At 34.7% G+C, this 124,120-nt stretch overlaps 7 protein-coding genes, 1 long non-coding RNA gene and 3 pseudogenes across 10 annotated transcripts; 1 reads left to right on the top strand and 10 right to left on the bottom strand.

Annotated features, from left to right (window-relative positions):
* Nucleotides 1–11,946: 11,946 nt before the first annotated feature.
* On the bottom strand, nucleotides 11,947–22,717 carry LOC102606862 (protein ACCELERATED CELL DEATH 6-like). The gene is made up of 4 exons (XM_052433186.1): nucleotides 22,685–22,717; nucleotides 13,676–14,302; nucleotides 13,044–13,582; nucleotides 11,947–12,586 (listed from the first exon to the last, which is right to left on the bottom strand). The coding sequence occupies exons 2-4, from the start codon at nucleotides 14,283–14,285 to the stop codon at nucleotides 11,996–11,998; spliced, it is 1,740 nt and encodes a 579-aa protein (XP_052289146.1). The 5' UTR covers nucleotides 14,286–14,302; nucleotides 22,685–22,717; the 3' UTR covers nucleotides 11,947–11,995.
* Nucleotides 15,719–45,841, bottom strand: LOC102628905 (calcium-dependent protein kinase 33-like). 3 transcript variants are annotated; one of them, XM_052433189.1, is made up of 8 exons: nucleotides 18,392–19,123; nucleotides 17,936–18,079; nucleotides 17,650–17,808; nucleotides 17,383–17,498; nucleotides 16,963–17,130; nucleotides 16,750–16,877; nucleotides 16,380–16,479; nucleotides 15,719–16,292 (listed from the first exon to the last, which is right to left on the bottom strand). In XM_052433189.1, the coding sequence occupies exons 1-8, from the start codon at nucleotides 18,975–18,977 to the stop codon at nucleotides 16,185–16,187; spliced, it is 1,509 nt and encodes a 502-aa protein (XP_052289149.1). In that variant the 5' UTR covers nucleotides 18,978–19,123; the 3' UTR covers nucleotides 15,719–16,184. The 3 variants fall into 3 exon arrangements, with proteins under 3 accessions (XP_052289149.1, XP_052289151.1, XP_052289150.1); XM_052433191.1 differs by lacking the exons at nucleotides 16,963–17,130; nucleotides 17,383–17,498; nucleotides 17,650–17,808; nucleotides 17,936–18,079; nucleotides 18,392–19,123 and adding exons at nucleotides 43,553–43,720; nucleotides 44,128–44,243; nucleotides 44,387–44,539; nucleotides 44,671–44,814; nucleotides 45,058–45,841 and having other exon boundaries at nucleotides 16,128–16,292; XM_052433190.1 differs by lacking the exons at nucleotides 15,719–16,292; nucleotides 16,380–16,479; nucleotides 16,750–16,877; ... (3 more) ...; nucleotides 17,936–18,079; nucleotides 18,392–19,123 and adding exons at nucleotides 42,711–42,953; nucleotides 43,040–43,148; nucleotides 43,337–43,464; ... (3 more) ...; nucleotides 44,671–44,814; nucleotides 45,058–45,835.
* Nucleotides 23,602–27,153, bottom strand: LOC127898662 (calcium-dependent protein kinase 33-like). The gene is made up of 8 exons (XM_052433185.1): nucleotides 26,123–27,153; nucleotides 25,660–25,803; nucleotides 25,383–25,535; nucleotides 25,184–25,299; nucleotides 24,794–24,961; nucleotides 24,581–24,708; nucleotides 24,212–24,311; nucleotides 23,602–24,124 (listed from the first exon to the last, which is right to left on the bottom strand). Exons 1-8 carry the CDS (start codon nucleotides 26,946–26,948, stop codon nucleotides 24,011–24,013), a joined length of 1,749 nt encoding a protein of 582 aa, XP_052289145.1. The 5' UTR covers nucleotides 26,949–27,153; the 3' UTR covers nucleotides 23,602–24,010.
* Nucleotides 30,987–35,771, bottom strand: LOC102609653 (calcium-dependent protein kinase 33-like; annotated as a pseudogene).
* LOC102608900 (calcium-dependent protein kinase 33-like) lies at nucleotides 38,237–41,817 on the bottom strand (annotated as a pseudogene).
* Nucleotides 45,842–48,576: 2,735 nt separating the features above from the next.
* LOC127899960 (uncharacterized) lies at nucleotides 48,577–49,095 on the top strand. Its single transcript, XM_052434131.1, has one exon. The coding sequence runs from the start codon at nucleotides 48,577–48,579 to the stop codon at nucleotides 49,093–49,095; it is 519 nt and encodes a 172-aa protein (XP_052290091.1).
* An 854-nt stretch (nucleotides 49,096–49,949) lies between these two features.
* LOC102630343 (calcium-dependent protein kinase 33-like) lies at nucleotides 49,950–110,441 on the bottom strand. Its single transcript, XM_052434130.1, has 15 exons — nucleotides 110,358–110,441; nucleotides 110,210–110,266; nucleotides 104,174–104,717; nucleotides 94,624–94,767; nucleotides 94,348–94,500; nucleotides 94,128–94,234; nucleotides 93,717–93,884; nucleotides 54,972–55,099; nucleotides 54,731–54,839; nucleotides 54,576–54,627; nucleotides 51,017–51,120; nucleotides 50,758–50,928; nucleotides 50,241–50,672; nucleotides 50,053–50,153; nucleotides 49,950–49,959 (listed from the first exon to the last, which is right to left on the bottom strand). The coding sequence occupies exons 1-15, from the start codon at nucleotides 110,439–110,441 to the stop codon at nucleotides 49,950–49,952; spliced, it is 2,364 nt and encodes a 787-aa protein (XP_052290090.1).
* Nucleotides 91,625–92,762, bottom strand: LOC112497939 (uncharacterized). The gene is made up of 3 exons (XR_003065031.2): nucleotides 92,710–92,762; nucleotides 92,031–92,199; nucleotides 91,625–91,946 (listed from the first exon to the last, which is right to left on the bottom strand). It is a non-coding gene; the product is annotated as an uncharacterized LOC112497939 (long non-coding RNA).
* On the bottom strand, nucleotides 99,211–102,422 carry LOC102608611 (ankyrin repeat-containing protein ITN1-like). The gene is made up of 4 exons (XM_006475017.4): nucleotides 102,257–102,422; nucleotides 100,937–101,563; nucleotides 100,305–100,843; nucleotides 99,211–99,845 (listed from the first exon to the last, which is right to left on the bottom strand). The coding sequence occupies exons 2-4, from the start codon at nucleotides 101,544–101,546 to the stop codon at nucleotides 99,255–99,257; spliced, it is 1,740 nt and encodes a 579-aa protein (XP_006475080.2). The 5' UTR covers nucleotides 101,547–101,563; nucleotides 102,257–102,422; the 3' UTR covers nucleotides 99,211–99,254.
* A 1,977-nt stretch (nucleotides 110,442–112,418) lies between the features above and the next one.
* On the bottom strand, nucleotides 112,419–115,859 carry LOC102630649 (calcium-dependent protein kinase 33-like). Its single transcript, XM_052433187.1, has 8 exons — nucleotides 115,030–115,859; nucleotides 114,566–114,709; nucleotides 114,286–114,438; nucleotides 114,019–114,134; nucleotides 113,629–113,796; nucleotides 113,416–113,543; nucleotides 113,047–113,146; nucleotides 112,419–112,959 (listed from the first exon to the last, which is right to left on the bottom strand). The coding sequence occupies exons 1-8, from the start codon at nucleotides 115,757–115,759 to the stop codon at nucleotides 112,846–112,848; spliced, it is 1,653 nt and encodes a 550-aa protein (XP_052289147.1). The 5' UTR covers nucleotides 115,760–115,859; the 3' UTR covers nucleotides 112,419–112,845.
* A 3,978-nt stretch (nucleotides 115,860–119,837) lies between these two features.
* Nucleotides 119,838–124,120, bottom strand: part of LOC102608320 (calcium-dependent protein kinase 33-like) — a 4,762-nt pseudogene continuing 479 nt past the window's right edge.

Raw genomic sequence — 124,120 nt, 5'->3', positions numbered from 1 at the left:
TGTGCTTATAATTATTCACAAACAAACATAATGTGAATTTTGATCAAATACGCGCTGCCGCCTGCCGCACATTTTATGATGCACGATGAAATGCTTGGTGAATTCTTATTAACAGAGCTATGTTTTGGGCCCCACTTCTCATTGGATGAGAACACACCACACATCTCGTCGCGCACTATAAGGTATGTCGGCCCTCAACATAGTATATTCAGTCACTGCTTTTAATATATAATAAACCAAATGGTCGGCTATATATGATTAGCACTTTAGCAGTGACTAATTTAATTGTTAATTTGTAATTTGGTCACTTTCAGCGCTTAACGCTCAAATTGCATTTATTAAATTAATTATTCATTTGACTTTTTCAGAACGTTTGTTAATCTATTATTTGTTATAGGTGGGATTAACTCACAATCCGCATTTTCAGTTGATGTGGTGGGTTATGTCATTTAGTCCCATAAGCATGTTATTTAATAACAACTTTGATATAAAAAAAATTAGAACCTAAATTAAAATTTGTTGTTTAAGAAGATTTGTTATATTAGAAAAACTCTTCTCAAAAGAGAAACTAAAAAAAAAAGAGAGAGAGAGAGAAAGCCATTTCTATCAAATTAAAATAATATCATTATGCTTATTTGTTGTGCTTATTTCATTGATAGATTTCGTGATCATGTATAAATTGATTTCATTATTAATTACTTACATTTGATTTTTATAATCTAGTCAATAAGTGATCCATATAAAATGTCACATCAGTGAGTATCTTTATTAAATATTTTATCTATGTAAACATAACATTACTAAAAAAATCATTGGTAAAGAAAGCTTACTCTATTATGTCTGATCATCTTGTACACAAATAAAATTAGCATTTAGCCATTTTAGCTCTGAAATTCAATTCAGCAATTTTATTCTGTTGAGCGAAGTAATAAAAAATACAAATCAAGCACCTGCCGTAATGTATATGTAAGAAGATAATCCAAGACTTGCTTAGCTGTAAAGAGCAAAAGGCCTAGGGCTAATTTACAATCTAACATGCTTCAAATCTATTTGAAAGGGGAAAAAGCCTGTCGGGGTGAGGGTGCCAACCCAATCTATAATGATTTTTGTTGTGCTGTGCTGATTATACAATGTACCCTTATTGCCATAATATAAATGCTCGATCGCTCTGGGGATGATGATCCGTTGGTAAGTCAGCTCACATTTGGATAAATCTTCGCTGAGGTGGAGAATTGTTGAAAAGTTGACAAAACATGGTGACAAATTGGCCAAAGTTGGCACCGAACCTTGGAAATTTGACACATGCATGTGGCTAAGCATGCAAAGCTTGAAAAGTTGGCACCAACCCTTAGAAATTTGGATGAAGCATGTGGTTGGAATCGTGGAAATTGAAGCCAAAGGAGTTGGTGAAGCATGTGACAATTTGACAAATTCACAACAACTTTGACAATTTGACAAATTGTTGGTGAGCGATGAATTTGTAATAGTGCAAAATACCTCCTATAAATACAGGGGGTTTTTCATTTGTTATGCTTATAAGTTTTTAAATTTTTGAGAGTTTTGAGACTGTGAGCAATTGGAGAGTGTGTGTGAGAGTACTGTGTGTATTTAGGTTCTGGAAAAGTGAGATTTCTTTACTCAAATTTGTACTCAAATAATTGTTAATATTACAATTATTTTTCTCTTGCTCCCGTGAACGTAGGCATATTGCAAACCACGTAAATTTTGTGTCTTTTATTTTTCTATAATTATTTGGTGCGCTTGATTCCGCATTCCACGCACAATAGATATCAATAACAAATAATAGATTTTCCACCCCATCTTGCCATAATATAAATGCTCGATCACTCTGCCCATCCGACAGCCTACAATTATTAAAATTGTTAACTTCATATAAAAAGTCACACCCCATTGGCGCAACAGAAGACTAAAATTGTAAAAATTATCTTTCCAGCGGATAAAATCAAAAGTCTCATAACCCTCAAATTTAACTTTTTTTTTTTGGGCTATAGGCTAATGCAACTGTGTCAAAGACGTTAAGGGACCAGTTGACAATTCAAAAGAGAGAGGATTTAGATATGGTTGGTTCAACTTAAATTCTTAACCTAAACTTATTACTTAAATTCGAGATGTATTAAAATTTCAATGCCGTAGATTTAAAGCCAAAAGGTGACAAATGTATCATCATTCATCTACCATGGGATTGAATATATTTAATGAAAAAAAATTATTTCATTGTTTTAAGTAAAAAATAAATTACCCACCCTTTAGACATAACTTAGTTGATTAATTTGAAAACTTTTTCTTTTGATTGATTTATTTATAGATTGACAAGGATAATAACACTGCTTTTATGTCTGCTTCTTTGGTGATTGATTTGGCTTATGGTTAAGGGTGGTGGAAATTGACTCTATGTTGATTGTGCTCTTTTTCTTAGAACGAACTCTTAGGCCTCCCCGGCAGCTTCATAATCGCTGGGTCAATTGTCGTAAGAAATTTTGTAATATGAACTTCAGATGCACTCATGGTTCCAGCCATAAGTTCTTAGGGATGATAAAATTCTCCACGGGTAGGGATGACAAAATTCTCCATGGGTTAGAGGCCCTATGGAGTCCCACCCAAATGGGAAAAATTTTGAATAATTTTTGGAGAATAGGGTGGGGAGTGGGGGAAAAATAATCCTCAAATTCTTAATGGGGTTGGGTTTGGTTTTGTACTCCCCACCCCACCCCCACCCTAATCCACATTATATATAAATATGTTTTTAATTCTTATTTAATAATTTTTATTTTATCAACTATAATGTCAATTAATAATTTTTTTAATCTTTTTGTAATATAAACATGATATGAATAAAAGAAAATCCTACAATATAATTTTTTTTCAACTCTAAAACATTGTTATGTGTTTTTTTCTCTCTTTTAAGGTATTGTTCTCTTCAAATATTTTTCAGTTTTGATAGCATTTTAAGATATTGTTTCAAATTTTTAGAGATTTTTTAAAAAATAATTTAAATACTTTATAATATGGTAATGATTTTATTTTAAGTCTCTAATTTTTAATTTTCTAAAATTGTATATTTATACTTGCTATAAAATAGGCAAATGGGAAATGGGGTGGGGATGATAAAATCATTCCCCACATGGGGATTCTCCATCCCCATGCCACTAAATTTATTGAAAAATGAAACGACGAATGAAGGCAAAATTTTTTAATGGGATGGGGAATGGGGTAGGTCTCCCCACCCCTACCCCACTCTATTGCCATCCCTGTAAATTCCACCACCCTTTTCTATTTTAATAAATTTCCTTGCTTCGTCAAGGCTTTTCACAAAATAAAATAAAATAAAATAATTTGATGTTTAATTCATCTTAAAAAATAAATTGTATCTTAAGATTACGGTGTTGGTTGATTTTATTTTTTATTATTAATATGATAATATTGCGTCAGATTTCATATTAATAAAACGATTTCTTTTTTTTTTTTAAATATCTTCTCACCATCTAAGGTTAACTCTTGAAAACAGTTAAAAAAAAAAACGGTTCAGGAAAGGAAACGACCAATTTGCATATTATAAAAAATTGTCGCTAATTAATTAATCAAGGACGAGAAATTACCCTCTTCAAAGAGAAGTGCGGACCCAAAATCAGTGACCTTCAAAAGAGCATTGTCATCCCTGCTGATGAAGGAGAAATTCTCAGGTTTGAGATCCCTGTGCATAACGCCCATGGAGTGGCAGACATTCACGGCATTCACAATAACCCTGAGTACAGGGGCTGTATCTCTCTCACTATAATAACCCTTGGCAATAATCCTATCAAAACAGATCACCACCTTGACATAATTCCATAACCACATGCACAGCTGTCTCATCCTCATGAGCACTCTTTAACTCGACAATGTTAGGCTGCCCGCTCAAGAGCTGCCTTATCTGAATCTCTCTTCTGATCATCATATCATTTTCTGCATATTTCGTCTTTGGCTTCTTAGCCATAGACTTGCAAGCAAATTGCCTATTGGTTGAATTCTCAATACATAAATAACTCACGCCAAATTGACCCCTACCCAACATTCTACCGAAAGTGAAATGTAACATAACATCTTCATAAGGTTTACCAAGAATTGGATCGCGTTGGCTTTTGCTTACACTACACCCCATTGATTCTGCTAGAGACTGCTCAAGTACTGATCTTTAAAAATTAAAACCAAACTAGAAACCCAGTAGAGGATTAAGGTAAGCGAAGGAATAAAACCGGGATAATGATTTTCCAAGAGTATGCAGGACCTGAGATATATAAATTAAAGTGATATATATAATTATTTGAAATTAATCAATGATAACCAAAGAAAAAAAAATTAAATTATCAAACTTTATCAAATGGATGTCAAATAAAGTGGCCATCTAGATGGTCTAAAGCAGCCATCTAGATGGTCAGCTTGTAGCAAGTTTGAAAGAATGGTGGCACACGGCTTTGAAGATTGAATTTGATGAACACGGTTTTGATGAAGAATTTGGTGAACACGGCTTTGACTTTCTTGGCCATCATTTTGCTATAAATACAAGTGCAAATGAAGAGCTTATTCATTCCATTCTGAGAGCAATTTAGCAGTTGAGAGAGAGTTTAGAGAGCTTGAATTTATAAGCTCTTGTTATAGTGATTTAGAGAGTTTGGGTGTATTGGGGTTTTGAGAAGTGAGCTAAAATACTACAATACTTGTAACTCCTTTTCACTAGTAAAATATTTCCTTCTGTCTTCGCCCGTGGATGTAGGCTAAAAGCCGAACCACGTAATTTTTGGTGTCCTCTAGTGTGCTTGTTCTTTATTTTCTTTCCAATTTTACTTTAGCTGCGTGTTTGCTTCATCCACCAATTACCTAACAGTGGTATCAGAACTATTGGTTGTATTTTTGGAGTCAGTCACTATTCACGTATACGGTACTGTTCACGTATACGACATTATTCACGTATACGGTACTGTTCAGGTATACGGTATTATTCAGGTATACGGTACTGTTCACGTATATGGCACTATTCACGTATACAGTACTATTCACGTGAAACGGTGGGAGCGATCCAAGAATTTTACAATGCAAAGCAGGGAATAGTGGTGTGAGTAAAACAACTGTGTGGTTTTTGTACATGTTTAGGAAAGTTCTGTCACAAAGGCGATAAGAGCTTAAGGAGTCTGGGTTTTAAGTAGGACCATTGTGACCCCTCCAGTCTTTCCTTGAAACTTTCCTGGTGTGCATTTTCACACATACTCACAACTATTTAAGGTAGTACACTAGCTTGTGTGCGGTATTTATCAACAAAATAGCAGCAAAGAATGAAATTGAGAAGTTTAACGGAAATAAATTTTCGTTGTGGAAAATGAAGATGAAAGCTGTATTGAGGAAAAATAATTGCTAGGCAGCAATTGGAGAAAGGCCCATGGAGATAACTGATGACAAGTGGAACGAGATAGACGGCAACGCCATTTCTGATCTACACTTGGCACTTGCGGATGGAGTATTATCCAGTGTGGCAGAGAAAAATACGGCGAAGGAAATATGGGATACTCTCACAAAATTATATGAGGCCAAGTCACTACACAACAAAATCTTCTTGAAGAGAAAACTCTATACGCTTCGAATGGCGAAATCTACAATGGTGACCGACCACATCAACACATTGAAGACTCTATTTTCACAACTCATAACGTTGGGTCATAATATAGAGGAAAATGAACGTGCAGAGCTTCTACTTCAAAGTCTACCAGATTCGCATGATCAACTCATCATCAACCTGACGAACAACAATCCAGTGAAAAGTCTAGTTTTCGACAATGTTGCAGCCTCCGCATTAAATGAGGAGAGCAGGTGGAAAAATAAGGAAAACAGACAAGCAAGTTCGCAGTAAGCAGAAGCGCTATCGGTGACGAGAGGGAGATCAACGGAACGTGGCCCTAGTGGGAGTCAAAATCAGGGTAGATCAAAATCCAGAAGTAAAAAGAATGTTAAATGCTACAAATGTGGCAAGAAAGGACACGTCAAGAAAGAATGTTGGAGTAACCAGAAGAGAAAAGATGGCAAAGAACCTGAGTCATCAAATGCTCAGGGTTGTGTAGCAAGTACCTCGGATGATGGCAAAATTCTTTACAGCGAGGCAACAACTGTTTCAGAAGGCAGAAAATAATTGTCTGATGTCTGGCATATAGACTCAGGAGCTACCTGGCACATGACCTCTCGGAGAGAATGGTTCCACACATATGAACCTATCTCAGGAGGATCTGTATATATGGGTAATGATCATGCCTTGGAGATCGCTGGTATTGGTACTATCAAAATAAAAATGTTTGATGGTACAATTCGTACAATTAGAGAGGTACGACATGTCAATTGCCTGAAGAAAAATCTATTGTCTTTGGGACAAATGGATAGTCATGGGTACAAAACTCATGTGGAGAATGAAATAATGAAGATCGTTAAAGGTGTGCTTGTATTGATGAAGGCAGAAAAGATCGGTGCTAATTTATTCATGCTTAAAGGAGAAATACTACAGGAGGCTGATGCGTGTGTCGCGTCAAATAGAGAAGAATCAACGATGATGTGGCATCTCAAACTTGGCCACATGTCAGAACAAGGCTTGAAGATTCTCTCTGAGTGAAAATTGCTTCCAGGGTTCAAATCGGTAAGTTTACCATTTTGCGAGCATTGTGTTATAAGTAAGCAGCATAGATTAAAATTCAGTAGATCTATTGCTAGAAGTAAATGCATTCTAGACTTGATTCATTCTGATGTTTGGGAATCACCGGATATATCCATGGGAGGTGCAAAGTACATGGTGACTTTCATTGATGATTATTCCAGAAGATGTTGGGTGTATCCAATTAAGAAAAAGTCAGATGTATTTACTGTGTTTAAAGAATACAAAGCGCGGGTGGAACGTGAATCTGGTAAAAAGATCAAGTGCTTGAAGACAGATAATGGTGGAGAATATACAGACGGCGAGTTTCTTGCTTTCTGTAAGCAAGAAGGTATTCAAAGGCAGTTCACGGTAGCATACACTCCTCAACAAAACGGAGTGGTAGAGCGGATGAACAGAACTCTTTCAGAAAGAATAAGAGCTATGTTGAGGATTGCTGGTCTACCCAATTCATACTGGGCAGAAGTAGCCAAAACTGCCTGTTATATAGTAAATTGGTCGCCATCTACAGCTATTGGGTTGAAGACGGCGATGGAAATGTGGACTAGAAAGCCTGCTGATTATTCATACCTACATGCATTTGGATGTCCTGTGTACGTGATGTACAATGCCCAAGAAAGAACAAGGCTGGATGCAAAATCTAGAAGATGTATCTTCTTGGGGTATGTTGATGGAGTAAAGGGGTATCGTTTGTGGGACACCAGTGCCCACAAGATCGTCATCAACAGAGATGTTATTTTTGTAGAAGATCAACTGCAAAGAAAAGATGGGGATGATAGCAGTGTAAAAGAAAAGTCAAAGACTATACCAGTATATTTGGAAAATAATTTAGAAGATTCAAATTCTTCTGAAGCAGCACCAGAGCACGAGGAACAAGAACCAATCGAGTCCGAGGCTCCAGAAGTTCATCGGTCAACTAGTGAGAGACGACCGCCAACGTGGCACTCGGAGTATGTCACAGAGATCAACGTTGCATACTGTCTTCTAACAGAGGATGGATAGCCTTCAACTTTCCATGAAGCTTTAAACAGCTCAGATGTTGCTTTGTGGATGACAGCAATACAAGAAGAAATTGAAGCTTTACACAAGAACAAGACATAGGAACTTGTACCACTACCACATGGAAGAAAAGCCATTGGAAACAAATGGGTCTACAAGATCAAGCGTGATGGCAATGACCAAGTGGAGCGGTATCGTGCAAGATTGGTGGTGAAAGGATATGCTCAGAAAGAAGGTATTGACTTCAACGAGATATTTTCGCCCGTGGTTCGACTCACAACAGTCAGAATAGTCTTGGCAATGTGTGCTACATTTGACCTACATCTAGAGCAGTTAGATGTGAAAACTGCATTTCTTCATGGAGAACTTGAAGAAGAAATATATATGCTCTAACTAGAAGGTTTTGCAGAAAAAAGAAAGGAGAACTTGGTTTGCAAGTTGAACAAATCTCTATACGGTCTCAAACAGTCGTCGAGGTGTTGGTATAAGAGATTTGATTCTTTCATCATGAGCCTTGGATACAACAGACTCAGTTCAGACAATTGTGCATATTACAAGAGGTTTGAAGATAATGATTCCATTATTTTGCTGTTGTATGTGGATGACATGTTGATAGCAGGTCCCAACAAAGATCGAATCCAAGAATTGAAGGCACAGTTAGCTAGGGAGTTTGAAATGAAGGACTTGGGACCAGCAAACAAGATTCTAGGGATGTAAATTCACCAAGACAGAAATAACAGGAAGATTTGGCTTTCGCAGAAGAATTACTTGAAGAAAATCTTGCGACGCTTCAACATGCAAGATTGTAAGTCAATTTCTACCCCACTTCCTGTTAATTTCAAATTATCCTCAAGTATGTGTCCTAGCAATGAAGCAGAGAGGAAGGAGATGTCTCGAGTACCGTATGCATCAGCAGTGGGAAGTTTAATGTTCGCTATGATATGTACAAGACCGGACATTGCACAAGCAGTGGGAGCAGTCAGTCGATACATGGCGAATCCTGGTGGAGAGCATTGGATAGCTGTGAAGAGGATTCTGAGATACATTAGAGGAACCTCAGATGTTGCATTATGTTATGGAGAATCAGAGTTTACTGTCAGAGGCTATGTAGATTCAGATTTTGCAAGAGACCTTGATAAAAGGAAATCCACTACTGGTTATGTGTTTACACTTGCGGGAGCAGCTGTAAGCTGGGTTTCGAAACTGCAGACCGTTGTGGCTTTATCTACAACAGAAGCAGAGTACATGGCAGCTACACAAGCTTGCAAGGAAGCTATTTGGATACAAAGGTTATTGGAGGAGCTCGGGCACGGACAAGAGAAAATTTCTGTATTTTGTGACAGTCAGAGTGCCTTGCACTTTGCAAGGAATCCAGCCTTTCATTCCAGGACAAAGCATATAGGAGTCCAGTATCACTTCGTTCGTGAAGTAGTGGAAGATGGAAGTGTGGATTTGCAGAAAATCCATACCAAAGAGAACCTAGCAGATGTTTTGACCAAGCCGATAAATACTGATAAGTTTGTCTCGAGTAGATCCTCTTATGGCCTAGCAGAAACGTAGGCAACATGATTATGGCGAAGCAGAAAGGATGGTGTGGAGATTGATTGACTCTCAATCTAATCTCCATGTGGGAGAAATGTCAAATAAAGTGGCCATCTAGATGGTCTAAAGCAGCCATCTAGATGGTCAGCTTGTAGCAAGTTTGAAAGAATGGTGGCACACGGCTTTGAAGATTGAATTTGATGAACACGGTTTTGATGAAGAATTTGGTGAACACGGCTTTGACTTTCTTGGCCATCATTTTGCTATAAATACAAGTGCAAATGAAGAGCTTATTCATTCCATTCTGAGAGCAATTTAGCAATTGAGAGAGAGTTTAGAGAGCTTGAATTTATAAGCTCTTGTTATAGTGATTTAGAGAGTTTGGGTATATTGGGGTTTTGGAAAGTGAGCTAAAATACTACAATACTTGTAACTCCTTTTCACTAGTAAAATATTTCCTTCTGTCTTCGCCCGTGGATGTAGGCTAAAAGCCGAACCACGTAATTTTTGGTATCCTCTAGTGTGCTTGTTCTTTATTTTCTTTTCAATTTCACTTTAGCCGCGTGTTTGCTTCACCCACCAATTACCTAACAATGGACCCGTCCAAAGGAAGACGAAGAAGAAGAAGAAAGCTAGGTCACCATTTCTTATCATATATTAATTTTAAAAAATACATATGCTAGATATATATTTTATTTTATTTTGTTTTTCATGCTTTGTTAAGGTATACATTATCATTTTTTTATAACTTGTCATGTTTTAACTAATAAAATATAAGTATTGTCAATATTTATAAGATTATATATTTCAAAAAATTATATTTTAAATTGTTTATTTTTGAAAAACAAATAAATTAACGTATATATTGAAAAAAAATCATTTATATTTATATATTTAGATTTATTTAAAATTCAGTTAATTGCAGACTCATCTAAATTTCAAAAAAAAAATACTATCATAGTTACAGGACAAAGAGAAACGAGCCAGAATTTTGTCCTGAACTCCATTTCAATTGGAAAAATAATCAATCACCCAGTGGCCAATAATATTATTTTTGTAATATTGTATAGAATCAAATCAGTCCATTAATATATTCCAAAACTAAAACGTAAAGTATATAATTAAAGTCCGCCAAGTTTAACATAAGAAATTGTTTCTAGAATCGCTAGGAAAATTAAAATCGTTCAATTTAAAGTGAGGAAAGGGGAGACGGACTAACCCAAGAGTTATTGTCAGTGCCCATAAACCCACATAAGACCCAAAAAAAAATGAAAAAAAAAAATTGATTGAAATGAAGCTGTCAAAAGATGTATATTTTATATATCTTTCATTATTAAATATTTATAATTCCAGTATGTATCTATGAATCATGATTGCCGAGAATATGTACAAATTTAATGTGGTACAGTTGGGTCATTGGCGATATGGACCTGTACCATTTTTTTTTAATCTTTTCAAATAATGTATTTAAAAATACAAGTCTTTATTTATGGGTGAAAGTTGGTGGTATGTTCAGTAAAAATGTAAAATGATTATCGGGAGTTAAATTTAAAATTTTATGAGTTTATGAATTTATAGAGATTATTTTAATAAAATTAAAAATAATTAAATTAAATAATAGTAAAATTATTCATATGGGTTATTTATTGGTCATGAGCTGAATATCTTCCGAGACGGAAAGTCTCATATAATTAAAAATGAGGTATTGAATTCGTAGTCCACAATTTTTAAATATCATGTTCACATTCATTTGTTTTTTTATGGGAAAAAATGTCACGTTAATCGTGGATGTAAATTTGTGTAAATCTTTGTTATATAATTGATATCGCGCTAAATTATAAAGTTATTATATATATTTGTATGAGAACTGTGTCTATAAATAAGTAGAAAAAGACACATATTAAGTAACACGACAACCTTATTTTGAATAAAATATACATATTTAACAAAAGATAAGTCTCTAAATCCAATTAGTTAAAATATTATGTAGAATGTGTAAGTTTGGTAAACGCGTGTACTACAAGCATCGTGTTCGCAACTGACATGCTTTTGTCTCATTTTCTAGTTCTTTACTGATTTTTTTTTTCATGTTTTGATTTTTTTAAAAAAATAAATCTAATAAAAAAACACTTAATTCATGATGTTGAGTACGATTCAATATTCTGAAGCGGGGATGTATTTGACAAGTTAGTAAACTTTCGGGTCTCACTTCGTAAATTCTGATCAGGGTGCCATTTGCGTTCCCCAATTTTAGCGGGGAAATGCTGCAAAAATATGCTGACGTGGCTAACAGATTTGGTTGACTATGTTACCAAACTGGGTTTATAAGCTGTACAAGATCTCATTTGAATACTTGAGGACTAATTAAGTAGTGAATTTAGGCTTGTTTTGAAGCTTGTAACATTCTCTGTAAATTTAAAAATTCTCTCTGGTAAGGGAAGAGCATGAAGCTCTTTTCTTCTTCATGTAATTTTGTTGCGTCTGATGTGTTCTGTTTTGTGTATTCTGTGTAATTGATCGTTTTGATATGTTTAATCATGTTTCTTGGGTTCGATCTTGATTGATTGTGTTAGCTCTTGATCAAAGGGGATTCGATCGATCATGCGGCCCAAGCAGATTCAATAGCATTTGAAAAGCATCTCGCACGAAGCCCAGTGTCATTGATACGAGTGTAATGGAAGTGACTGCAAAGCTACAAGTGGCTCAATCACAAAACAAGATAACAAATAATAATGAGCATCGTTGTTATTCTGTGTAACAAATTTACAATTAAAAAGTGTTCCTCACGAAGCGTACAACGAATGCAAACGGATTGACTTCAGTTTGATCAAATATAATCATAAAGAAAGGAGCAAAGACATAAAACACGAAGGGCAAAAAGCAACCAATCACACAAACCAAAATAGCCAGGGCCAAATTGCTTGACAACACTACGTACAAACCTGTCACAAATGCTAGTGTCATGGATATGAGTGCAATCCAAGTGAAGCCAATGGCCAACGGAAGTGCGTCCATAAAAGATTCACTTTTGCCTTTCCAAAATGACCAAAATACGGTAACGGCTGCAGTCATGGCTGAAGTCATGGCTATGGCATCCGTGATGACAAATGCTTGGAAACTTGCTCTTCCAAGCAGAGTTGCCATGCCTGCATCAGGATCATCATTTTTGAAACCCCCTGGAATTGTGAAGGCTGCTGTGAACGTGAATGTGGCAATAAGTGTCGCCATCACTGAGAGTGTTTGAGCCATTTCTTTGCCTTTCTCACCTTCATCTTTGTAGAACCGCCTATTCTCACGAATGTCTTCTGGATATAGAGCTCGTTTTGCATAGGCCGCCCTCAGTGCCTTTATGGTTAAGTGCTGCATATCAGAGCATGTCAAATAGTGTCTTAAAGGATTAGCAAGTAATTAATTTGCTCAAAGTTACAGCAATTTTGGCTAAGGACTCTTCCAGTTTCTGAAATGCATCGGAGGTAATGCTCCAGTGATAGCTACACCAACCTGTCCGGTAGGTTTCAAACTAGATGAACACGTGGCATTGTTGTGCCAAAGACATAGTAAACAGATGTGGAATTCTAATTAAATGAACATCTAGCAAGCCAAGCATAAATGATTTACATATGGCATAGAATCATCTAAGAACATAATCCATGATTTTTTTATGTCCTTGTTTGGGTGGTAGATCATACAAATCTAGCATAAATGATTTCTTTTGGATTCTTAAGAAACGCAATCCTCTCGGTTTGTATGAGCTTACCAAACAAGTATCAACAAGCACGAACCTCAGTAATTGCAGTAATTAAGAAAGTGATTGTACCTTTTGGATATCCCTTCCCTCAGCTTTAGATGACTCAACAATTGCTAGAGCAGTATTTCTATTCTCGCTGTGGTTCTTTGCCCTGATGTTCACACTCTTGTGTTTGCAGAGAATGTGAACCACGTCACTATGGAAGTTCATTGCAGCTAGATGCAAAGGAGTATTCCCATCTTCATCAGCCGAGTTGATCAAATCTTCCATCTCAGGTGATTTCAGAATAAATGAGACTATATTCATATTTCCATTTTCAGCTGCAAGGTGGAGGATACTGCGATCTTTTTTGTTGAGGATCTCAATGGCATCTGGGTAACCATCGATAAGTTCTTTCAAAACATTTAGCTTGCCATTCTCCGCAGCCAAGTGAAGAGGTGTCTCAAAATAGCGGTCGCGTTTATAAGCAAGTTCATTGTTTTCTTCTAACAAGCGCTTTGCCATTCTAACATTACCTAAGGCTGCAGCATAATGAAGAGGACTTCTCTGGTGCCAGTCAGGCAAATTGATGAGTCCTTTATTTTTGTCCAGTATCTTCACTATGATCTCTAAATTGCAAGAAATTCAGAAGTATTGCTTTCAGATTAAATCTCAAACTATACTGAGACATTTATTTAATGAAATGAAAATCATGGGCTCACCATAATTTTGCCTCATGACAGCACTATGGAGAAGTGTCAGTTCTTCGGGCAATCTGTGGTTAAGAGACTCTGGTCTTTGATCGATGATGAAACATGCAATGTCAGTCAAACTTGAATCGATGGCGATTGAGAGTGGGGTCTGCTCAGCATTATTAAGATAGCCAAGAGGAATCCTATCTTTTTTCACCAGCATCCGAACAACATTCTCATGTTTGTTTCTTACAGCGTTATGCAGAGGAGTGTTACCTTCATCGTCTGTTATCCTCAAAAGGCTTTCTGGTTCTGATTCTGTTCCATTTGTAATGGCCGGCGCATATTTCAAGATTGTACTAACGATAGCAGGGTCACCAACCCTAGCAGCTATATGCAATGGAGTCTCACCCTTCCAGTTGTTCTTACGGAGAAGTGAATCCCGTCGCCTGAGAATCTCTGGTATCACTTTATGGTTTCGAAATCTGATAGCCATATGAAGCACTGTGTTGCCTCGGGGACTCATTGTGCTGAAAATATTTTGCATTCGACCTGCAATTAGGCTGATTTGATGTTCATCCCCCCGCCTTAATACATTAAGTAGTTCGTGGTCCATGGTTGTTGGTAATTCTTGATCCATTGTTGGTTCTTTGTAATCTGTACCAAATTCAGTCATCTCAAAACTCCTCAGTATCATATCAAGTATTCATTCAATCAGATAAATTAAAAAATCACTTAAAACTTCAACAAATCATAACCAGACACTATGTAATTAACATTAGATTTTTATTTTGGTCAGATTGAGCCAACTCTATATTGACTTTAAGTGACTGAGATCAAATTATATGATCGAAGCTTGTTACTACAAATTAAAACTAAAAACAGAACCATCAATGATCAATGATTATGAACTCAACCTCTCCCAATTTTGTAGCAAAAATATTGAAGGCAGGACCCGTGTATATCTTATTTGTATTTTGGCTCCTGTTAAATGTCATTCACCACAAAATGACCCCTCCATATCATACAAAGATGTCCTCTATAAGTAGTCTTTAACATACTGTAACCTCTGTTAGTTATTATTTATAACAAAATAACCCTCAAATCAAAGATCTTGATTTGGCCACTAATTGCAGACGGTGAAGAGACAGCATATAGAAACATTGGAGAACTTCAAATTCCACATTGATAACAATTATTTGTTATTTCTAAACAACTGAGTTAACAAAGCTTATTAGAAGATAGAAGATGATTCCAAGTCCAAACTTTTGCTTAAACATGCAAACTAACTATAGAAAAAAAAAAAAAGTAAAATGAAAACATACCTTTGAAAGGAAAATAGGGTGCTGAGAGAGAAGAAGATCAGGAGGAGTTGGCTTGGCCTCTGCCTGGAGAATCTCAATCTTCCTTGAGTATAAAGGATATAAAATTGACTGAGTTGACTCACTTTGCCGCGTTCAACCTCACGCGCTCGATAAATTAGCCACTTGCACTTGTCTAGTAATCTCATCTGGGCCTCCACCTCACTAAAAAATGAGTCCATTTTCAACACGCCTCGTTTTTAAGCCTAATACCCCATTAGGCCCCTTATTTTTGAACAACTTCAACACGCCTCGTTTTTCCAGTTTCCACGAAGCCCTGCACCACACCCAGCTTTACTTTCAAAAATACTAATTAATTTATAAACCAAACAGGTTCTTCAAATTTCACGTACCCAATTGATGTGTAGTAGGTAAAAAGAAAATTTCAATGTCTTCTATGAAAGGTCCATGCAGCCACTTAAGATTCCTGACAATTACTTTATACGATTTATTCTTTCAAATTTTATCATCCAATTACTTTTTCGTTAACACAATTGTACGGACCAAATGTTAATTTGCACAATACGAATCAAAGCCATTTGGAATTGAATAGAATCTGTGAAACCACATATAAATTAAATGAATTTGAAAACTGAAAAATATCCACAACAATTTACTGATATGTAGAGGATTGGATTGTCATTCTGATAAATTCTTCTTATTTGTCTGCTTTACTTCGTGCTTTCTTCGTAAGTCTCTTTAAAAATTTTAAACATAGGTATAAAAGATTTTATTCATATTTATTCTTCTCCTCTCTTTACAAACATAATAATAAGTCATGTAAACACTCGGTACCGTACAACTTTCAAGTTGCATAATTTATTTACAGCTCAAATTATTCACAAAAAAGAAAAAAAGAATGATGATACGTCGATATCGTCGAAATAATCATGAAGTAGGTTTAATCCGGACTGTACAATTAGATCCAAGATTTCAAGAACTTGATGTTATACTTATCTAAACTAAACAAGACACCATGGCACCACTGGACTCAAGTGAATTGCTGCACTCACCACATAGTAAGGGTAGCGATTGGAGCCGCATGGGGACTCGATTCAAATTTGAAGACAACAATTCACCACAGGGCTAGCGGCACTGTGATGCCTTGCTCAGTTTAGACAAGTATAACATCATGTACTTGGAAAACCATTGAACGGCACGTACAGTTTATCTACTTCTTAGTGTCTCATGGTAACAACATGAGCCAGAGATCTAGAAGCGAATCCTCGCCGTTGTGTTCCCCTTTTCATCATTGCGCAAAATTCATCATAGCTGATCCTACCGTCCTGTAAACACAAAAGATGTGAGAACCAGGCTTATAACAATACCAATGCGGACAAATTAAATGTGTTGAAAAGTAACAATCAACTTACTTTGTCTCTATCAACTTCAGACATTATTTCTTTAATTGCGGCATCATCACCCATGTTGTATTCTTTAAATGCTGTTTCCAGTTCATCGACTGTTATATAGCTGCACACGCATTTTCAGAAAGAACTGCAGTAATCAATTCAATGACTTCTGATATTGATTTAGTGGTGAGTTTTCTTTCTAAGCAATTATAAAAGCCACCACAAAAAGATGTTTTTCTTATTTTTTTAAATTAAATTTTGATAATATTATTTATGTTTCGGTACATATTATCCACAAAGCATGAAAAAGGATTTCCTTGGGCTGTATACAGCACATTCAAATTGCCAAAGGGTAGTTCTTTAATTTTACATTTAAGAACGAGAAACTAACCGATCATTGTCCTTATCAAAGTACTGAAAGGCTTTGTCAAGATGTTCGAATCTTTCTAGCTTGTGTCTTTGCATTGTAGCAGTGATAAATTCAATGTAGTCAATAGTCCCATTTCCATCTATATCAGCCTGAAATATGGAGCCAACAACATCCGTCAAGTATGATGCAAACACACAGACTAAAATATTAATTCGGAGTTGATGAATTGCTTACAGTTTGCATGTACTGCTTGACATCGACTTCTCTAAGCGTGGATCCAAGTTTAGCTAATCCTGCCTTCAGTTCATCATAACTAAGTGTACCACTCTTGTCAGTGTCCATCTCTGTAAATTTTTGCTTGAGCTTTTGTATTTCTTCAGTAGGAAGATTTTCCACAATGACCTTTACAATTATGTTTATGATCCAATTAGTTTATCAGTAGGGCTGGGGTAGCACAATCCTATGCATACATTCATTGGACTTGCACTTAGTTTATAAGATGCACTAAAGCTAAAAAATAAAACATGTTGATGAGGAAGTACTAAACTCAAAACATGTTGATGAAAGTTGTAAAAATTAAATCAAATATGTAAATCATGATCACACTCCTATAAGATTCAGAAGGGCAGGATCACAGGCGGCCCTTAGACTTACCTTTAGTGCGAGTTTCTTTAGTTTATTCATTGCCATAAATTGCTTCATCCTGAAAAGAACAGCAGTGTCAATTGGCTTGTCTGATACTTCTCCAATTTCTTTAAGCCAAGGGTGCTCTGCATATCATACATACGGCTCTCAATGGTACTTATACTCTTGGTAAAATGGACTAAATATATTTTATTTTACCACACATATTCTAACTTATAATTATCAAAGCAGCCTAGGCGAGAAAAACTAATAAATTCACGATCTAATGTTTTATACCTAGAACTTGTGCAGCAGTAATCCGCTTTTTTGGATCCCGTGTCAGCATGTTGCGAACCAACTCCTTGGCACTGCTTGAAATAATTGGCCATGGATCAGTTTGAAAGTCAATTTCTCCTTCTCCTTTGCTTATTTTTTCAAGAATGCCCTCGTCAGTTTCTGCAGAGCACATCATAATTTGTGAGTGATTAGTGATTACTGCTGTACTTCTGGATAATAGTGCCAAACATGTATAGAGTGTTGACGGGAAAAGAGATTCTCTAGGGGGCAAAATGAATAATTTCACCTGCCCAATATGGAGGCTCGCCACATAGTAAAATATACATTATAACTCCTGCGCTCCAAATATCTGCTTCCTTCCCATATTTGCGCTGTAACACTTCAGGAGCAACATAGTAAGAACTCCCACATAAATCCCTGAATTCCTTTCCTGAAAAGTGCACCATGGTATCATCAGACAAGGATAAGTTGATTGCTAGATTAAACAAGCCTTTCATGGTGATCCTAAGTGTTTCACATTAGTTTCTGATGATTTCATCTAAAGTGATACATGAAGCCTCACGGCATAGTAGATGTCTAATTCACTATTGAAATTAAATTGAAATGCCATTCATTTATCATATACAATTGAACATCGAAACTTGGCTTCACGTGAACGTATGTAGATTTCAAAGACAAGCATGTATATGGTGACTGTAATGGAAACGATAAGTATTAAGTAATATATAGCGAAGAAATTTACCCTCTTCAATGAACACTGATAATCCAAAATCAGTGACCTTCAAAACAGCATTCTCATCCTTGCTGGTGAACAAGAAATTCTCAGGTTTGAGATCCCTGTGCATAACACCCTTCGAGTGGCAAACATTCACAATATCCATAATTACCCTGAATACAGAAGCTGCGTCTCTCTCACTATAATGGCCCCTAGCTATAATTCGATCAAATAGCTCACCACCAGCACATAATTCCATAACAATATGCACACATTGGTCATCCTCATAAGTAGCCTTGATTTGAACTATATTAGGCTGCCCACTCAAATGTTGCATTATCTCAACCTCTCTTCTTACATCATCCTCTTCATGGGCCGCTATGATATTTTTCTTAGAAATACACTTGCAAGCAAATTGCAAACCAGTTGAATTCTCAGTACAAAGATATACAATAGCAGATCTTCCACTGCCCAGTTCTTTCCCAATGGTGTAATGTAACTTGACATCCTCGTACGGTTTACCAAGAATTGCGTCACGGAGTTCAAGTGGTTGCTGCTGTGGGGCTGCTGCTGGGTTTGAGAAGCCTAGGATTTTGCTTAAACAGCCACCCATTTCAAAGAGACTCTGTTCAAGCTCAACTGCTCGATGTCTGGATCTTTACAAAAGTAAACTGGCACAAATCCATTTGAGATCAAAGATAAATTATAGGGAATCAAATTAGATTTTGAGGAAGAGTGAAATGAAACATAAAGAATAATTCCAGCTTGCCCCCTTGGGAGACATCAACTGTATATTTTTATGTGTATATATTTTAACCAGACTGATGTATATATGAAATTTATTGGCTTTTTTTTTCCTTTTTCTGGTAAGAAATTTGTTGGCTCTAAAAGCGCAATTTGTTTGAAATGGTCTGCGAAAAGAAACGCGCGGGATAAGGAGTTTGTATACATGTATTATAAATGAGGATCTAGCTACCTTGCCAGGGTTGCAAGATACACAACTTTTGTCTTTTCGTGACTTCGGCTCTTCACCGTCCGATTTAATGGAAAAGCAGTTTCAACAGTAAAGATGTGTCTATTTGGTAATTAACATTATAGTCCCTATGTTTTAGAAAATACAACAATATTTACAGAGTTAAAAATTTCAACGTATAAGTCCGATGTTTCTAATTTGTAAATAGTTAAAAAATTAAAATTAGGAGAAATTTCATTTATATTTTCATTATTAAAAATACAAAATAAAGAAAAAGTAAGTAAATTTAAATTTTTTGAATGAAATTTAAATTTAAATTAAAAATAATAAAGACTAATTAAAAAAAATCATCCCCAATTTCTTCATCTCATCCATCTCATTTACCATGAAGGCATGAACTGTAACGGGAAGTAATCCCAAAATATATATGTGTATATATATATATATATATATAATCAAATAATAGATATTGTTAGTTGAAGTTAGAAAAGCATTAACCAACTACTCTTTCACGAGTCTAAGCCATTGATTTGGTTTAGTACCTGGAGGCTAGAGGTTCAATGTAAAATAATAGAAAAAATGCAATTCTAGATTAGTAATTAAAGTTTCAACCCAAATTGTAGTGAAATTTCCCAATGACTACTAGTTTTTAGATGGTAATGCTTACCATATTAACATTTACAAAAGAATAGAAGAATAAAATTCGCAATTATGATGCTTAGATTCTAATTAAATTATATTGATATTAATTAATTCAATGAACCTATACACTCAAATAAGCTAAATACTAGGAGCTTTACTATTCATAAGTGATACATGGTAGATTATTATAATTTTGTTATTTAACGTAACATTCTCAAACAACTAATTAAAACTCTTTTGCCAATTAGGTTTGGTAGAAAAAACCGAATTCCAATTGAAATCCAAATCCCCTACCAAACAATACATGATATGGTATATGATAAAAAATAGATAGGGATTTGAGACTAAATTTATTCTTATTAAAACTCGAGATTGGTGGAGACTTCAATCGGGATCCCGATGGAATTTTAATTGTATCAAATTGTTTTAGTTTTCTAATTTAATTAAAATTTTAAAAAATAAAACTTTTCAAAATTTGGTTAAAGCCCAAATCCAATGCTTGCTTTTATACTCCTACAACCTAATCATTAATAGCTTATGGCTTATATTTTTTTAATTCATTAACATATTTTAATTAAAATAACAATTAAGCAATAACAACAACAATAACAATAATAATGATAATAATAATAATAATTAGAACGCAATTCTTAAAAGTCATCTAGAAATTTGCGAACTTAAATTTCAAATTGAAACCCAAAAGCAACTTTTCACACGATGGCCATTCCACCATCTCATGTCATTGCACAATCCGCACCATTAGTGCCACGACACAGCATGCCAATTAACAAATGATTTTTTTTTTCAATTGATACACAAAGTTGATGATGCCTTGAGAAAGTGAAGGTTTCACGTCCTTTGAAGTTAAAATTTGAAGTTGAAGACAACACTTTTGAATGGTTTTGTTTATTGTCAATTTATGCTTATATTTGTAGATGCTTGCTTTGAATTGCCCTTGAACTTTTTGATGTTTTTGTTTATGTGGGTGTTAGAACTTGTAACTTTTCAATGTTGTTTTAGTTTGATTTGTTAATTAAATATTTCATACAAGTTACAACATAAAATTTATTTATATTAATTGTATTTGAGCTAATTTACATTTGGAATAATCGAAGATTCAGGATAATTGGGATGACATTGGCATTTTGATAAGTAGGAATTTAGTACTTTTTTTGTTTCGAATAAATAATCAATATAGATTCAATACAATTTTATATTCCAATAAATAATCGGAAGGGATTGGTTTGGTCAATCTCGATTGGTACGTTCCAATTGTTAACTCTATTACCCACTATCCATAAACAAAAATAATATATATTACAAATTAAATGGTCAATTAAGAAAAAATTCAATCAATTTAAAAAAAATTAGATTTTAACTCAGTATCAATGCCTTTGTAGACTACATTGTATGTAATATTACCAAGAACATCACATTTCAGGTACCTATTAGTGACTTTCTCTGATAAATTTACTTATGCCACTCTCAACTCATATATATATTTTAAATTATATGTTTCAATTTTAGATGATATGATTTTTCTCCAAAATGGGTTTTAGATTAAGGTTACGGTTCTTCAATTTCTGCAATAAATGATGTCAAAGTTGGCTTTTGTTGATTAATGATTTGAAAATAAAAAGAAAGGGGCCACCTATGAAGCAGAGGGGAAAATGAAAGAGGAAAATAAAAAATTACAGTTATAAATAAATAAAAAATAAAAAGGAAAGTAATGGATCAAATGAAAATTACCACACAAAAAGACCAAAGTCATGGTACCTTACAATTGTTGTAAGGCAGCTGGATGCAATGAGTGATGCCGGCGTAACCCGATTGTAAGATTTGGAATTTTGGAACCTTCCCCATGTCACAAGCAATGAATAACAAAAGATTCCGTTCATATTTTTATTCTCCCCTTAAATTAAAAAATAAAAATAAATTAAGAGTGTATTTAAGATTTAAATTAGACAGTTATAACTTAAAAGATACAATATTAAAATATTTGATAAATATTATTTACTGTGAATGATATAAGAAATTTCGTGAGTTGCGTACTTGCGTTGATAGGTTAATGAGGTCGAATGCCCGAAGGAAGCAACCGTAATTTTAGGCCTTTATTGCGTAATGATTAGTGAATTTGCCATTTTCTAATTATATTATTTTTTCTGGCAGCCTTTTCAAATCAAACCCATCACATTTATAAGGTTTTGTCTGCTGGGATTTTTTTTCAATGTGAACGCATAATTATAAAAGGGGTACTGCTACAGAGTTTGACTGGACAGCCTTTTGTTCATATATGCCAATACAGTCCATGAGTTTTTTTTTTAACTTTTTTTTTAAGTGGTTACCATTGAAGGGGTACTATGACCAATGGTAAATAATAATACATGTTTTTATAATCTAATTTTATCATTGAGATGATCATTAATAATTTATTTTTAATTCCACAGCTCCATGGCGGGCTATGGAATGATTTTGCTGATTCATTGTGCTGCCTACATGAACTATTTGTCTATATCCCTCTTTAGAGTTTTAATAATCTGCACAATGTTTTCTCATCATTGATATCAATTATTTGTTATTTCTAAACGACTGAACTAAGTAGTTAACAAAGCTTATTAGAAGATTGAAAATGATTCCAAGTTCAAACTTACTCTTTAAAAATGCAAACTAACTATGAAAAAAAAAAAAGTAGAATGAAAACACACCTTTGAAAGGAAAATAGAGTGCTGAGGGAGAAGAAGATCAGGCGAGGTCGGGTTAGCCTTTGCCCGGGAAATCTCAAATCTTGCTCAAGTAAAACGGAAAAGAATTGACTGAGTTGACTCACTTTGCCGCGTACAACGCCGCCCGGTCGATATATTAGCCAGTTGCACTTGCCCAGTTGCATTGTATGGGCCGCCACCTCACTAAAAAATGTCCAAAAATAATATTAATTTGAGTCCATTTTCAGTTATCACATACCCCTGCTTTTTAGCATAATACTCCATTAGGGCCCTTATTTTGAAACAATATTTCAATTCGCCTTGTTTTTCCACAAATTTTATCGTTCAATTACTTTTCGGTTAACACAATTATACCGGGTCAAATGTTATTTTGCAAGATACGAATCAAATCCATATGGGGTTGAATAAATTAAATGAATTCAGAGACTAATAAATACCCACAACAATTTACTGATATGTAGATGATTGGATTGTTATTTTGATAAAAAAAATTTTAATTACATGAGACTAATGCTCAGATTATAACTCATATTTAATAAGATTAGGATATTGATGTTTACAATCAGACAATATAGTACAGTACAGATTTTAACCTTGAGCAGTACATTCTAAATTTTAACCCTCTTTAATATCCGAGGGACGTCCACTCCACTCACATTTAAAAAGAGGGAGGACTGCCTTCACTCAAATTGAAGAAGAAAATTAACTCTCATAATGCGCTGTGGGGATTCAAAGTCATGACCTCACAATTGTGAGGCTTGGATTCTTACCACTAGGCTGATAAATTCTTCTTATTTGTCCGCTTTGCTTCGTGCTGTCTTCGTTAGTCTCTCTAAACATTTTAAATTTCTGGCAGTATAGGTACAAAAAAGATTTTGTTCATGTTTATTCTTCTCCTCTCTTTCCAAACATAATAATAAGTCACGTAAACACTCGATACCGTACAACTTTTAAGTTGCATAATTTATTTACAGGTCAAATTATTCACAAAAAAAAAAGGAATGATGATATGTCGATATCGTCGAAATAATCGTGAAGTAGGTTCAATCCGTACTATACAATTGGATCCAAGATTCCAAGAACTCGATGTTATACTTATCTAAACTAAACAAGATATCATGGCACCACTGGACTCGTGAATTGCTGCACTCACCATAGGAAGGGTAGCAATTTGAGCCACATGGGGACTCGATTCAAATCTGAAGACAACAATTCACCACAGGGCTAGCGGCACCGTGATGCCTTGTTCAGTTTAGACAAGTATAACATCATGTTCTTGGAAACTATTGAATGGCACGTACAGTTTATCTACTTCTTGTGTCTCATGGTAACAACATGAGCCAGAGATCTAGAAGCGAATCCTCGCCGTTGTGTTCCCCTTTTCATCATTGCGCAAAATTCATCATAGCTGATCCTACCGTCCTGTAAACACAAAAGATGTGAGAACCATGCTTATAACAATAACAATGCGGACAAATTAAACGTGTTGAAAAGTCATAATCAACTTACTTTGTCTCTATCGACTTCAGACATTATTTCTTTAATTGTGGCATCATCACCCATGTTGTACTCTTTAAATGCTGTTTCCAGTTCATCGACTGTGATATAGCTGCACACGCATTTTCAGAAAGAACTGCAGTAATCAATTCAATGACTTCTGATATTGATTTAGTGGCGAGTTTTCTTTTTAAGCAATTATAAAAGCCACCACAAAAAGATTTTTTTTCCTTTTTTTAAATTAAATTTTGATAATATTATTTATGTTTCGGTACATATTATCCAAAAACCATGAAAAAGGCTTTCATTGGGCTGTATACAGCACATTCAAAGTGCCAAAGTGTCGTTCTTTAATTTTACATTTTAGAACGAGAAACTAACCGATCATTGTCCTTATCAAAATACTGAAAGGCTTTGTCAAGATGTTCGAATCTTTCTAGCTTGTGTCTTTGCATTGTAGCCGTGATAAATTCAATGTAGTCAATAGTCCCGTTTCCATCTATATCAGCCTGAAATGTGGAGCCAAAAACATCAGCCAAGCATAATGCAAACAGACATACTAAAATATTAATTCGGAGTTGATGAATTGCTTACAGCTTGCATGTACTGCTTGACATCAACTTCTCTAAGCGTCGATCCAAGTTTAGCTAATCCTGCCTTCAGTTCATCGTAACTAAGTGTACCACTCTTGTCAGTGTCCATCTCTGTAAATTTTTGCTTGAGCTTTTGTATTTCTTCCGTTGGAAGATTTTCCACAATGACCTTTACAATTATGTTTATGATCAAATTAGTTTACCGATAGGGCTGGGGGAGCACAATCCTATGCATACATTCATTGGACTTGCACTTAATTTATAAGATATACTAAAGCTTTGAAATAAAACATGCTGATGAGAGTTGTAAAAATTTAATCAAACATGCAAATCATGACCACACTCCGATAAGATTCAGAAGGGCAGGATCAGAGGCGGCCCTTAGACTTACCTTTAGTGCGAGTTTCTTTAGTTTATTCATTGCCATAAATTGCTTCATCCTGAAAAGAACAGCAGTGTCAATTGGCTTGTCTGATGCTTCTCCACTTTCTTTAAGCCAAGGGTGCTCTGCATATCATACATACGGCTCTCAATGGTGGTACACTCTTGGTAAAATGGACTAAATAAATTCACAATCTAATGTTTTATACCTAGAACTTGTGCAGCAGTAATCCGCTTTTTTGGATCCTGTGTCAGCATCCTGCGAACCAACTCCTTGGCACTGCTTGAAATAACTGGCCATGGATCAATTTGAAAGTCAATTTCTCCTTTGCGTATTTCTTCAAAAATGCCCTCGTCAGTGTCTGCAGAGCACATCATAACTTGTGAGTGATTAGTTACTGCTGTACTTCTGGATAATAGTAACAAACATGTATAGTGTGTTGACGCGAAAAGAGATCCTCTAGGGGGCAAAATGAACATCTTCACCTGCCCAAAATGGAGGCACACCACATAGTAAAATATACAGTATAACCCCTGCGCTCCAGATATCTGCTTCCTTCCCATATCTGCGCCGTAACACTTCAGGAGCAACATAGAAAGCACTCCCACAGACATCCCTGAATTCCTTTCCTGGAGAGTGCACCATGGTATCATCAGATAAGGATAACTTAATAGCTAGATTAAACATGCCTTTCATGGTGATCCTAAGAGTTTCACAATATTTTCTGATGATTTTATCTAAAGTAATACATGAAGCCTCACTGCATACTAAATGTCTAATTCTCTATTGAAATTAAATTGGAATGCCATTCGTTTATCAGATATAATTGAACATCGAAACCTAGCTTCACGTGAACGTATGTAAATGTAAGATTTGAAAGACAAACATATATATGGTGACTATAATGGAAACGATAAGTATTAAGTAATATATAGCGAAGAAATTTACCCTCTTCAATGAACACTGATAACCCAAAATCAATGGCCTTCAAAACAGCATTCTCATCCTTGCTGGTGAACAAGAAATTCTCAGGTTTGAGATCCCTATGCATAACACCCTTCGAGTGGCAAACATTCGCAACAGTCATAATTACCCTGAATACAGAAGCTGCATCTCTCTCACTATAATGGCCCCTAGCTATAATTCGATCAAACAGCTCACCACCAGCACAATACTCCATAACAATATGCACACATTTGTCATCCTCATAAGCAGCCTTGAATTGAACTATATTAGGCTGCCCACTCAAATGTCGCATTATCTCAACCTCTCTTCTTACATCGTCCCTTTCATGCGCCGCTATAATTTTTTTCTTAGAAATAGACTTGCAAGCAAATTGCAAACCGGTTGAATTCTCAGTACAAAGATATATAGTAGCAGATGATCCGCTGCCCAATTCTTTCCCAATGGTGTAATGTAACTTGACATCCTCGTATGGTTTACCTAGAATTGCATCACGTACTTCAGGTGGTTGCTGCTGTGGGGCTGCTGCTGGGTTTGCATCACGTACTTCAGGTGGCTGCTGCTGTGGGGCTGCTGCTGGGTTTGCATCACGTACTTCAGGTGGTTGCTGCTGTGGGGCTGCTGCTGGGTTTGCATCACGTACTTCAGGTGGTTGCTGCTGTTGGGCTGCTGCTGGGTTTGCATCACGTACTTCAGGCGGTTGCTGCTGTGGGGCTGCCGCTGGCTTTGCATCACGTACTTCACGTGGTTGCTGCTGTGGGGCTGCCGCTGGCTTTAAGCAGCATAGAATTTTCCTTAAACAGCCACCCATTTCTGCAAAGAGACTCTGCTCAAGCTCAACTGCTGGATGCCTGGATCTTTACAAAAGTAAACTGGAACAAATCCAGTTGAGATAAAAGATGAATTATAGGGAATCAAATGAGAATTTAAGGAAGAGTGAAATAAAACATAAAGAATAATTCCAGCTTGCCCAGTTGGGAGACATCAGCTGTATATTTATATGTGTATATAATATCTTTTAACCACACTGACTGTATATATGAAATTTATTGGCTTTTTTTCTTTTTCTGGTAAGAAATTTATTGGCTCTAAAAGCAATTTGTTAGAAATGGTCTGCGAAAAGAAACGCGCGGGACAAGCAGTTTGTGTAAGTGTATTCTAAATGAGGATCTAGCTACCTTGCAGGGGTTGCCGGGAGGAACCCCACTTTTGTCTTTTTGTAGCAGTGTCAAGTGTCAACGGTAAGGATGTGTCTATTTGGTAATTAACATTATAGTCCATCTATTTTAGAAAATTTTTAAAATTTGAAGAGTTAATACTTTTAACATATAAGTCAGTATTGTTTCAAATTTGTAAATAATTAGATAATTAAAATTAGGAGAAATTTCATTTACATTTTCATTATTAAAAATAAATAATAAATAAGAAAAAGTAATTTTAATTTTTTTGAATGAATTAAAAATAAATAATAAATAAGAAAAAGTAATTTTAATTTTTTTGAATGAACTTAAAATTAAAATTTAAAATAATAAAAGTTAATTAAAAAATCATCCCCAATTTCTTCATCTCATCCATCTCATGTACCATGAACTGGAACTAAAAGTAATCTAAAACAGGAAAAAGAAAAAAAAAGAATCATAGAATCAAATAATAGATATAATTAGTTCAAGTTAAGAAAGTATTAACAAACTACTATTTCACTAGCCTAAGCCATTGATTTGGTTTAGTACCTGAAGGCTGGAAATTCAACGTAAAATCATAGAAAAATGCAATTTCAGATTGCTAATTTAATTTTCGACCCAAATTGTGGTGAGATTTCCCAATTACTACTCCTTTTATGATGGTAATGTTTACCACATTAACATTTGCAAAAGAATAGAAGAATAAATTTTGCAATTACGATGCATCAATTCTAATTAAATTATATTGATATTAATTAATTTAATGAATCTATGCACCCAAATAAGCTAAATACTAGGAGATTTACTATTCCGAAGTAATACATTGTAGATTATTATAACTTTGTGAATTAACATAACATTCTCAAACAACTAATTAAAACTCTCTTGTCAATTAAGTTTGGTAGACAAAACTGAATTCCAATTGGAATCCCAAATCACGTACCAAACAGTACATGATATGGTATATGATTTGAGAAATGATAAAATAGAGAGGGATTTGAGACTAAATTTATTCTTATTAAAACTCGAGACTAGTCAAGAATTCGATCGGGATCCCTACGGAATCCTAATTGTATCAAATTGTTTTAATTTCTAATTTAATTAAAGTTTTAAAAATAAAACCCGTCAAAATTTGGCTAAAGGACAAGCCTGATGCTTGCTTTTATACTCCTACAGCCTAATCATTAATAGCTTATGGTTTATTTTTTTTAATTCATTAACCTATTTTTATTAAATAAAAATTAAGCAAAATAACAACAACAACAACACAATTCTCAAAAGCCATCAAGAATTTTGCAACCTAATTCTCAAATTGAAACCCAAAAGTAGCCTTTCACACGATGGTCATTCCACCATCTCACATCACTGCATAATCCACACCACTAGTGCCATGACATAACGTATCAATTAACAAATGACTTTTTTTTTTTTTTTTTCCAGTTGATGCACAAAGTTGATGATGCCTTGAGAAAATGAAGGTTTCATGTCCTTTGAAGTTAAAATTTGAAGTTGAAGACAACACTTTTGAATGGTTTCGTTTATTGTCAACTTATTCTTATACTTTTGGATGTTTGTTTTGATTTGTCCTTGAAACTTTTGGATGTTTTTGTTTTTGTTGGTGACAGAACTTGTAACTTTCTAATTTTTTTTTCAGCTTGATTTGTAAATTAAATATTTGATACAAGTGACTACATAAAATTTCTTTATATTAATTGTATTTGAGCTAATTTACACTTGGAATATTTAGAAATTCGGGATAGTTGAGACGATACTTGTATTTCGACCAGTAGGAATTCAATACTTTTTTTGTCTTGATGAAATAATAAGTATAGATTCAGTACAATTTTATATTCCAATCAAACAATCGAAAGGGCTTGGTAATGGTCAATCTCAATTAGTACATCCCAATTGCTAACTCTATTATCCACTATCCATAAACAAAAATAATTTAGCAAATAATCTTATATTCTTATATATATATATATATATATATAGAGAGAGAGAGAGAGAGAGAGAGAGAGATTACAAATTAAAAGGTCAATTAAGAAAAAATTCAATCAATTTTGAAAAAGAAATAGGATTTTACCTTAGTACCAATTCCTTTGTAAATTACATCATATATACTTTCACCAAGAACATCACGTTTTAGATACCTATTAGTGGCTTTTTTTGATAAATTTATTTTGTCACCATCAATTCATATATTTTTTTTGAATTATATGTTTTAATTTTAATTGATATGGGATTTCGCCAAAACAGGTTTAAGATTAAGGTTAGGGTTCTTCAATTTTTGCAATAAATGATGTCAAGTTGACTTTTGTTGATTATGATTGAAAATAGAAAAAAATGGGCCACCTATGGAGTAGAGTTAAATAAAATTGCAGTTATAAATAAATGGAAAATAAAAGGGAAAGCAAGGGGCCAAATCAAAATTAACACACAAAAAAGACAAAAGTTGTGGTACTTTTTTTTTTTCAGAAGAAAAGTTGTAGTACCTTGCAACGGTTGGAAGGCAGCTGGATCCAAAAGGGGGTTATAAAAATTGGAATTTTGGAACCTTCCCCAGGGCACAAGCAATGAATAACAAAAGATTCCGTTCATTTTTTTTAATTCTCTCCATAAATTAAAAAAAATAATAAATTAAATAATATCTTTTAAGTTTCAATTTTCAGAAGTTGCATTACACTTTAAAGTCTCAAATATACACGTAGCCCACATAATTCATTATTTTAAGAAAATTTTATAATTAATACAAAAATTAATATTACCAATGAAAATTTTTTAACAGATTAATAATATGAAGATAATTGTATTTAATATTTAAAATAATTTGTAAAAATACATATATTTTTCTTTTATTGGAAAAGTCACCACTCCACCCTCATGTCATTGGCTTTTTGTTTTATTTATATGGTCAAACAATAGTTGACTGATGAATGTATTGTATTTGCCCCTAATATTATCTATTATTACAGAAAAAAGACAAAAGCAACCTTAAACTTGCAAATAATTTAATACAAACAATTTAGTTTTTTTTTTCCTAATCTTTTTCTCTCTTTGCTGGTCTCCTCTCCATCTCTGAACGAAGCCTAAACTTGAAGAAATTGATTGACAAAAAGAGGAAGTTTTCAAAGTCGTTGAAGAATCATTGCCGTTTACAGTTTTGCTTATGTCAGCATATTGACTGACTTGACATTATCCTCTAATTCGTCTTCCTCATAAGCTTAAGTGGCGTATTCGAATGCAACGACAACACGCAACTTAGCATTTAACATTTTAGGCAAATCAAGCAAGCTTAATCGTTGTCATGAAAAGAAGGTGTATCGGAAGTTTAAGATTCTAATATATTATTGATTTTAGAGAATATTAAAATAAAAAATATATATATATTCACATTTAAATTTTTTTTTATAAATTTAAGGGTTAACTCGTTTATTCTACAAAATACTGAGAATTAACTAATTTAAATATTTACATAAATATTTAAAAATTGAAAATATTGTTGAAAATCAAATTCCCCGCGTGTAAAAGCTACTAAAAATACTTATTTATACTAACTAAAAGGGAAGAAGGTAATTTTGTACAATTCCGCTTATGGCTATTATTGTTCTTTTACACTCACAAAACTTCAATAACAAAATTTACAAAAACATATGCATAAAACGTTGAATAACAACACAGCCTAGCAGAATGCCTTGTGTCTAGAGATCTAGAAGACAATGCTCACAGTTAGGTTCCACATTTCATCATTGGACGAAATTCATCATAGCTGATTCTACCATCCTGTAAACACAAATTAAAGGTGTGGGAATTGGCTTGCAATAATGCAGACAAATGACTAATGCCCTCCAAAAATATAAATCAACTCACTTTGTCTCTGTCATCTTCAGACATTATTTCTTTAATTGTGGCAATTGTGGCATCATGACCCATGCCATAATCTTAAAAAGCTTTTCCAAGTTCATCTACCTGATATATCTACATAGCCATTTAGAATAAGAACTTCATTAATTAGTCTAGATATAACCCATTCAATTTAAGCAAGTTAATGAAGGGCGTATGTTTTTAATATCCCTCATTCAAATCAGGGAAAAGGACATTCAATCCCCCAACATTTAAAAAAAGAGACAAAAAACCCCTCACCGTTTCAAAAAGAACTTATAATCCCCTTTCCATTAACAAACACCGTTTGTTTTAAGAGTAAATTTATTTTTAATTTTTAATTACTATTATACATTATACCCTTATAATAAATAAATTAATATATTAATTTGAGATATATCACAATTAACAACTGTCATCTAGCTAGCGTGGGTTGGAATCGTTCTTTTAAGTTTTGACCAAATCAATAAAGTATGGTTTTAAAAAAAAAAAACTCTCGATTCCTTAATCAAATGTACAATAAATATTAACTAATTCACTAGCACTCATCTCAAACCAAAATAAACTAATAAAAAAATCATTAATTTTCAGCACCAAAACGAAGTATCAGGACAAATAAAAAACAACCCAGCCACCTACATATCCAAAACCCCAAAAATCCAAAACTTATATACCAACAAGCCCAAAAAAAAGCCGTATAATTCTGGTTCAATGTTTGAACATAGATTCTTTTCATGATAATGAAATCATTTATATTTATTTTTATAATAAAAAATTACAAAAAAATAAAAAAGAAAATTAGCAACTGCAGTACGATGAACATGGATATTAACCAAAACTTCTTCCAAAGAACACGTGGAACTTTATCTCTCACTATAAGTGTCGCCGTCAAGTCAATCTAGTGTAATGGTTTTGATTCCTCAAAGAAAAAAGGGTTTAATCAAATTTCGTTTTATTAGTAATAATCACATATGAAAGGTTTGATCATTAGAAAGGTATAATTTATAGCAAATAATTTGGGAAAAAATGTAATTGTATCTCAATTTTTAGTTTTAAAAAAATTATTAATTGTGACATTTCTCAAATCAATATATTAATTTATATTTATTATAAGGGTATAATAGTAATTAAAAAAATAAATTTACTATTAAAACAAACGGTGTTTGTTAACGGAAAGGGGGTTATAAGTCTTTTTTGAAACGTTGAGGAGTTTTTTTGTCCCTTTTCCTAAACGTTGGGGGGTTGAATGTCATTTTCCCTTCAAATCATGATAAACCTGAGGATCCAAATACTAGTCAACATGCTTCTACAGTAATAAAAATAAAATGAGAAGCTTACCCGTTACTAGCCTTGTCAAAGTACTGCAAGGCTTTGTAAAGAATTTCACATCTTTCTAGCCTGTGCCTTTGCATAGTAGCTGTTATAACTCTATTGAGAAATGAGGCACTAATCCGAGGTTGTGGCCGCGTGCGACGTGTCATATTGTTAATCTAGATATAGATGACATGTCGGTTATATCGAATTAGGAAGCTGTATGACGAGTCTACTCAGTCAGCCGGTTGAATAAGTTGGGCATGTGATGAAACACGTGAATTACTTGCTCCAAACGGCAGGTGGAGGCAGCGTTTCTGACGAAATTGTAACACGTGTCCAGTGGCTGTTTTAAACGGCTGGTAAAGCTGTTAAAAAGAGCGGGAAATTTCTGGGTTCGTTACAAACAGACCCAGTAACGATGTGCTGGCTTCTGGGGGCTGTTTCTAGAGCAATCTTTTGCTGTATATTAAGCCTCATGATTTGTTATGTAGCTAGATCGAGAATGTGACAGTTTCTCTACAGTATTTGTATCTTGAAAAGCCAAATCAGTGAAAGCTTGTTTTCCTTTTCACAGTGGATGTAGGTCTATAATCCTCTTGTGTTTATGTGTGTGATTGTTTCCGTTTATCGTTGGCTTGGTTTCTGTGTTTCTTGATTATCATATCAGTATCATCGTCAAGCTCGTGTTGGTTATCAACCATTCATAGATTAAATATTGATTGAGTGGGTCTTGGGGAATTAAAATCGGTTTCTTGCTGGTTTTGGTCCAACCAACTCAATGTAGTCAATAGTCCCATTTCCATCTATATCAGCCTGAAGAAAATGCAGAGCCAAATATATCAGCTGGGTATAATGCAAATAGACAGACAGTGGGATAAAGTGATAAACTCAGAGTTCATGAGTTACTTACAGCTTGCACGTACTGCTTGGCATTAAATCCTGTAAGCGTCGACCCAAGTTTAGCTGATCCTTCCCTCAATTCATCGTAAGAGTGCCACTGTTGTCAGTGTCCATCTCTGTAAATTTTTCCTTTAGCTTTTATATTTCTTAGGTAGGAAGATTTTCCAAAATGACCTAAAGAACGCATAAATTTTTATTGGCTTGCACAAGTTTTCAAAATACAACAATACAGTTAAACCTTGTTGATGAGGAAGTGTAGATGCAAAATTTCAATCAAACATGTAACTCATGATTTTCAGTCATATAAATTTCTGTTATAATGTTTAGAATTAAAATGTCATCATGAATATGTGAACAATGTCATCATGTATAGATTCACATACATTATAATTTGGAGAATCTTTTGACATGTGTATATTATTTGTCATGTGTGCTTGAGATATAAGCTTTATCACTTTCCTTTATAGCTATCAATCCTATTCATGTATTTCTCAAGTTTAAGCTCATTTAGGAAGGATTCATGGGCCTTAGACATACCTTTAGTGCAAGTTTCTTTAGTTTATTCATTGCCGTATTTTGCTTCATCCTGAAAATGACAGCAGTGTCAATGGGCTTATCTGACGCTTCTCCACTTTCTTTAAGCCAAGGGTGCTCTGCATGTTATATTCATTTTTCAGTGGTAGCTATACCATTCATATTATTAAATGGACTAATAAATTTTAACTTGCAGTAATCAAAGCAGCATGGATAGAATAACTAAGAAAAATTAATTACACGAGGATCTGATGCTTTATAACTACAACTTGAGCAGCAATAATCCGCCTTTTTGGATCCTGTGTTAGCATCCTGTGAACCAACTCTATGGCACTGCTTGATACAGACGGAAATGGATCACGTTGAAAGTTAATTTCTCCTTTCAATATAGCAGCATCAACTCTCTGATCCATTTCTGCAGAGCACATAAAAAATTCAGAGTGATTTTAGTTACACTCTATACTCTTAGTTGATAGTAAGAAACACAAATAGGTTGTTGAATTGAAAAGAGATCCAGTAGGGTGCAAAATGAATATTAATTTTCACCTGCCCAAAAGGGAGGTAAACCACACAGTAAAATATACTATGTACCTCCTGTGCTTCAAATGTCTGCTTCCTTCCCATAACTTTGCAGTAACACTTCAGGAGCAATATAGTAAGGACTTCCAACTATTTCTCTGTATACCTTTCCTGCAAAAACATATCATGGGATAATAAAAAAAGGATGCATTAATAGCTAGATTTATTAAAGATGCCCTTCATGGTGATCCTAAGAGTTTTGCATTATTTTCTTATGGTTTCATCTAAATCATTAAATCAACACATCAAGTGCCTATTTGGTATGACTTATCTAATGGCCATAAGTGCTTAATTAATCCCATAAGCTATTTTGCCTCCACCAGTACAAACTCAAATTTTGAACTTTTGAGAGTAAGGTTGAAAAGATTTTTAAAAATATTAACTAAAACATCTTTAATTTATTTCATAATCTTATTTTATTAATTTCATAATATAACTTTAAATAACTTACCTATTAAGATAATTTTATAATTTTTAATAAAAATTCTCATTGATAACTAAATAACTAAAATTTTTTAGTAAAAATTCTACTCGTAGAAAATTTACTAATAAAAACTTCATTTAAATAAATTTTATTTGAAAAGTTATATCAACGAAGCCTAAGCCCTACTAGCATGAGAGACTGCTACATAAAATCTGAACACAAATAATATGCAAGGAAGGAAGAGAAATTTACCCTCTTCAAAGAACACTGATAATCCAAAATCAGTGGCCTTCAAAAGAGCATTCTCATCCCAGCTAGTGAACAAGAAATTCTCAGGTTTGAGGTCCCTGTGCATAACACCCCTACAGTGGCAAACATTCACAACACCCATAATTACCCTCAATACAGCAGCCGCAGCTCTCTCACTATAATGGCCCCTGGCAACAATTCGATCAAATAGCTCACCACCAGCACATAGTTCCATAACAATATGCACAAATTGGTCATCCTCTTAAGCAGCCTTGAATTGAACTATACTAGGCTGCCCACTCAAATATTGCATTACCTCAACCTCTCCTCTTACATCATCCTTTTCATAATCTTTTACCAATTTTCTTTTAGAAATAGACTTGCAAGCAAACTGCAAACCGGTTGAATTCTCAGTACAAAGATAAGTTATACCAAATTCACCCCTACCCAATTCTTTGCCAATAGTATAATGTAACTCAACATCCTCATAAGTTCTACCAAGAATTGCATCATGGAGTTGGCGTGCTGCTGGGTGGTCTGCGTCTTGGCCTTTGCTGAAAATGCAACCCATTTCTGGCCGCCACCAGCACAGAGGATGCAAGACAGGACCTTAGGATTTGACTTTCACAGGTAGGCAATTTCAAATAATATGCAGGACCCGAGATGTACACAACTATACATCATAGTTTCTGCCTTTAAATTGATTCTTTAAAATTTACAACGAGATTTGTTAGAAGAAGACCGCTGTGTAGCCAATTCTACTGTCCTTTATTAAAAACACTTCCGAGTTGCTAAACAAAACGATAATATATGTGTTGCTTATAATAATTTGCTTGTAAATTGCTCAATGCTGCCTCATGTTTGGCTCAATACCCCATTACCCCTTTACCTTTTGAAAATACCCCCGTACCCCTGGCATGTAAACTTTTGTACAGTTTGATAAAATACCCCCGTACCCCATTATGCAGAGAAGTGTTGCCTTCATCGTCTGTCATCCTTAAAAGGCTATCCGGTTCTGCTTCCGTTCCATTTTTAATGGCCCGCACATAATTCAAGAGTGTACTAACGATAGCAGGGTCACCAGCCCTGGCAGCAATAAGCAATGCAGTCTCTCCCTTCCAGTTGTTCTTCCGGAGAAGTGAATGCTGTCGCCAGAGAATCTCCCGTATCACTTTATGTTTTTGAAATCTGATAGCCATATGAAGCACTATGTTGCCTCGGGGACTTATTGTGCTTAAAATCTTTTGCATTCGAACTACGAGTAGCCTGATTTGATGTTCATCCCCACGTCTTAATACATTGAGTAGTTCATGGTCCATGGTTGTTGGTAATTCTTGATACATGATCGATCCTTTGTAATCTGTACCAAATTCAGCTGCCATAAAACTCCTCAGTATCAGATTAATTACCCAATCAAATAACTTAAATTAAAAAAGCACTTAAACTTCAACAAACCATAACTAGAAACTGTAAGTAACATTGGAGTTTTATTTTTGGTCACATTGAGCCAACTCTACATTGACTTAAGTGACTCAGATCAAATCATATGATAGAAGCTTGTTATTACAAACTAAAACTAAAAACAGAACCTTCAATGATCAATGATTATTAACTAAACTTCTCCCAATTTTCCAATAGGCTCTTAGTCCATTGGCAACAGTCCAGCCACTCAACTTCGAGTGACTTGAAAGTGCCTAGGTTCAAGTCCTAGCTTTGATAGGACTCGATTATCTCTTAGAATGGAGTTGATATTCCTTTGCTTGGGAGTCGGGCGTCCTCTAATAGTATGTGAAAGAATATTCAGACTTCGTCCTAAAACTACAGCAAAAGACAAAAAAAGCAGAGTCGGGTGTCTACTAATAGTACGTGAGGAAAGAATATTCAGACTGTGTCCTACAACTGCAGGGAAAGACAAAAAAAAAAATCCCGATAAGTGTCTGATTGTATGTCAATAAGCTTCTGATTACGATACCTGTTTAATAAAAAAATAGCAAAAAAATATTGAAGGCAGGGCCCGTGTATATCTTATTTGTATTTTGGCCCCCGTTAGATGTCATTCACCCAAAATGACCCCTCTATGTCATACAAAGTTATCCTCAAAAGTAGTCTTTATTATACTGTACCCTCTGTTAGTTACTATTTATAACAAAATAACCATCAAATCAAAGATTTTGATTTGGCCACTGGGTGCAGGCGGCAAAGAGACAGCATGTAGAAACATTGGAGAACTTCTGATTCCTCATTGATAGCAATTATTTATTATTTCCAAACAACTGAGTTAACAAAGCTTGTTAGAAGATTGAAAATATTCGAAGTTCAAACTTCTGCTTAAAAATGCAAACTAACTATGAGGGGAAAGAAAAAGGAAAAATGAAAAAAAATAAAAATAGAGAGATGAGGGAGAAGAAGATCAGGCGGAGTCGGGTTGGCCTTTGCCCAGAGAATCTCAAATCTTTCTTAAGTACAAAGGAAAGAATTGACTGAGGTGACTCACTTTGCTGCGTTCAACCCCACCCGCTCAATAGATTAGATTGGCCAGTTGCACTTGTCCTGTTGTCCACTTGTCTTGTCTGGCCTCCTCACGAAAAAAAGGTCCAAAAATAATGTTTTCAGTTATCACACCACACCCCTGTTTTTTAGACTAATACCCCACTAGGCCCCTTATTTTTCAACAATACTTCAACACGACCTTGAATTTCCACAAAACCCTGCACTACACCCAGCTTTACTTTCATAATTACTAATTAATTTATGAACCAAACAGGTTCTTCAAATTTCACGTACCAAATGGATGGGTAATAGGTAAAAAGAAAATTTCAATGTCTTTGATCCAAGGTTCGTACAGTCACTTAAGAGTTAAGATTTCTGATAATTACTCCATACAATTTATTCTTTCAAATTTTATCATTCAATTCCGTTAACATAATTATACGGGCCAAATGTTAATTTGCACAATACCAACCAAATCCATTTGGGATTGAATAAAATCTGTAAAAGCACATATTAATTAAATGAATTTAAAAACTGATAAATATCAACAACAACTTACTCTTTCTGTTCATATTTATTCTTCTCGTCTCATTAAAAAAATAATAATAAATCACGTAAACACCCGATTCCTTTCAATATTCAAGTTGCATAATTATTTACAGCTCAAATTATTCACCAAAAAACAATGATGATACATCGATATCGTTGAAGTAATCGAGTAGTAGGTTCAATCCATACTGTACAATTGGATCCAAGATTCCAAGAACTTGATGTTGTACTTATCTAAACTAAACAAGACATCATGGCACCACTGGACTTAAGGGAATTGCTGCACTCACCATAGTAAGGGTGGCAATTTGAGCCGCATGGGACTCGATTCAAATTTGAAGACAAAAATTCACCACTCGGATAGTGGCACCGTAATGCCCTGTTTAGTTTAGACAAATATAACACCATGTATTTGGAAAACTATTGAATGGCACGTACAGTTTATCTACCATAAAATCTTGCGTCTCATGGTTACAACATGAGATAGAGATCTGGAAGAGAATTCTCGCGGTTGTGTTCCGCTTTTCATCATTGCACAAAATTTATCATAGCTGATCCTGCCGTCCTATAAACACAAAAGATGTGAGAACTAGGCTTATAACAACAATAATGCGGACAAATTAAACATGTTCAAAAGTAAGAATCGACTTACTTTGTCTCTATCAACTTCAGACATTATTTCTTTAATTGTGGCATCATCACCCATGTTGTATTCTTTAAATGCTATTTCCAGTTCATCGACTGTGATATAGCTGCACAGCATTTTGAGAAAGAACTGCCGTACTTAATTCCCTAACTTCACTTCTGATATTGATTTTGGGGTAAGTTTTCTTTTTAACCAATTACAGAAGCCACCACAAAAAGATTTTTTCTTTTGTTTTAAATTCTGATAATATTATATATGTTTCAGTTCATGTTATACAAAAAGCATAACAAAGGTTTTTCTTGGGCTGTATACAGAACAGTCAAAGTGCCAAAGGGTCGTTTTCTTATTTTACATTTTAGAACAAGAAACTAACCGATCATTATCCTTATCAAAATATTGAAAGGCTTTGTCAAGATGTTTGAATCTTTCTAGCTTGTGTCTTTGCATTGTAGCAGTGATAAATTCAATGTAGTCAATAGTCCCATTTCCATCTATATCAGCCTGAAATGTGGAGCCAACAACATCAGCCAACTATAATGCATATAGACGGACTCAAATATTAATTCAGAGTTGATGAATTGCTTACAGCTTGCATGTACTGCTTGACATCAACTTCTCTAAGTGTCGATCCAAGTTTAGCTAATCCTGCCTTCAGTTCACCATAACTAAGTGCACCACTCTTGTCAGTGTCCATCTCTGTAAATTTTTCCTTGAGCATTTGTATTTCTTCAGTCGGAAGATTTTCCACTATGACCTTTACAATTATATTTACGATCCAATTAGTTTATCAGTAGGGCCAGGGGAGCACAATCAAATGCATTCATTCATTGGACTTGCACATAGTTCATAAGATATAATAAAAGCTCTAAAATAAAACATGTTGATGAGGAAGTAAAGTTGTAATAATTTAATCAAACATGTAACTCAAGATCACACTCCCATAAGATTTAGAAGGACAGGATCATAGGCCCTTGGACTTACCTTTAGTGCGAGTTTCTTTAGTTTATTCATTGCCCTAAATTGCTTCATCCTGAAAAGAACAGCAGTGTCAATTGGCTTGTCTGATGCTTCTCCACTTTCTTTAAGCCAAGGGTGTTCTGCATGTCATGCATATGGCTGTCAATGGTATTTATACTCTTGGTAACATTAAATGGACTAAATAAAGTTTAACTTATAATTATCAAAGCAGCCTAGGCCAGAAAAACTAATAACTTCACAATATAATGTTTTATACCTAGAACTTGTGCAGCGGTAATCCGCCTTTTTGGATCCTGTGTCAGCATCCTGCGAACCAACTCCTTGGCACTGCTTGAAATAATTGGCCATGGATCAGTTTGAAAGTCAATTTCTCATTTGTATATTTCTTCAAAAATGCCCTTCTCAGTTTCTGCAGAGCACATCATAACTTGTGAGTGATTAGTGATTACTGCTATACTTCTGGATATTAGTAACGAAAAAGAATAGTGTGTTGAAGGGAAAAGAGATCCTCTAGGGGGCAACACGAATATCTTCACCTGCCCAAAATGGAGGCACACCACATAGTAAAATATACAGTATAACTCCTGCGCTCCAAATATCTGCTTCCTTCCCATATCTGCGCCGTAACACTTCAGGAGCAACATAGTAAGCACTCCCAACTAAATCCCTGAATACCTTTCCTGGAAAGTGCACCATGGCATCATCAGACAAGGATAAGTTGATAGCTAGATTAAACAAGCCTTTCATGGTGATCCTAAGAGTTTCACATTATTTTCTGATGATTTCATCTAAAGTAATACATGAAGCCTCACGGCATACTGCATGTCTAATTCACTATTGAAATTAAATGGAAATGCCATTCATTTATCAGACATAATTGAACATCGAAACTTAGGTTCACATGAACGTATGTAAATATAAGATTTCAAATACAAACATATATATGGTGACTATAATGGATTTCAAATACAAACATATATATGGTGAAGAAATTTACCCTCTTCAAAGAACACTGATAACCCAAAATCAGTGGCCTTCAAAACAGCATTCTCATCCCTGGTAGTGAACAAGAAATTCTCAGGTTTGAGATCCCTGTGCATAACACCCTTAGAGTGGCAAACATTCACAACATTCATAATTACCCTGAATACAGAAGCCGCATCTCTCTCACTATAATGGCCCTTGGCTATAATTCGGTCAAATAGCTCATCACCAGCACATAACTCCATGACAATATGCACAGAATGCCTGTCCTCATAAGCACCCTTAAATTGAACTATATTAGGCTGCCCACTCAAATGTCGCATTATCTCAATCTCTCTTCTTACGTCATCCTTTTCATACGCAGCTACAATTTTTTTCTTAGAGATAGACTTGCAAGCAAATTGCAAACCGGTTGAATTCTCAGTACAAAGATATGTAACAGCAAATGCTCCCTTACCCAGTTCTTTCCCAATGGTGTAATGCAACCTGACATCCTCGTACGGTTTACCAAGAATTGCATCATCTAGTTTAGGTGGTTGCTGCTGTCGGGCTGCTGCTGGCTTTGAGGAGCCCGGGATTTTGCTTAAACAGCCACCCATTTCTGCATAAGAGGCTCAGCTCAAGCTCAACTCTGGATGTCTGGATCTTTACAGATGTCAACTGGAACAAATCCACTTGAGATCAAAGATAAATTATAGGGAATCAAGTGAGATTTTAAGGAAAAGTAAAATAAAATACAAAGAGGAATTCCAGCTTGCCCAATTCGGAGATATCAACTATATATTGGTACGCGTATGTATTTTTTCTATCAAACTATGCGTCATTATGGTTAAAATTTATTGGCCCTTTTTTTTTTTTGGTAAGAAATTCTGAAATTTTTTGGCTTTTGTTCGAAATGGTCAGCGAAAAAGAAACGCGTGGGATAGGATAGAAGTTTGAATAAATGATGGTGGTGTAACCCGATAATGAACCTTCCCCATGAAGATAATTGCATTTAATATATAAAATAATTCGTAAAAAATGCGTTTTTTTTGGGGTTTATTATGGTTCAATTATTGGAAAAGTCATCCCCCCACCCTCATGTCATTAGTTTTTTGTTTTTTTCTTTATGGTCAAACCATAGTTGACCGATGAATGTATTATATTTGCCCCTAATATTATCCACTAGTAATAAAAAAATAACCTTAGATTTGCAAATAATTTAATGCAAACAATTTTTTATTTTATTTTTCAAGTCCTTTTCTCTCTTTGTTGTTCCCCTCTCCATCTCTGAACAAGGTCTCAGCTTGAAGAAATTGATTGATAAAAAGAGCGAGTTTTCAAAGCTGTTGAAGGATCACTGCCGTTTACAATTTTGCTTATGTTAACACACTGACCCACAGGCATTGTCCTCCAATTCGTCTTCCTCAGAGGCTGAAATAGCGATTCGAGTGCAATGAAAACCCCCAAGTTGCAATGGCTAAGTGACGAAGCTCTCTCTAGGATTAACATTTTAACAAAATTGGGCAAATCAAGAAAGGTTAATTATTGTGACGAGAAGAAAGACTTTCTAATTTATTAAGTGGCCGTTTGCTGCTGTGATGATGGTGATTTTTGCCAATGTCTTCTCTCTCGCCTCTCTGCATTTTCCTTTTTTGAATCAAAGGAGATTCATAGAATAAAGCGTGTACTCATCCATGTATTTGTTTCAACTGTATGTGTACTCATCCATGTATTTGTTTCAACTGTATTTTATTTCATAGAAACAAATCTTAATAGAAATACTGCATAAATCTTTTGATCCTACAATATTCAGAGCCTATGTATGCATCACAAAATTTGTTCACTTCCTAATATTTATATATTTGACTGTAAGAAGAAAAAGGGAAGAAGGTAATTTTGTGCAATTCCGTATATGACTATTATTGTTCTAATACACTCTCACAAAACTGCAATAACAAAATTTACAAAGATATACAGAAAACGATGAATAACAACACAGTTTACCTACCAGAATACCTTGCGTCTTACGGTTACAACATGAGCCAGAGATCTAGAAGACAATGCTCGCAGTTGGGTTCCGCATTTCATCATTGAACGAAATTCATCATAGCTGATTCTACCATCCTGTATACACAAATTAAAGGCGTGGGAATTGACTTACAATAATGAAGACAAATTACTAATGCCCTTGAAACTGAAAATCAACTTACTTTGTCTCTGTCAACTTCAGACATTATTTCTTTAATTGTAGCAATTGTGGCATCATCACCCATGCCATAATCTTTGAAAGCTTTTCCGAGTTCATCTACCGTGATATATCTACATAGCCATTTAGAATAAGAACTTCATTAATTAGTCAATTGACTCCAGATATAACCCATTAAATTTAAGCCAGTTAATGGAGGGAGTAGGTTTTCAATATTCCCCATTCAGATCATGAAAAAACTGAGGATGCAAATAATGCTCAACATGCTTCTATAATAATAAAAATAAAATGAGAAGCTTACCCATTATTATCCTTGTCAAAGTACTGAAAGGCTTTATAAAGATTTTCAAATCTTTGTAGCTTGTGCCTTTGCATCGTAGCTGTTATAAACTCAATGTAGTCAATGGTCCCATTTCCATCTATATCAGCCTGCAGAAATGCAGAGCCAACAATATCAGCTGGGTATAATGCAAATAGACAGACAGTGTGATAAACTCAGCGTTCATGAATTACTTACAGCCTGCATGTACTGCTTGACATCAAATTCTGTAAGTGTCGATCCAAGTTTAGCTAATCCTTCCTTCAATTCATTGTAAGTAAGAGTGCCACTGTTGTCAGTGTCCATCTCTGTAAATTTTTCTTTTAGTTTTTGTATTTCTTCAGTAGGAAGATTTTCCACAATGACCTAAAGAACACATGGTTTATCAGTAGGGCGAACACAATAGAATACATAAATTTTTATTGGCTTGCACAAGTTTTCAAAATACAACAATACAATATAATGTTGTTGACGAGGAAGCGTAGATGCAAAATTTCAATCAAACATGTAACTCATGATAGACAGTCATATAAATTTCTGTTATAATATTTAGAATTAAAATGTCGTCATGAACATGCATACAATGTCATCAGGTATAGATTCACATACATGTTATAATTTGGAGAATCTTTTGACACATGTATATTATTTGTCACGTGTGCTTAAGATACAAGCTTTGTCACTTTTCTTTATATCTATCAATCCTATCCAAGTATTTCTCAAGTTTAAGCTCATTTAGGAGGGACTCATGGGCCTTAGACAGTTAGACTTACCTTTAGTGCAAGTTTCTTTAGTTTATTCATTGCCGTAAACTGCTTCATCCTGAAAATAACAGCAGTATCAATTGGCTTATCTGATGCTTCTCCACTTTCTTTAAGCCAAGGGTGCTCTGCATATCATATACATTTTTCAGTGGTAGCTATACCATTTGTATTATTAAATAGACCAATAAATTTTAACTTGCAGTAATCAAAGCAGCATAGATAGAATGAATGAGAAAAATTAATAACATGAGGATCCAATGCTTTATACCTAGAACTTGAGCAGCAGTAATCCGCCTTTTTGGATCCAGTGTTAGCATCCTGCGAACCAACTCTATGGCACTGCTTGATATACTTGGAAATGGATCACGTTGGAAGTCAATTTCTCCTTTTAATATAGCCAGAGCAACTCCCTGCTCCGTTTCTGCAGAGCACACAAAAAATTCAGAGTGGTCATAGTCACACTCTGTACTCTTAGTTGACGGTAAGAAATACAAAAACGTTGTTGAAGTGAAAAGAGATTGTGTAGGGTGCAAAAAGAATATTGATTTTCACCTGCCCAAAAGGGAGGCACACCACACAATAAAATATACAATATCACTCCTGCGCTCCAAATGTCTGCTTCCTTCCCATAACTTCGCTTTAATACTTCGGGAGCCATATAGTAAGGACTCCCAACTATTTCGTCGTAAGCCTTTCCTGGAAAATGAATCATACGGTAATAAAAAAAGGATACATTAATAGCTCGATTAATCAAATATGCCTTCCTGGTGATCCTAAGAGTTTTGTATTATTTTCTTATGATTTCACCTAAATCAATACATTAAGTGAGTTACAGCTTACTCAAATGATATGTATCGGAAAATTCTACAGGCATGAAAGACTACTACATGCAGTAAAATCTAAACATGGAAAATGTGCAAGGAAGGTAGAGAAATTTACTTTCTTCAATGAACACTGATAACCCAAAATCAGCGGCCTTCAAAACAGCATTCTCATCCCCGGTAGTGAACAAGAAATTCTCAGGTTTGAGATCCCTGTGCATAACACCCTTAGAGTGGCAAACATTCACAACAGTCATAATTACCCTGAATACAGAAGCCGCAGATCTCTCGCTATAATGGCCCCTGGCTACAATTCGATCAAATAGCTCACCACCAGCACATAATTCCATAACAATATGCACAAATTGTTCATCCTCATAAGCAGCCTTGAATTGAACTATGTTGGGCTGCCCACTCAAATATTGCATCACCTCAATCTCTCTTCTTACATCATCCTTATAATAATCATTTACCAGCTTTCTTTTAGGAATAGACTTGCAAGCAAATTCCAAACCGGTTGAATTCTCAGTACAAAGATAAGTTATACCAAATTCACCCCTACCCAATTCTTTACCAATAGTATAATCTAACTTAACATCCTCATAAGCTTTACCAAGAATTGCATCATGGAGTTGGCGTGCTGCTGTGTGGTCTGCGTCTTGGCCTTTGCTGAAAATACAACCCATTTCTGGCCGCCACCAGCACAGAGGATGCGAGACAGGACCTCAGGATTTGACTTTTGCAATTTCAAAGAATATGCAGGACCCGAGATGTATACAACTACACATCACAGTTCCTGCCTTTGAATTGATTCTTTAAAATTTACAATGAGATTTGTTAGAAGAAGGCTGCTGCGAAGGCAATTGTACCGTCCTCTATTAAAAACACTTTTTTAATATCCCATTCAAACTTCGGAAGGTGCCATAAACAAAACGATAATCGGAAATTTACAAAAATAATCATTAATATTTTATTATTTTCGTAATTAACCCTCTCAACTTTTTTCTATCAACATTAGCCAAACACAAGTCTTTCTTCCTAAATTACCCTTCTTTACAGAACAAAACCAACATTGTTTCTCCCATCTCGCCAAACCAAAAGCAGATTTTCATTCTTGAATCATCAGCCAACGGCGACCGCAAAAGACAACTGTGAAAGTGATATGCGATCATAATCTATCTAGATTCAACACAAATCGACATCACTTACTGGTATGAATTATTTTCTGAACTTACTGAACTGAGTCGGGTGAATCTGAATTTGGCGACAGGCTGCCTGTCGCAGCAAAACTTGGTGCGACAGGCTGCCTGTCGCAGCAAAACTTGGTGCGACAGGCTGCCTGTCGCAGCAAAACTTGGTGCGACAGGCTGCCTGTCGCAGCAAACCTTGGTGCGACAGGCACCCTGTCGCACCAAGCTTCGGGCGACAGGTTGCCTGTCGCACCCACTCTTGGAGATTTATTAAAATTGTATTATTTTAATTAGGACTGAAATAAATTTTTTTTTAATTTTAGGCTTAATGGATTCAGTTGTACTTGAATTGTGTTACGATGGTTGGTGGGAGACATTAGAGAATGGCTGTATGGAGTACGTGAATGGTAAAAATCGAGCTTTTTTGGTTGGAAAAAATTACCTGTTTGATCAGTTATTGGCAAGAGTATACGAGGTGTTAAAAATAAATCCTAATGACTATAGTATCACAATGAAGACAACTTTGAGGTCTAGTAACACATTATATCGTATATGTACAATGCCCATGGATATATGTGATGATGAAATGGTGAGGGTTGTGTTGCATATGGCATCTGACGTAGCTAATTTTGGATGCATTCCTATATTCGTGACCACATCACCTCGAGTTCCGAGCGAAGGTATTGAGCCACATGTCGATACAGAAACTTCGTTTAGAGCAAATATGTCTGGCCCCGATAATGATGAAGAGGTGTTGCCAAGGACAATATCGCTGCAGCAATATTACTCTCCAATTCACGACAATTATGACAACATTGATGATAATGGCGTTACGTTACAGGATGTTGGAGCAACGGTATTTCCAATAACAACGTCGTTGGAGCAACAATATTCTCCGTATCACAACAATGATTTTCGGGACAATGATGATTTTCATAATGAGACAGAGGGGGATAATGTTTGTGCAGAACCTTCTAATAATACAAGGCGGGGCACTCGTTTCAATAATGATGGTGATGATGGAGGAGCCGGTCCTTCGAATGTTCCGTCGTTTCAGGATGAGGATGAGTGTGAAGACAATACTCCTGTGAATAACAGAGGCAATAGACCTATTCCTTCTATGGTTCGATCGAGAAGGAGAATTGACCCCCTTACAAGTCTTGCTCCAACTTTACCTTCGAACATGGTTGCTCCAAGCTTTGTTAGCAGTTGTGACTCAGATGATATCAGCGTGGGTAAGCTATTTGTTGAGAAGAATGAGCTTATATTACAACTACGCAAGGTGGCCTTTAGAGATAAGTTTGATTTCAAGATTGCACGGTCTACTACGACACGTTTCGAGGCTCACTGTTGTTCAGAATCATGTAAATGGCGTATTCGAGCAACTAGAAGTTCGAACGAGCAACATGTTCCTTGGGTGGTGAAGAGAATTGATAATGTACACACTTGTCATAATGAGGTATTGGTTGATGGACGTCATCAAGTAAGGAGCCGGGTTGTCGGTCATATTATCGCAGAAAAATATATTCAAGATAAGAGGATTTATACTCCCAATGACATAAGAGCAGATATGCAACAGGAATACGGTGTTCAGTTAACATACCAGCAGGCATATAGGGCGAGAGAAGTTGGTCTTGAAATAGTACGCGGCAACCCTGCAGAGTCATACAACTTGCTCCCTAAATACTCTCACGTACTAACTACAGCGAATGAGGGTACAGTCACTCACCTCGAGCAGGATGGAGATGGTAATTTCTTGTACTATTTTGTAGCACTCGGATCTTCCATCAAGGGGTTTATGCAGTACATTCGGCCTGTCATTGCTGTAGATGGTACTCATCTGAAGGGATTATATCGTGGAAGCATGTTCGTGGCAACATGTTTTGATGGTAACAATCAATTGTATCCCCTTAGCCATTGGGATCATGGATTTAGAAAATAATGATACTTGGGAATGGTTTATGATGAAGTTACATGGAGTGATTGGTGATAGACCTGAGTTGGTAATTATCTCTGATCGATGCACTGCCATAAGGAGAGCCGTTCTTAAAGTATTTCACAATGCAACTCATGGCGTTTGTTTTTACCACGTCAAAGGTAACATTAAGTCACAATTTAGATTGTCCAAAGCTCTTTGGGATGAATTTGAGCCTGCCTTTATTAATGCAGCAAAAGCATATGGCCACGAGGAATTTAAGAGACAACTTGAAGGGTTGTGGATGATCCACTCGGGTGCGGCTGATTACCTAGAAAATAATGTCGGTACGTGTAATTGGGCAAGGTCTCAGTTTCAAGGTAGGAGGTACATCATTCTTACCACCAACATCGCGGAGAGTGTTAATGCTTTCATGAGGGAACCTCGAAAATTTCTTGTTACTCATCTTGTTGATCACTTCAGGAAAACATTGCAGCAATGGTTTTATGATAGAGAAATTGTGGCTGAATCAATGACTACTCGGCTAACAACATGGGCGGATGAAATAGTCACTGAGAGGAGAACTATAGCTGAAAGAATGATAGTTCGACCGGTGTCTCCGCATCGCTTTCAAGTTATAGGCGGTGGGCTTAAGGAAGGGTTGGTTGACTTGCAAAAGAGAACTTGCTCCTGCAGAGTGTTTCAGCTTGATCAGCTTGTGTGTGCTCATGCAATTGCGGCGTGTCTAACACACCGGGTGGATTTTATTAACCTTTGCTCGGACTTTTACACTACAGAATCGTTGGCGATGGCTTATGACCAACCAGTGGAGCCAGTTGGTGATGTGGCTGATTGGGAAGTTCCAGATGAAATTCAGGAGCTGCAGGTATACCCACCAGTTGAGGCACCGCCACCTGGACGTCGTAAAGAGCGCAGAATACCCTCGGCTGGCGAGGACGTTGACCGGCGAACTGTAAGATGCGGCCGGTGTCATGAACTTGGCCATAATCGTAAGCGATGTAAGAATCCTATTGCGTCGACTCGAAGTTAGTTGTATTTTGTGTGTTATTCGTTGGTTAAAACTATTATTGTTTTTGTGTTACGTTGGTTAAAACTGTTATTGTTTTTTGTATTTCGTTGGTTAAAATTGTTATTATTCATAAAACTTTATTTTATTTTAAAGTTCAAAATGTGAGGCATTAAAATTATATAAAATTAAGTGCGGAAATAAAAAAAATGTAAATTTCAACATTGAAATTACTACATAGGTCTACAATATAATATCGTCATTAAATATATCAACCGCAATCTTCTTTCTAAAGTACTCGACATGACTAGCGTTAAACTCCAACCTAAGCCCGAACATTAAATACATCGTAACCATCAATACAAAAACACCGCAATCGCCAGTGCCTCTTTCTTGTTGTGGCGCGCTCTTAACTACGATAACTTTCCACGGGTCTTCACTCCGCAACTCAGGTCGTATATTGTAGAAGCCAACATATTCCAACCATCGAGGGAATATAACTTCAAGTGGCTTGAATTTCAACTTGTACCTTTTGTTGTCGCGAAATGTGAGTAATGAGTCATAAATCGAGACTTTATTTTTCCGAAAGTCAACTCGTGCTAGTACCCAATGCGCGCCGTCCAAGTTAACAGGGATGAGTAACTGCATATAAAAATTAAAAAACATGTTCGTTATATATGAAATTGAAATACAACAAAGAAAAAACAACTCCTCGAATATTTTCAGTATAGAACATGTGAAATGTAATAAAATACATACCATATCGACATCCGTCATTGATTTTGACATTGTGTGCTGTCGCCCACAAAGATAACTATTCAAGCGGTCGTCGAATACCATTGAATCGACTGCACAATTCCCGTTATTCCATAATTGATTCAAGAACACCTAGTACATAGATAACCAAGAAATGCATAAATTAATAAAACTTAAAGGCAATAATTAAAGAAATTAAATAGTATTTATAAGTTTTGTCGGCACGTTACCCAAAAAAATGTGTCCGTATGTGTGACACGTTGGAGTAAGGCATTTGGATACTGCCGTTGTTTCTCGCTAATCAAGCGGAGATACTCGTGAATATGCTGTAGAGAAACAAAAATATTACGATTTTAAAAAAAAAATTATACACAAATCCACAACAGTATACACCACGAGGAAAATATAAATACCTCATCGCCTAGCCATCCCATCGAAGCTATCCCCAAAATTATTTGAAAGAATGACCGCGGGTGCTGGACGTTCCGGCGGACTCTGATATCACCAGTGAACCATCGATCAAACTCAGCAAACAAACTAGAGTCCTCCAATCCTCTCAGTGGATTTACATCCACACTCGTACTCATGTCAATCGCATGTTCCATGATTTGGGGTCGAGGTAACCTCCGGACGTTCTGTCCTCGCCTGACCGGAGGAATCATGTAAGGACTGTTATAAACATACGACGGTATGTACGCGCGGCCGAACTTACTAACGCCCGGAGGCACCTCTGTGAACACCTGCACGCTCTCCCCACTAACATCCCCGTAGAAACTAACCAATGACGTGGGCGTAGATAAATTTTCATTGCCCACGTCAGTATACACTCCATAGTCATCCGGGGCCTGTACAATCGCCAAAAAGAACATATTAAATAATTATCAAATTAAAAGTTAAACGAACATAATTATTTAATTTAAATTAGATTACCGCATACGAGCGTGCAGTGGGAGAATCCTTATTTGGACGTTTAGAAAATGTGTCGATGAAGCCAACAACGGTTTCTTTAAAATCTTTTAATTCTGACTTTATTTCATACACGTTACGATCAATCTTATCCAGCTGTCGTCGTACGTAATCATTAAACTGCTTTGTCCTCGACTAATACAAAAGAAAAAAATAAAACTTTAGAATAACAATAAAAAAATAATAACAACCAAAGTGAAAAATATCGTATATTATTTATAACCTCAGAATCCCGTGCGTCATCAGAGTTGTCTGTTTGCTGCGGGTGGTCATCAACAGCCACCTCATCCTCAAAAGTGTCATGACGCTGCTCTGGTATTGGGTTTGGTATGTCGTCATGATCGTCATGCTCGTCCGATTGTCTTGTAACCGACGGCATCGCGTTGATTGAGGGTTGGTGCTGTATAAAGTATCATTTAAAATTACTAAATGAAAAGTCAAAAATTTCGATAAAAAAAAATTTTGTACTTACAGTATACCGACCTTATGAACCCAGTCTGGAATGCTTGGCAAGTAATCCTTCACAGAGAGCCAATATTTTCTGCTACTCTGCTTTGAATTTGGCTCAAGAGTTTGTAAAACGTCCGTCTGCCATAAATTTAATTGAAAAATTTAAGTAAGTATACCCAACTTAAATTTAGTAAAGTTAAAAAAATAAGTAATACATATTACTTACAAGACGAGATTCGTCGTTGAAGAACGAATAAACCTCCGCAAAGTTGATTCTCGAAGACGCCATAGGCTTCCATTGCAGAATGCGGGGAATCTTACTCTTCGTTTTGACGACCCATGTTGATGGTAACCCTCCGATTGCTTCATAAATCCAAGCCTACAACAACCAAAGTGAAAAATCAAATAAAACAACTATCAAATATTTAATACTATAAAACTTATTAATAAACAAAAAAAAGCACCTGCACCCCAGACGTAAATCCGTAAAGATTGTATTTTTCAATATTATGATCTGGATTTTTCAACCGAGTCTTCTTAAATTTCTCGTCTTTTTCGAACAGTGCATTGTCAAGACTCTCGTAAATCATTTCCCACGACAATAGACCCCATGGACGCTTTCGGAAGTACTGAATATCATCAACTTGGTCAAGCCAATCGAAATTAATTTGACAGTGATTTTTTCTTGCATTTAGTACTCTGTCCGCAAAATAAAACAGCGCAATCTTTAATGCGTCCATATCGTCTATTTCCTCGAAATTCAACTCCTTAAATACGACATCAAATTGCTTCACATTAATCTTACGATGCACACCACCAAAATACGTATTCTGTAGCCTCTGCTCCATTTCATCATTTTTTTCATTGGTATCAACACCAAATGAAAGTCCAGTAACCAAGCACCATTCGACAATTGACAAGCGAATCAAATGCTTACCAATTTGAAACCATAACTGATCCTCACGGCTATCTTCTTCATGGGCCACTTGACGCAGTAAAAGATTATGCAAAATTACCCCACTAAATGGAAAACTTCGACACTCCAAGAAATACCCAAATATATCCTTTTTGAACATACTCAACTGCCGCTTTGTTAATTTTTCCTCGATAGCTTTTACGACCGAAGATAACATACACATGCTCGAAATTCGACCAGGAAAGTGATCAGCATAACGAAAATACATCTTGCCTACTTCAATATCCGGTGATTCTGATTTCGCCATGTATCTGTAATATTTATAAAATTATTACATTATATTTACAGAAATAAAAAATTAACTCGTTAAAAAAAAAACTCTAATTTTTTGGTGCGACAGGCGCCTGTCGCACCAAATCTAGTGCGACAGGCAAGCTTGTCGCTCCAAAAAACTGGTGCGACAGCAGGCCGCGCATGGGCGCGCGCTGCTGCCCAGCCATGGGCGCCGGCGCGCGCCTTGCCCCCCTCCCTTCCCACCCCCAAAATTAAGCGTAATCACTCCAAAATCAAAAACAGTACTCCCAAACACCACCAACCACCACAAACATCATCACCACCATTATCAATCTCAAGCTATAACTATTATTATTCTAAAATCTCATTTTAAATTAATGAAAATAAGAAAAATGACTAACCTAGGTTTTGTTGAAGGTTGTGGATCGTAGATCGGATGCCAGTGAGAGATGGAGCCGCCGCCGACGAGGGTTGATGTCGCCGCCGATGATGGGAGTTGGATCAGTTTGGGAGAGATGAGAGAAAGGGAGTGTTGGGGAAGAGATGAGGGAGGGGTATTTTGGACTCAAATGTTGTTTAATGGCTAATGTTGATAGAAATATTTTTGGGGGGTTAAGATGAAAAAAAGCAAAGTTTTTTTGGTTATTAGTGTAAATTTCCCAACGATAATGCATGGATTGTTTTAATAATTTGCGAGTAAATTGCTCAACGCCCCCTGATATTTGGCTCAATACCCCATTGCCCCTCTACGTTTTGAAAATACCTCCTTACCCCTGGCATGTAAACTTTTGTACAGTTTGATAATTTTGCCCTTCTTTTGAGTTGTGGGTTCCAGATCTGGTCTTGGGATCATTCGTTATTAACAAGTTTCGATATCTTGGGTTTAAAATAATAACTGAAATCGAAACCACGACACGAAGTACCAAATTAACTTAGGAGAAAAAAATTATCTCTGCATGCTGCGCTGTTACCTCATCAGGCTCTGCCACTGGTTTTATGGAAGCATGTCATAATTTTATTTATTTATTGAGTCTTATTCATATAATCACTACAGATTTCGAGACCAACCTGTTCTATCATTTGACAGAGTAAGCACATAAATACAAGTCTTTCTTACGAACTTAATGGGAGGTATATGTTCATTCCTAATCTTGGTTAATTACATCCCACTTACTCGAATAATTTACTATAAACTAATTTAAAAAATTTGAATTCAAACAAATTAGAGTTTTTCGTAATTAATCATTTAAGAACTCTCTAATTCCTTTAGTAATTTGCATAATTTTCATCATTTAATTTCTCCTATTGTCAGTTAGGTCCCTTGAATTTTTTGACCGCTAGAGTTGAGTTCAAATGAGATCAATTTGATTATTCTACCATCATATGTAAAGGACAAAATTCTCCTCAAAATTATTATAACTTCCAAAACTTCTTTTTGTCTTTGTCTTTATTGTAGTAGGATTGTTAGATTCAATATAATCTATTATTATTATTATTCTTTGCAAAGTTTTATTCTAGGTTCATTAATTAATTTTTGCGCTTCATTTTCTTTGTATTTCTGGCACTTCTCGAACACTTCATCAAATCTCATGCTAGCTAGTTAGAAGTTAAAAATGTTCCAAGAACACTGGAAGCCTTCAAGTAAAATTAAAATTAAGGTAAGTTACTAATATATCTATTTCATTATTAATATTTAGAAAATCGCATTATGCAAGATTACAAGTTATAATTACATCATTAAAATATTAAGGCAGAGTAGCACATGTTTTAGGATAATTTTATTCATTTTATATCATAAAAGTAAAATAGACAAATTAACCTTATAGAGTCAAGGATGGCCAATGACTCTAAGTGGGAAAAAAAAAGCACGTATAACTTAAATTAATTAATTTATGAATGATCAAATTTATAGAATTTTTAAAGTGGGGGTGTCTAGTGTTTAGGCAACGTGTGGGGGTTCCGCACTCTCATTTTATGTATTTCATTTCTAATTTTTATTATCATAAAAAAAACAAGTTTTTATACTTTTGTATAAAGCACGGCTTTAGGTACCACTGCCAGAATATCTTCCGTCTTATGGCAACAACGTGAGCTAAAGGTCTCGAAGATACTGCTTGCAGATGGGTTCCGCTTTTCATCATCGCTCGAAATTCATCGTAGCTGATCCTACCATCCTATAATTAAACACATAACACATGACACATGAGGCCGAGGCTTATATGGATGCACACAGGTCATTAGATGATACTATCAAAAAACAAGAACCAGATTAACTACTTTATCTCTATCAACTTCAGACATTATTTCTTTGATCATTGCAATCGTGACATCATCTCCCATGTTATATCCTTTAAAAGCTGTTTCCAGTTCATCGACTGTGATATATCTGCACAGGCGTTCAGAATGTAGAAGAACAAACTAAGTAATTGCTTCATCAATGCAGTTCTGTCTGTAACCGAGGATCAAAGTTTGCTAAAGATGCTTCTACATTCATAGAAGTATATAAAAAAATACTCACCCAGTATTATCCTTGTCAAAGTGTTGGAAAGCTTTATAAAGACGTTCAAATCTTTCTAGCTTGTGTCTTTGCATCGTAGCAGTTATAAATTCAATGTAAACGATAGTCCTGTTTCCATCAATATCAGCCTTTAGAAATGCATGGTCAGCAATATCAGCTGAGCATATAATGCAAATAGACAGACAATAGGATGAATTCAGAGCTCATGAATTCCTTACGGCTTGCATGCACTGCTGACTTCGGTTTTTGTAAGCATCTATTCAGGTTTAGCTAATCCTGCTTTCAATTCATCATAAGTAAGCCATTGTTGTCAGTGTCCTTCTCCGTTAATTTTTCCTTGAGTTTTCATATTTCTTCGGTTGGAAGACTTCGCACAATGACCTATATATATATATTAATTTGAAATGAACCCGGCACAGGTTGTCAGTAGGCAAAAGCACAATAAAACAGATGAATCATCGGACTTGCTCATATATATACACACACACACTTTATATTTATAGACACCCTACAATTAAGCATTTTTTATCAGGAAGTGTAGATGCAGAAATTCAATCAAATATATACCACATGATTCTAACTGTCATATAAATTCTATTATAATGTTTACAATACAATGTTCTCATGAACATATCTAGATTTCCATATTTGATTTAGATCCTCTACTAATTTGACATTACCTATACTTTGTCATTGTAAAGATAAAAGAGTTGTTTGGTTGCAGAGAAAATGAGAGAGAAAACAGAGTGAAAACGTTGTATTAATCTTAAGCTCAAATGAGCAGGATTACAAGTATTTATACATGAGTCTATATAGAATCTTCTACACTCTGCACATGAGCAATGTGTTTGTTTAAAGCTAACGATCATAACAAATTCAGCTAACTGGACTGCCACATCAGCACTACTAACAATTTCACTTAACTAACTAAACAGAAAGCTAAGCTAACTGTAATTAACCAATTCAACTATCTTAACATCCCCCTTCAAGCTCAAGGTCTAGAAAGAACATTGAGCTTGGAACGCAGATAATTGAATTGATCATAAGTCAAGGGTTTTGTAAGTATATCAGCAACTTGTTCATGGCTGGGAACATGGCTGACCTGAAGTTCCTTTTTGGCTATATGTTCTCTAATGAAATGAAGATCAAGTTCAATATGTTTAGTCCTGGAATGATACTTTGGATTACTAGCTAATGCTTCAGCACTTTTGTTATCATAGTGGATAACTGGAGTTTGCTGTAATGAAACCTTTAATTCTTTAAGTAAGTAAGTAATCCATAGCACCTCTGCTGCAGCTAGAGTTAAAGCTCTATACTCAGACTCAGCAGTACTCCTGGAAACTATGTGTTGCTTCTTTGAAGACCATGAAATCAAGCTATTTCCCAAGTAATCACAATATCCTCCTACGGATCTTCTATCATCCAAATCTGAACCCCAATCTGCATCTGAGAAAGTTGTGAGATTAAGAGATCCAGAATTGTAGAACTGCAGGCCATAGTTTGCTGTATTCTACAAATATCTCAGCACTCTTTTGCAAGCCTGCCAGTGAAAGACTGATGGACAAGCAAGAAATTGACTAAGCTTGTTTACTGTAAATGCAATCTCAGGCCTTGTTAAAGTAACATATTGCAGAGAACCAACCAAGCTTCTGTAAAGTGAGGGATTTTCAAACATGGCTCCTTTGTCCTTAATCAGCTTCTCTGTTGAGCTCATAGGAGTTTGACATCCTTTGCAATCTAACATCTGAGCTTTCTTCAATAAGTCTCCTATATACTTAGTCTGTGACAGATGCAATCCTTCAACTGATGGGGTAACTTCAAGACCAAGGAAGTAATTAAACTCTCCGAGATCCTTTAATGCAAATTCTGTCCCCAACTTATTTATAACTCCTTCTACAAACTTAGAGTTAGAACCAGTTATTAAGATATCATCCACATAGATAAGTATAACTACAATGTCTTCTCCCACATGATGAATAAACAATGAGGTGTCAGACTTAGAAGCAATGAACCCCCACTGCAGTAGAGATGATTTCAATCTATCATACCAGGCCCTTGGTGCTTGCTTGAGTCCATAAAGTGCCTTGGTAAGCTGACATACATGTGATGGAAATTGAGGATGAACAAAGCCCTCAGGTTGATGCATGAAGACATTTTCAGTAAGTATGCAATAGAGAAACGCATTATTAACATCTAGCTGTCTCACTGTCCAGTTATACATAACAGTAAGGCTAAGAATAACTCTAATTGTGCATTGCTTAACAACTGGACTAAAGGTTTCAAAGAAGTCTACACCTTGTGTTTGATGGAACCCCTTTGCAACTAGTCTTGCTTTATACTTGAATATGCTGCCATCTGAATTATACTTGACTCTGAAAACCCATTTGTTGCCAACAATCTTTCCTACTGACTCCTTGGGAACCAGAACCCAGGTTTCATTTTTCTGCAAGGCTTCATATTCATCTTGCATAGCTTGCTTCCACTTAGGATCTGCTAAAGCAGCTTTTACAGAATATGGCTCAAGCTCTTGGACTGCTGCTGGATATGTTTTGGGTTTAAACACTCCAGCTTTTGATCTAGTGACCATGGAATGGGTGTTTTGGATAGCAGGTGTTGTAAAGGTTGTGTTTGTAGCTAAGTAGACTGATTAGCAAATAATGGTTGGGAGTCTAAGCTTTGTGATGAAGTGTTTGGAGATTGTTGCACAGATTGTGTTTCAGAATGAACTGAATCAGGAGCTGCACCTGGAATTGGAGAGCTGAGAGAGGATTGTATGTTGCTTATATCTTCAATGACTGCTGGAAGAGAGAAATTTGTAGAAAGAAACTGACTCAACTGTATTTTGTGATTTGGCTTATAGGAAGGAAAAAGTTCTGAGTATGGAGACTCAGATTCATTAAATGTCACATGTCTAGCAATATAAATCTTCCCAGAGGAGTCAAGACACTTATACCCCTTATGTATGGGACTGTAACCAATCATGACACACTTTTGTGTATGAAAATTGAATTTGTGCTTACTGTAAGGCTTGGGAAAAGGGTAGCATGAGCAACAAAAAGTTCTAAGAAAGTGATAATCAAGCTTTCTGCCATAGAGTTTGGTAAAGGGTGACTGATTATTTAAAATGAGTGTTGGCATTCGATTTATAAGAAAAGAAGCAGTATGAAAGGATTCCCACCAAAAGGATAAGAATATTTTGGCTTGAGCAAGCAAGGTCAGCCCTGTTTCTACAATGTGTCTATGCTTCCTCTCTACCACACCATTTTGATGATGTGTATGAGGACAGCTATGCCAAAAAACTACCTCTTCTTCCTCAAGAAACTGTTGAAAATTCCTATATTCTCCCCCCCAATCTGATTGTAAAGCTTTGACAGGACACCCAATTTGTTTTTCAACTAAGTTTTTGAAGAATTTGAAGGTGTTTAGAGCTTCAGATTTTAGAGTTAAGGGGAATATCCAACAATATCTGCTGTAGTCATCCACAAAACTTATATAATATCTATAACCATTTGAGGAAGGTAATGGTGCTGGACCCCAAAGATCAGTATGAATAAGTTCTAGGGGAGCTTTAGTGTTGATGCCTGTTGAGTAAAAGGGAAGCTGATGCATTTTGCCATATTGACATGCATCACAGAAAATCAGGCATAGTAACATTGCAGTTAAGTGACAGGGAAGACAAAATACATTTTAATACATGCTTGCTAGGATGACCAAAACGTTGATGAAACAAGTTTGCTGACATTATTGACTTGACAGTGTTTGTATGACACTGAGGAATACAAGCTTTATTCTCAGTTGAATCAGAATGATTACAAGTTGAGTTATTGAAAATAGAAAGCATAGAACTAGGACCATAGGTAAGATTACAAGAGTTTGAGACAAAGTCATTTTTTGATAGCAGTTGATACAACCTTCCTCTAGCAATCCCTTGAGCCAGATGCACTTCCCTCTTCTTGTCCTTAATAAAACACATATTTGCAACAAATTCAATGATTACATTGGTATTCTCAAGTAATTTGGAAATGCTAATTAGATTTTTGGTGAGCTGAGGAACATATAAGATATCATGCAAATGTAAAGATGAGCCACATGATGTAGATAAACAGGTATATCCAATATGTGAGATGTATAATCCTTGACCATTACCAACATGCAGTAACTGATTACCTGAATACTCTTTTCCAAGATTCAGATTTTGCAAATTGTTGGTGAGATGGTGGGTTGCCCCACTGTCAATATACCAGCCTTGATCTGCCATTTCTCCTTCAGAAGTTGTAAGAAAAACTGCTCTTGGTACTTGAGACTGAGCTGGATTGTAGCCAAAAGTTGGATAAAAGGGAGCAAAATCTCGATTAAACCTGTTTCTGCACTCAGCTGCAGTATGCCTTGGTTTAAAACAGATTTGACAAGTGACAGTGGCAATATTTGGATCAAGGAAATTCTTGCCAATATTAAAACCTCCACCACTCCTGGCAAAGTTACCATTGCCATTGCCACCAACATAACCTCCATTTCTAGCATAACCTCTTCCTTGATAGTTTCTAGCTTGAAATGATCCTCTTCCTGGATAGTTTCCAGTTTGCATACCATTACCACTCCAATTATTATTCCAATTACCTCTCAATTGACCTTGTGTATAACCTCTACCATAGCCACCTCTGCCTCCATTATTGTTCCCAGCATTTTTGTTCCAATTATTATTGAACTGATTACCAGATTTATTATTAGATCCAGTTTGAGCAATGTTAGCAGCATAGTTCAATTTAGCCTCCTTGTTAGCACTTGACTGATGTGCTTCCAGCCTAGCTTCATGTGTGAAAAGCATGGAATATGCTTCATTGATGGACATTTTAGTAAGGTTTGCTTCACTGTATACAACTACAGGGTAGTAGGGTTGACATAATCTAGAGATCGGGTGAGTAATGAAATCTAAAGAGCTGATAGGATTTCCAGCAATGGCTAATTCATCAGTTATCGATTTTAGTTTCCCAAAGAAATCAGTCATAGACATTGATCCTTTTTTCAGATTGTTAAGCATTATCTTTAGGTGAACCTTTTTAGCAAATGTTTCAGATTCAAACTGCTGCTCAAGACTTATCCACAGATCAAGAGAGGTTTCAGAATTTACCACAAGGCTGAGAATCTCGAGATTAATAGATGACATCAACCAGCTCAGCAGCATTTGATCCTTCCTCTTCCAAGCGGTGAAGGCTGGATTAATCTGAGTTTCAGTTGAGTCTTCAGAATCTTGAGGAAGAAATTGATATGGATAGCACTTTGAACCATCAAGAAGATCTTCAAGTCCATTAGCACGAACTGAAGAAAGGATCTGAGACTTCCAGATTGTATAATTCGATCGATCGAGTTTAATTGGTGATGTGAACGTAAATGAAGAAATGGAGGTTACTGCGTTTTGATTAGAATGAGCTAAGGCCATTTTTCAGCTTACAGATTTGGCTCTGATACCATGTAAAGATAAAAGAGTTGTTTGGTTGCAGAGAAAATGAGAGAGAAAACAGAGTGAAAACATTGTATTAATCTTAAGCTCAAATGAGCAGGATTACAAGTATTTATACATGAGTCTATATAGAATCTTCTACACTCTGCACATGAGCAATGTGTTTGTTTAAAGCTAACGATCAGCAACGATCAGCACTACTAACAATTTCACTTAACTAACTAAACAGAAAGCTAAGCTAACTGTAATTAACCAATTCAAATATCTTAACAGTCATGTTAACGAATAACGTGACATGTCTATATCAATTATTACTTAAGGTGTGGTCAAGATCTGTTCTTTTATCATCTCACTTATTTGTCACACCTCGTATTAGCAGATGAAAATAAGCGCATTGTAGAAGAATCCTGAACTTTAGACTTACCTTTAGTGCTAGTTTTTTTAGTTTGTTCATTGCTCGAAATTGCTTTACCCTGAAAATGACAGCACCGTCGATTGGCTTGTCTGATGCTTCTCCACTTTCTTTAAGCCAAGGGTGCTCTGCATATACATCATTCATACAGTTTTCAATGTTCTATACTACTGGTACTATTAAATGGACTACATACATATACATACATCAAAACATCATAGGTAAGAAATACTGATAACTTCAGGATCTAGTGCTTTCAACCTAGAACTTGAGCAACAGTAATCCATTTTTTTTTTTCGTTTCCTTGTCAGCATCTTGTGAACCAACTACTTGGCACCACTTGAAAAAGTTTGCCAAGGATTAATTTTAAAGTCAAGTTTTCCTTGCCAAATAGCATCATAAATTCCCTTCTCAGTTTCTGCAAGGATACTTCATCAAAAGTGAGTGATTATATTAAATTTCCAATACTTTTAAGTCAAAAGAAATAAGCATATACAGGGGAAAAGAGATCATATAGTGTGCAGACTGCAAAATGCATATTTTTACCTGCCCAAAATGGAGGTACACCAGATTGTAAAACATACAATATAAATCCTGCACTCCCAAGTCTATTCATCTATACCTTTCCTGGAAATTTTACCAAGACATAATCAGATTAAGAATGTCAATGCCTAAATTACACATGCCTTTTTCTAAACAAGCCACAAAATGCTGCCAAACATACCACAAACATAAACAATCCATGTTTATGCACGAACATGAAATACAAACTTTCTATACAATTAAGATTAGAACAATTTAAAATTTTATAAAAAGATCAAAAATTGATATTCATGATCAAGGGCCACCCTTAGCCATCTAAACGTAGTGTAGAGCTTTGGTTGGTCTAATAATCTTATCAAACCAAAGACTCTTCCCAAGATCTTGAATAAGATCAACACAAGTTGCACAGGCAGAGAATCAAATCTGAATCAACTCAACCTTCAATTAACCAGACTTAAACACTCAAGAAATAGAATCAAGACGAAAGATAAAGATGAATCAGAAACAAAAACACAGAGAAAGCAAGAGATAACGTGGTTCAGTCTTTTTCAAGACCTACACCAACGAGTGAAAACATCAGAGCTTGTTTTGATTGATTCATGAAGAAAAATTATAAGCATTCAGAGATGAGTTTAAAGATCACAAGAATCAACTTTCTCTCTACTGGAAAACTCTCTAGAATACTCTCGAATCTCGCGTGAAATGAGCTGGCGAACCAGCTTTATATTACAGATGAATAACAAACTTTGAACCCAGAATGCACAGCTGCTTCCCGCGTGTTCAGGCCAGACGAGCTTCAAGCGAGCACGTGACTTGGCACGAGCAACTTCGTTAATACCGTTATCAGTAAAACGCAAGTCTAAGCGTTGTTTCACTTATAGAGGTCGCGAGCTTCCTCACGCTCCATACGCTGACGTTTTTGCTCTGGATTGCTATACACGTAGATTTTGAAACTGTTTCTTTGGTACATTTAAATTATCAAGGGAAATGATTAATTGCATAGTGAAGTACAAGAAAATTTACCCTCTTCAAAGAATGACGCCAACCCAAAATCAATGACCTTCAAGCAAGCATTCTCATCCTTGCTAGTGAACAAGAAATTCTCAGGTTTGAGATCCATGTGCATGACACCCTTAGGTCGGCAGACGTTCACGTTATTCATAATATCCGTAAATACCAATGCCGCAGCTCTCTCACTATAGTGCCCCTTGGCTATAATCCGATCAAATAGGTCACCAATGCTAGGCTGCCCACGCTCAAATGTTGCATTATATGAATCTCTCTTTTGATATCATCCTTATCATTCTTAGTCACAGTTTCCGCTTAGCAACTGACTTGCAAGCAAATTGCCTGCCGGTCAAATTCTCCGTACATAAATAAGTAACACTAAATTGACCCCTACCTAACTTTTTACCAAGATTGTAGAATAACCTAACATGATCATCATAAGCTTTACCAAGAATTGCATCTGAAGTCTTAGATAGTGGTTTTGGGCTTAACAATTGAGCTTCACGCGCTACAGGCTCTTGGTTTCGATGATGGTTTTGAGTGTCAAATTTTGGTTAAAACACTACCCATTTCTTTTCATCACCTAGAAATCAATAGACTGCTGAACTATTTATGATGTTCATGGAAACGAGACCTTGGTATTTTATTATAGGATGAGATGCATAGTGAAAAAGCACAAATAACAAAACAGAAAATGCAGGATGTGTAATTCAGATGAAGATACTGTTGGGAAAATATACTATTTAAAAGTATATGTGTTTATTTAATTGTAATAAATAATTTTTCTGATTAATAAAATAAATGATGTATTTTATTCAAATATTTTAATTGCATTAATATTTTTATTATAGTCCATTTAATCATATTATATGTATTTATGTGATCACCATGTGAATTCACAGAAGACATAAATACAAGTTATCTTATGATTAAATAAATTTAGTTCGCAGTTGATAAATAAAGTTTGGCACTTTATTTAGGTATAGACTGTAATAAATTCATTGAATGATTTGTCTTAATCATGTATGAATTTATTGATGTAGTACGACTACATTGAATAGGATCACATATGAGATTTAATTAACTTTGTAATAACCGTCAGACTTATTAAATCTCATAGGCATTGATTTTACTGTAATCTTAATCTTGAGTTAATTATGATTTCATAATTGTAATTGTTATTTCATTTGAGTTACCAATGGGCACGACACATACTTGTGGTCAAGATTACCCGGTATCTTGGTGGGAGCAATTATGAGTATTGGAGTTATGGATTAACAATATAGAATTTGTACAACACATCTCTTGATGAGTTTTCGGCACTTGATCATAGAATTCTCTGGCCAGAGTGTGTCAACATATTTAGTATGTTAAAAATGACATTAGAGAAAACCAATAAGTATCAAGAAACAAAATGTAATTAAATTGATTGGACAGTTGAGATATCGATTTAATTAATGATGTGATACAAAGGATTGTGCAGTAAAGAAATCAATGTGGCTTGGGACGAATTATTATTCGAGCATACAATTATGGAGGTCAATTCCAATCTTTTAGTGGAGTAGATTTGGAATTAAATAATTAGGCTAGTTTAATTACATGCCTAATTGTTATAGTCACTATTGTATGTTCCCAAATGATCCCCGGGTTAGCACATCTTTAATCAATTTGCAAAATATTGGAGATGAGGGGTGAGCCATCAACTCGGTAAGCAAATCCATACACAATATTTGAAAACCTTTGTCATATACCTTTAAACATTTTATAACAACATCTTCATTTAGCATAAGGGGTGGATTCATGTAAAAGCATTAAAAACATTAAAACATTCATAAAAACATTAAAACATTAAAACATAAACATTTGGTAGCTCATGCCTCGTAGTCATCATCATTCATAATTCATTATTTAGTTTTTCTTAGTGGATCTTTGGAGTTGCTTTAAAGATTAAATTTGGTTAGACATTTTATTTTGGATTGGGGACTTTTCTTTTGAGACTTTATTTCAAATGTTTTATGTAAGGATTCAGTTGAAGTATGAATAATGATTGTCTATCTTACGATTTATTAATAAAAATAAATTATGTGAGGTTTCATTCCAATTTTACCCTTATGTTTTCATGGGTAATTTTTCAAGGCAATATTTGCCAATGTCCAAAAAACAAGTTAGATACAAAGTGAAAATATTATAACCGGGGCTTCAACAAGTAGATTTTGACTTTTCAACATGGATAATACGACCATTCCATTCAGTTTCATCTAGGGTTCTGATTGCTGCGTCTGCATCTTCATCCCTGTCCAAGGATAGAAATCCAAATCCATGAGAATCCCCTGATATTAAACAAAGAAACAAATATAGGACTTCAATCACCGATTAATGAAACAGGAAATAGTCTAGATGCTAATATGATATGGTGTTAGCAATAAGAAAGGCATTAGAAAAATGAGAATCGATAGTTGTAATGCTCAAGTATAAGGGAACTATATAATGCAGTCATGTAATAACTTTATGCGGCTTTGCACTTGCTGATTTATGATAAAACTTCAACATGAAGAAACAATTTTCAGCTTGAGTTACAGTTAAACAGACAACAAAGAAATAGCTCAGTCCATACCATATTGCTTTCATCTGAAATAAGAAGACTAATTATGGGAATTTTCAACAGCTAATATTTAATAACCACAAGTGATGTATTAAAAATACCAAATTCTATAGTATGGTGAGCTCCAAAATATGAAAATGTAACGCCAAATTTCCATGATTCTAAAATTATGGAAATTTTGTTTTATTAAAATTTATAAATTGCATTATTGCCTTATTAATAAGGATTATCCATGTGGTAATTTTAGAAAAGGTTTACTCTTTCCAAATTTAATAGGGTTTCTTAAGATTCCCTATAAATTTATACTTTTTCCTCTCCCGTAACCCTAAATTCACAGCATTTTCTTTTATGCTCTTTTCTGGTCATTACTCATTTACTCATACCTTACGATTCAAACTTTTGCTTAGGAGAGAGAGTCTTAATAGTTGGTAAGTTTTACTCTCTCTATCTCTACTTGCTTTCCCTATCATTGTATTCTATTTAGGGTTTTGTTGGCATGATTTTAGGTTGTTACATACATTATGCATGGTTTAGAGGTGTTTAATTTATGTTTTAGTGCGTTAATGTGTTGTTGAGTCATATTGGTCTTATTCAATAAACACAGTGAACAATTCTGGAAAGCGCGTGAATATCCCAAAATAAAGCATATATTTTATGAATGAATTTTAAGAAGAACCTTATCTTTCTTAAAACTAGATACTTAGGGTTTATTGCATAAATTTTGTTCCATGAGATTTGATTTTGTTTTCAATTTTATATAGATTTTCGAAGCTGACACTATTGCACTGGAAAACTGCGATTCCAGCAAAATGACTAGATTCACAAAATTATTTGTAGTGCCAAATGAACTTGAAAAAATTTGAAATTTTAGACAGAGGTTAATATATGTGTATAGTATTTCCAATTTTAATTTCATAAATTTATAATTAACGTATAAGTTTATAAAAATCTTAAAATCCACACTATTCAATTAAGACATTGTGAGACAGTTTTGAATTTATCAAGAAACAAATAGTATTGAAAATGTTTTTGGTGTCGGATTCTCTTGAAACATTTATGAGATATGCTCATAGATGTCAAGAACAGTTCTGTAAAATATTATATCATTCTAATTTCTAGATTAAGAGTTAAAAATTCTTGGAATCGGATTTATACAAGTATGAATTAGAAAAGCAGGTTCCTAGAATAAATTGTTAATAGTTATATCTTGTACTCGTTTAAGGTGTTGGAGGTGTTAGAGGCTGTTAGAGGCTTATACATGTTTTTATATCATTATTTTTATTAAGATAAGTAACTTTATTCCTAATGTATTGGATATATATAATTATTTTGATATTATTATAAGTGTTTTTATCCTACTTAAAAAATTAATTGATTTTCATAACAAAATTAGTTTATGTATATGTTTTCAATCTGAAAAATATTAGGAATTTTTAATTTTTTAACAAAATATTATGAATACTTTTAAATATGTAATTTATTTTGTTACATGATTACCTTTAATGATTTTGTCTGTAAAATATTTTGCAAGCCTAAATTATTGTTATGGACATTTATGAATTTGATACTAATGTTTTGTCCCATGTACGATTTAAATTATTTATGAATGTACAGGGGGCCATCTCTTGAGACTATATTAAGGCTATCTCTCCAGATTTAGAGCGTCACGAAGTGCCACGCACGATGTAAAATGCCATGTATAAGTCATTACATATGAAAAAGCTAATTGGAATATTTTGGCTCATTGTCCATAATTATTCTGATTCTAATTTTGATCGTGTGTGTGTGTGTGTGTGTGTGTGTGTAGGACAATGATCAAATCCGAGACTCCCAGATTGTATCATTGTTCGAGATGCCACCATGGGGCTTTTTTTTTTTGGATGGCCCCACCATGTGCAATCATTGGTGCCTTTGGATATATAGATATTCTGGACCAGTATTAGGTTTTTGTTTTGAGTGTGCATATAATATTCTAATTCTGATTATGCTTTTGGCCCGGTCATCGAGAGTATAGGTCACATTATGTGACATGAGCTAACCTCTTGATTTTGCATATATGTTATACTATTTACTTCTATGATTTTTATTTTTTTAATGAAAATCCATCAAGATGGTGGGGGGTTAGGCCGGACACTACTTGTAAATAAATAAATATAAAAATGGGGGACATAAATCAAAACATCCCAAGAGAAGCAAATGATTTAGTGATCAATATCTAACCAGTCCAAGCCAAGGTAATTAATGTCGAATATGTAAAATCTCGAGAGTATCCAAATGAAGAATGCTCAATAAACCAGTTGGAAGTCTCCAGGATTGAAAAATCACTGACAAGTCTAAAGAATATAAGCCTAGTTAGCCATAAAGTCAATATCAGTAGCAGATATAGCTTCTCGAAAAACATGTCTAATAACAATAGATGGGCTAAAAGCCAATGCCTGAACACGGCCAAGGAGTTAAGCAAAATCCCACCGCACGAATCCACTTGAAATAGCCTAAGAAACCATAGTGGCTAAATCAGATTCCACCTTAAGATCAGAAAAACCAAGTTGAGCAGCAAGATCTAAACCATCTAACAAAGCCATCAACTCAGTAAAAAGAACAGACGGTGCCTAAAAAAGGAACCAAAAATAGCTAACACCATGACTTGATAATCTCACAAAACACCACTAGTAGCAGCCATACTTGGGTTTCCCCTAGAACAACCATCCACACTCAACTTCACCACCCTCGGCGACAGTTTCATCTAAGAAACCAATCGAGGCAGTCTACGAGGAGGTATGATAATTTGCAATCCCTCCCCAATCTGCGTATCCAAAATACCCCTCAATTAAGATGGCTTGAAACCAAAAGCATCACTGACTAGTCTAAGATCCAGGAGCACTCTCAAAATAACAATGTCCACATTAAAGGCAATAGAATCATATATGAGAGTACTGCCGCTGGTGAATAAGCAAAGCATGGGGAGACAAAAAAGAGAGATACATCTTACCATTCATCATGTAAAACCGCCGCGAAATCTATTGAACCATCAAGTAATCAAAAAATAAGTGTCTAATAGTCTTAGCAGATGTAGCTTCTCGAAAAAATGTCTGAAAACAATAGAATATAACTAGCCAATGAATATAAAGCTCAATAGTACAACGAATAGAGCATAATCTTCTCCACAGAGGAGACATAGGATAGCAAAATTGAACCATACTTGGATGCTCAGCTCTAAAATACTTATATTTCATGAAAGAAGCCCAAAGCGAGTGTTAGTCCTAAAACCGCCACCATAGCTTCACCTCGGAAGCATCACCAAATCAGAAAGTAAGGAACTCCAAGACCACCCTTCGCTATTGGAAAACAGGCAGATGGCCATCTATACTAATGAATGCGCCACCGAGAATCCATATCACACTATAAGAATCTAGTGAATAATGCTCAAGGATATGAATGACCGTAGTTGGCACCGAAGGACATGAAGAAAATGAAGCAACATAGATAAAAGCACATGCCGAATGGGCACTAACTTACCTTTAAAAGAGAGCAACTGATTGGCCCACCCAAAAATCTTTCCCCTGATCTTACGAATCATATCATCAAAGTGTTGAATCTGCACACCTCCCACATACACTTGACAACCCAGATAAGTAAAAGGAAATTACTGTGGCTGGAAATAGTAATAGATTAAACTATAACCTTACGTGAGACCGAAGCATATCCCCTGACATAAAAATTATTTTTCGACTAATTGATCAGTTGGCCAGAAATAATCTTATAATGATGTAAAAAATCATAGATTGGCACCCATTCACAAAGAGAATAATATCATCAGCGAAGCTCAAATAGGGAACACACATAGGAACGGTCGTAATGTATCTTAGTGAAGGATACTAAGAATACAATTTTTCCAAGCCTCGAGACAAAAATTCAGCGACAATGATAAAAAGGTAAGGCGACAGAGGATCACCTTATCGAAGACCACTTTGTGACTAAAAGAAACCATGATTGGCTCTATTAATCAGCATTGAAAGCCATTGCTTATGAATCACCCATTTGATCAAGGATATCTAATGATCAGAAAACTTGAAGCACTGAAGCATCTGAAGAATAAAGGACTAGGACATTATATCATAAGCCTTTGCCATATCCAGTTTAAGAACCACATAAATGAGCTCTTGGACTAACAATACATTATCATGTAACACCCGACCCAAAACAAACCCATTTTTGGATGGAGATATAATACGAGGAAGAAGAGTGGATAGTCGCAAGACCAACAACTTAGTCAATACCTAATTATAGATATTACAATGACTAATAAGTCGAAATCTGCCCAAGTAGTAGGGGATAACGTATGCATTTGATATAGTGAATTACTATTAATTTATGTCATCTTGTTGTAATATGTCGTTTTATGAAATTTATGATTTATAATCTACGTTTTGACAAAAAAAAAAGCTTGCAATATTTTTGGCACCCAATAAGCCTAGTGTGTTAGGAATAGTTTTACTTACTAAGTTGATGGTTCACCCTCATAATTATTTTTTGAAGATTAGGTATTTTGTTAAGGGGTGTGCTTATCTTTGGAGCTAAAGATTCATTTACATTTTACTAGTTGAATAAGAGAATGATAAACTTATGTTTCCTTTACATTTGTTTATTTTATAAACCTGTATTAGGGGAGTTTTGAGACTTTTATCATATTTATGTCTTCGATAGAAAATATTTAGTATTAAATATATGGATTCATGGATTTGTTTGAATAAAATTTCAATTATTTTAGTTTGAGATTTTTGCGCAAGGATTTTGATTTGCGATTAACCTCCTTTATCACATGCTTTGCACGTGTTAGATTTGAGGTGTTACAATTATGGTATCAAAGTCATAGGTTGAGGATTCTATAGGCTTTGTTCGAGGTTAATTATGTCTAAGCACAATTAATGCAATAAATAATACTATTTGCCTTAAGGCAGTTAAGCTTTCTGATAGTGTTTTTATGGCCAAGTCAAGTTCACACAAACCTTCGGGCTTCAAGAGCAAGAGAGGCCATAAATATAACTAAAAGGGTAAGGGATATGATCCTGATCCGAAGAAGCCAAATGCTAAAAAACGCCCAAGGGGTAAGCGTGCTGGCAAGAAAAGGGACAAATCCTAGGTGAAATGCTACAACTGTAGCAAGCTGGGTCACTTTGCTCGTGAGTGCACTGAGTCGAAAAAGGTGAGACTCAACTACACTTTGTCAAATTATGCTTTAGTTACGAGTTCTGTACTCCTAACTGAATCTCATCATAAGTTGATTTGTGTTCAACTTCCCAATTGCTACTTATATATGCCACCAAAATCGTTGTTGTGAACATATGAGTTTTTTCATTTATTTGAAAAAGCAATGTGTGTGTGTAGGTGAACAAAATACAAAGAAGATTTATCTTATTCTCTTCTTCATAAAGATTAAAAACAAGTTCTTTGAACAATTCGTAAAAGGCATATATATTATGACTTGAGAAAGATTTCCGCTCGTGATTTCTTTCCGACCAGTGACGTGATCTAACACCTCTTTATTCCTCTCCATAATTCGAAAAAAATAAGGCCTATTGACTTTATTTAGAAAGAATTTCCATCATAACACCCTCACGAACATATAAAAGATGGGTAGAAGAGGATAAGAGGGGTAGGAAAAGACAATAAGAATTTCCACAGATACTCAGATACGTGAGAGATCCCAGTACACCTCCCAGTTACATAACAAAGAATATATAATAACTTGGTTATCTGTAACGATCTCTTGTATATGGGGATTTTGAATGAGATATGTCATGATAATCTCTCCTATACTTAGAAGTGGGATCACTTCGCCGGATAGGTGACCTTGGCATTGGTCTGTTGCTTCTCCCATACTTTTTTAGTGAATAATGGGGTTCTGGCGATGCAGACAAGCGCTTCAGAGCACAATCATCCTTATGGCGGGACATTTGCAGGGACCTCTTTGGAGAAATTTGTGTGCCTATAGCCGAGGGAAATAAATGATCATAAGGTGAAATTCTTTTAGCCAGATTAGATCTTTTAGGTAGAGATGTCGCTTTTGATGAAGCTTCTATACAGCTTCAAGTTCTCAACAGGTGAAGAACAAGATCAATGAGATATTGTAGCATGTGGAGTTTGATGCAACACTATATGTACTAGTTAGTTCTATATCAGAGAAGAGCTCAACTTTAAAGGAGACTTCAAGAGTTGAAGAAGAAGTTGTTTCATACTTACTAAAGCTTCGACTTATGGACAATTTCATGATCTCATAACCAAGTTGAACATTCGTCCTGGATAGTGCAACTTGAGGGGGGGGGTGTTAGCATGCATGAAACAGAGACAGCAGAGCACCATAAGCTCACTGAGTAATCAAATGGCTGAATAAATCTTAGTTGCTGACATATCAAAATTTGTTATACATGTCAGCTGCAATTGTGACAAACTATGTACCTGCTTATACTGTATAGAATAGTCTAGTACTTTCTATGATCAATTTGTTAGATTTATCAGAGTTACTATGTAAGCTAGGTTGTAATCATTCTCATTAGTTTTTGATCTATAACAGACTTGAGCATTGCTTCCAGAACTTCTCTTCAAACTTTCCTTTAGTTTCTATAACTTTCTTACTTGCCAAACACTCATTTTACTTTCTCTAAAAGTGGACAAGTGATGGAAGTAGATGAGTTTATCAGGATTAACATGATAATAATGAGCATCAAGTTTACACACTATTGTAACACGCACACTTTTACAAAGCATCTCTTATGAAGCGTACAACGAGCGCAAATGGATTGTCTTCAGTTTGATCAAAGACAATCATAAAGAAAGGAGCAAAAACATAAAAAATAAAGGGCAATAGGCTACTAATCGCACAAACCACAATGGTGATGGTTAAACCATTAGACAACACGGCATACAAACCCGTCATAAATACTAGTGTCATTGATATGAGTGCAATCCAAGTGAAGCCAATGGCCAAAGGAAGTGTGTCCAGAAGTGATTCAGTTTTGCTTCTCCAAAACGACCAAAATACAATGGCGGCTGCAGCCATGGTTGAAGTCATGGCTATGGTATCCGTGATCACAAATGTGCCTGGAAACTTGCTCTATGAAGCAGAGTTGTCGTGCCCTCGTCGAGACCATCACTTTTGAAACCCCCTGGAATTGTGAAAGCTGCTGTGAATAGGAATGTGGCTATCAGTGTTGCCATCACCAAGAGTGTTTGAGCCATTTCTTTGCCTTTTTCACCTTCTTCTTTAGAAACCTGCCTTTTCTGTTGGAGTTCTTCTGCAGATAAAGCTCGTTTTGCGTAGGCCGTCTTCAGCGCTTTTAAAGTCAAGTGCTGAGTAGAGCAGAGCACGTAAATGTATATGTAGTTGTTTTGAAGGAACACCAAGTGACCCCACAATTGAAGATTTAGAGAAATTACGATATATCTTCTTGATGGTTGTCGAAGCCAACAAAAATAAATACCTACTCTAAATAAATTGTGTATAGTGATTGAGCAGGGTCATATCCACAGAGATCAGTAATTATTTTAATCTTTTTAAAATGTAAAATGCAAAATGGGGGGATTGTTGACAATAATAAAAATCAAATTAAAATAACAAGAATGCAAATTAAAATTGTAATTCAAATTGGGGAAAGCTCTGGTTGAAGGAATTAACTCAACTTGATTCGACTACTGATCATTTATTCAAATATAAATCATTACTACTTATTAATAGATCGGTTATAGCTACTGAGACCCTTTAATAGCCAATCACTCCTTAGCTATTCGATAACCAAGGTACGACCATTAGTTATTTCCCTAATCAATAGACAACCCTAGATACGATCATAGAATTTAATCAATTGACAGTCCGAAAAATCAGAGAGACCTAAATCCTAATCAACAAATGCATACGATGGTTCATTTAAATTAAATTGTTTATTCTCATAACACAATACACTGGTATGTTATTTGTCACAAACATTAAAATCTTCATACGATGAATCTTTTAATTGACAATAGATTATTAAGTTGATAATTAAATAGTGACCAATTATCTAATTAACAAACATAATCATGGCAATAATTCAAAGAATAAACAAATACCCAAAAAGCAATAAAACAATTAAAGCATAAGAAAGATCTCACAGTAATGAAAATTCAAATCTTCAATAACCTTCAACTAGAATAATAGGTTTAGTTCTTCATAGAAAGAAGAGAAAAATTTAGATCTACAATTTTTTTCATCTTTTTTGACAATAGATTCCCATCCTCCAATTCTCTCCCTCTTCTCCTCTAGAGTTCTTTTTAAAATAAAATACTAATATCTAAAATATTATCTAAATATTAAATTCAAAATTATAAAAATAACCAAAAAGACAAAACACGTTAAAATAAAAATTGCAGGTCCTTAGTTGACAGCACATGCCCACGCCTTATCAACAAAGTTTTTCTGAAGCTCATAATTTCTCCAAGAAAATAATCATCCTAAAAAATCATCTTGTAGCTCAATTTTAGCACCAATCAATAGAATTGCACCTACAGAAATAAAACACAAGTAAATCACTATTATTAAGTGTAAAACATAGATATTAAAGGAAGTAAACAATGCAAAACTAGTGCATAAATTGCACTCTAACACTTATAAAACCAAAATAAAAATGCCCAAACTTGCCCAAAGAAGAATAGTCGGTTAGGCTAAAAGGAAGGATCCCCGAGTAGGATGGATAATCAAGAACACATCAAAATGCTTGATATAAATCACTAAATAGTTGTACTAACTCTTATGTGTTTTAGGCTTTGTCCTCGGCTGAACACAAATATGGAATTCTAATTAAATAATTAATTAATTGTCCATGTTTTTGTTTGGTTGGTAAATAATTCAATTTTAAAATAAATGTTTTATCAAGGATTCTTCAAGAAATTATGCAAGCTTCTCGATTTGTACATGTTAGCCTCAGCAAGAGTACAAAAGAAAGTGAATGTACCTTTTGGACCTCCGTTACATCAGCTCTAGTCATCTCATCAATTTCTAGAGTAGTATTGTTTCTGGCGCTGCGGTTTTTTGCCCTGATGTTCACACTCTTATGTCTGGAGAGAGTGAAAACCACATCACTATGCAAACCCATTGCAGCCAGATGCAATGACGTATTTCCATTTCTATCTATTAAGTTAATCAAATTTTCCATTTCAGGGGACTTGAGAATAAATGACACGATATTCCAATTTCCATGTTTAGCAGCAACATGGAGGATGCTGCGATCACTGTTGTCGCGGATCTCAATAGCATCTGGGTATTTGTTGATAAGCAGTTTCAAGACCTTCAGTTCGCCATTCTCTGCGGCCAAGTGAAGAGGCGTCGCACCATTGCAGTCTCGTTTATATGCAAGTTGTTTGCTTGCTTCTAACAAGCGTTGTACCATTTGAACGTTACCTGAGGCAGCTGCATAATGAAGAGGATTCCTCTGGTGCCAGTCTAACCGATTGATAAGGTCTTTGTTTGTTCCCAGTATCTTGACCATGATATCGATAAATTGCAGGAATTGCATGCTTTTAGACAAATCTCAAACTATATATACTGAAGGCATTTGTTTAAAGAAATGAAAAATTAATTAATCACCGGTCGGCTCACCATAGTTTTGTCTCATGACAAAAAAATGGAGAAGTGTCAGTTCATCCGGCAATCTAGTGGCGTTAAGAGACTCTGAACTTTTATCAATGATGAAACATGCAATATCATTTAACCTTACATCAATGGCGATTGAGAGTGGGGTCTGGTAAGCTTTATTAATATAGCTACTTGGAGCACTATCCTTTTCAACCAGAATCCGAATCACACGCTTGTGTTTTTTTGTTACAACGTTATGCAGAGGTGTGTTGCCTTCGATATCTCTCATCCCAAAAAGGGTTTCAAGTACTGAAGCCGAACCCGCTTGATTTACTGCAGGCACATATTTCATGATTTCACTAACGATAGCGTGGTCACCAATCCTGGCAGCAATATGCAGCGGAGTCTCATCCATCAAGTTTTTTCAGACGGAGAAGTGAGTAATGGAGTCTCAAGCCAATAAAATTCTGTTGCCTCAAAATCTCCCGTATCACTTGTTGGTTTCTGAATCTGACAACCATATGCAGGATTGTGTTTCCTCCGGGAGTTGAGGTACTGAAAATATTCTGACGAAGTGCGAGTTGCTTGATTTTATTCTCATCCCCATGTCTCAGTGTTAGAGATATAAATGTGAAGAATATTCTTGTAACGTTTCTACTGATGTGGTAGCTGAGTGAGCAAGGCTATTATCGTTAGTTTGTAAGTTTGTTATAGAGCTGCGAAAGTTAGTTAATCATAGCTCATTCTTTACACGTGTGTGAGCAAATATAGAAGGTTCTGGATCTTAGTATATAAGCTCACTTTCTGTACTCATAATATGTTGAATAAGATTTGATCTGTTTTTCTCATATTTTTCTCTTAATGCTCATTAAACTTTCCTTCACTTTTTCTGTAACCAAACAAACAAAAATAGCTTGATTAAAGTTCAATGTGGTATCAGGGCCAAGATTCAGTCTAATCATATGGCGTTATCAAGCTTGAACACAAACATCTCATCGTCAGCATCAACCTTCACCTTCACAACTCCAATAAAACTTGATCGATCAAATTACTTAATTTGAAAATCTCAAATCCTATCTTCAGTTCAAGCAAATGAACTTGAAAGTCTTCTTGATGGATCCAGAATCTGTCCAAATCAATTTCTCTCAAGAGCTCAAGGAAATTCAGATGCTATCTTCAATGCTTTTGTAAGTTCAACTGTTGCTTCACAAGAGAATCCTGAGTTTGCTGTGTGGAGAAAGCAAGATATTGAGCTGACTGTTATCCTCCACCAGCGTTGAAATTCTTAGTCTTGTGGTAAACTCTAAAACTTCTCATGAACTGTGGTCTAGTTTAGAGCAACAATTTGGATCTGAAACTGCTGCTAAGAAAGTTCATCTAAAAATGATGTTAAATAATCTGAAGAAAGGATCTATGACTATGACAGAATATTTTAGTAAGTTGAAGTCAGTTACTGATGAGCTTGCTATTGCTCGAAGTCCTGTTAGTTCTTTAGATTTTATAACTCATCTCATCTCTAGACTAGGTCAGCCTTATTATCTAGTAGTTGTGTATATTGAAGAAAATGTTCTAAAAATGAGTATTAATGAGGCTTATTCAACGTTGTTGACACATGAGGCACGTTTAGAAAGTAATCAATCTAATGCCTTCAAGGAAGTTAAATAGAACTATGCTGCTAACTTAGCTCAGGCTGGAAACAATCAAAAGAAAATTAATAATCAAGGAGCCTGGAATAACAACAATCAATGAGGCTGGAATGGAAACACTGGAAACAAAACTAGATTTAATAACTGGAATGGAAATTTTACAAACATAGGAGGTTTCAATCTAGGAAGGGGACAAAATTCAGGCAGAGGACAATGAAATAATAACTGGAATAACTGGAATGGAAATCAAGGTAGAGGTAATTTTACTGGTGCTGCTGGAAATTTTCTAGTGGATTTTCTAGTGGTTTTAATGGATCTGGAAAAGGAGGAGGCAGAGGAAGTATTGTTTGTCAGATTTGCTTCAACCACAATCATACTGCAGCTGATTGTAAAGACAGATTTAATAGAAACTTTGTTCTAAATTTTTCTATGCAAGGAAATTTTCCAAGTCAGAATCAAACTTCCAGAGTTGCTTTCATGGCTACATCAGAAGGAGTTGCTGACCAAGGATGGTATCTGAATAGTGGAGCAACACATCACTTTACAAACAATGTGGAGAACTTAGCTAAAGGTAAACCTTATTTTGGATCTCAGTTGCTGTTAGTTGGTAATGGACAAGGTCTTAGAATCACTTACATAGCCAATATATGTCTCTTTACATCCTTAGGCAATCAGTTAAACCTTTCTAATGTTCTGTGTGTTCCCAAAATTACCAAAAATCTCATTAGCTTGTCTAAACTTCTCTTTGACAATCATATAACTATTGAATGTGTTTCTAATCTTTGTTTCATTAAGGATAAGATGCAAGGAACTTTGCTGGCACAGGGGATTACTGAAGATGGTCTCTTTAAGCTATTATCTCAAGATACACATATTCCTGATTCTAAAGCCTTGGGTTTAAAACCTAGTTCACTGTTATCTATTTTCTCGAATAAAGAGATTGTACACTCTTTGAAAGAGTTGAATAACCAAACAAATGTCTGTTTAAATTTGGTCAATTCCAATAATGAGAATTCTGTCAATTTCTTAGCTTCAAGTAGTGAGTCTATGTAGTTGTTGTACAATAGGTTTGGTTATCCAACCAAACATGTTTTGCAAACAATAATGAAAAGTCTTCCCATGCATTCAATCCATTCTCAATCTCTTAACTTTTGTGATGCTTGTCAATATGGAAAATTACATCAATTCCATTTCCCAATCACTGATATAAAATCAAAATCTCCTCTCCAACTTTTATATGCTGACTTATGGGGTCTAGCTTCTGTGTTGTCCATGGATGGATACAAGTACTATATTTCCTTTGTTGATGGTTTCACAAGATATTGTTGGATATTTCCATTTACACTCAAATCTGAGGCATTTGAAACCTTCAAACATTTCAAGTCCCTTGTAGAAAAACAATTTTCTTTATCCATCCAAACACTACAAACTGATATAGGGGGTGAGTTTATAGCTTTCAAATCATTTCTACAACAAGAAGGCATTCAATTTAGATACAGTTGCCCCATACTCATCATCAAAATGGTGTGGTTAAAATGAAGTATAGGCATATTGTTGAAACTGGACTCACACTCTTAGCTCAAGCTCACTTACCTCTCTCTTTTTGGTAAGAAGCTTTTCATACAGCCACCTATTTGATTAATAGAATGCCAACACCTGTTCTCAACAATTTCTCCCCTTTTCAGAAACTATACAATCAGCTTCCAGATTACAAATTTCTTAAAGTGTTTGGTTCTTCATGTTTTCCTCTTCTTAGACCTTATAATCATCACAAGCTAGATTTTCACAATAAAAAATGTGTCTTCATTGGTTACAGTCACATTCATAAGGGCTACAAGTGTCTTGATAGAACTGGTAAAGTTTTTGTTGCCAGGCATGTTACCTTCAATGAACTGGAATTTCCATATTATGAACTATTTTTGAAAGACAAGCCAACCATCTTCTCTCATTCTGTTACCTCCACTTCATCTTCTGTTCATTTCTTTCTTCCTCAAACACCTATCCTCAGTAACAGTAGCAATGAAGAGCCATCAGCTGCAGTTTCCAGTCCTGCTTTGTCTTCTGCATCAAAGTCTCATTCCTTGCAAAATTCTGTTCATTCACAGTCCCTAAATCTATCCTCAAGACCTTCCAATTCTCCTCAACCAGTACTCTCTACTCATCTTATGGTTATCAGATTAAAACTGGAATCTATAAACCCAAAAACTATCTAGCTGTTTCTTAAGACCTTGAACTATCCAATGTCAAAACAGCCTTAGCATATCCTAGGTGGCACTCAGCTATGAAAGAAGAATTTGAAGCTCTCCAAAGAAATCAAACTTGGTCATTAGTGCCTCCAGAAACAGCTAGGAAAATTGTTGGAAATAAATGGGTTTACAGAGTCAAATATAATGTTGATGGAAGTATCTCTCGGTATAAAGCTCGGTTGGTTGCCAAGGGATATCATCAAACTTATGAGGTTGATTTTTTTGAGACTTTGAGCCCTGTGATCAAGCCTTGTACTGTCAGGATCATTTTAAGCTTAGCAGTCATGCATTATTGGCCCATTAAATAGCTGGATGTGAATAATGCCTTTCTAAATGGCATACTTGCTGAAGACGTGTACATGCATCAACCACAAGGGTTTGTCGATCCCATCTATCTTTCTCATGTTTGTAAGCTTAACAAGGCATTATATGGTCTCAAACAGGCTCCAAGAGCCTAGTATAACAGATTAAAGGAGTCACTGGTTCAATGGGGTTTTCAAGCCTCAAAATCTGACACTTCTCTATTCATTAAGAATGCGGGGAAAGATATACTGCTCATTCTCATTTATGTGGATGATATTTTAATCACAGGCTCAAATTCGAAGCTCATTGGAAATGTTATTCAGCAGTTACATTCAGTTTTGCCTTGAAGGATCTGGGGGATTTTCATTATTTTCTTGGTATAGAAGTTACTCTATCTGTTCAAGGTATTCATCTCTCTCAAACTAAATATATTGGTGATATTTTTAAAAGGGAAAATATACTAGAAAGTAAAGGTTGTATTACACCTATGAGTACTTCTGAGAAACTGCGCAAGGATAAAGGTGCTGCATTTGAAAATCCATCTTTATACAGAAGCATTGTGGGCTCTCTTCAATATGTTCTTTTAACTAGACCTGACTTAGCTTTCACAGTTAACAAGCTTAGTCATTTTTTATCAGCTCCCACCATACTTCATTGGCAAGCCTACAAAAGGGTGTTGAGATATCTTCAAAGTACAGCTGATTATGGTCTTCAATTTTTCAACTATGGCTCTTTAACTTTAATAGCCTACTCTGATGCTGATTGGGGCTCAGTTCCTGATGATCGCAGATCTGTTGGAGGTTATTATGTGTTTTTGGGTTCCAATCTTATCTCTTGGTCCTCTAAGAAGCAACCCATTGTGTCCAAATCATCATCTGAGTCTGAGTATCTGGCTCTTGCTTTGGCTACTTTAAAGGTTCTCTGGATTACATATCTGTTTCAAGAGCTTAAAATATCCTTTGATCAGATTCCTCTTCTACATTTTGATAACAAAAGTGTTGAAGCTTTGGCTAGTAATCCTAAATATCATGCTCATACTAAACATATTGAGTTAGATATTCATTTTCTCAGAGAGCATATTGCTCAACAGCTGCTTTCAATCACTTATGTTCCAAGTTCAGAACAATTAGCAGATGTTCTTACTAAGCCCCTCTGTTTCGATCAGTTTGCTTATTTGCACAGCAAGCTTAATGTCCATTCACGACCTTAAGCTTGAGGGGGGATGTTAGAGATATAAATGTGAAGAATATTCTTGTAACGTTTCTACTGATATGGCAGCTGAGTGAGCAAGGCTATTATCGTTAGTTTGTATGTTTGTTATAGAGCTGGGAAAGTTAGCTAATCACAGCTCATTCTTTACATGTGTGTGAGCAAATGTTGAAAGTTCTGGATCTTACTATATAAGCTCACTTTCTGTACTCATAATATGTTGAATAAGATTTGATCTGTTTTTCTCATATTTTCTCTTAATGCTCATTAAACTTTCCTTCACTTTCTCTATAACCAAACAAACACAAATAACTTGATTAAACTTCAATTCTCAGTACCTCGAGTAGTTCTTGAACCATTATCGATTCTCTATACGTAAGTATCCAACTATGACAACGATTATTGATGTAGCGTTACATAGAGAAGCAACAAATAATTAAGCTTGCTGTTTTCAAGAAAAATATCCTTCTATCAAAGCTGATTCCACTAAATTTCTCAATCAACTTTAATCATATTGAAAATAAGACTTAAATAGGTGTGAAAAAATGGGTTACTAGACTTTAAAAGATTTTTTGTGTTATCTCAAAACATTACGTTTACATTGTTCTAGATTTTGAAAGATTCAAGTTGAAGTCTAACTTGAATTTAAATTAACTGAGTATGAAAATTTGTTCAAAGATTCAAGGAGTTTGTGAAAAAGGGGGAGGAAAGAGTAATGAGAGAGACAAAAGGATAATATAAGAGAGGGGATGGACAAGGAAGCTTCGGAATTGGATGGACTATTGCTGATCTAAAAGTTTAATTAAAATCGGTGTACGAAACTGAGAAGTTAAAAGATTAACAATAAAATAAAATTAAAGAAAAAAAATCGAAATTGAAAACTTAAAGAAAAAAATCGAAATTGAAAATTAAGTTGAATGAAAACATACCTCCCAGAGTCTTGAACCACACACCACAAAAGCAAGAATATCAGGGCAATGTAGCAGTGCGCAGTGCGCAGACCAGAGGAGAGGAGACTAGACCAAATCGGTTTGGCCGAAAGAGAGGAATTTAAAACCTTCTTTTTACTGAAAAAAAAAGACTTATACAAAAAATAAATATTCATATGCGATTAATTGGTACTACTTGTCATTGACGTAGTTCATCTGAAATCCATCTTAAAAAATTATTCCCACAATCACATGGAGAGATGCTAGCTATTTATTAATTTGACTGTTAATTTTCAATCAAACTAGCAAAATATGCATGTGACGTGATTTTTTTTTTGTGGTAATTTTTTTTTAAGTGGAATTTGTTTGCACAAATTATAGGATAAAATATCACTCACTTTTTTTAAATCTTCAAATGATACAATTCAATGAAAAAAGACTTTGACCAAAATACCGCTGTGCGTAGGATAAAATCGAACCCAACGCCCATCACACTCGAAGTCTTTATTTAGTATATACATGACAAAAGGTAGGTGAAAAAAAGAACAATACTCTTAAGATACCCAATAATTTTCCCTTCTTTAAATCAACCATTATACCTATACGTTGGTTTCTCAGTTGACGTGAATGATATTTTATTAAGTAGTTGTGTTAATATTGGTTATGCCTTAATGGTTTTGGCGCATTGATCAAGTCCACACTCCCCCAATAAAACAACACGTTATCATAGCATAGTTCGGTGAAGGGGCAATATGATTATTTGAGTGGGAACCACGTCAAAATAAAAATAAACCTGAATTAAAAATAATATTTTATTTTCTTTCAGAACATCATTTTACAATCATTAGAGTAAACTTTATTTGAAGATACTTAAGTTGAAGGAGAGCTATTACTATTTTTTTTTTAATTTTAAATACTAATAAACTAACGTGAATCTTACTATGATAATAAATTACTTTCCTCATGTCTCTCTTACTTTTCCCTCATCTCTCTCTCTCTCTCTGTTATCGTGCTTTAGAATTTAGATTGAGTTTCCCTGCTTTGAAATCCAATGGAAAGTTGTCGATCTTATGCCACGGGAATCGGAACAAATGACCATTGATAAAATCACTGCCGACCTCATTGTCTGAAAAAAAAAAATAAGGAGAAATTTGTTTGTGCACATGAATAGCGTAAATATATTTTTCTAAAAAAAAGAGGGAATAGATGGAAGAAGAAAAATAATCTTTTTTTTTTTTATGATTTTCTTTCGCCAACAAGTTAGTCACTGCTTTTAATATATAATCAACCAAAGGGTCGGCTATGATTAGCATTTTAGCAGTGAGTAATTGTTAATTTGTAATTTGGTCATTTTCAGTAGGGGTGGGCGTTCGGTTCGGGTTAACCCGAACCGAACCGAACCCGAAATAAATTTCGGGTTCGGTTCGGTTTGGATTAACCGGTGAAACCCGAACGGATTCAAAGCTTCAACCCGTTCGGGTTAAATTTCGGTTCGGGTTGAATCCGAACCGAATTTTCAACCCGTTCGGGTTGAAGCTTTTTTTTTAAGATTTAACTTTTAAATTAAAAATATATGTACATTAATTAAACAAAAAAATCCCTAAAAATCCCTAAACAAAAATCTCACTTCATCTCCCTCCCGGCCCCGGCCTCCCCCTCCTTGCTCCCTCTTCTCAGTTCTCACTTTCTGAGAACTGTGGCCGACGACATCAGCACTTCAGCAGCAGCCACAGCAGCCCCGTTCAGCACTTCAGCTCCAACAGACAACAGCCACAGCATCCCACGACGACAGCACTCACAGCAGCAGCTAGCAGCCCCGTCCAGCTCCAATAGACACCAGCCGTTCATCGCAGCCCACTCGCCGTCAGCCAGCACGCCTCGCCGCAACTGCGCTGTGCGTTCACCTCGCGTCCCACTCAGCCCAGCATAGTCTCGATCTGCCGATGCTGTAGCTGCTCCGACCTCCGAGATCAAGGTTTGTCTTGCCTTGCCGACGGCGACGCTGTAACTTGCTGAAGCTTTTTTTCATTCTCACCACATCTTCACATAAACATAAACAGAAACCCCAAACTCACTCCAAAACGAAGAGCTAAACCCAACAAGATTGTTGCTATTAATTAAATTGTAAATTTTTAATTAATTGATTGACAATTATTCAATTATTTGAAGTGGGATTGTTGTTGTTGATTGATAATTGAACAAATGGAGATTGCTATTAGTTAAATTGGAGTGGGTTTATTGATAATTGAACAATTGGAGTGGAGACGGTTATTGATTAAATTGGAGCGGGTTTGCTGCTGCTGTTATTATTAATTAAATTGGAGATTGTTAATTAATTGATTGATTAATTGATTAATTTTTGCTGTTTTTTAGATTAAATTGTTTCAATCCATTCTAACCCGAACTAACCCGAATTATTCTAACCCGAACTAACCCTAATTAATCCGAACCGAAATTGTAACCCGAATTATCAACCCAATCCGATCCGAATTGTCAACCCAAACCAAACCGAACCGAATTAAATTCGGTTCGGTTTGGTTCGGGTTGGCGTTTTCAACCCGATTGGGTTCAATTCTCCAACCCGAACGGGTTGAAACCCAAACCGAAACCCGAACAACCCGAACCGAAACCCGATTTGCCCACCCCTAATTTTCAGCGCTTAACGCTCAAATTGCATTTATTAAATTAATTTTTTTGACCTTTTCAGAGCGATTGTTAATCTATTATTTGTTATAGGTGGGATTAACTCACAATCCGCATTTTCAGTTGATGTGGTGGGTTATGTCATTTAGTCCCATAAGCATGTTATTTAATAATAACTTTGATATAAAAAATTTAGAACCTAAATTAAAATTCGATGTTCAAGAAGATTTGTTATATTAGAAAAACTCTTCTCAAAAGAAAAATTAAGGGGGGGGGGGGGGGGAAAAAGAGCCTTTTCTATCTAATTAAAATAATAACGTTATGTTTATTTAATTGATAGATTTTGTGATGGGTGTAATTATTTATTGTCATCATGTATTTGATATTAATTGATTTCATTATTAGTTACTTACATTTTATTTTTATAATTCAATCAATAAGTGATCCATATAAAATGTCATATCAGTGAGTATTCTAATTAAATATTTTTCATATCAATGAATATTCTAATTAAATATTTTATCTACATAAACATAACATTACTAAAAAAATCATTGGTTACGAAAATTTACTCTATTATGTCCGATCATCTTGTACAAAAATAAAATTAGCATTTAGCCATTTTAGATCTGAAATTCAATTCAGCAATTTTATTCTGTTGAGTGAAGTAATTAAAAATAAAAATCAAGCACCAGCCATAATGTGTATATAAGAAGATAATCCAAGACTTGCTTGGCTGTAAAGAGCAAAAGGCCTAGGGCTAATTTACAATCTAACATGCTTTAAATCTGTTTAAAAGGAGAAAAAGCCTGTGGGGTTGAGGGTGCCAACCCAATCTATAATGATTTTGTTGTGCTGATTATATAATGTACCCTTATTTTTTCTTAACTTTTGCAATAATACCATTACAATAATCTTGGAGACATTCTAAAAACAAAATAAAACTAACCTTATAAGTAAAATAAAAATTAATCTAAATCTTTTATTATTAATTTACTTTTCAATAAAAATAAATCGATCAAACTAACCTTATAAGACTAAAATAAAATGATCAAACTAACCTTATAAGTAAAATAAAAATTAATCTAAATCTTTTGTTATTAATTTACTTTTCAATAATGTCCAAAAGATTGTTGCAAGGATATCATTATTATAAAGTCAAGAAAAGTAAGGACATAAGTACAACATATTTAATATCAGAGTATCTTAAGATATTTTTCAAAATATAAAAGTTAAATTGATACTTAAACTAAAATATAAGAACTAAATGATCATTGTTAAGATAACAGAATTAGTTAAGATGGTTTAGTTAGTTAAGCTTAGTTAATTTGATTAAGCAAGTTCGTTATGACTGCTGACTTGGCAGCTGAGCTAGAGGAAGGTTATTATGTTGTTAGCTCAACACAAGCAGCATGTAAAAGATTCGAGATACATGTATAAATACATTCTTATAAACCATTCAAATTAATCCAATGATTCAGATTCATTTTCTCTTGCTGTTTTTCCTCTGTTTTTCTCTATAATTTTCTTAGAAACCAAACAAACACTTTACAATTTAACATGGTATCACAGCTCAACTAAAAGCAAAAATGGCGTCTTAAGCTCAAATTCAAACACAGCAATCTTTGTTTCTTCATTTACTTTCACTTCCCCTATTAAGCTCGATCGATCGAACTACGCAATCTGGAAATCTCATATTCTCTCTTCAATGCATGCAAATGGTCTTGAAGATCATCTTGATAGCTCCAATTCATGTCTGGATCAATTTCTTCAAAGTGAATTTGAAAACTCTGAAGTCAAAACTCAAACAAATCTAGCGTTTACTACTTGGAAAAGGAAGGATCAAATGTTGCTGAGCTGGATGCTGTCTTCCATTAATCTTGAGATTCTCAGTCTTGTGGTAAAGTCTGAAACTTCACTTGAACTCTGGACTAGTCTTGAACAACAATTTGGATATGAAACTTTTGCTAAAAAGGTTCATCTCAAGATGATACTTAATAATCTTAGAAAAGGTTCAATGTCTATGACTAAATTCTTTGGAAAGTTGAAAACAATAACTGATGATTTAGCCATTACTGGAAGTCCTGTTAGCTCTTTGGATTTTATTACACATATGATCTTTGGACTATGTCAACCATATAATCCAGTGGAGCAAATCTTGCAAAAATGACTATTAATGAAGCCTACTCCATGCTTTTTGACTCATGATGTAGATTAGAAGCACATCAGTAAAGTGCTAGCAAGGAAACTAAACTGAACTATACAACTAATGTTGCTCAAACTAGAACCAATACTAAATTTGGAGGACAGTTTAATGCTAACTGGATTAAGAATGTCAATAATAATAATGGTGGCAGAGGCTTTCCATAAGGCCAAGGAAGAGGAAATCAGAATGGTGTCTGGAATAATAATGCACAATCTGGAAATTATCAAGGCAGAGGTGGATATGTTGTTAACAATGCCAATAACTTTGGTGCTAACAATGGAAATTTTGGTGGCTTCACTAATGGAAAAGGTGCTTTAGATCCAAATGGAGCTGCTGTAATTTGTCAAATATGCTTTAAGCCAAAGCATACTGCAGCTGAATGCAGGAACATGTTCAACAAAGAATTTGTGCCCTATTACAATCCATATTCAGGCTATAATTTATATCAGAATCCTGGACCAAGAGCTTCCTATCCAAATTTAGCACCAAGAGCTGCTTTCCTGACAACTTCTGAACGTGACATGGCTGACCAAGGTTGGTATGTTGACGGGGGGCAACACATCATCTCACCAACAATCTGCAGAACTTGAACCTTGGAAGGGAATATTCAGGTAATCAGTTACTGCATGTTGGTAATGGCCAAGGTTTGCATATTACACACATTGGGTATACTTGTCTTCCCACATCCTATGATTCATTTATGCATTTACAAGATATTTTGTGTGTACCTCATCTCACTAAAAATCTCATTAGCATTTCCAAATTGCTTGAAGATAACAATTTAGTTATTGAGTTTGTTGCCAATATGTGTTTTATTAAGGACAAGAAAAAGTGAGTGCATCTGGCTCAAGGGATTGCTAGAAGAGGACTGTATAAGTTGTTGTCCAAAGATGATTTTCTCTCAAGTTCATGTGTCACCAATAATAATCCTAGTTCTATGCTTTCTATTTTAAACAAGTCGACTTGTAAATTTTCTGGTTTGTCTTTGAATAAAGCTTGTACTTAAACAAGTAATCCTCAGAGTCGTATAAATATTGTCAACACAATGATGTCTGCTAATGTGTTACATCAAATATTTGGTCATCCTAATAAAAACGTATTGAAAAGCATATTATCTTCCCTTGCACTTTATAATCCTATATATGTTCCTGATTTTTGTGATGCTTGCCAAAATGCATCAACTTCCTTTCTACTTCACAGGCATCAAAACAAAAGCTCCTTTAGAACTTGTACATACTGATCTTTGGGATCCAACATCTATACCATCACTACATGGATATATATATTACATTAGTTTTGTAGATGATTAGAGTAGGTACTGCTGGATTTTTCCATTAACCCTTAAGTCAAAAGCTTTAGATACATTCAAGTATTTCAAAACCTTAGTTGAAAAACAACTTGGTTCCTCTTTGAAGTCTTTACAGTCTGATTAGGAAGGGGAGTATAGAAGTTTTAAAAAATTACTTGAGGCGGAAGGGATACACTTTAGGCATAGTTGTCATCACACGCATCACCAAAATGGTGTAGTTGAGAAAAAGCATAGGCATATTATAGAAAGTTGGTTAACACTTCTTGCTCAAGCCAAAATGCATTTGTCTTTTTAGTGGGAGTCATTTCATACAGCTTCATTTCTCATTAACAGAATGCCAACACCAGTGTTGAATAATGTTTCTTCTTATTCAAAACTCCATGGCAGATTACCAGATTACAAGTTCCTTAGAACATTTGGTTGCTCTTGCTTTCCTCTTCTTAGACCCTATAATAAACATAAACTCAATTTTCATACACAAAAATGTCTAATGATTGGCTATAGTCTTATACACAAGGGATATAAATGTCTTGACTCCACTGGTAAAACATACATTGCTAGACATGTTCAGTTCAATGAATCAGAATTCCCTTATTCTGAACTCTTTCTTACAAAGTCTGATTCACAAATATCCTTTGTCCAACCAAATCAAGTTTCCTTTTCAAATATTTCAATTACAGAAGTCATTCAAAACAGCAACAATGCACAATCCTCTGTTATTCCCCTATTTCCAGGTACAGGACCTGATTCAAGTCATTCCCATACACCTTCAGCACATCCATCTCCAAGACATTCATCTCAAAATTCATCCCCACTCATACAAGATCATCAACCAATATAGGCACCACCAGTTCAGAATATTCATCCCATGACTACCATATCAAAAGCTAGTGTGTTTAAGCCCAAGACATGCTTAACAGTGACTCAAGAACATGAACCTTCATCTGTTAAAGCAGATCTAACAGACCCCACATGGCAACAAGCTATGCAAGAGGAATTTGATGCACTACAAAAGAATAAAACCTGGGTTCTTATTCCTCCAGAAAAAGCTGGGAAGATTATTGGAAACACATAGGTATTCAGAGTTAAATATAACCCTGATGGCAGAATATCAAAGCATAAAGAGAGATTAGTTGCAAAAGGGTTTCATCAGACACAAGGTGTGGATTTTTTTAAAACATTTAGTCCAGTTGTAAAGCCCTGCACAATCAGGATAATTTTGAGTCTTACTATCATGAATCACTGGACAATTAGGCAGCTAGATGTCAATAATGCCTTCCTTAGTGGCATTCTTACAGAATGTGTTTTTATGCATCAACCTGAGGGTTTTGTTTATTCTCAGTTTCCAACTCATGTCTGCAAACTCATCAAGGCACTTTATGACCTGAAACAGGCACCAAGAGCCTAGTATGACAGGCTGAAAGCTTCCTTAATTCAGTGGGGTTTTGTGACATCTAAATCGGATACCTCATTGTTTATTAATCATGTGGCAAGAGAAATCATTGTAGTACTCATCTATGTAGATGATATCTTGATCACTAGCTTAAATCCTCACTTGGTAGAGAATGTTAAACATCAGTTGGGTGCAGAGTTTGCCTTGAAAGATCTTGGGGAATTCAATTACTTTCTTGGTCTTGAGGTAACTCCAACTGCTGAAGGATTTGCACCTATCACAAACTAGGTACATTGGTGATCTGCTCAAGAAAGCTCAAATGGTAAATTGCAAGGGCTGTCCAACCGCAATGAGCTCAACTGAAAAGTTAGTCAAAGACAAGGGTGCAATTTTTGAAAACTCCTCTTTATATAGAAGTCTAGTTGGCTCATTACAATATGTTACACTAACAAGGCCTGAAATTTCCTTTACAGTAAATAAACTCAGCCAATATCTTTATAATCCATTAGTATTTCATTAGCAAGCTTGCAAAAGGGTGCTGATGTATCTACATCATACATCAGATTATGGTTTACAATTTTACTCATTTGGATCACTTACTCTTACAACTTTCTCAGATGCTGATTGGGGATCAGATCTGGATGATAAGAAGTCAGTAGAGGGATATTGTGTTTACTTAGGCAATAACTTGATATCATGGTCTTCTAAGAAATAACATATAGTATCTAGAAGGACAGCTGAATCAGAATACAGAGCATTGGCTTTAACAACATTTGAGGTATTGTGGATCACTTATCTTTTTAAAGAATTGAAAGTGTCTTTACTACAGTCTCCAGTTCTCTACTATGATACCAAAAGTGCAGAAGCCCTTGCTAGCAATCCTAAGTATCATTCTAAAACTAAACACATTGAGCTTGATTTACATTTCATTCGAGAGCATATATCTAGAAAAGAGCTGCAAATTAATCATTTTTCAAGTTATGATCAGGTAGCAGATATTCTTACTAAACCATTAACATTTGATCAATTTCATTATCTACGGTCCAAGCTCAATGTTCTTCCTAGACCTTGACCTTGAGAGGGGTTGTTAAGATAATAGAATTAGTTAAGATAATTTAGTTAGTTAAGCTTAGTTATTAGCTTAGTTAATTTAATTAAGCAAGTTCGTTATGAATGCTGACTTGGCAGCTGAGCTGGAGGAATGTTGTTATGTTGTTAGCTCAACACAAGCAGCATGTAGAAGATTCGAGATATATGTATAAATAGATTCTTGTAAACCATTCGAATTAATCCAATGATTCAGATTCATTTTCTCTTGTTGTTTTTGTTGGGGAAAAATTAGGTTTTTAAATTTTTTATAAAACCTTTTGAAGATCGCTCTCATATAATATATAAGTAATCTAGAAATCGTACCTTGAAAATCCGATTTGACTTTTTCCGTTGAAATGATTTAGGCTCCTAGATCACGATCCGCCACTACCACTCCTTTTGGATCACGATCCGTCACCACCACGCTTGTTAGATCACGAATTGTCACCAATAATCTTCCAGGTTATGACTCAGATTCGATCTGCACTTGACGTGTAAGCGCCTTTATCACTACCAAAGCAACTAGCACGAGAAAATTTTTCTCTCAACAATAGAGAGAAAAATCTTTTTCTCTGATCTGTATGAAGTGGCTGCTCTTTTTCTTTTGAGAAAATAAGCCTTTTATATCTCCCTTTAGTGAAAACCCTAGGCTCCAAATAATGCCTTAAATAAAACTCACGTTACTTTTCATTTAATAGGGGACCCACCATGTAAAATAACATAAGGCCCCTTACACATAAGCTAATTAAATGGAGCCTCCCACTAAATGATATAATTAGGCTTTTGACCCAAATAGCTAGTTATCTTGCTTATTAATCCAGTAGTGGTGCAGTCAATTAAATGAGCTAACCCCGGGAATCATTTGGGAACATACAATAGTGGCTACAATAATTAGGCATGTAATTAAACTAGCCCAATTATTTAATTCCAAATCTATTCCACTAAAAGATTGGAATTGACTTCCATAATTGTATGCTCGAATAATAATTCGTCCCAAGCCACATTGATTTCTTTACTGCACAATCCTTTGTACCACATCATTAATTAAATCGATATCTCAACTGTCCAATCAATTTAATTACATCTTGTTCCTTAATACTTACTGGTTTTCTCTAATGATCATTTTCAACATACTAAATATGTTGACACACTCTGGCCAGAGAATTCTATGATCAAGTGCCGAAAACCCATCAAGAAATATGTTGTACAAATTCTATATTGTTAATCCATAACTCCAATACTCATAACTGCTCCCACCAAGATACCGGGTAATCTTGACCACAAGAATGTGTCGTGCCCATTGGTAACTCAAATGGAATAACAATTACAATCATGAAATCATAATTAACTCAAGATTAAGATTACAGTAAAATCAATGCATATGAGATTTAATAAGTCTAACAGTTATTACAAAGTTAATTAAATCTCATATGTGATCATGTTCAATGTAGTCGCACTACATCAATAAATTCATACATGATTAAGACAAATCATTCAATGAATTTATTACAGTCTATACCTAAATAAAGTGCCCAACTTTATTTATCAACTGCGAACTAAATTTATTTAATCATAAGATAACTTGTATTTATGTCTTTTGTGAATCCACATGGTGATCACATAAATACATATAATATGATTAAATGGACTTTAATACAAATATTAATGCAATTAAGATATTTGAATAAAATACCTCATTTATTTTATTAATCAGAAAAATTATTTATTACAATTAAATAAACACATATGCTTTTAAAGAGCATATTTTCCCAACAGTTTTTCCTCTGCTTTTCTCTGTAATTTTCTTAGAAACCAAACAAACACTTTACAATTTAACAATCATTTACTCAAAAAAAATAATAATAATCATAACAACAATAAAAATAACATAGAAAAAACTTCATGTATTAAAAAGCCATAGTTGTTATGGGAAAAAAACACCGAAGGTATGAAATAATAAATAAATAAATTGATAGTGTATAGTAAATATAACTTTTAAATAATAATTTTAGTAAAAATAATAAAGATAAAGATAACATAGGTTTTTCATCGGTATGCGATTAAATCAACTAAGCTTTCAAAGCCCAAATAATTTCTTTTAGCCCCTATCTCCTCAGGATTCAAACTCCAGCAATCAACCAAATACAACTGTTTAAAAACCACTTAACCAAGCCATCAGAGGCAGCCATATATATGTTTTAAAGTGCCAAAGAATGGCATAGGAATTTATTGGAACAAGAAACTTACTGATCACTATTCTTATCAAGATATTGAAAGGCTTTCTCAAGAAGTTCAGGAGTTTCTAGCTTGTATATATCCGTCATGAGATTTACAAATTCAATTGAATCAATATTCCCATTTCCATCTATATCACCCTGGAGAAATGCAGTGCCAACAATGCATATCAGCCGAGTATATATAATATCATAAAATAAATTCAAAGTTCATGAATTCCTTACAGCTTCCATATATTGGTTGACTTCAGATTCTTCAAGCGCTGATCCGAGTTTAGCTAATCCTGCCTTCAACTCACTGAGAGTAAGGGTGTCACTGTTGTCAGTGTCCATCTCTCTAAATTTTTCCATTAGCTTTTGCTTTTCTTTTGTTGGAAGATTTTCACACAATGACCTGAAAATCCATTCAGTTTTATCAGTAGAAGAAGCACAATTAAATGCATAAATTTATTGGCTTGCACATATATAGCTGACAGAATATAATAACAAGTACTTTGCAACAAAACATTGTTGGTGAGGAAGTGCAGATGCAGAAATTCAATCAAGCATTTAACTAATGATTGTCACTGTTGTATCCAATTCTCATACTTGAGTCCTAATTTGAGCTAGCTCCTAAATGGGAAGACTCTTTTTAATTACATGCGTATGTATATAATTATTAGTTAGCTAGGTGTGGTCAATGTCATCTGTTTTTTTTATCAATTGAATTTTAATTTGGTGTGCATGATATCACGTGTGACAAACTATCGATAAAGGTTTTGTAATTTGCATGTGCGACATTACACACTAGATCTATCCTCTTATCAATTAATATACATTATCTATCTGTTAATCACATTTTTGTATTTGTAAGTGAAAGTTCATTGGGAGAGAATCTCCATCCACTAGACTTATAATTAATTACCTGTAGAACGAGTTTCTTTAGCATGTTCATTGCTTTAAACTGCTAGGTATTCCTGAAAATAATTAACAGCCGTGTCAATTAGCTAGCTTTGTCTGCACAAATTGAACACAGACACACACACACACACACATACACACACACACACACACACATACACACACACACACACTACGACGACTACTACTACGACTACTACCACAACTACCACCACCACCACCACCACCACCACTACTACCACTACTACTACTACCATTACTACTACTACTACTACTACCACCACTACTACTACCACTACTACAACCACTACTACTACGACCACTGCTACTACTACCACTACGACCACTACGACTATGACTACTACTACTACCACTACTACTACCACCACTACTACTACTACCACCATTGCACGAAATTCGTCAAGACGTGACCCGTGAGAGCTTCCACATATTAATACATAATCCATAGAAATTAATACTTTTGTCAGAAAATCATAATTAAAATCAACTTACTTTATTACTATCAACGTCAAACAACAATTCCCTAATTTTAGCATCATCGCCCATGTTATTTTCTTTAAAAGCTGTATCCAGTTCATCTAATGTGATATAACTGCACTTTCAGAAAATAACTTCAGCATCCTTTTCCGATAATAATTAAAAGAAAAGCATAACAATATCGGGTCTTTCTGAATTCTGAGGCTATAGATATTAAAATTGCCAAATGGTCATCATTTTTTTAATTTTTTCACATTAATTTAATTTAGAGTGAGAAACTTACCCACTATTATCCTTATCAAAATATTGAAAGGCTTTGCTAAGATACTCAGATCTTTCTAGCTTTTGCCTTTGAATCGTAGCGGCTGTAAACTCAGTGTAGTCAATAGCCTCATTTCCATCCATATCAGCCTGCAAAAAAGCATATATATGGCAAACAATATCACTTGAGTGTAATGATGCCAATTGATAGACGGTATATAGAATAAACTCAAGAGTTGATGAATTCTTTACAGCTTCCATTAAGTGCTTGACATCAAATTCTGTAAGCATCGATCCAACTTTAGTTAATCCTGCCCTCAGTTCATCGTAACTAAGAGTGCCATTTTTGTCAGTGTCCATCTCTATGAACTTTTCCTTTAGCGCTTGTGTTTCTTCGTCGGGAAGATATTCCACAATGACCTAATAAAGAACCACTCAGTTCATCAGAAGGGATGCACAATATAATTTACAAATTAATTCATTGGACCTGCACATATAGTTTATAAGATACTATGATCAGAACTCAAGAATAAATTAATCGTTGTTGATATCAAAAACAAATAATAGATTTTCATACCTGAGTTCGAATCTTCTACCAATATGGGTTACCTAAATTTTTAAGGGTTATATATATTGTTAGTTAGACTAATTAAATTAAATGACCTTTATTGTGAGTTTCTTTAGTTTGTTCATTCGCCTAAACTGCTTCATCCTTAAAATAACTGAAGTGTCGTCTGATGCTTCTCCACTTTCTCTAAGCCAAGGATGCTCTGCATATCATGCATTCAATTCTCAATTAAGTGGACCAAGTAAATTTTGAACTTATATATAGACTATAAAGCTAAACAGATAGCAAGCTTCAGGATTATCTAGTGCTGTCTACCTAGAACTTGAGCAGCAGTAATCCGCCTTTTGGGATCCTTTGTCAGCATCCTGCGTACCAAGTCCTTGGCAGTGCTGGAAATACTTGGCCACGGATCAGTGTCAAAGTCAATTTCTCCTTGCAATATAGCGTCGTAAGTGCCCTTCTTCGTTTCTGCAGGGTACATATACACATCATCACAAGTACAGAGTGACTATACTTACACTTGCAATACTTAGTTATTTAAGGTAATGGAAATAAACATGTATAGGCTGCAAACCAAACGAATATTTTCACCTGCCCAAAATGGAGGTACACCAGATAGTAAAATATACAGGATAACGCCTGCGCTCCAAATGTCTATCTCCTTCCCATATCTGCGCCGTAATACCTCAGGAGCAATATAAAAACCGCTCCCTACTATATCTCTATATACCTGTCCTGGAAGTGTACCATTAGATCATCGGTCAAGATTTAAAATTAATGTTAATATTTTAGATAAGATCAGAATTCATCTATATAATTTAGTTTGATGCGAGATAATACAATTCACTAGCTAGCCTGAGACACTGGGGATGTAGCTTAGGATCTAGAATTAATGGGTTGGCAAGTTCAAGTAAAAATCTTGAGTTTCACAAGGACTAATTCAAAAAAAATTAAAAAATCACTGAGAACATTTTTTAAAAATTCCAACACCCATAATGACTTTTTAATATTGTACACGAAAAAGTTTCTACCCCATCTTGCCATATAAATGCTCGATCGCTCTGCCCATGCGACAGACTACAATTATTAAAATTGTTAACTTCATATAAAAGTAAGTCACACCACAATTGATTTCAGCCATTGGTGCAACGGAAGACTAAAATTGTAAAAATTATCTTTCCAGCGGATAAAATCAAGAGTCTCATAACCCTCAAATTTAAGGGTTTTTGTGTGCGTGTGTGTGGATGTTATAGGCTAATGCAACTGTGTCAACGACGTTAAGGGACCAAATGACAATTCAAAAGAGAGAGGATTTAGATATGGTTCTTTGAACTTAAATTCTTAACCTAAACTTAGTGCTTAAATTCGAGATGTATTAAAATTTCAATGCTGTGGATTTAAAGCCAAAAGGTGGCATATGTATCATCATTCATCTACCATGGGATTGAATATATTTAATGAAAAAAAATTATGTCATTATTTTAAGTTAAAAAAATTTAAATTACCCACGCTTTAGCCATTAATAAGTTGATTAATTTGAAAACTTTTTTCCTTTGATTTATTTATTTATAAATTGACAAGAATAATAAAACTGCTTTTATGCCTGCTTTTTTGGTGATTGACTTGGCGTATGATTAAGGGTGGTGGAACTTGACTCTATGTTGATTGTGCTCTTTTTCTTAAAACGAACTCTTAGGCCTCCCCGGCAACTTCGAAATCATTGGGTTTATTGTCGTAAGAAAGTTTCTACTATGAGTTCCACCATAAGTTCCACCACCGTTTTCTATTTTAATACATTTCCTTGCTTCATCAAGGCTTTTCACAAAATAAAATATAATAGAATAAAATGATTTGATATTTAATCCATCTTAAAAAATAAATTGTATCTTAAGATTACGGTGTTGGTTGATTTTATTTTTTTATTAGTAATATGATAATATTGCGTCAGATTTCATATTAATAAAACGATTTCTTTTTTTTCGTTTTTTTTAAATATCTTCTCACCATCTAAGCTTAACTCTTGAAAACAGTTAAAAAAAAAAGGGGTTCAGGAAAGGAAACGATCAATTTGCATATTATAAAAAATTGTAGCTAATTAATTAATCAAGGACGAGAAATTACCCTCTTCAAAGAGAAGTGCGGACCCAAAATCAGTGACCTTCAAAAGAGCATTGTCATCCCTGCTGATGAAGGAGAAGTTCTCAGGTTTGAGATCCCTGTGCATAACGCCCATGGAGTGGCAGACATTCACGGCATTCACAATAGCCCTGAGTACAGTGGCTGCATCTCTCTCACTATTATAACCCTTGGCAATAATCCTATCAAACAGATCACCACCTTCACATAATTCCATAACCACATGCACAGCAGTCTCATCCTCATAAGTACTCTTAAACTCGACAACGTTAGGCTGCCCGCTCAAGTACAGCCTTATCTGAATCTCTCTTCTGATCATATCATTTTCTGCTAGTCTCATCTTAGGCTTCTTAGCAATAGACTTGCAAGCATATGGCCTGTTGGTTGAATTCTCAGTACATAAATAACTCACGCCAAATTGACCCCTACCCAACATTCTACCGAAAAAGTAATGTAACATAACATCTTCATAAGCTTTACCAAGAATTGGATCGCGTTGGTTTTTGCTTACACTACACCCCATTGATTCTGCTAGAGATTGCTCAAGTACTGATCTTTAAAAATTAAAATTAAACTAGAAACCCGCAAGAGGATTAAGGTAAGTGAAGGAATAAAACCGGGATAATGATTTTCTAAGAGTATGCAGGACGTGAGATGAAAATCCTACGCGGTTTTGGCTTTCAAATGTAGTTTGCTGGAAAGAAATTAAAGTCGCCAAAAATAAAGTCATCGGCAGAACGGGTAGTGTGAACTAATCATGTCTTGCAAGTAAACTTCTATTATATATAATTATTTGAAATTAATCAACGATAACGAAAGAAAAAAAAATTAAATTATCACACTTTATCAAATGGACCAGTCCAAAGGAAGACAAAGAACAAGAAGAAAGCTAGGTCACCATTTAGTATCATATATTAATTTAAAAAATACATATGCTAGATATATATTTTATTTTATTTTATTTTCATGTTTTGTTAAGTATACATTAACAATTTTTTTATACTAATCAAATAATTTTTTTATAACTTGTCATGTTTTAACTAATAAAATATAAGTATTGTCAATATTTTTGAGATTATTTATGTCAAAACATTATATTTTAAATTATTTATTTTTAAAAAACAAACAACTTAACGTATGTATTAAAAAAATATATGTTAATTAGATAGATATATATATATAGAGAGAGAGAGAGAGAGAGAGAGTTCAGCCAAATGCAGACTCATCTAAATTTCAGAAAAAAAAAATGCTATGTTAGTTATAGGACAAAGAGAAACTAACCAGAATTTTGGCCTGAACTCCATTTCAATTGGAAAAATAAACAATCACCCAGTAGCCAATAATATTATTTTTGTAATATTATATAGAATCAAATCGCTCCATTAATATATTCCAAAACTAAGACGTAAAGTATATAATCAAAGTCCGCCAAGTTTAACATAAGAAATTGTTTCTAGAATCGCTAGGAAAATTCAAATCGTTCAATTTAAAGTGAGGAAAGGGGAGACGGACTAACCAAAGAGTTATTGTCAGTGCCCATAAACCCACATAAGACCCAAAAAAAAAACAAATTTATTGAAATGAAGCTGTCAAAAGATGTATATTTTATATATCGTTCACTATTAAATATTAACATAAGAAATTGTATCTATGAATCATGATTGCGGGGAATATGTACAAATTCAATGTGGTACAGCTGGGTCATTGGTGATATGGAGCTGTACCATATATTTTTTTTTATCTTTTCAAATAATGTATTTAAAAATACATGTCTTCATTTATGGGTGAAAGTTGGTGGTATGTTCAGTAAAAATGTAAAATGATTATCAGGAGCTAAATTAAAAATTTTAGGAGTTTATGAATTTATAGATATCATTTTAATAAATTTAAAAAGAATTAAATTAAAAAATACTAAAATTATTCATATGGGTTATTTATTGGTCATGAGCTGAATATCTCCCCAGACCAAAAGTCGTATATAATTAAAAAGGAGGTATTGAGTTCGTAGTCAACAATTTCCAAAAGTCATGTCCACATTCATTTTCTTTTTTTTTTTTTGTGGGAAAGAATGTCACATTAACTGTGGATGTAAATTTGTGTAAATCTTTGTTATATAATTGATATCGCACTAAATTATAAATTTAATTATAAATTTATTATATATATTTGTATTAGAGTTGATGTCTATAAATAAGTAGAAAAACACACATATTAATACGACAACCTTATTTTGAATAAAATAAACATATTTAACAAAAGATAAGTCTCTAAATCCAATTAATTAAAATATTATCTAGAATGTGTCAGTTTCGTAAACGTGTGTACTACAAGCATCGTGTTCACAATTGAAATGTTTTTGTCTCATTTTCTAGTTCTTTGCTCTTTTTTTTTTATGTTTTGATTTTTTAAAAAAATAAATCTAATAAAAAAACTTAATTCACGATGTTGAGTATGATTCAATAGTCTGAAGGGGGGATGTATTTGACAAGTTAATAAAGTTTCAAGTCTCACTTCGTAAATTCTGATGAGGGTGTCATTTGCCTTCCCCAATTTTAGCGGGGAAATGCTGCAAAAAGATGCTGACGTGGCTAACAGATTTGGTTGACTATGTTACCAAACTGGGTTTATAAGCTGTACAATATCTCATTTGAATGCTTGAGGACTAATTAAGTAGTGAATTTAGGCTTGTTTTGAAGCTTGTAATATTCTCTGTAAATTTGAGTTAAAAATTCTCTCTAATAAGGGAAGAGCATGAAGCTCTTTTCTTCTTCATGTAATTTTGTTGCTTCTGATGTGTTCTGTTTTGTGTGTTATGTGTAATTGATCGTTTTGATATGTTTAATCATGTTTCTTGCGTTCGATCTTGATTGATTGTGTTAACTCTTGATCAAAGGGGATTTGATCGATCATGCGGCCCAAGCAGATTCAATAGCATTTGAAAACCATCTCACACGAAGCCTCAAAAATGCTAGTGTCATTGATACGAGTGTAATGGAAGTGATTGCAAAGCTACAAGTGGCTCAATCACAAAACAAGATAACAAATAATAATGAGCATCGTTGTTATTCTGTGTAACAAATTTGCAATTAAAAAGTGTTCCTCACGAAGCGTACAATGAATGCAAACGGATTGACTTCAGTTTGATCAAATATGATCATAAAGAAAGGAGCAAAGACATAAAACACGAAGGGCAAAAAGCAACCAATCACACAAACCACAATAGCCAGGGCCAAATTGCTTGACAACACTACGTACAAACCTGTCACAAATGCTAGTGTCATGGATATGAGTGCAATCCAAGTGAAGCCAATGGCCAACGGAAGTGCGTCCATAAAAGATTCACTTTTGCCTTTCCAAAATGACCAAAATACGGTAACAGCTGCAGTCATGGCTGAAGTCATGGCTATGGCATCCGTGATGACAAATGCTTGGAAACTTGCTCTTCCAAGCAGAGTTGCCATGCCTGCATCAGGATCATCACTTTTGAAACCCCCTGGAATTGTGAAGGCTGCTGTGAACGTGAATGTGGCAATAAGTGTCGCCATCACTGAGAGTGTTTGAGCCATTTCTTTGCCTTTCTCACCTTCATCTTTGTAGAACCGCCTATTCTCACGAATGTCTTCTGGATATAGAGCTCGTTTTGCATAGGCCGCCCTCAGTGCCTTTATGGTTAAGTGCTGCATATCAGAGCATGTCAAATAGTGTCTTAAAGGATTAGCAAGTAATTAATTTGCTCAAAGATACAGCAATTTTGGCTAAGGACTCTTCCAGTTTCTGAAATGTATCGGAGGTAATGCTCCAGTGATAGCTACACCAACCTGTCCGGTAGTTTTCAAACTAGATGAACACGTGGCATTGTTGTGCCAAAGACATAGTAAACAGATGTGGAATTCTAATTAAATGAACATCTAGCAAGCCAAGCATAAATGATTTACATATGGCGTCGAATCATCTAAGAACATAATCCATGATTTTTTTCTATGTCCTTGTTTGTGTGGTAGATCATACAAATCTAGCATAAATGATTTCTTTTGGATTCTCAAGAAACACAATCCTCTCGGTTTGTATAAGCCGACCAAACAAGTATCAACAAGCACAAACCTCAGTAATTGCAGTAATTAAGAAAGTGATTGTACCTTTTGGATATCCCTTCCCTCAGCTTTAGATGACTCAACAATTGCTAGAGCAGTATTTCTATTCTCGCTGTGGTTCTTTGCCCTGATGTTCACACTCTTGTGTTTGCAGAGAATGTGAACCACGTCACTATGGAAGTTCATTGCAGCCAGATGCAAAGGAGTATTCCCATCTTCATCAGCCGAGTTGATCAAATCTTCCATCTCAGGTGATTTCAGAATAAATGAGACTATATTCATATTTCCATTTTCAGCTGCAAGGTGGAGGATACTGCGATCTTTTTTGTTGAGGATCTCAATGGCATCTGGGTAACCATCGATAAGTTCTTTCAAAACATTTAGCTTGCCATTCTCCGCAGCCAAGTGAAGAGGTGTCTCAAAATAGCGGTCGCGTTTATAAGCAAGTTCATTGTTTTCTTCTAACAAGCGCTTTGCCATTCTAACATTACCTAAGGCTGCAGCATAATGAAGAGGATTTCTCTGGTGCCAGTCAGGCAAATTGATGAGTCCTTTATTTTTGTCAAGTATCTTCACCATGATCTCTAAATTGCAAGAAATTCAGAAGAATTGCTTTCAGATTAAATCTCAAACTATACTGAGATATTTATTTAATGAAATGAAAATCATGGGCTCACCATAATTTTGCCTCATGACAGCACTATGGAGAAGTGTCAGTTCTTCGGGCAATCTGTGGTCAAGAGAATCTGGTCTTTGATCGATGATGAAACATGCAATGTCAGTCAAACTTGAATCGATGGCGATTGCGAGTGGGGTCTGCTCAGCCTTATTAATATAGCCAAGAGGAATCCTATCTTTTTTCACCAGCATCCGAACAACATTCTCATGTTTGTTTCTTACAGCATTATGCAGAGGAGTGTTACCTTCATCGTCTGTTATCCTCAAAAGGCTTTCTGGTTCTGATTCTGTTCCATTTGTAATAGCCGGCACATAATTCAAGATTGTACTAACGATAGCGGGGTCACCAACCCTGGCAGCTATATGCAATGGAGTCTCACCCTTCAAGTTGTGCTTACGGAGAAGTGAATCCTGTTGCCTGAGAATCTCCGGTATCACTTTATGGTTTCGAAATCTGATAGCCATATGAAGCACTGTGTTGCCTCGGGGACTCGTTGTGCTGAAAATATTTTGCATTCGACCTGCAATTGGCCTGATTTGATGTTCATCCCCTCGCCTTAATACATTAAGTAGTTCGTGGTCCATGGTTGCTGGTAATTCTTGATCCATTGTCGGTTCTTTGTAATCTGTACCAAATTCAGTCATCTCAAAACTCCTCCGTATCATATTAAGTATTCATTCAATCAGATAAATTAAAAAATCACTTAAACTTCAACAAATCATAACCAGACATTATGGAATTAACATTAGACTTTTATTTTGGTCAGATTGAGCCAACTCTATATTGACTTAAGTGACTGAGATCAAATTATATGATCGAAGCTTGTTATTAGTTATTACAAATTAAAACTAAAACAGAACCTTATCAAAAATAAAAAAATAAAATAACCATCAATGATCAATGATTATGAATTCAACCTCTCCCAATTTTGTGGCAAAAATATTGAAGGCAGGACCTGTGTATATCTTATTTGTATTTTGGCTCCTGTTAAATGTCATTCACCACAAAATGACCCCTCCATATCATACAAAGGTGTCCTCTATAAGTAGTCTTTAACATACTGTAACCTCTGTTAGTTATTATTTATAACAAAATAACCCTCAAATCAAAGATCTTGATTTCGCCACTGGTTGCAGACGGTGAAGAGACAGCATATAGAAACATTGGAGAACTTCAAATTCCTCATTGATAACAATTATTTGTTATTTCTAAACAACTGAGTTAACAAAGCTTATTATAAGATAGAAGATGATTCCAAGTCCAAACTAAAAATGCAAACTAACTATAGGAAAAAAAAAAAAGTAAAATGAAAACATACCTTTGAAAGGAAAACAGGGTGCCGAGAGAGAAGAAGATCAGGCGGAGTTGGCTTGGCCTCTGCCTGGAGAATCTCAATCTTCCTTGAGTATAAAGGAAATAAAATTGACTGTGTTGACTCACGCGCTCGATAAATTAGCCAGTTGCCTTGTCCAGTTGTCTTGTCCGGGCCTCCACCTCGCTTCAAAAGGGTCCAAAAATAATATTAATTTGAGTCTATTTTCAGTTATCGCATCACACCCTTGTTTTTTAGCCAAATACCCCATTAGGCCCCTTATTTTTCAACAATACTTCAACACGCCTCGTTTTTCCAGTTTCCACAAAGCCCTGCACCACACGCAGCTTTACTTTCATAAATACTAATTAATTTATAAACCAAACAGGTGCTTCAAATTTCACGTACCCAATTGTTGGGTAATAGGTAAAAAGAAAATTTCAATGTCTTCTATTGAAGGTTCATGCAGTCACTTGAGAGTTGAGAGTTCTGACAACTACTCTATACTATCTACTCTTTCAAATTTTATCATTCAATTACTATTCTGTTAACACAATTATACGGGGCCAAATGTTAATTTGCGCAATGCAAATCAAAGCCATTTGGGATTGAATAAAATCTGTAAAAGCACATATAAATCAAATAAATTTAAAAACTGATATGTAGAGGATTGGATTGTAATTCTGATAAATTCTTCTTATTTGTCTGCTTTGCTTCGTGCTTTCTTCGTTAATCTCTCTAAAAATTTTAAAATTCTAGCAGCATAGGTATAAAAAAGATTTTGTTCATATTTATTCTTCTCCTCTCTTTACAAACATAATAATAAGTCAGGTAAACACTCGATACCGTACAACTTTCAAGTTGCATAATTTATTCACAGCTCAAATTATTCACGAAAAAAAGAATGATGATACATCGATATCTTTGAAATAATCGTGAAGTAGGCTCAATCCGTACTGTACAATTAGATCCAAGATTTCAAGAACTTGATGCTATACTTATCTAAACTAAACAAGACATCATGCATGGCACCACTGGACTCAGGTGAATTGCTGCACTCACCATAGGAAGGGTAGCAATTTGAGCCACATGGGGACTCGATTCAAATTTGAAGACAACAATTCACCACAGGGCTAGCGGCACTGTGATGCCTTGTTCAGTTTAGACAAGTATAACATCATGTACTTGGAAAACCATTGAACGGCACGTACTGTTTATCTACTTTATAGTGTCTCATGGTAACAACATGAGCCAGAGATCTAGAAGCGAATCCTCACCGTTGTGTTCCCCTTTTCATCATTGCGCAAAATTCATCATAGCTTATCCTGCCGTCCTGTAAACACAAAAGATGTGAGAACCAGGCTTATAACAATAACAATGCGGACAAATTAAACGTGTTGAAAAGTAACAATCAACTTACTTTGTCTCTATCATCTAGGGAGCAAAATGAATATTTTCACCTGCCCAAAATGGAGTCTCGCCACATAGTAAAATATACAGTATAACTCCTGCGCTCCAGATATCTGCTTCCTTCCCATATTTGCGCTGTAACACTTCAGGAGCGACATAGAAAACACTCCCACATGAATCCCTGAATTCCTTTCCTGGAGAGTGCACCATGGTATCATCAGATAAGGATAAGTTAATAGGTAGATTAAACATGCCTTTCATGGTGATCCTAAGAGTTTCACATTACTTTCTGATGATTTCATCTAAATTAATACATGAAGCCTCACTGCGTACTAGATGTCTAATTCACTATTGAAGTTAAATTGAAATGCCATTCATTTATCAGATATAATTGAACATCGAAACTTGGCTTCACGTGAACGTATGTAAATATAAGATTTCAAAGACAAGCATGTATATGGTGACCGTAATGGAAACGATAAGTATTAAGTAATAGATAGCGAAGAAATTTACCCTCTTCAATGAACACTGATAATCCAAAATCAGTGACCTTCAAAACAGCATTCTCATCCTTGCTGGTGAACAAGAAATTCCCAGGTTTGAGATCCCTGTGCATAACACCCTTCGAGTGGCAAACATTCACAATATCCATAATTGCCCTGAATACAGAAGCTGCATCTCTCTCACTATAATGGCCCCTAGCTATAATTCGATCAAATAGCTCACCACCAGCACATAATTCCATAACAATATGCACACATTGGTCATCCTCATAAGTAGCCTTGATTTGAACTATATTAGGCTGCCCACTCAAATGTTGCATTATCTCAACCTCTCTTCTTACATCATCCTCTTCATGCGCCGCTATGATATTTTTCTTAGAAATACACTTGCAAGCAAATTGCAAACCGGTTGAATTCTCAGTACAAAGATAAACAATAGCAGATCTTCCACTGCCCAGTTCTTTCCCAATGGTGTAATGTAACTTGACATCCTCGTACGGTTTACCAAGAATTGCATCTCGGAGTTCAAGTGGTTGTTGCCGGGTTTGAGAAGCCTAGGATTTTCCTCAAACAGCCACCCATTTCTGCAAAGAGACTCTGCTCAAGCTCAACTGCTGGATGTCTTGATCTTTACAAAAGTAAACTGGAACAAATCCAGTTGAGATCAAAGATAAATTATGGGGAATCAAATTAGATTTTGAGGAAGAGTGAAATAAAACGTAAAGAATAATTCCAGCTTGCCCCCTTGGGAGATATCAACTGTATATTTGTATATGTATATATTTTAACCAGACTGACTGTAGATATGAAATTTATTGGCTTTTTTTTTTTTACTTTTTCTGGTAAGAAATTTGTTGGCTCTAAAAGCGCAATTTGTTAGAAATGGCCTGCGAAAAGAAACGCGCGGGATAAGGATTTTGTATACATGTATTCTAAATGAGGATCTAGCTACCTTGCAAAGGTTGCAAGATACACAACTTTTGTCTTTTTGTGACTTCAGCTCTTCAGCGTTCGATTTAATGGAAAAGCAGTCTCAACGGTAAAGATGTGTCTCTTTGGTAATTAACATTATAGTCTTTATTTTTTAGAAAATAAAAACAAATTTAAACAGTTAAAAATTTCAACATATAAGTCCGATGTTTCAAATTTGTAAATAATTAAAAAATTAAAATTAGGAGAAATTTCATTTATATAATCATTATTAAAAATACAAAATAAAGAAAAAAGTAAGTAAATTAATTTTTTTAATCAAATTAAAATTGAAAATAATAAAGACTAATTAAAAAAATCGTCCCCAATTTCTTCATCTCATCCATCTCATTTACCATGAAGGCGTGAACTGGAACTAGAAGTAATCCCAAAAAAAAAATCATAGAATCAAATAATAGATATTGTTAGTTGAAGTTAGAAAAGTATTAACCAACTACTCTTTCACTAGTCTAAGCCATTGATTTGGTTTAGTACTTGGAGGCTGGAGTTTCAATGTAAAATAATAGAAAAAATGCAATTCGAGATTACTAATTAAAGTTTCAACCCAAATTGTGGTGAAATTTCCCAATGACTACTACTTTTTATGATGGTAATGTTTACCATATTAACATCTACAAAAGAATAGAAGAATAAAATTCACAATTACGATACTTTGATTCTAATTAAATTATATTGATATTAATTAATTCAATGAGCCAATACACTCAAATAAGTTAAATATTAAGAGTTTTACTATTCATAAGTAATACATAGTATATTATTATAATTTTGTTATTTAACGTAACATTCTCAAATAGCTAATTAAAACTCTTTTGCCAATTAGGTTTGTCAGAAAAAACCGAATTCCAATCGGAATTCAAATCCCGTACCAAACGGTACATGATGTCGTGTACGATTTGAAAAATGATAAATAAAAAAATAGATAGGGATTTGAGACTAAACTTATTCTTATTAAAACTCAAGATTGGTGGAGACTTCAATCGGGATCCTGACAGAATCCTAATTGTACCAAATTGTTTTAGTTTTCTAATTTAATTAAAATTTTAAAAAATAAAGCTTTTCAAAATTTGGTTAAAGTCCTAACCCAATGCTTGCTTTTATACTCCTACAACCTAATCATTAATAGCTTATGGTTTATATTTTTTTAATTCATTATCTTATTTTAATTAAAATAACAACTAAGCAATAACAACAACAACAACAACAATAATAATAATTATTATTATTATTAGAACACAATTCTTAAAAGTCATCAAGAAATTTGCGAACCTAAATCTCAAATTAAAACCCAAAAGCAGCCTTTCACACGATGGCCATTCCACCATCTCACGTCATTGCACAGTCCACACCATTAGTGCCACGACACAATATGCCAATTAACAAATGACTTTTTTTTTTTTAAATTGATACACAAAGTTGATGATGCCTTCAGAAAGTGAAGGTTTCACATCCTTTGAAGTTAAAATTTGAAGTTGAAGACAACACTTTTGAATGGTTTTGTTTATTGTCAATTTATACTTATATTTTTGGATGCTTGCTTTGAATTGCACTTGAAACGTTTGGATGTTTTTGTTTCTATGGGTGTTAGAACTTGTAACTTTTCAATGTTATTTTAGTTTGATTTGTAAATTAAATATTTCATACAAGTTACAATATAAATTTTCTTTATATTAATTGTATTTGAGCTAAATTTACATTTGGAATAATTGGAGATTCGGGATAACTGGGATGATATTGGTATTTTGATCAATAGAAATTTAGTACTTTTTATTGTTTCGAATAAATAATCAATATAGATTCAATACAATTTGATGTTCCAATAAATAATCGGAAGGGATTGGTTTGGTCAATTTTGATTGGTACGTTCCAATTGCTAACTCTATTACCCATTATCCATAAACAAAAATAATATATATATTAAAAATTAAATGGTCAATTAAGAAAAAATTCAATCAATTTTGAAAAAAAAAAGTAGGATTTTAACTCAGTATCAATGCCTTTGTAAACTACATTGTATGTACTATCACCAAGAATATTACATTTCAAGTACCTATTAGTGACTTTCTTTGATAAATTTACTTATGCCACTCTCAACTCATATATATTTTTTAAATTATATGTTTTAATTTTAGATTATATGATTTTTCTCCAAAATGGGTTTTAGATTAAGGTTACGGTTCTTCTGTTTCTGCAATAAATGATGTCAAAGTTGGCTTTTGTTGATTAATGATTTGAAAATAGAAAAAAATGGGCCACCTATGAAGCAGAGGGGAAAATGAAAGAGGAAAATAAAATTTACAGTTATAAATAAATTAAAAATAAAAAGGAAAGTAAGGGGTCAAACGAAAATTAACACACAAAAAGACAAAAGTCATGGTACCTTACAATTGTTGTAAGGTAGCTGGATGCAATGGGTGATGACGGCGTAACCCGATTGTAAGAGTTGGAATTTTGGAACCTTGCCCATGTCACAAGCAATGAATAACAAAAGATTCCGTTCATATTTTTATTCTTTCCTTAAATTAAAAAAATTAATAAATTAGGGGTGTATTTAAAATTTAAGTTGGACAGCTGTAATTTAAAATGTACAACACTAAAATATTTGATAAACACTATTTACTGTAACTTGAAAGGTACGTTGATATAATTTTTCACTTGTATAACAAAAAATCTATTATATCTTTAATAATTTTATCAAAATTATTATTTAAATTTTATATTTATTATATATTATTAATTTTTATTTTATAGTTACAATTTTTTCTCACAGCAAATGTACCTTAAAAAGTACAATACCTTAATTTCAAATAGAACCTAAATAATATCTTTTATGTTTCAACTTCCAGAAGTTGCATAACACCTTAAAGTCTCAAATATACATGTAGTCCATGTAATTCATTATTTTTTAAAAATTTTATAACACATGCAGTCCACGTAATTCATTATTTTTTAAAAATTTTATAACTAGTACAAAAATTAATATTGCTAATGAAAATTTTCAAACGGATTAATAATATGAAGATAATTGTATTTAATATTTAAAATAAATTGTAAAAGTGCATTTTTTTTCTTTTATTACACCCCAATTATTGGAAAAGTCATCACTCCACCCTCATGTCATAGCTTTTTGTTTTTTCTTTATGGTCAAACCATAGTTGACCGATGAAGTATTGTATAATTTGTATTTGCCCCTAATATTATCTACTATTAATGAAAAAAGATAAAACAACCTTAAATTTGCAAATAATTTAATAAAACCATTTTGTATTTTTATTTTTCTTAATCTTTTTCTCTCTTTGATGTTCCCCTCTCCATCTCTGAACAAAGTCTAAGGTTGAAGAAATTGATTGATAAAAAGAGCAAGTTTTCAAATTTGTTGAAGAATCATTGCCGTTTACAGTTTTGCTCATCTGAACATATTGACTGACTGACATTCTCCCCTAATTCGTCTTCCTCATAAGCCTAAATGGCGGATTCGAATGCAATGACAACCCACAGTTTGGCATTTAACATTATTGGGCAAATCAAGCAAGCTTAATCATTGTCATGAGAAGAAAGACATTGTATTTTATTAAGTTCCCCTTTGCTGATGTGATGATGGTGACTTGCCAATGTCTTCTCTCTCGCCTCTCTGTAATTTTTTTTTTCAATCAAAGGAAATTTATAGAATAAAGGGTATACCCGTTTAGGTATTTGTTTCAATTATATTTTACCATGAAAACAAATCTTAATAGAAATACTGTAAAATCTTTTGATCCTACAATTATTCATAACCTAGGCATGCACACCACAAAATTTGTTCACTTGCATATTTATATATATTTGACTGTAAGAAGAAAAAGGAAATAAGGTAGTTTCGTAAAATTCTGTAGATGACTATCGGGCTATTTTTGGTAGAGTTGATAAAATGGGTCATCGAGTCGTGTTCGTGTCGTATGAACTTCATCTCGTGTCAAATTTAGGTCGGCCGAAATACGATCCATTTGATAATCATGTCAAAATATTAAGAACCAAATCTAACATGAAAAATAAATCAATTATCCAATAACCCATTTTATATCTACATATTTATTTTTAGTAAAAAGAATCTAGAAATTAATTAATTATATATATGTATGTATGTATGTATGTATGTATGTATGTATATAATATCATTGGTCGGGTAAATAGGTTAAGAACTTTAACCCTAACCCAACACCCAAAAAAATGATATTGACCCCGATTTGGCCCATTTAATAATTTTGTCAAATTTGATGACCCATACCCATTTATTCGTGTTGTGTTCGTGTCAAATTTTGCCAGCTCTAATGTTTGGGAGCTAGGATTAAATGTAAGATTGGATTAATGTGGGAATTAATTATTTATCTTATGTTTGGCAAGCTCCACTTTTGATTAAATTATGGGACTAAATTTCCTAAGATTATGTGATTAGCAATCCCAATTGAAACATGGGCTTATTTAGGATTAACTTTAAAACCAATTCTCTACTCGATTAATTATTACTAGAATATCTAATATAATGTTGGTGGCTTTTAAATTATTTGCTAACTTTTTGATAAAATAAAATATATTTACAATAATTAATAAAAAATAAATTAAATATTTACATAATTTTTAATTTTATTTAACCTTATCTAATTTATATTTGTTTATTATTATTATGATTATTATTATTACCTAATAAATAATTTTCTATATCTAATTTTCTGTATGTTTAGTTTTAATTAATTATCTTTTAAATTAATACTAATAATTATTTTATTGTTAAATATTCATAAATAGTTCATATTTATATTTAAATGTCAACTTAAATGCTATTTAATTTTATTCAAATATAATTTAATATAGTCCAATCCAATACTGTACCAAACATAAAACAATATTATATAATTCAATCTAATCTACCTAAATCTAATCTAATTCAATCCAATCTAATCCTGCGTGCCAAACGTAACCTTATTGTTCTTATACACTCTCACAAATTAAAGGCGTGGGAATTGGCTTACAATAATGCTGACAGATTGCTAATGCCCTCGAAAAATATGAATCAACTTACTTTGTCTCTGTCGACTTCAGACTTTATGGTTTCGAAATCTGATAGCCATATGAAGCACTGCGTTGCATCAGGGACTCATTGTGTTGAAAATATTTTGCATTCGACCTGCGAGTGGCCTGATTTGATGTTTATCCCCACGTCTTAATACATTAAGTAGTTCTTGGTCCATGGTTGTTGGTAATTCTTGATCCATGATCGATCCTTTGTAATCTGTACCAAATTCAGCCGCCATAAAACTCCTCAGTATCGTATTAAGTACTCACTCAATCAAATAACTTAAATTAAAAAAGCACTTAAACTTCAACAAGCCATAACCAGCAAATGTAATTAACGTTGGAGTTTTATTTTTGGTCACATTGAGCCAGCCAACTAACTCTATATTGACATAAGTGACCGAGATCAAATTCTATGATCGAAGGTTGTTATTACAAATTAAAACTAAAAACAGACGCATCAACGATAAATGATTATGAACTTAGCGTCTCTCAATTTTGTAGCAAAAATATTAAAGGCAGGGCCCATGTATATCTTATTTATATTTTGGCCCCTGTTAGATGTCATTCGCCACAAAATGACCCCTCCATGTCATACAAAGTAATTAGAGATGGCAAAACCCCGGGCCGGGTCCAGGTATTGCCATGACCGGACCCTGCCCGGATGTAACCGGTCCGGGTCCGGGTCCGGGCCAGGTTTTAATCCGGGTACCCGAATTTTATATTTTTTAATATTTTATGTGTATATATTTTTTATTTTTTGGTAATTTTATAAGTTTTAAATTTATTTCAATAAAATTTGACATGAAAATATAAACTTTAAGTGTTTAAAATTATATATATATATAATAAATGAGTCAAATAAATATAAAATATTTAAAATAATATATATTTTATAATTTTTTTAATAAAATTCGGGTTCCGGGTTTATCAAGTGATGCCCAAGACCGACCCGGCTTCATACCCGGGCCGGGTATTACCCGGCCCGCAACGCCCGGGTACGGTCCGGGTCCGAACCGGGCGGGTATTTTTGCCATCTCTAAAAATAATCCTCTAAAGTAAGTCTTTATTATACTGTAACCTCTGTTAGTTATTATTTATAACAAAATAACCATCAAATCAAAGATTTTGATTCGGCCGCTGGTTGCAGACGGTAAAGAGACGGCATATAGAAACGTTGGAGAGCTTCAAATTCCTCATTGATATCAATTATTTGTTATTTCTAAACGACTGAACTAAGTAGTTAACAAAGCTTATTAGAAGATTGAAAATGATTCCAAGTTCAAACTTACTCTTTAAAAATGCAAACTAACTATGAAAAAAAAAAAGTAGAATGAAAACACACCTTTGAAAGGAATATAGAGTGCTGAGGGAGAAGAAGATCAGGCGCAGTCGGGTTAGCCTTTGCCCGGGAAATCTCAAATCTTGCTTAAGTAAAACGGAAAAGAATTGACTGAGTTGACTCACTTTGCCGCGTACAACGCCACCCGGTCGATATATTAGCCAGTTGCACTTGCCCAGTTGCATTGTATGGGCCGCCACCTCACTAAAAAATGTCAAAAATAATATTAATTTGAGTCGATTTTCAGTTATCACATACCCCTGCTTTTTAGCATAATACTCGATTAGGGCCCTTATTTTGAAACAATATTTCAATTCGCCTTGTTTTTCCACAAATTTTATCGTTCAATTACTTTTCGGTTAACACAATTATACCGGGTCAAATGTTATTTTGCACGATATTAAATGAATTCAGAGACCGATAAATACCCACAACAATTCACTGATATGTAGATGATTGGATTGTTATTTTGATAATTTTTTTTTTAATTACATGAGACTAATTCTCAGATTATAACTCATATTTAATGAGGTTATGATATTGATGTTTACAATCAGATAATATAGTACAGTACAAATTTTAACCTTGAAAAGCACATCCCAAATTTTAACCCTCTTTAATATTCGAGGGGCGTCCACTTCACTCACATTTCAAAAGAGGGAGGATTGCCTTCACTCAAATTGAGGAAGGAAATTAACTCTCATAATGCGCTGTGGGGGTTCGAAGTCATGACCTCACAATTGTGAGGTTTGGATTCTAACCACTAGGCTGATAAATTCTTCTTATTTGTCCGCTTTGCTTCGTGCTTTCTTCGTTAGTCTCTCTAAAAATTTTAAATTTCTGGCAGCATAGGTATAAAAAAGATTTTGTTCATATTTATTCTTCTCCTCTCTTTACAAACATAATAATAAGTCAGGTAAACACTCGATACCGTACAACTTTCAAGTTGCATAATTTATTTACAGGTCAAATTATTCACAAAAAAAAAAGAATGATGATATGTCGATATCGTCGAAATAATCGTGAAGTAGGTTCAATCCGTACTATACAATTGGATCCAATATTCCAAGAACTTGATGTTATACTTATCTAAACTAAACAAGACATCACGGCACCACTGGACTCAAGTGAATTGCTGCACTCACCATAGTAAGGGTAGCAATTTGAGCCGCATGGGGACTCGCTTAGAATCTGAAGACAACAATTCACCACAGGGCTAGCGGCACCGTGATGCCTTGTTTAGTTTAGACAAGTATAACATCATGTACTTGGAAAACCATTGAACGGCACGTACAGTTTATCTACTTCTTGTGTCTCATGGTAACAACATGAGCCAGAGATCTAGAAGCGAATCCTAGCCGTTGTGTTCCCCTTTTCATCATTGCGCAAAATTCATCATAGCTGATCCTACCGTCCTGTAAACACAAAAGATGTGAGAACCATGCTTATAACAATAACAATGCGGACAAATTAAACGTGTTGAAAAGTAACAATCAACTTACTTTGTCTCTATCGACTTCAGACATTATTTCTTTAATTGTGGCATCATCACCCATGTTGTACTCTTTAAATGCTGTTTCCAGTTCATCGACTGTGATATAGCTGCACACGCATTTTCAGAAAGAACTGCAGTAATCAATTCAATGACTTCTGATATTGATTTAGTGGTGAGTTTTCTTTTTAAGCAATTATAAAAGCCACCACAAAAAGATTTTTTTTCCTTTTTTTAAATTAAATTTTGATAATATTATTTATGTTTCGGTACATATTATCCAAAAAGCATGAAAAAGGCTTTCATTGGGCTGTATACAGCACATTCAAAGTGCCAAAGGGTCGTTCTTTAATTTTACATTTTAGAACGAGAAACTAACCGATCATTGTCCTTATCAAAATACTGAAAGGCTTTGTCAAGATGTTCGAATCTTTCTAGCTTGTGTCTTTGCATTGTAGCCGTGATAAATTCAATGTAGTCAATAGTCCCGTTTCCATCTATATCAGCCTGAAATGTGGAGCCAAAAACATCAGCCAAGCATAATGCAAACAGACAGACTAAAATATTAATTCGGAGTTGATGAATTGCTTACAGCTTGCATGTACTGCTTGACATCAACTTCTCTAAGCGTCGATCCAAGTTTAGCTAATCCTGCTTTCAGTTCATCGTAACTAAGTGTACCACTCTTGTCAGTGTCCATCTCTGTAAATTTTTGCTTGAGCTTTTGTATTTCTTCCGTTGGAAGATTTTCCACAATGACCTTTACAATTATGTTTATGATCAAATTAGTTTACCGATAGGGCTGGGGGAGCACAATCCTATGCATACATTCATTGGACTTGCACTTAGTTTATAAGATATACAAAAGCTTTGAAATAAAACATGCTGATGAGAGTTGTAAATATTTAATCAAACATGCAAATCATGACCACACTCCGATAAGATTCAGAAGGGCAGGATCACACGCGGCCCTTAGACTTACCTTTAGTGCGAGTTTCTTTAGTTTATTCATTGCCATAAATTGCTTCATCCTGAAAAGAACAGCAGTGTCAATTGGCTTGTCTGATGCTTCTCCACTTTCTTTAAGCCAAGGGTGCTCTGCATATCATACATACGGCTGTCAATGGTGGTTATACTCTTGGTAAAATGGACTAAATAGATTTTATTTTACCAAATATATTTGAACTTATAATTATCAAAGCAGCCTAGGCGAGGAAAACTAATAAATTCACAATCTAATGTTTTATACCTAGAACTTGCGCAGCAGTAACCCGCTTTTTTGGATCCTGTGTCAGCATCCTGCGAACCAACTCCTTGGCACTGCTTGAAATAACTGGCCATGGATCAATTTGAAAGTCAATTTCTCCTTTGCGTATTTCTTCAAAAATGCCCTCGTCAGTGTCTGCAGAGCACATCATAACTTGTGAGTGATTAGTGATTACTGCTGTACTTCTGGTTAATAGTAACAAACATGTATAGTTTGTTGACGCGAAAAGAGATCCTCTAGGGGGCAAAATGAACATATTCACCTGCCCAAAATGGAGGCACACCACATAGTAAAATATACAGTATAACCCCTGCGCTCCAGATATCTGCTTCCTTCCCATATCTGCGCCGTAACACTTCAGGAGCAACATAGAAAGCACTCCCACAGACATCCCTGAATTCCTTTCCTGGAGGTGCACCATGGTATCATCAGATAAGGATAACTTAATAGCTAGATTAAACATGCCTTTCATGGTGATCCTAAGAGTTTCACAATATTTTCTGATGATTTTATCTAAAGTAATACATGAAGCCTCACTGCATACTAAATGTCTAATTCTCTATTGAAATTAAATTGAAATGCCATTCGTTTATCAGATATAATTGAACATCGAAACTTAGCTTCACGTGAACGTATGTAAATATGTAAGATTTGAAAGACAAACATATATATGGTGACTATAATGGAAACGATAAGCATTAAGTAATATATAGCGAAGAAATTTACCCTCTTCAATGAACACTGATAACCCAAAATCAATGGCCTTCAAAACAGCATTCTCATCCTTGCTGGTGAGCAAGAAATTCTCAGGTTTGAGATCCCTGTGCATAACACCCTTAGAGTGGCAAACATTCGCAACATTCATAATTACCCTGAATACAGAAGCTGCATCTCTCTCACTAAAATGGCCCCTAGCTATAATTCGATCAAATAGCTCACCACCAGCACAATACTCCATAACAATATGCACACATTGGTCATCCTCATAAGCAGCCTTGAATTGAACTATATTAGGCTGCCCACTCAAATGTCGCATTATCTCAACCTCTCTTCTTACATCGTCCCTTTCATGCGCCGCTATAATTTTTTTCTTAGAAATAGACTTGCAAGCAAATTGCAAACCGGTTGAATTCTCAGTACAAAGATATATAATAGCAGATGATCCGCTGCCCAGTTCTTTCCCAATCGTGTAATGTAACTTGACATCCTCGTACGGTTTACCAAGAATTGCATCATCTAGTTTAGGTGGTTGCTGCTGTGGGGCTGCTGCTGGGTTTGCATCATGTACTTTAAGTGGTTGCTGCTGTGGGGCTGCTGCTGGGTTTGCATCATGTACTTTAATTGGTTGCTGCTGTGGAGCTGCTGCTGGGTTTGCATCATGCACTTTAGGTGGTTGCTGCTGTGGGGCTGCCGCTGGCTTTAAGCAGCATAGGATTTTCCTTAAACAGCCACCCATTTCTGCAAAGAGACTCTGCTCAAGCTCAACTGCTGGATGTCTGGATCTTTACAAAAGTAAACTGGAACAAATCCAGTTGAGATCAAAGATAAATTATAGGGAATCAAATGAGAATTTAAGGAAGAGTGAAATATAACATAAGAATAATTCCAGCTTGCCCAGTTGGGAGACATCAGCTGTATATTTATATGTGTATATAATATCTTTTAACCACACTGACTATATATATGAAATTTATTGGCTTTTTTTCTTTTTTCTGGTAAGAAATTTATTGGCTTTTTTTCTTTTTTCTGGTAAGAAATTTATTGGCTATACTGCGAAAACAAACGCGCGGGATAAGCAGTTTGTATAAATGTATTCTAAATGAGGATCTAGCTACCTTGCAGGGGTTGCCAGGAACCCAACTTTTGTCTTTTTGTAGCAGTGTCAAGTGTCAACGGTAAGGATGTGTCTATTTGGTAATTAACATTACAATCCGTCTATTTTAGAAAATTTTAAAAATTTGAAGAGTTAATACTTTTAACATATAAGTCAGTATTGTTTCAAGTTTGTAAATAATTAGATAATTAAAATTAGGAGAAATTTCATTTACATTTTCATTATTAAAAATAAAAAAAATAAATAAATAAGTAATTTTAATTTTTTTTAATGAACTTAAAATTAAAATTTAAAATAATAAAAGTTAATTAAAAAACCATCCCCAATTTCTTCATCTCATCCATCTCATGTACTATGAACTGGAACTAAAAGTAATCTAAAACAAAAAAAAGAAAAAAAAGAATCATAGAATCAAATAATAGATATAATTAGTTCAAGTTAAGAAAGTATTAACCAACTACTCTTTCACTAGCCTAAGCCATTGATTTGGTTTAGTACCTGAAGGCTGGAGCTTCAACGTAAAATCATAGAAAAATGCTATTTCAGATTGCTAATTTAAGTTTCGATCCAAATTGTGGTGAGATTTCCCAATTACTACTCCTTTTATGATGGTAATGTTTACCACATTAACATTTGCAAAAGAATAGAAGAATAAATTTTGCAATTACGATGCTCCAATTCTAATTAAATTATATTGATATTAATTAATTTAATGAATCTATGCACCCAAATAAGCTAAATATTAGGATCTTTACTATTCCTAAGTAATACATTGTAGATTATTATAACTTTGTGAATTAACGTAACGTTCTCAAACAACTAATTAAAACTCTCTTGTCAATTAAGTTTGGTAGACAAAACTGAATTCCAATTGGAATCCCAAATCCCGTACCAAACAGTACATGAAATGGTATATGATTTGAGAAATGATAAAATAGAGAGGGATTTGAGACTAAATTTATTCTTATTAAAACTCGAGACTAGTCGAGAATTTGATCGGGATCCCTATGGAATCCTAATTGTATCAAATTGTTTTAATTTTCTAATTTAATTAAAGTTTTAAAAATAAAACCCATCAAAATTTTGCTAAAGCACAAGCCCAATGCTTGCTTTTATACTCCTACAGCCTAATCATTAATAGCTTATGGTTTATGTTTTTTTAATTCATTAACCTACTTTTATTAAAATAAAAATTAAGCAAAATAACAACAACAACAACACAATTCTCAAAAGCCATCAAGAAAATTGCAACCTAATTCTCAAATTGAAACCCAAAAGTAGCCTTTCACACGATGGTCATTCCACCATCTCACATCACTGCATAATCCACACCACTAGTGCCATGACATAACGTATCAATTAACAAATGACTTTTTTTTTTTTCCAGTTGATACACAAAGTTGATGATGCCTTGAGAAAGTGAAGGTTTCATGTCCTTTGAAGTTAAAATTTGAAGTTGAAGACAACACTTTTGAATGGTTTTGTTCATTGTCAACTTATTCTTATACTTTTGGATGTTTGCTTTGGTTTGTCCTTGAAACTTTTGGATGTTTTTATATTTGTTGGTGACAGAACTTGTAACTTTTTAATTTTTTTTTCAGCTTGATTTGTAAATTAAATATTTGATACAAGTGACTACATAAAATTTCTTTATATTAATTGTATTTGAGCTAATTTACATTTGGAATATTTGGAAATTCGGGATAATTGAGACGATACTTGTATTTCAACAAGTAGGAATTCAATACTTTTTTTTGTCCTGATGAAATAATAAGTATAGATTCAGTACAATTTTATATTCCAATCAAACAATCGAAAGGGCTTGGTAATGGTCAATCTCAATTAGTACATCCCAATTGCTAAGTGCTAACTCTATTGCCCACTATCCATAAACAAAAATAATTTAGCAAATAATCTTATATTCTTATATATATATATATATATATATATATAGAGAGAGAGAGAGAGAGAGAGAGAGAGAGAGAGAGAGAGATTACAAATTAAAAGGTCAATTAAAAAAAAATTCAATCAATTTTGAAAAAGAACTAGGATTTTACCTCAGTACCAATTCCTTTGTAAATTACATCATATGTACTTTCACCAAGAACATCATATTTTAGATACCTATTAGTGGTTTTTTTTGATAAATTTACTTTGTCACCGTCAATTCATATATATTTTTTGAATTATATGTTTTAATTTTAATTGATATGGGATTTCACCAAAACAGGTTTAAGATTAAGGTTAGGGTTCTTCAATTTCTGCAATAAATGATGTCGAGTTGACTTTTGTTGATTATGATTGAAAATAGAAAAAATTGGGCCACCTATGGAGTAGAGTTAAATCAAATTGCAGTTATAAATAAATGGAAAATAAAAGGGAAAGCAAGGGGCCAAATCAAAATTAACACACAAAAAAGACAAAAGTTGTGGTACCTTTTTTATTTCAGAAGAAAAGTTGTAGTACCTTGCAACGGTTGGAAGGCAGCTGGATCCAAAAGGGGATTATAAAAATTGGAATTTTGGAACCTTCCCCATGGCACAAGCAATGAATAACAAAAGATTCCGTTCATTTTTTTATTCTCTCCATTAATTAAAAAAATCAATAAATTAAATAATATCTTTTAAGTTTTAATTTTCAGAAGTTGCATTACACCTTAAAGTCCCAAATATACACGTAGCCTACATAATTCATTATTTTTAGAAAATTTTATAACTAATACAAAAATTAATATTACCAATGAAAATTTTCTAACAGATTAATAATATGAAGATAATTGTATTTAATATTTAAAATAATTTGTAAAAATGCATATTTTTTCTTTTATTACACCCGAATTATTGGAAAAGTCACCACTCCACCCTCATGTCATTGGCTTTTTGTTTTATTTATATGGTCAAACCATAGTTGACTGATGAATGTATTGTATTTGCCCCTAATATTATCTATTATTACCGAAAAAGACAAAAGCAACCTTAAATTTGCAAATAATTTAATACAAACAATTTAGTTTTTTTTTTCCTAATCTTTTTTCTCTCTTTGCTGGTCTCCTCTGCAGTCTCCATCTCTGAACGAAGCCTAAGCTTGAAGAAATTGATTGATAAAAAGAGGAAGTTTTCAAGTCGTTAAAGAAGCATTCAGTAAATCTTGACATTGTCCTCTAATTCGTCTTCCTCATAAGCTTAAGTGGCGTATTCTAATGCAACGGCAACACGCAACTTAGCATTTAACATTTTAGGCAAATCAAGCAAGCTTAATCATTTTTATGAAATGAAGGTGCATCAAAATTTTAAGATTCTAATATTCCGTTGATTTTAGAGAATATCGAAATAAAAAAAAAATTAAATTCACATTGATTCAAAAGAATTCTGTGAATTTAGGGATTAACTCATTTATTCCATAAAATACTGAGAATTAACTAATTTAAATACTCACACAAATATTTAAAAATTAAAAATATTGCTGAAAATCAAATTCTCCACTTGTAAAAGCTACTAAAAATACTTATTTATACTAACTAAAAGGGTAGAAGGTAATTTTGTACAATTCCGCGTATGACTATTATTGGTCTTTTAGACTCACAAAACTTCAATAACAAAATTTACAAACATATACACAAAACGTTTAATAGCAACACAGCCTACCAGAATGCCTTGTGTCTTGTGGCCACAACATGAGCTAGAGATCTAGAAGACAATGCTCACAGTTGGGTTCCGCGTTTCATCATTGAACGAAATTCATCATAGCTGATTCTACCATCCTGTAAACACAAATTAAAGGCGTGGGAATTGGCTTGCAATAATGCAGACAAATGACTAATGCCCTCCAAAAATATAAATCAACTTACTTTGTCTCTGTCATCTTCAGACATTATTTCTTTAATTGTGGCAATTGTGGCATCATCACCCATGCCATCATCTTTAAAAGCTTTTCCGAGTTCATCTACCTGATATATCTACATAGCCATTTAGAATAGAACTTCATTAATTAGTCAATTAACTCCAGATATAACCCATTCAATTTAAGCAAGTTAATGGAGCGAGTATGTCTTCAATATCCCTCATTCAGATCATGATAAACCTGAGGAGCCAAAAACTGCTCAACATGCTTTCTACAGTAATAAAAATAAAATGAGAAGCTTACCGTTATTATCCTTGTCAAGGTACAGGATGGCTTTGTAAAGAAATTTCAAATCTTTCTAGCTTGTGCCTTTGCGTCATAGCTGTTCTAAACTCAATGTAGTCAATAGTCCCATTTCCATCTATATCAGCCTGCAGAAATGCAGAGCCAACTATATTAGCTGGGTATAATGCAAATAGAAAGACAGTGGGATAAACTCAGAGTTCATGAGTTAGTTACAGCTTGCATGTACTGCTTGACATCAAATTCTGTAAGCGTCGATCCAAGTTTAGCTAATCCTTCCCTCAATTCATCGTAAGTAAGAGTGCCACTGTTGTCAGTGTCCATCTCTGTAAATTTTTCCTTTAGCTTTTGTATTTCTTAGGTAGGAAAATTTTCCACAATGACCTAAAGAACGCATGGTTTATCAGTAGGGGGAACACAATAGAATACATAATTTTTTATTGGCTTACACAAGTTTTCAAAATACAACAGTACAATTAAACGTTGTTGACAAGGAAGTGTAGATGCAAAAATTCAATCAAACATGTAACTCATGATAGCCAGTCATATAAATTTCTGTTATAATGTTTAGAATTAAAATGTCATCATGAACATGTATACAATGTCATCATGTATAGATTCACATACATGTTATAATTTGGAGAATCTTTTGACGTGAGTATATTATTTGTCACGTGTGCTTAAGATACAAGCTTTGTCACTTTCCTTTATATCTATCAATCCTATCCATGTATTTCTCAAGTTTAAGCTCATTTAGGAGGGATTCATGGGCCTTAGACTTACCTTTAGTGCAAGTTTCTTTAGTTTATTCATTGCCGTAAACTACTTCATCCTGCAAATAACAGCAGTATCGATTGGCTTATCCGATGTTTCTCCACTTTCTTTAAGCCAAGGATGCTTGCATATCATATACATTTTTCAGTGGTAGCTATACCATTTGTATTATTAAATAGACTAATAAATTTTAACTTACAGTAATCAAAGCAGCATAGATAGAATAAATGAGAAAAATTAATAACATGAGGATCTAAAGCTTTATACCTAGAACTTGTGCAGCAGTAATCCGCCATTTTGGATCTGTGTTAGCATCCTGCGAACCAACTCTATGGCACTGCTTGATATACTTGGAAATGGATCATGTTGGAAGTTAATTTCTCCTTTTAATATAGCCTGAGCAACTCCCTGCTCCGTTTCTGCAGAGCACATAAAATATTCAGAGTGGTCATAGTTACACTCTGTACTCTTAGTTGACAGTAAGAAATACAAATACGTTGTTGAAGTGAAAAGAGATCCTGTAGGGTGCAAAATGAATATTGATTGTCACCTGCCCAAATGGGAGGTACACCACACAATAAAATATACAATATAACTTCTGCGCTCCAAATGTCTGCTTCCTTCCCATAACTTTGCCATAATACTTCGGGAGCAATATAGTAAGGACTTCCGACTATTTATCTGTATGCCTTTCCTGGAAAATGTATCATGCGATAATCAAAAAAGGATAGATTAATAGCTAGATTAATTAAATATGCCTTTCATGGTGATCCCAAGAGTTTTTCATTATTTTGTTATGATTTTCACCTAAATCAATACATTATGCTGAGTTACGGCTTACTCAAATGATATATATCAGAAAATTCTACTGGCATGAGGGACTACTATATTCAGTAAAATCTAAACATAGATAATATGCAAGGAAGGACGAGAAATTTACCCTCTTCAATGAACACTGATAACCCAAAATCATTGGCGTTCAAAACAGCATTCTCGTCCATGCTGGTGAACAAGAAATTCTCAGGTCTGAGGTCTCTGTGCATAACACCCCTAAGAACGCCAAACATTCACAACATTCATAATTACCCTGAATACAGAAGCCGCAGATCTCTCGCTATAATGGCCCCTGGCTACAATTCGATCAAATAACTCACCACCAGCACATAATTCCATAACAATAGCACAAATTGGTCATCCTCATAAGCAGCCTTGAATTTAACTATATTAGGCTGCCCACTCAAATATTGCATTACCGCAACCTCTCTTCTTACATCATCCTTTTCATAATCTTTTACCAATTTTCTTTTAGAAATAGACTTGCAAGCAAACTGCAAACCGGTTGAATTCTCAATACAAAGACAATTAGAAAAGTTATACCAAATTCACCATTATCCAATTCTTTGCCAATAGTATAATGTAACTTACCGTCCTCATAAGCTTTACCAAGAATTGCATCATGGAGTTGGCATGCTGCTGGGCGGTCTGAGTCTTGGCTTGTGCTGAAAATGCAACCCATTTCTGGCCGCCACCACCACAGAGGATGCAAGACAGGACCTCAGGATTTGACTTTCACAGATGGGCAATTTCAAAGAATATGCAGGACCCAAGATGTATACAGCTTACATCATAGTTTCTGCCTTTAAATTGATTCTTTGAAATTTAGAATGAGATTTGTTAGAAGAAGACCGCTGTGTAGCCAATTCTACTGTCCTCTATTAAAAACACTTCCGAGTTGCTAAACAAAACTATAATATATGTGCTGCTTATAATAATTTGCTTGTAAATTGCTCAATGCTGCCTGATGTTTGGCTCAATACCCCATTACCCCTTTATTTTGGAAAATACCCCCGTACCCCTGGCATGTAAACTTTTGTACAGTTTGATAAAATACTCCCCTACCCCATTATGCAGAGAAGTGTTGCCTTCAAATTCTGTCATCCTTAAAAGGCTCTCTGGTTCTGCTTCCGTTCCATTTTTAACTGCCGGCACATAATTCAAGAGTGTACTAACGATAGCAGGGTCACCAGCCCTGGCAGCAATAAGCAATGCAGTCTCTCCCTTCCAGTTGTTCTTCCGGAGAAGTGAAAGCTGTCGCCAGAGAATCTCCTGTACCACTTTATGTTTTTGAAATCTGATAGCCATATGAAGCACTATGTTGCCTCGGGGACTCATTGTGCTGAAAATATTTTGCATTCGAACTGCGAGTAGCCTGATTTGATGTTCATCCTCACGTCTTAATACATTGAGTAGTTCATGGTCCATGGTTGTTGGTAATTCTTGATCCATGATCGATCCTTTGTAATCTGTACCAAATTCAGCTGCCATAAAACTCCTCAGTATCAGACTAATTACTCAATCAAAAAACTTAAATTAAAAAAACACTTAAACTTCAACAAACCATAACCAGAAAATGTAAGTAACATTGGAGTTTTATTTTTGGTCACATTGAGCCAACTCTACATTGACTTAAGTGACTGAGATAAAATCATATGATAGAAGCTTGTTATTACAAACTAACACTAAAAACAGAACCTTCAATGATCAATGATTATTAACTAAACTTCTCCCAATTTTCCAATAGGCTCTTAGTCCATTGGCAACAGTCCAGCCACTCAACTTCGAGTGACTTGAATGTTCCTAGGTTCAAGTCCTAGCTTTGATAGGACTCGATTATCTCTTAGAATGGAGTCGATATTCCTTTGCTTGGGAGTAGGGCGTCCTCCAATAGTATGTGAATAAAGAATATTCAGACTTCGTCCTAAAACTGTAGCAAAAGACAAAAAAAGCAGAGTCGGGTGTCCTCCAATAGTATGTGAGGAAAGAATATTCAGACTGTGTCCTACAACTGCAGCAAAAGACAAAAAAAATCCCGATAAGTGTCTGATTGTATATCAATTGTATATCAATAAGCTTCTGATTACAATATCTGTGTAATCAAAAAATAGCAAAAAATATTGAAGGCAGGGCCCGTGTATATATTATTTGTATTTTCGCCCCTGTTAGATGTCATTCAACCAAAATGACCCCTCTATGTACAAAGTTATCCTCAAAAGCAGTCTTTATCAT

The sequence above is a fragment of the Citrus sinensis genome, chromosome 9 (assembly GCF_022201045.2).
Source record: "Citrus sinensis cultivar Valencia sweet orange chromosome 9, DVS_A1.0, whole genome shotgun sequence".
NCBI classification, from domain to species: Eukaryota; Viridiplantae; Streptophyta; class Magnoliopsida; order Sapindales; family Rutaceae; genus Citrus; species Citrus sinensis.
Note: the sequence above shows the minus strand (reverse complement) of the source record. Positions and strands in the feature narration are given on the sequence as shown.

What these genes read in the sequence shown, in the direction of transcription:
- LOC102606862 (XM_052433186.1), bottom strand. Translation starts at nt 14,285, where the DNA reads ATGGATCAAGAATTACCAACAACCATGGACCACGAACTACTTAATGTA. An exon ending in TGTCATGAGGCAAAATTATG is followed by an intron (nt 13,583 to 13,675) that starts GTGAGCCCATGA and finishes CTTGCAATTTAG; the next exon opens with AGATCATAGTGAAGATACTG. An exon ending in AGGGAAGGGATATCCAAAAG is followed by an intron (nt 12,587 to 13,043) that starts GTACAATCACTT and finishes TCTGATATGCAG; the next exon opens with CACTTAACCATAAAGGCACT.
- LOC102628905 (XM_052433189.1), bottom strand. Translation starts at nt 18,977, where the DNA reads ATGGGTGGCTGTTTAAGCAAAATCCTAGGCTTCTCAAACCCAGCAGCA. An exon ending in TAAAGAAACTCGCACTAAAG is followed by an intron (nt 17,131 to 17,382) that starts GTAAGTCTAAGG and finishes ATAATTGTAAAG; the next exon opens with GTCATTGTGGAAAATCTTCC. An exon ending in TTTGATAAGGACAATGATCG is followed by an intron (nt 16,480 to 16,749) that starts GTTAGTTTCTCG and finishes ATGCGTGTGCAG; the next exon opens with CTATATAACAGTCGATGAAC.
- LOC127898662 (XM_052433185.1), bottom strand. Translation starts at nt 26,948, where the DNA reads ATGGGTGGCTGTTTAAGGAAAATTCTATGCTGCTTAAAGCCAGCGGCA. An exon ending in TGTGCCTCCATTTTGGGCAG is followed by an intron (nt 25,536 to 25,659) that starts GTGAAGATGTTC and finishes TGTGCTCTGCAG; the next exon opens with ACACTGACGAGGGCATTTTT. An exon ending in TACTGCTGCACAAGTTCTAG is followed by an intron (nt 25,300 to 25,382) that starts GTATAAAACATT and finishes TATGATATGCAG; the next exon opens with AGCACCCTTGGCTTAAAGAA.
- LOC127899960 (XM_052434131.1), top strand. Translation starts at nt 48,577, where the DNA reads ATGACTACTCGGCTAACAACATGGGCGGATGAAATAGTCACTGAGAGG.
- LOC102608611 (XM_006475017.4), bottom strand. Translation starts at nt 101,546, where the DNA reads ATGGATCAAGAATTACCAGCAACCATGGACCACGAACTACTTAATGTA. An exon ending in TGTCATGAGGCAAAATTATG is followed by an intron (nt 100,844 to 100,936) that starts GTGAGCCCATGA and finishes CTTGCAATTTAG; the next exon opens with AGATCATGGTGAAGATACTT. An exon ending in AGGGAAGGGATATCCAAAAG is followed by an intron (nt 99,846 to 100,304) that starts GTACAATCACTT and finishes TCTGATATGCAG; the next exon opens with CACTTAACCATAAAGGCACT.
- LOC102630343 (XM_052434130.1), bottom strand. Translation starts at nt 110,441, where the DNA reads ATGGCGGCTGAATTTGGTACAGATTACAAAGGATCGATCATGGATCAA. An exon ending in TACTGCTGCTCAAGTTCTAG is followed by an intron (nt 94,235 to 94,347) that starts GTAGACAGCACT and finishes CATGATATGCAG; the next exon opens with AGCATCCTTGGCTTAGAGAA. An exon ending in TTTGACAAGGATAATACTGG is followed by an intron (nt 54,840 to 54,971) that starts GTGAGTATTTTT and finishes ACGCCTGTGCAG; the next exon opens with ATATATCACAGTCGATGAAC.
- LOC102630649 (XM_052433187.1), bottom strand. Translation starts at nt 115,759, where the DNA reads ATGGGTGGCTGTTTAAGGAAAATCCTATGCTGCTTAAAGCCAGCGGCA. An exon ending in ATCAGTGTTCATTGAAGAGG is followed by an intron (nt 114,710 to 115,029) that starts GTAAATTTCTTC and finishes GTGCACCTCCAG; the next exon opens with GAAAGGAATTCAGGGATGTC. An exon ending in TTTGATAAGGACAATGATCG is followed by an intron (nt 113,147 to 113,415) that starts GTTAGTTTCTCG and finishes ATGCGTGTGCAG; the next exon opens with CTATATCACAGTCGATGAAC.